At 43.1% G+C, this 128,706-nt stretch overlaps 1 protein-coding gene across 1 annotated transcript; it reads right to left on the minus strand.

Annotated features, from left to right (window-relative positions):
* Positions 1 to 13,306: 13,306 nt before the first annotated feature.
* rpap1 (RNA polymerase II associated protein 1) lies at positions 13,307 to 119,745 on the minus strand. The gene is made up of 25 exons (XM_043698200.2): positions 119,698 to 119,745; positions 114,768 to 114,965; positions 112,020 to 112,162; positions 109,731 to 109,823; positions 95,426 to 95,606; positions 94,788 to 94,928; positions 90,194 to 90,379; positions 69,508 to 69,623; positions 68,336 to 68,434; positions 60,326 to 60,427; positions 53,199 to 53,366; positions 50,318 to 50,509; positions 48,161 to 48,295; positions 47,315 to 47,494; positions 45,413 to 45,570; positions 44,496 to 44,678; positions 39,141 to 39,336; positions 37,283 to 37,392; positions 32,657 to 32,852; positions 29,077 to 29,223; positions 27,835 to 27,977; positions 25,618 to 26,407; positions 24,163 to 24,339; positions 16,488 to 16,544; positions 13,307 to 14,120 (listed from the first exon to the last, which is right to left on the minus strand). The coding sequence occupies exons 2-25, from the start codon at positions 114,943 to 114,945 to the stop codon at positions 13,965 to 13,967; spliced, it is 4,227 nt and encodes a 1,408-aa protein (XP_043554135.2). The 5' UTR covers positions 114,946 to 114,965; positions 119,698 to 119,745; the 3' UTR covers positions 13,307 to 13,964.
* Positions 119,746 to 128,706: the final 8,961 nt, after the last annotated feature.

The raw sequence follows: 128,706 nt of genomic DNA on the forward strand, positions 1-128,706 counted from the left end.
GAAATCCCAGTTAAATTTGGAAATGAGGAAAATGCTTTGACTCATCGTTGACACTTCAAAATGGAGCTCCAGCACATCCAGGACTGTCATTTCCAAGTGTCACTGCTTTGTTTCCTCTAGATTTCCTGACTCCATACTCACTCAAGAATTGCTAAATTTCTACGGGTTGCATTGAAATGTCATTGATAGTTTGCCTGTGAGTGTTTCAAAGCATTTTCAGTTCCAATTTCAAAAAACAGTTCTGAATCTATTATATACACACTAGATATGATGTGGCTGTGCCAGTGTTAGACTGGAATGGACAAAGTTAGAAGTGTGTTGTATGATTTTCAACACTGTTAGATAGGAATTCTCAATGGGGGAAGAGTTTGCTGTTGTGACTAATTGCTCTGTGGGGCTGTGCTGCATTCTGTGTTCAACAGTGACATCTGCAGCTTAATTTGAGGAAAGTTGCTTTAGTAACCACAAAAGCAAAGTTGCAAAAGTTATTTAAAGAAGGAGAATATAGAAGAACCGAACTTACATTCACATGGTCCATGACCTCAGTAACTTCTGTGCCACTCGAGGGCCGTGTAAATGACCATTTTTAACAAGAGAATCTAGCTATCATCTCCTAAACACTCAATGGCATTACCCTCACTGTATTCCCCACAATCTACATCTTGTGGGTTACCATTGACCAGACTGATTATGACATGCTCTTCCTTAGATAAAGAGGAGAGAAAACATTTCAATGAATTACAGCTTTGGTCATAAAGGACCAAACCAGGCCAACCAGGTCTCTGGCACTGAGTCTGGCTCTGTGGCTCAGAAGGGAAATGGGGGGATGGGGGGAGAATAGGAGAGCGATTGTGATAGGAGATCAATGTTTAGAGGAACAGACAGGAGGTTCTGTCGTCGTGAACAAGACTCCCGGATGGTATGTTGCCACCCGGCTGCCAGGGTCAGGGATGCCTCAGATCGAGTCTTCAGGATTCTTAAGGGGAAGGGAGATCAGCCAGAAGTTGAGGTACACACTGGTACCAATGAAATAGTTCAGAAAAGGGATGAAGACCTGAAAAGTGAATATAGGGTGTTAGGTTGGAAGCTAAAAGGCAGCAGAGAGCGGCGGGAGCTGGGTGGAAGTGAAGTTGGAGCGCAAAGCCGGTCGGGAAGGTAAGTGATTGTTATTTGAGTGGGTGTGTTCTAGACCCCAGGTCCTACAAAGTAGGGCCTCCCTCCTTCCCTCCTCCTCTAACCTAAATTAAAAGTCCATTGACTTGCCCCAAAAAGAGGGTCCAAGGAAATTCCTGTGGATTGAAGAGTGAGGCTTTAGCTCAGGAGTCTTTGACAAATAGGTTGAGTGAAGTGATTAGGCCACAGTTGAAGAGGGTGAAGACATGACTGGCAAGCTGGTTCAGCGTGCTATGTGCTTGATGTGGGAGGTCAACGACTCTGGTGTGTCTGGCTCGTATAAGTGTGGCAAGTGTGTGCATGTTCAGCTACTGACAGAGCATATTGCAGCACTGATGAAAGAACTCGAGGGCCTTAGGTTCATCCAAGAGAACGAGATCTTTCTGGACAAGACCTTCAGCGAGGTTATTACACCGACCATACCAGAAAAGAGCAGAAGAGAGCAGATGATGAGGAAGACAGAGAGGAGACCCTGGGGGAAGTATCTGTCAAGAACAAGTTGAATCTTTTGGAAACAGTAGAGACAGATGACACTGCCAGTCCGCGAGGCGGCCAGGTCTGTCAATCAAAAGTTGGCGTGGAGACAGAGCGGAAGAGTCGGACATCGCACAGAGCTGTGGTAAAAGGGGACTCCATAGTGAGAGGAACTGACCAGGGTTTTTGTGGCAGCAGGCGGGACTTAAGGATGGTGTGTTGCCTTCCTGGTGCCAGGGTTAAAGACATCACAGACAGAGTGCAGGAAATCCTCAAGGACGAAGGTGAAGAGCCAGAGGTGGTGGTACATGTCGGCACAAATGATGTCGGGAATAAGAGCAGGAACATACTACAGCGGGACTTCGGAGAACTAGGAAGAAGGCTGAAAAACAGGACGTCCAGGGTGGTTATCTCCGGTTCGCTTCCAGTTCCTCGGGCTGGTGAGGCCAGAAACAGGGAGATAATGGACTTGAACGTGTGGCTGGGGATCTGGTGCAGGAAGCAAGGATTTAAATTCTTGGATCACTGGGATACGTTTTGGGGTAAGCATAAATTATACAAGAGAGACGGTTTGGACCTTAATAAGTTAGGGACCAGCACTCTGGCAGGCAGGTTTGCTACTGCAACACAGCTACGTTTAAACTAAGTAGCGGGGAGGGAGGGGACAAACTGGATGTTTAAGAAGGAAATTGAAGGGAAAGTTAGAACAAGGGAAGTCAAGAAAGACAACTGTATCTATGAGGCAGAAAACCCAAAAAGGGATCATGCTGTAAAGTTGAGTGAAATAGGAGTTGATGGGAAGGGTGAGGGCAGTAACAAATTAAAAATACTATACATGAATGCACGAACATTAGAAATAAGATGGATGAGCTTGAGGCTCTTTTGGAAATTGGCAGATACGATATTTTGGGGATAACTGAGACGTGGCTTCAAGTGGACAGGGCCTGGGAAATGAATATTCAAGGCTACACGTGCTATCGTAAGGACAGACTGACGGGCAGAGGGGGTGGGGTGGCCTTGTTGGTAAGGGATGATATTCAGTCCCTTGCGCAGGGGGACCTAGAATCAGGGGATGTAGAGTCAGTGTGGATAGAGCTGAGAAATTCTAAGGGTAAAAAGACCCTCTTGGGAGTTATCTACAGGCCCCCAAACAGTAGTCTGGATGTCGGATGTAAGTTGAATCAGGAGCTGAAATTGGCCTGTCGCAAAGATGTTACTACAGTTATGGGGGATTTCAATATGCAGGTAGACTGGGAAAATCAGGATGGTATTGGACCTCAAAAAAGAGACTTTGTGGAGTGCCTCCGAGATGGATTCTTAGAGCAGCTGGGGCTGGAGCCTACCAGGGAGAAGGCAATTCTGGATCTGGCATTGTGTAACGAACCAGAATTGATCAGGGACCTCGAAGCGAAGGAGCCATTGGGAAGTAGTGACCATAATACAATAAGCTTCAATCTGCAATTTGCGAGGGAGAGGGCACAAACGGTAGTGACAATATTTCTGTTGAATAAAGGGAACTATGGAGCCATGAGGGAGGAACTGGCCAAAGTTCAATGGTGCAATACCTTAGCAGGGATGACAGTAGAGGAACAATGGCAGATATTCCTGTGTATAATGCACAAGATGCAGGATCAGTTCATTCCAAAAAGGAAGAAAGATCCTAGGAGGAGGCATGGGTGGCCGTGGCTGATGAGGGAAGTTAAGGAACATATAAAGTTAAAAGAGAAAAAGTATAACATAGCAAAGATAAGTGGGAAAACGGAGCACTGGGAAGCTTTTAAAGAACAACAGAGGATTACTAAGAAGGAAATAAGCAGAGAAAAAAATGAGGTACGAAGGTAAACTGGCCAAAAATATAAAGGAAGATAGTAAAAACGTTTTTAGGTATGTGAAAGGCAAAAAAATGGTTAAGACTAAAATTGGGCCCTTGAAGACAGAGACAGGTGAATATATTACAGGGAACAAAGAAATGGCAGAAGCATTGAATTGGTACTTCAGATCTGTGTTCACTGGGGAAGACACAAGCAATCTCCCTGAGGTAACAGTGGCTGAAGGACCTGAACTGAAGGGAATTTATATTTGCCAGGAATTAGTGTTGGAGAGACTGTTAGGTCTGAAGGTTGATAAGTCCCCGGGGCCTGATGGTCTACATCCCAGGGTACTGAAGGAGGTGGCTCGAGAAATCGTGGATGCGTTGGTGATTATTTTCCAGAGTTCGATAGATTCAGGATCAGTTCCTGCAGATTGGAGGGTGGCTAATGTTGCACCACTTTTTAAGAAAGGTGGGAGAGAGAAAGCAGGAAATTATACAGCAGTTAGTCTGACCTCAGTGGTGGGAAAGATGCTGGAATCTATTATAAAGGATGAAATTACGACACACCTGGATAGTAGTAACAGGATAGGTCAGAGTAAGCATGGATTTATGAAGGGGAAATCATGCTTAACTAATCTTCTGGAATTTTTTGAGGATGTAACTCTGAAGATGGACGAGGGAGATCCAGTAGCTGTAGTGTACCTGGACTTTCAGAAAGCTTTTAATAAAGTCCCACATAGGAGGTTAGTGAGCAAAATTAGGGCACATGGTATTGGGGGCAAAGTACTAACTTGGATTGAAAGTTGGTTGGCTGATAGGAAACAAAGAGTAATGATAAACGGCTCCATTTCGGAATGGCAGGCAGTGACCAGTGGGATACCGCAGGGATCAGTGCTGGGACCGCAGCTTTTTACAATATATGTTAATGATATAGAAGATGGTATTAGTAATAACATTAGCAAATTTGCTGATGACACTAAGCTGGGTGGCAGGGTGAAATGTGAGGAGGGTGTTAGGAGATTACAGGGTGACCTGGACAGGTTAGGTGAGTGGTTAGATGCATGGCAGATGCAGTTTAATGTGGATAAATGTATGGTTATCCACTTTGGTGGCAAGAACAGGAAGGCAGATTACTACCTAAATGGAACCAATTTAGGTAAAGGGGCAGTACAACGAGATCTGGGTGTTCTTGTACACCAGTCAATGAAGGTAAGCATGCAGGTACAGCAGGTAGTGAAGAAGGCTAATAGCATGCTGGCCTTCATAACAAGAGGGTTAGGGTTAGGGTTGAGTATGGAAGCAAAGAGGTTCTTCTGCAGCTGTACAGGGCCCCTGGTGAGACCACACCTGGAGTACTGTGTGCAGTTCTGGTCTCCAAATTTGAGGAAAGATATTCTGGCTATTGAGGGAGTGCAGCGTAGGTTCACGAGGTCAATTCCTGGAATGGCGGGACTACCTTATGCTGAAAGACTGGAGCGACTGGGCTTGTATACCATTGAGTTTAGAAGACTGAGAGGGGATCTGATTGAGATGTATAAGATTATTAAAGGATTGGACACTCTGGAGGAAGGAAACATGTTTCCGCTGATGGGTGAGTGCCGAACCAGAGGACACAGCTTAAAAATACGGGGTAGACCATTTAGGACAGAGATAAGGAAAAACTTCTTCACCCAGAGAGTGGTGGCTGTGTGGAATGCTCTGCCCCAGAGGGCAGTAGAGACCCAGTCTCTGGATTCATTTAAGAAAGAGTTGGATAGAGCTCTCAAGGATAGTGGAATCAAGGGTTATGGAGATAAGGCAGGAACAGAATACTGATTAAGGATGATCAGCCATGATCATATTGAATGGTGGTGCAGGCTCGAAGGGCAGAATGGCCTACTCCTGCACCTATTGTCTAGAAATCGCAGGATCGTGAGATTAGGAACAGAGAGTGAGTGCAGCTGAACACATGGTTGCAGAGCTGGTGCAGGAGGGAGGGCTTCAGATACATGGATCATTGGGATATCTTCTGGGGAAAGTGGGACCCGCACAAGGAGGAGTTTGCACCTTACCTGGAGGCACCAATATCCAGGAGGTTTGCTGGAGCTGTTCGGGAGCGTTTAAACTAGATTGGCAAGGGGGGCTGGGAATCAGAGGCACAGATCAGAGAATGGAGTAGCTGGTGAACAGGTAGATACAGAATGCTGAGTCTGTGAGGAAAGATAGATAGTTGATAAGGCAAAGTTGCAATCAGTGTGATGGGTTGAAGTATGTCTCTTTTAATGCAGGAAGTTTCAGGAATAAGGGTGGTGAACTTAGAGCATGGATCTGTACTTGGAGCTATGATGTTGTGGCCATAACTGAGACTTGGATATCACAGAGGCAGGAATGGTTGTTGGATGTTCCAGGGTTTTGATGTTTCAAAAGGAATAGGGATGGAGATAAATGAGGTGGAGGAATGGCATTGCTAATCATAGCTGTAGAAAGGGAGGTCATCAAGGTGGGTTTGTCCACAGAGTCCGTATGGGATGAAGTCAGAAACAGGAAAGGCGTAGTCACTTTATTGGGAGTTTTCTATAGACCCCCCCCCAATAGCAATAGAGACACTGAGGTGCAGATTGGGGGACAGAGTTTGGAAAAGTGCAGGAGTAACAGGGTTATTGTCATGGGTGACTTCAGCTTCCCTAATATTGATTGGAATCTCCTTAGTGCAAATAGTTTGGATGGAGCAGATTTTGTCAGGTGTGTCCAAGAGGGGTTTCTGACTCAATATGTAAATCGGCCAACTAGAGGGGAAGCGTGTCAGATCTCTCGGTGGGAGAGCATTTCGGTGATGATCACAACTCCCTGACCTTTACTGGTAGGGTGAAGGAACCTTGGTTGAGATGTGGAACATGCCGTCAAGGGGAAGAAGGAAGCTTACTTAAGGTTGAGGAAACACGGATCAGACAGGACTCTGGAAGGGTTACAAGTAGCCAGGCAAGAACTAAAGAATGGACTTACGAGAGCTAGAAGGGGGCATGAAAAAGCCTTGTTGGGTAGGATTAAAGAAAACCCCAAGCCTTCTACACAAGGAACAAGAGGATGGCCAGAGTGAGGGTAGGGCCAATCAGGGATAGTGGAGGGAACTTGTGCCTGGAGTTGGAGGAGGTAGGGAAGTTCCTTAAAGAATACTTTGCCACAGTATTCACTAGTGAGGGGGACCTTGTCATTTGCGATGACACTGTGAAACAGGCTGATACGCCCAAACAAGTTGATGTTAAGGAGGAGGATGTGCTGGAAATTTTGAAAAACAAGGATCGATAAGTCCCCTGGGCCAGATGGGATATGCCCAAGGTTACAACAGGAAGCGAGGGAAGATGTTGCTGCACCTTTGGCAATGATCTTTGCGTCCTCACTGTCCACAGTAGTACCAGATGATTGGAAGGTGGCAAATGTTATTCCCTTGTTCAAGAAAAGGAATAGGAATAACCCTGGGAATTACAGACCAGTCAGTCTCATGTCTGCAGTGGGCAAATTATTGGAGAGGATTCTGAGAGACAGGATTTATGATTATTTGGAAAAGCATATTTTGATTATAGATAGTCAGCATGGCTTTGAGAGGGGCAGGTCATGCCTCACAAACCTTATTGAATTATTTGGGGATGTGACAAAACACATTGATGAAGGTAGAGCAGTGAATATGGTGTACATGGATTTTAACAAGACATTTGATAACATTCCCCATGGTAGGACCATTCAGAAAGTGAGGAGGCATGGGATACAGGGAAATTTGGCTGTCTGAATACAGAATTGGCTGGCCCATAGAAGACAGAGGGTGGGAGTAGAGGAAAATATTCAGTCTGGAGCTCAGTGACCAGTGGTGTTCTTCAGGGATCTGTTCTGGGTCACCTGCTCTTTATCATTTTTATAAATGATTTAAATGAGAAAGTGGAAAGATAGATTAGTAAGTTTGCCAATGACACAAAGGTTACTGGAGTGGTAGATAGTGTGGAGGGCATTTGTAGGTTGCAACAGGACATTGACAAGATGCAGAGCTCGGCTGATAAGTGGTAGATGGAGTTCAACCTGGAAAAGTGTGAAGTGATTCATTTTGGAAGGCCAAATTTGAATGCAGAATACAGGGCTAAAGACAGGATTCTTGGCAATGTGGAGGAGGGATCTTGGGGTCCATGTGCATAGATCCCTCAAAGTCGCCACCAAGGTTAATAGGGTTGTGAAGAAGGCGTATGATGTTGGCTTTCATTAGCAGGGGAATTGAGTTTAAGAGCCGCGAGGTTATGCTGCAGCTGTATAAAGCCCTGGTTAGAATACATTTGGAATATTGTGTTCAGTTGTGGTCGCCTCATTATAGGAAGAATGTGGAAGCTTTAGAGAGCGTGCAGAGGAGATTTATCAGGATGTTGCCTGGACTGGAGGGCAAGTCTTATGAAGAAAGGTTGAGGGAGCTAGGGCTTTTCTCATTGGTGCAAAGAAGGATGAGAGGTGACTTGATAGAGGTGTACAAGATGATGAGAGGCATAGAGAGAATGAATAGTCAGAGACTATTTTCCCCAGGATGGAAATGGCTATCATGAAGGTACATAATTTTAAGGTGATTGGAGGAAGGTTTAGGGGAGATGTCAAAGGCAGGTTCTTTACAGAGGGTGGTGGGTTCATGGAATGCACTGCCAGCAGTGGTAGTAGAGTCAGATACATTAGGGACATTTAAGTGACTCTTGGATATGTATATGGATGACAGTACAATGAAGGGGATGTAGGTTAGTTTGATCTTAGAGTAGGATAAAAGGTCAGCACAATTATCGAGAGCCAAAGGGCCTGTACTGTTCTATTTTCTAAACAGTAACTGAAAACCTGAACAATAGCAGTGAGACACCTCATAAGATGCATAAGTACAAGTTGTACTAGCTGTGCTAAGCAACAATCTGCATTTAAATAGTTCCTTTAATTCAGCAAAATATCCCAACACAACTTAGAAGCATTAACGTACAAAGTCACATCCGGAAATGTGAGGTCAAGTAGCCAGAGATTTGGTCTCAGAACTATTTTAAAGGAGAGTTTTGAATGAGGTATGAGGAATAAAAGGTGGTCAGATTTTGTGCAAGTAAATCTGGAGCTAAGGGCCTAGATAGCTACAGTCACCAATAGTGAAACAATAAAAATCCTCTAGAGCCAAAGGAGGCAGTGATGTAGTAGTAATGTCTAGTTATCCAGAACCCCAGGCTAATGTTATGGGATCCCACTACGGCAGATGGTGAAATCTGAATTCAACAAAATTCATTTTAAAATTAGCCTAATGGTGACTGTGATTGTTTTTTTTTAAAGTATCCATCTGGTTCACCAACTGCCATCCTTACCTGATATATTCTGCAGCAATGTTGCTGATTCTTAAATTCCTTCTAGGCAATTAGGAATGGACAATAAAGCAACACCTACATCTCATGGGTGAATAATAAGAAAAGTACAATTGGAAAAGCACCTTTGCACAGTATTTTGTGTCTGAATTAATCTTTCTGCAATTGTTCTATTTGATGACAGACAATTTGATTTGAGAGATGTTATTCTTTCCATTAAATACCAAATGCACATATCACATATTCACACATACGTCATAGGGAAAGAGAGAGCCATATAAACACAGAGACATACACTTTGTAGGTATTCTGATTTGAAACAATGCCAAGTAAAAAAATTGGCTGAGAAATCCTTCTAAGTTCCACCAGAGGTCAGCAAATCCTTGCTATTAAAAGAGCACAATAGTTCCACACCGCACTGGCACAGTCTCCTCCAATGTGTCAGACAACGAGTCTTTACTTCGGACTACAGATATAGAGGTTCAGGGGAAGAGCAGGGGTTTGACATGACAGATGCATTCAGGACACTTATTTAAACAAGACATCAGGACAGTGACACAGTTAGAGAGAATAAAGCCTCCAGCTAATAGGAGACTATATCGAGGGAAACCAACTTTGCTGATTTACTTTGTTAGTCAACGCAGCTAGCTTGAAATCCATTTAATTCAGAGAAGTAAGGTCTGGCAATACATTTTCTTGAAAAATGGTGCCTATTTTTTAATCATGATTTTAATCTGCTACACATTCATATCATTGAATTACATTATGTCCTGGAGACAAGGGCCTATGTTTTAAAGCACTGGCTACATGACACCCTGCCCGACCCAAGATAAACAGTACTGCTCACTGTGGAAATGAGCCATACCACAATAGTGCCCCATTCATGGAGATGGAGGACTACAACCTGGTGTTGTGTCATTTTTTTTAAACTTTGCCCACTATCCAGGATGAAAATGTGTTGCTGGAAAAGCGAAGCAGGTCAGGCAGCATCCAAGGAACAGGAGAATTGACATTTCGGGCATAAGCCCTTCTTCAGGAAAGCTTATGCCCGAAACGTCGATTCTCCTGTTCCTTGGATGCTGCCTGACCTGCTGTGCTTTTCCAGCAACACATTTTCAGCTCTGATCTCCAGCATCTGCAGTCCTCACTTTCTCCACTATCCAGGATAGCAATCAGATAAACTTTGGATTTAAAGAACTAAGTCTTAAGGAACATCTTACAAGACGGTGAAAGAATCAGAGAGGTTTAGTTTGGAAACTTCACAACTTAGAGCCCAGGCAGCTGACGCTACAGTCACCTATGGTGGAGTGATAACAATCGGGAATATACAAAAGGACACAGTCGGAGCAACACTGAGAGCCCAAAGGCTGCAGGAAGCCCAGAAGCCGGGAGAGATGAGGCTACAGAGACACTTGAACATGAGCTAGAGAATGCATAACTGCACCTAAAGAAGGCTCATGGTGAGAGTTTACGTATGGGCAGGTTATGTAGGGTTACGACAGGAGGTCAATTCAGGAGATCACTATAATGGCCAAAGACCTGAAAAAGCCTGGATGCCTCATCATTCTCATTGGTAATGGTATTGGGAGGTTGTGTGGCAAATGAGTCAGAGCTCCCACCTCAATAAATCTTCAGTGCTTGCTGCAGTGAGGTGCAATCATTAGAAATAAAAATCTGTCTTTTTTGCCCCTGGAAACCAAAACCTCTTTTGCCACAGAATCAAAATTTCCGAAATAATAACATACTGTAAACTTTCACCATATAAATACACTACCAATAGAGCAATCATCAGCTATTGGTTCTGCAAATGTCACAGAACCCACACTGAGCAAAGTGATTTGAACAAGAATTGGTGTTGCAGCTGAACCTGATGCCAATCCTGATGATCACAGGAAGTCTGAAAATCTAAGTCATTATTCAGGTCAGGTTCTCAGTGCTCTGTGTATGTGATTTTTCCGAATCGTCATTTTTTGTTTTTCTTTTGTATAATAAACCCATCTGCCTTTACCAAAAGTAAACTGACAGCCTCTTTTGGATATGTTCAGTGGCTGACCACCACACTAACAAATTGTAAAAATAAAACCGATGGGTTCTGAGTTGTCAAGCACAACCATCAGCTGAGATTATAACACTCATCTCAGGTTGTGTTCCAGTCCAATCCCAGAGACGTGAACACAAGATTCAATTCTGAAATGTGAATGCCTTGGTCAGATAGCAATGTACAGTTGGAGGCACTGTCTTTTGACTAAAATATTAATCCAAGGTCCGACCTGCTCTCCAGGGTATATAAAACAGGCAGAAGAGTTCTCCTCAGTGTCCTGGCCAATATCTACCCTCATCAACGACACAACCAACATCAGCAGCACAAATTACCATGTCAATTGTAGACTGCTGTTTGTGGCAATTTGCTGTGTACAAATTAGCTGTCACTCTTCTAGCATGACACAATTATGAAACTTCAGAAGAGTGCTTTGTGACATCCTGAGGTTGTGAAAGGCGCTATATAAATTCCCTTTTTTAAAAAAAGTGTTTGAACAATTGTAATGTAGGACATTGTGTTTTGCTTTTGGAGGTATGTTAATGCTGGTGAATGATAACCAGTCAGTTAGAAACCTGTGTTAGCACAAAGAGGTCAAAGGTCAGATACGTAATTCCTTGAGCATCTCAGCACCAAATTAAGAAGCACAGCCTCATATTTTACGCAAGTAATTTCTTTCCCTTTCTTGTACAAGTCATCTTCTGGGCATCAAGTGCAATTGCAAAATGATGTAGCAATCAAGTTAGCTTTTACACTGAGCAGAGAAGATTCAAACTGATTTCACATTTAAAAATTGAAAAGTTACTCGAAGAGGCAGCTCTTCATTTTAATCTTTGACAAGAAATATTCATCAACTTTAACTCTGATTAGTCAGCAACTGTACACACGTATGGAAAGCACAATAAATCATCCCAGCCAACAAAATAAGGCAGGACAGGCAAAGCAAGTTCAGTCACCTAGAGTATCTATGGCACTGACATGCAATTAAAGGAGCACCACTGGCTCACAGTGTCAGGTCTCAGCCCTCCCGATCCCTGTGTTCTCCTCCTGCTCCCATGGCCCCCAACCAACTTTCCAAGATCTTCCACTTTTTCTTCACTTTCCACTCTCATCACTCTGCCACTGGCATCCCCACACCTTCAATCCTGACTTTTGGATTCCCACTCTAAACCAATTCATTCAAGTTTGATCACCCATCTTTCACTTGGTGTTGATTTTTAATGTAATTATGCTCCTGTGAAGGCATTGCTTAAATGCAAGTTGGCAAGGAGCAAAAGCTGATCGTTACTTAGAAATTCTTTACTAGCCGTGCAAGCTGACCAACTTGGAAATGGTTTAAGAAGCCTGGTTAGGCCATACCATGATAGCCACTCTAATATGGATATTGTAAATCAGCTGAGGGGTCTTAATGAACACCATAAAATTGTACACCTCCATCTCATAAAATTGTACAGCCTAAAAGAGGCCATTCATACCTATGCTGGTATAGGCTGGGGCTGTTTTCCCTGGAGCGTTGGGAGGCTGAAGGGTGACCTTATAGAGGTTTATAAAATTATGAGGGGCATGGATACGATAAATAGACAAAAGTCTTTTCCCTGGGGTGGGGGAATCCAGAACTAGAGGGCATAGGTTTAGGGTGAGAGGGGAAAGATATAAAAGAGACCTACAGAGCAACTTTTTCACACAGAGGGTGGTGCGTGTATGGAATGAGCTACCAGAGGGAGTGGCGGACGCTGGTCCAATTGCAACATTTAAAAGGCATTTGGATGGGTATATGAATAGGAAGGGTTTGGAGGGATATGGGCCGGATGCTGGCAGGTGGGACTAGATTGGGTTGGGATATCTGGTCGGCATGGACGGTTTGGACCGAAGGGTCTGTTTCCATGTTGAACATCTCTATGACTCTATAAGTTATCCAATTAATCCTTTTGCCCTGTTCTTCCCTCGCTAACCAGCCCAGCCAATTTTATTTTATTATTATGTATTGATTCAGTTTTGTTTTGAAGGTTATTAATGATTCTGCTTTTGCCATCTTTTCAAGCAGTGTGTTCCACATCCTAACATTTGCCTCTTCTGCTTTTATTGCCAACTTTCTAAAAGGCAAGTCCTCAACTTATCAAACAACTATCAGGAGAACTAGCTCTTCCCCAGCTTCACTATGGAGACACTGTCTTTAACTCTCCACTTAACCTTCTCTGCTTTAAGGCACAGAATAAGGTTCTCCACTCTCAGCATTTAACTGAATTTACCTCATTTCTCAAGCAACTCCCAAACCAGTAAATCTCATCTGCACCCTCTCTAATACTTTGACATCCAGCTTTAAGCTTGCCGACAAGAATAGAATATAAGTCTCCGGGCCAACATGTAAAGATAGTTTAGTGGAAACCTCCATCCACCCTGTTTTGAACTGATCCAAACCCTTCCCAGGTCATCCTCCATCATATTCCAAACACATACGCACATCAATATGATAGATAAGGTTGTATAATTTATTCAAAAATTAGTACATTGGATCTGTGGCTCACAGTTCAGACACCCGATGTAAAATCTCACCCGTGCAAACTGCTTCAGCAGTAAGCAATAGCAACCCATGGAAGATGGAACAAGAATCTCTCTTTACAATTCATGTCAAGCTAGGCCATTCCAAGATGTCCTAATCTTCCTCTGTGAAGATACAGCCACGATGTTCACCTGGACTCTCCAGAAATTCGCTCTTCAGGTTAACACAGTAACGTGGGCCCAGGCATCCAATCTCATGGTACAGTTAAAATACACCCAGCACTGAGTTGTGAATGAGCTCCTGATCATCAAGGTAAAACCTGCTCTGGTAGAAGGGCGTTTGGGATGGCAGTGGTGTCATCCTGTGTGACCTGCTTTGTCCAGGGCTCCGTCATTGGGGCCTAGGCTGACTGCGAATTAAAACTCGCCTTTATAAACATACAAAAAGTTCGCAGATGATAAAATAACTTTTGTCGATTTGCTGTTTCAGATCTCAGGACATGTGGATTCACCTCAGTTCTTCTGGGGATTCATTTGCCGAATGGAAAGGTACCCTCTGGACTGAAACTCCCCCCCCCACCCCCTCCCTAAGTGGCTACGTCACCCCACTTCCCTGGTGTCAGCTTCTCGCCTGTTACTTTGCCTCCAACCCAACCTCTGGAGGTAGAAGGTCCCCAAGGACTTTTTGCATCCACCTGCGCCTGATCGGAGGCAGCTCCTCGTACAAATCAAAGCCAAAGGGTGACTCCACATTGGGCAACTTAAAGTGAAGCAGATGTCTTCTCAGTGCCTAGATAGAGAAGAGAAAAAAATTTGAGCTTAATTCTTTAATAGCTTCAGTATCTCAAAAGGGTTTTACAGTTAATGTTGAAGTGTTATTGCTGTTTCAATAGGGAAATTTAAGAGCCAAAACAACAAATTATAATGGCTACGTAATTCTGATTTTGTTTTAGAGTCATAGAGATGTACAGCATGGAAACAGACCCTTCGGTCCAACCCGTCCATGCCGACCAGATATCCCAACCCAATCTAGTCCCACCTGCCAGCACCCTGCCCATATCCCTCCAAACCATTCCTATTCATATACCCATCCAAATGCCTCTTAAATGTTGCAATTGTATCAGCCTCCACCACTTCCTCTGGCAGCTCATTCCATACACGTACCACCCTCTGCGTGAAAACGTTGCCCCTTAGGTCTCTTTTATATCTTTCCCCTCTCACCCTAAACCTATGCCCTCTAGTTCTGGACTCCCCGACCCCAGGGAAAAGACTTTGTCTATTTATCGTATCCATGCCCCTCATAATTTTATAAACCTCTATAAGGTCACCTCCAATGCTCCAGGGAAAACAGCCCCAGCCTGTTCAGCCTCTCCCTATAGCTCAGATCCTCCAACCCTGGCAACATCCTTGTAAATCTTTTCTGAATCCTTTCAAGTTTCACAACATCTTTCCGATAGGAAGGAGACCAGAATTGCACGCAATATTCCAACAGTGGCCTAACCAATGTTCTGTACAGCCACAACATGACCTTCTAACTCCTGTACTCAATACTCTGACCAATAAAGGAAAGCATACCAACACCTTCTTCACTATCCTATCTACCTGCAACTCCACTTTCAAAGAGCTATGAACCTGCTCTCCAAGATCTCTTTGTTCAGCAACACTCCCTAGGACCTTACCATTAAGTGTATAAGTCCTGCTAAGATTTGCTTTCACAAAATGCAGCACCTCGCAGCTACCTGAATTAAACTCCATCTGTCACTTCTCAGCCCATTGGCCCATCTGATCCAGATCCTGTTGTAATCTGAGGTAACCCTCTTCGCTGTCCACTACACCTCCAATTTTGGTGTCATCTGCAAACTTACTAACTGTTCCTCTTATGCTCACATCCAAATCATTTATGTAAATGACAAAAAGTAGTGGATCCAGCACTGATCCTTGTGGCACTCCACTGGTCACAGGCCTCCAGTCTGAACAACAACCCTCCACCACCACCCTCTGTCTTCTACCTTTGAGCCAGTTCTGTATCCAAATGGCTAGTTCTCCCTGTTTTCCATGAGATCTAACCTTGCTAATCAGTCTCCCATGGGGAACCTTGTCGAACGCCTTACTGAAGTCCATATAGATCACATCTACTGCTCTGCCCTCATCAATCCTCTTTGTTACTTCTTCAAAAAACTCAATTAAGTTTGTGAGACATGATTTCCCACGCAGAAAGCCATGTTGACTATCCCTAATCAGTCCTTGCCTTTCCAAATACATGTACATCCTCTATTGTGGTTCTGTTCGCCGAGCTGGGAATTTGTGTTGCAGACGTTTCGTCCCCTGTCTGGGTGACATCCTCAGTGCTTGGGAGCCTCCTGTGAAGTGCTTCTGTAATGTTTCCTCCGGCATTTATAGTGATTTGTATCTGCCGCTTCCGGGTGTCAGTTCCAGCTGTCCCTGCAGTGGCCGGTATATTGGGTCCAGGTCAAGGTGCTTGTTGATTGAATCAGTGGATGAATGCCATGCCTCTAGCAAAACCAATGTAGTGTACAAAATCCCATGCAAGGACTGCACAAAACACTACATAGGACAAACAGGGAGACAGCTAACGATCTGCATCCATGAACACCAACTAGCCACGAAATGACATGACCAGCTATCCTTAGTAGCCACACACTCAGATGACAAGCAACATGAGTTCGACTGGGACAACACTACTATTATAGGACAAGCCAAACAGAGACCAACCAGGGAATTCCTAGAGGCATGGCACCCATTTACACATGATCTACTCCCTTTATTGTCTAATAAACCTCAGATAGACCTCCCCTCAGCCTTGTTTCTCTCAAGTGTACAGTCCCAGTTAGCCCTGTCATGATAACTACAATGCTTCATACTGGGAATGGGTCCAGTGGCTTTCACCGGCACCCATTCCAGACCCTCAACATTACCAATCCCAAGAAGAGACTATTACAGGAAACAGCATTCTAAGTGAGACATGACCTAAGTCTTGTACGAGGACAGAAGAGGACGGGCATATGTTTGTATAAGGACAAGGACATGCTTGTTGGGGGTGGGTGGGGAGCATAATCTGCACTTAATAGCCCTCAGAGTGCTACAGCAAAGTAATACAGATTTTGGTAAAATGAAATGAAAACAGAAAAAAACCCACCTCATCTGTTAATAGGTAAGATTTCCGAAGCATGCTCTTCCTGGCAGCATCAAACGCCTGCAAAACAAGAAAATATAGTACAACAAAATGTGGAAAAGGTGATGCTCACTATCAACATTGAAATATTGCTTTGTGCTAACTGCTTTAATTTACTATAACTAAACACTCAAGCACTTCAATGGCATATTACAAATAAATTGCTTGTCTTTTGGACTTTTAACTGCATGATGACCGGACAAACAAACAGATCACTCTAAATCAGCGACTACAATGAAGCTCAAATGATGTGGATAAAGTCCATCAGTTTGCAAATTAGCTATGGTATAAATTATGTTAATTTCAGAGCAAAATCCTTATACTCTCAACACACTTTCTCTATACTTTGCATATGCAACAGAGTACACTTTAGAAAGCTAATCGCTTTTGACCGAGTTAAAACTTCTTTGTCAAGTGTTTCTGTGCCATGCTGATTTAACCCAAAAGATTGACTGATGGGTTGTGACTGGTGTTTCAAATAGATTGCTTTATCTGGAAAATGCAGGAACCCTGACCTAAACATTACATATCTTGCTAAAGCACTGTGCATGTTTCAGTTTCAGCCATATGAGTATCAAATTTAATCTTGCATTAGAGATGATGCAAGACATCTAATCCCTGTGGATTGCTGAATCTCACCCTGATAGTACGCCAGCACTTCTGGTTTGCAAAGATTACATTTCGTTCTCAATCCTTTCAAGGCCAAAGTATTGTTCCATTGAACAGACCAGCAGTTTAACAAAATTTCCCATTAGCTAATAACTTTGAGCTCAATGTGACTGATTACATAAAATGTACAGGACAAAAATAGGCCATCCAACTTGTCTTCTATATTCAATCATGAATGGAGAGCAGAAATCAACAACTAAGTGGAGGAGAAGGCTCCACAAACAACTCCATCCTCAGTCAATATGATGCTCCGCAAATCAGTGTGAAACACATGCCTCAAGCATTCATGACTGTCTTTAGCTGGACATACTGAGTGATCTACCTCAGCCTTCTCCTGCGATCTATAAGAGCATAGGCACCAATCCTCAGCCAGTTTGATTCACCATACATGATATCAAGAAATTAAGGCACCTGAAAGATTATGAGCTCTGACAACATTCTCGTTCCAGTGTGGAGAACGGTGTTCCAAAAGTAACCATGCCCCTCACCCAAGCTGTTCCAAGCTTAGCCAAGATGTACATTTGCATCTGCATGTGTGGAATAAGCTGCCAGAGGAAGTGGAGGCGGCTAGTACAATTACAACATTTAAAAGGCATAGGATGGGTACACGAATAGAGAGGGTCAAATGCTGGCAAATGGGACTAGATTAATTCAGGATATCTGGTTGACAAGTTGGAATGAAGGATCTGTTTCTGTGTTGTACATCTCTACGAATCTATAATCAACAAGGTGAAAAATTGCTCTGTCCATGGAAAGCAAGACAAATCCAATCTAGGCAACTGATACCCCCATACTCTCAATCCTCAGAGTCACAGAAGTCATCAATGCTACAAAACAGCATATACTCAACAATAACCAGCTTTCTGATGCTCAGTTTGTGTTCTGCCAGGATGCTCAGTTGCAGATCTCATTGCAGCCTTACTCCAAGTATGAACAAATCAGCCAAGTTCTAGATGAGGGGAGGGCAACTGCCCCCAACATCAGAACAGCATTTCATTGACTGTGTTGTCAAGGAGCCCTGGCAACGAAGTCAATGGGAATCACGGGGACAATTCTCTGCTTAGAGTCAGACCAGGCACAAACGAGGATGGCTGCGGTTGTTGGACCTCAATCACTTCAGACACAGGACGTCACTACATTTCCTCAGGGTAGTGTTCCAGGCCCAACCATCTTCAACTGCTTCATCAATGGCCTACCTTCAATCATATGGTTTTTGCTGATAATTGCAGTTTGCAACACCGTTTCCATCCACAGATACTGAAGCACAACAGCAACAAGACCTATCACATTGAACTGATAACTGGCAAGTAATATCTGCACCATAGAAATGCCAAGCAATAACCACCTTCTCTCGACATTTAATAGAAGCACAAATTGAATCCCCTAGTATCAACATCCTTAGGGTTAGCATTGACCAGAAACTCAACTGCACTAGTCATTAGATCACAACAGCAGGTCAGAGACTGAGAATCCTTCAGTGAGTATTACCTCCAGTTCCCTCAAAGTCTCTTCATGATCAAAAGGCACAAGTCACGAGTGCGATGGAATACTCTCCACCAATCCAGATGCAACTCCAACAACACTCTACCCCAGTTCTAACCCATCCACCTTGAATGGCACCCTACTCACCACTGTACACATTCATTCTATCTGTCTGTCACTGGCACACAGTGGCAGTAGTGAGTAGCCCATACAAAGTGCAGCAATGTCAACTAAGGCATTTCAATAGCACCTTCCAAACTTGCAGACTCTACCAAGACAGACAAGAGCAGCAGAACATGGGAACACCTCCAAGTGCAAGCACCCCTCCCAACTTGGAACTATATCCCCATTTCTTCAGTGTTTCTGGGTTAAAATCCAGTAACTCCCTCCCTAACAGCACTTTGGGTGTAACTACACCATGGTTCAATATGGGCAATGAACAACGCCTTGCCAACAACATCCCAAGCACAAATTTAAAAGAAATTGGGCCAGTCCAACCAACATTTTCAGCTAATCCTTCCTCTTTCATGTGTTTATCGAGTGTCTCCTTCATGGTATCTATGCAGTAAAACTTGCAATACTGAGTTTCAAATTCCAACGTACTTGTCAGAAGTAAATTTCTCCTGAATTTTGTATTGAATTTATTGGAGACTTTTACAGCTCTTGGCTGTAAACATATTCTCTATGCTGTCCCTACAAAACCCTCTTTAGTCTGAAAGACCTCTATCGGTTATATATTATGACAGTTAGGGCTGGGTAATGGAAAGCTGCCATTTCAGCCATCAAGTCAGCTCCAACGTATGAAATGTGGCACTTTATGCACTTATAACCACAACAACTACGGGATAACATCCTAAAAGTCTATTTCAATTTTTTTAGTTAAGGTACAAGGCCCATTGTAGCTCACATATAGCAGAAAACAAAATCTTGTATTTCAGTTCACACACACACACACCTCTGGTCCACTCTAGAGACTTAAGCACAAATTCTGGACTTCAGTTATGAAGGAGTACTGCACTGTCAGTGATGCCGTCTTGTAAATGAGATGTTATACCAAGATTCTGTTTGTTCTCCCTCTTGGGTGGAACTAGATCTCATGATATTATTTTGAAGACAGGAAGGGATGTTTTCCCTCAGCTCTCAACCAACATTGCTAAAATAGATTAACTGGTCATTATGAGATTGCTGCTGTGTGAACTCTGCGTGGGCAAATTGATGGCTACACTTCCCATTTTACCATAATGGCACCACCTCAGAAATGACTTAAATGGTTGTGAAATGCTGAAAATGCCCTTCGGCAAGGAAAGATACATGGATTAGTGCACGCCTTTGTTTCCCTTCTATGACAGAGTGCTTCTACTTCTGGACAGAGTCAGCTAGTCATTACCACCAGATTGCAACCTCAACAGCATCCTGTGCAAGACACACATCGATTTCTCAGTTTGAAAAAAAAATCAAGTCAGGGTGGTGATCATTGAACTTGGTTCAGAAGGACACAGATAACTTTGTGTGATGTCATGCTAAGTAGATCAAGTTCACTTGATACTTTCCATTATAGTATTGATAATGGTAATAGTATTTTATTTGTGTCATTTATCTATCTACTTACCAATTAACCCTAACAAAGACCATCTGTATACATCTATACTCCCTGTCTAAAAAAGCTTTCTTCTTGTTTAGGCTTTACAATTTGTCACATTTTTGGTCTAGCTATTTCATTTTAGAGTTTCACTTCCCCATTTATAATTGACCAACCTGAGTGGATTTGGCACCACATACAGTAATTGCACAATCTGACCACCAGGTACCACTGTGTTATCATTTCTCCACAAACCATTTATTAAAAATTAATTATCACCATTGAATCAACCCCAGAAGAGGTTGCGGGGGTGAGAGAATGGAAGTGTGAAGGCAAGAGAGTCTATCCCATCTCTTGGGAATCTTTATACTCAAGAGCAACCAACAAGTGCTACTTTGTAGAATTTGCTGCTGTGTGCCTTGGAAATTGACAGCCATAAACACTTCTGACTTTCAGAAGGACACCTTCAAAGATTAATTGCTACCTTATATGCAAATCTAAAGCTAACACTTGAGCAATTGATCTACCACTGAATGAATCACCCTCTACTGTTTTCAATTTTTATGCAATTTTCTTGCCTTATTCCAGGAATATGGTTCCACAGCCAAAAGATATCCCCCCCCCCCCACCCAATGCATCGATAACTTCTCAAGCACCAGACTGAATAGTAAGTGAAGTAACGTTTACCCTCCATTCCTGAGCTTGTTCATCCAGATTGACTCCCAGTCCAGCAAAGGCTTGAACTTAAAATCGAAATTGCTGGAAAAGCTCAGCAAGTCTGGCAACATCTGTGGAGAGGAATCAGACTTAACACTTCATGTCCGGTGACCCTTCCTCAGAACGTTCTCTCCACAGATTTCTCTCCACGGATGCTGGCAGACCTGCTTAGTTTTTGCAGCAACTTCTGCTTTTGTTTCTGATTTACAGCATCCGCAGTTCTTTCAGTTTGAATTCAAAACTCCCCTGCTTACATTGCACCCTTACCCTCTTAGTCTTGTCTCTCCCTTTTGCGGTAGCCTCCTTCCTCTCCTACAAACCCCTTGACAATTTTGTGTTCCTCTAACTCTGAGCTCTAGTCCAATTCTTTCACGTGGCTGGCTTCTCCGCTTCAAAATGCCCTTCATCAATCTCTCCCTTTTCTTTGGTCACAGTCCTCATACCTCACTACGTGGACTCACAGTCAAATAGTTTAAGAACACTTCTGTGAGCACCTCAGGACATCTCACTACATTAAAACTGTTAAATAAATGCAGGTAGCTACTGCAAAACCTATAAATCCTACTGCATCCCCTACCTAACTCAAGCAGACACCATTAGCAGTCAGCTCACGCTGAGTTCATTGCAGTCCCAATTCAGCCCCAGTTTTAATTCCAAATTTTGCATTACTTAGAGTCATAGAGCCATAGAGATGTACAGCATGGAAATAGACCCTTCGGTCCAACCTGTCCGTGCCGACCAGATATCCTAACCCAATCTAGTTCCATCTGCCAGTACCCTGCCCATATCCCTCCAAACCCTTCCTATTCATACACCCATCCAAATGCCTCTTAAATGTTACAATTGTACCAGCCTCCACCACTTCCTCTGGCAGCTCATTCCATACACGTACTACCCTTTGCATGAAAACGTTGCCCCTTAGGTCTCTTTTATATCTTTCCCCTCTCACCCTAAACCTATGCCCTCTAGTTCTGGACTCCCCAACTCCAGGGAAAAGACTTTGTCTATTTATCCTATCCATGTTCCTCATAATTTTGTAAACCTCTATAAGGTCACCCTTCAGCCTCTGACACTCCAGGGAAAACAGCCTCAGCTTGTTCAGCCTCTCCGTATAGCTCAAATCCTCCACAAATTATTCCAGCAGTGCGCTCGGTATGCGATCAAACTGGGTTCGCAGCCAATGACACCAATCATCTCAGATATATTAATGGTGGTAAGTGTGGAAGACGGAGACATTGGAACAGGGAAGTCTAAAATAAATGAGACAGGAGTTATAATTTTTACCTTCTATCCAAGTGCCTGAGGTCCAGGCTAGGTCAATCTGACAGGCACTTAAAGTACAATATCTAGCTGTCAACCATCATCAAGATCAAAACAATCAAGAACATTATCTTCAAAGTGGGTTAATTGCTAAGATGTGAGAATCACAACGGTCAATCTGCGAACATCAAGAATCCTGCCAACAGTTATGCAATAATGATCAACCAATGGGTTTCTGAGGTGATGAATGAGAGTTCAATATTGGCAAGAACACCAGGGGAGAATTTGCCCCACGCTTTATCAAAATTGTGCCAATGGGATCTTCGACACTCACCTGAGGGGACCAACGTATATAATGACCTATCCAAAAGTTCTCTTCTTTACGAAGGATAAAACAATAACCCAGTGAGCTATCATCACTAAGGCTAAAATCAATATACCGTGGGATGTTGCAAATCTGAGACAAAAACAGAAAGCACTGGAGAAACTCAGCAGTTTCTTTGGAGGGAGAGAAATGCAGTTAATATTTCAGGTCGCAAAAGACTTCTTCTGAACTCTAGCCTGAAACTTAAACTCATTTCACTGACTTTAGGTACTGCCAGTCCTGCTGAGGTTTTCCAGCTCCTCTTCATTTTCATATCACTTAGACTGGACTTAAATCAGCTTGCGTTTGTAAGTAAAAGGGAGGGGGTAAGAAAAGTACAAACACTTTGCTGAATAAAATTTAATAGAATTGCCAAATTAAATGTTAAATTTAACTTCCCTGTGGTATCTTAAGCGGAAGTGGGTGACATGGTGGCACAGTGGTTAGCACTGCTGCCTCACAGCCCCAGAGACCTGGGTTCAATTCCCACTTCAGGCAACTGTCTGTGTGGAATTTGCACATTCTCCCAGTGTCTGCGTGGGTTTCCTCCAGGTGCTCCAGTTTCCTCTCAGTCCAAAGATGTGTAGGTTAGGCGAACTGGCTGTGCTGAATTGCCCATAGTGTCAGGTGAAGGGGTAAATGTAGGGGTTGCTCTTCGTCTGTGTGGGTTGCTCTTCGGAGGGTCGGTGTTGACTTGTTGGGCCGAAGGGCCTGTTTCCACACTAAGTAATCTAATCTAAATAAGTTACTAAATGATGTGCCCAGGTGTGAGGAATGAATATAGGTCTTGGGCGCAGGAGGCCATTCAGCTCACAAAGGCCACGCTAGCTCTCCAGAGCAATCCAGTCAGTCCCATTCCCCCCACACCACTGACAAATTCATTTCTCTCAAGTGTCCATCTAATTTCCTTTTGAAATTATCAACCATCTCCATTCCGCCACTCTCACAGGCAGCAAGTTCCATTTATTGTGTCAAAAACATCTTCCTCACATACTGCCTGTATGTGTTGCCCAAACACTTTCAATCTGCTCTCCCTAGCTCTTGTACCCTAAAGGGGAAAAGCTTCCATTGCTCTACCTTTTTTTCCAACATGTCATAATATTCTACACCTCTACCAAATTGCCCTGGTTCAACATGAGCAACCCAACGTCCCCAAACAAACCTTGTAGCTAAAGTACTCCATCGCTGAAATAATAAGTCTCCTCTGCATTGTCTCATGGACTTCCTATCCTTCCTGACCGGAACTAAATGTTACACTCTAATGGGGTCTAATCAGACCGCCATACAGGTTCACCATAACCTCCTTGCTTTTGTACCCAATACCCTTACTATGAAGTCCAAAATGCCATGTGCTTTAACAACTATTCTGAAATGCTCTACCAGTTCCAAAGATCTGCGCACATGAACCCACCCCCTTAACCCCTCCAGGTCTCCCCTATTCCTGCACAATCTTTCAAACTGTGTCATCAATCAAACATGTTCTTCTCTCTATACCTTAACTGTGAAAATGCATCACCTCCCAACATTCCCACTGACCATTGAGAATTTGTAGTCAGACAATGTCTTACCTCATCCACAGCCTCCTGAGAGAAGATGAAGCTGTTGACGTGAGCCACAGCCACTGCGTAGAGCACGGGGCACCAGCTGAGACGGAGAGTCCCTGTCACCAAGGTCTTGAAGTACTGCCGCAACAGGTCCAGGCAAGTCTCAGCAGGATGGATGTAATTTTCCAATGGGATTGGCAGCTATTTTGATACACAAGAGGTTGTGCAGGTTGAAAACTGTCAGTAGAGTGTTTTCTGAGGGAGCAATCTCAGAAGTTTCACAAACGACCCCTTTGCTCAACTTCAGCAGGACCTTACTTTACCTACCCGACCCTAATGTTCAAATCTCATGGTGGCTGGTGCTCCAGGTTTCTGACATTCACCAGCTGCATAACCCTTCCCTGAGAATCCAGATTTCGCTTGCTCCACAACTAAAATCTACCCTTCAGCTCTCTCGGCTCTGAAAATCCCTATTTTAAGCTTTCAGTCTTCAGAGTTCATTGTTCCTTTGAGATGTTTCTTAAAACTTCCCTCTTGGGCCAAGTTTTTGCTCAATTTTTCTAATCTCCCCTAGTGTGGCCCTTTGTCATTTTTTTTGTCTGTTCATGTTCCTGTGGAATTAGCTGGAGCTAATTTATTATTTGTATTCAAGGTGTTCTACAAAGCAAGTTTTTCTTTTGTTTCCTGTAGAATGACGCAGCAAAGGAGACTTGTTTTTAATTAATTCACTATTGCTTATCCCCAGTGGACCAGAATGGGATGGTGAACTACCTCGTTGAACTGTTGCAGTCCATGTGGTGTAGGTACACCCACATTGCCATTATGTAACAAGTTCCAGGATTTCGCGCAAAACAGCATCTGAACTTTCCCTTTGTAAGTTTTGTGGATGGGATGGGGACTATCAAACCAGGTACCCAGTATTGACACCAATCTTCCAGGATAAACTATGTGCGTGTCAGACAATGCACCTCTTGGCTCATTATTACCTTATTTATATATTTTCTGACTCGGGCGATGAAGGTAATGCTTAACATTTCTTAACTTTGTTTCTTTTATGACTTTGTACCTAAGTTTTTTTGTATCTGGTACCTTTGTATTTAAGATGGTGTGCTGTGTGGTGACATTAAACACTCTTCATTGCACTCCTGACCTCCTGTACTTGTGACCATAATATCTAAATCTAAATTATTCCAACTTTAACCCCAATCTTAAAGGAATAATGACAGTTAATTACAGAGGAAGGGTCCAGCACACATCTCTTCCCACCCCACACCGACAGCACCAAGGGCTCCCAGGCCAATCTCTTAGACATAGATAAGCTTTTGCTGGTTAGACGATACAATCATTGGTTTATCAAGCCCATTCTGCCCAGTGGAGGGACCCAGTGCTGGCCGACTTGGCAACCAAATCCCAGTCTACTCGGCAAAAAAATGTTGGGGACAGCCACCTATTCAATATGTTAAAAACAGGTTCACATACCTGCTTCAGCTGCACTCCCAGTGTCCGTAATACGCTAACATGCTCCCCAAAGACAGCCTGGCGAAGTTGGGTACTGAACCTCCTCTGTAAGGGCAGCAGGAGAAAGCAGCCAAAGAGCTGATCGCCAAATGAGACGCTCTCAAACTGCTCGAGGAGTCGAATATACAGATCCTGAAAGGAGGTCAGTCCTGGCAGTGGGGCACTCAGGTCCAGGGAGTCCATTTTCTTGCTCTGACAGTAGATCAGCAGGAGGGCTGTCAGGTTGTCGTGAATGCCCGGTTCCAGAAACAGGTTATTGCCTGTGAGGAACACACATGTGAGTCTTGCCAGTTTGGCAGCCAGCGGGAGACCCTGCAAGAGCTCACTTCGCCAGGTCTCCAGCAAGAGCGCCCACTGGAGGCAGCTGGTCACCATTTCCACTAAGTTGGCAGCAAGCGACTCTACCATCTTGCCCTTCATTTCCTCTCGGTTCACCTGGTCATAAAGGTTGATCAGGGGCAGGAAGGCCCAATCAGCTGGCAGAAGAGAGCCTGTCATGTCGGGGAGCAGGACAGATTGAACCAAGTGATTCTGCCCAGTGTAGAAAGCCATGGACCGCAAGACAGCTGTCTGGACATGAGCAAAGTGAGCCAGGTAATGGGTACGGATGGTGGGAAGCTGTTTGAAGGCTGCTCCCAGCAGAGTTCCACGAGTTGGGTTGGAATGAACTTGTTCCGCAGTGCCCCCATCAGTTTGAAGCTGGAGAATGTAGGAGAGATCTTCTGCTTCAGGGCCACCAGATTTACCTTCTCTGTCAATACATCATTCATACCACACAGTAAGTAATGCTTTCCCAAACCACAATGTTAACACTGCATGTCCCACACTCCAAAACAAGCACATGCACCCCCTCCACACACTATACACACTTCACATATGCCCCAGATCATGAACACTGCATATATGTCCCATACCATACCCAACTACGTGTGGCCCACACCATAAGCATTGCATATTTGCCCCATACTATGCCCACAAACACATGAGGGCCACACCATAAACACTGCGAATGCAGCAAAATATAAAACACAACGACTGATAAAATTTGTGGATAATTGAGACAAGGGATGTTTACATTGGGGAACATCTCTGCCTGGTACTCTGGTCAAATAGCGACAGAGTAAAGCTTCTATCGCCTACCCTTTCCAGCACACTGAAGGTCTGGCATATCTCAGGATAGACTACTAGTCAGTTGCCCTATGCAGGGCCTCATCAAACACTGACAGAATGAGCCAAATGCAAAGCAGAACTTGATGCATTGTGCTTGATCCACCTCTACACAATATGTCTAGTATTTTCCCATCTTACACTAGTTGCTCCTGTGGTTACTCAATGGCATTTCCAATTTAGTGTTAAATTGGGCGTTGCCTGAGGTTCTGGTTTCACGACCTATTCCAAAGGTGAGCACACGAACCTGCAGTGATCCTGCAGAACAGGACTGAGAGGTGAGTCAGAGGTGACACCTTTCAAATCAGCCTTTTAAACGGAGGATGAATCTGATCTTTTTCACTTGGAAATAAAAGATCATATGGCACTATTTAAAAAAAAGTTGCTGAGCTCACCTCAGTATGCCCAACTGACATCAGTACGCCCAACTGACATCAGTACAAGTATATTATCTGGTCATTATCTCATGGATGTTTATAGGAGTTTGCTGTGTACAAATTGACTGCCATATTTTCTAGGAGGAGAAAGTGAGGTCTGCAGACGCTGGAGATTAGAGCTGAAAATGTGTTGCTGGAAAAGCGCAGCAGGTCAGGCAGCATCCAGGGAACAGGAGAATCGACGTTTCAGGGCTTCCTGAAGAAGGGCTTATGCCCGAAACGTCAATTCTCCTGTTCCTGGATGCTGCCTGACCTGCTGCGCTTTTCCAGCAACACATTTTCAGCTGCCATATTTACTACACTGCACACGGCTACGTTTCAAAATATTTGGCTACAAAGTGCTTTGCGATGATTGATAGTTCCAGAACGCCCAACAGAAATTCAACAATTCCTTCCTTTACATTATGGCTAGTTCTGTAGAGTGGACTCAACACCCCTCACTCCTTTCAGCTTGTGACCAGGGAGGGAAAGCCTTCATCAGACAACTCAGACATAAAACCAGTGACACAAGAGAAAAAAGCTTCTATTTGACTTACTAAAAACAATGAGCACATTTTCCCATCAAGATACTTACGGAATCATATCTTGATTAAAGGCCAACCTCGACAGGAGTTCATGGGCCAAATGCTCACTCCCTGGTAGCAGCCGACTTAGCAAAGTGACAGCAACATAGTGATAAAGTGGAGCTTGCCGTGTAACGTGAGGACTGATAGTGATCTGGAAGGTGCAAAAGAGGCTTGAAAAATGTAACATAATAATTGGAAAAGGAGAAGGCTGGAGTTTTGAAATCAGGACATGGACGAGGAGGGTACACAACTGATTTGAGGCTTATAGGCTGGGATCTGGAGTGATGGGGGAGCAAGTCTAGGTGTAAGGAGTTGAGGAGTGACGTTGGCTAGCATTGAGGAGTAAAGGAAGGTTTACCTGACTTGGGAGAACTTACCTGTTGGACCTCATACTTAACACACAATCTTTTGATACTGTTGGAAAGGAGTGTTCACAGGTGACTCCACATGTATTATGATCATTTATGTGAGCGTGACAACTTCACACCACATCCAGTTAAATATGCAAAGCATCTGGCAGTCTAATCACCAAGATTGCTCCTGCAAATGTGGTTGTGGCTGAAGGGAGAATTTTGAGCTATTAAGACCTGATAGTTATAGGTCTGTCACAAGTAATTCAACACAATGGATTGGCCACGGCATTAACATCTATTAACTCTATTCATGATCTCATTGAGTCATACAGCACAGAAACAGACACTTCAGTTCAACTCACTTATGTCAACCAAGTTTCCCAAACTAAACTAGTCCTATTTACCTGCAATTGGCCCATATCTCTCTAAATCTTACCTATTCAGATGAAAAACATTTACTTATATATTACCTCAAAACATGACACAGTTATTGCTGTCATATTGATAAATATGGCCACCAATCTGCACTCAACTGGATGCCAAAACAGCAGATATTAATGACTAGTTTTCTTTGGGAGAATTTGAAGGATAAATATTGGACTGGACTGCATGGGAGCTCCTTATTTTTATTCAAAATAATCCCATGGCATCTTTTACATCTCCTCAAGGGGATGTCTCTTTGGTACAGTATTTTATTCTGTACTGCATTACATTGCCAGCCTGGATAATGGGCTCAGATCTCCAGAGGGAGGGGTGGAGAGTGGGGAGGTGGGCGTGAGGAGGAGTGGGGCATGGGAGAGAGGATTGGGCTTGAATCCACAGCCTCCAGCTGAAGTACATTAATACAAGTGGGTTAAACAAGCCTAAGTGTCTGAAGTGATGAGTGGAGCGACTTACTGCCTTGGAAGCCAGTTGAAGTACAAAGTGCTGAAAATGAAACTCGTGACGCAGCAGCCAGGCAGACCGGTGGTGTATCGGTGGGCTTTCTCTGCAACTGTGGACCAGGTAATCTCGCAGACCTTTGCTGTACAGAACAGACGAGCACTGCAAACAAATCGTGTGAAGAAACAGATTAATAGCAAGGGGTGTGGGGAGTGACCAGCTAATGGGATCAGATGAGGCCACTTGGCTCTTTGAGTCAGTTTGGGTTATGACCTTTTTGAACAAGTTTCCTGGGCAAGAGTCTGAGATCTCCACAAGCCTGTGTGTGAGGAACTGCTTCCTGACCTTCACCCTGAATGACCCAGCTCTGATTCTGACATTGCTCCCATCATTCTGGACTTTCCATCTCTTGTTTCTACCCTAGCAACTCATTTAATTATCTTTAACATCTCAATTAGATTACCCCTTTAGTTTTATATATTCAATGCAATGCAAGCCTGATCTTTTCCATCTGTACATATAACTTACCTCTTTTAGTCCAGGTGAATCTGTGCTGTACACCCTCCCAAAGTCAATATTTTCACCATGAGGTTCAGGGCCCAGAACTGAGAGTATTTGAGATGGGGTCTAATCAGAGAATGTCCTGACCAGATGAGGGCACAGTTTGCAGAGTATGTCCTACTGCATTTATCCAGAATCTGACTGACTATCGAAGATGAGACAAACAATTATAAATATATTCAGGGGAGGGAAAGACAGTCAGAACTGCAAACCAGTACTAATTCACCTATTCATCACGTGATTAGACAAGAGGGAGATCTATTAAGCATTGCCACTCGTGTTAATCTAAGTGCAACCAGTGGCATTCATTAATATTAATGCTTACTGATGAAGCACTGTAAATTTATACATCAAGTGACTCTAAGTCATTCCTGAAAGCTAATCGATTGCACATCACCAAGTTCAACCATATGAAATGTCAGAAAAATGGCTGGCGACCAAAAGTCCATTTGATGTTGTTTCACTTTCAGGGTTAGTTAATGGGGCCTGTATTCTTCCTTAGCATTGCAAGTTTTATCTTAAAGCAATCTGCATCTGATCTGACACAAGGCTGCATAACATGTAGCACCATTTTGTGCAGTCCCTCCTGCCCCACGAGCCTTCCTCTCACTGCAAATTGTCTAACATGCTCCTTACCCATTCCCTAACCCTCTTTGCTGACCCTCTAGCCTCTTCCTCTCCCTGACCCAGCGTCTCACTTATCTAAGCTCTCATCAGGTCTCCCACTTGTCGAAGACCTCGATTGTTTGAGAATTGAGCAGTAAGAGGAAGGAGTATCTTCAACTGTGAGTCAGAAGCAGGGCAGCTAGTGGGTGGGGTAGGGAGCAGGACAGCCTGGTGAACCAGAGGATCAGTGAGAGTCAGGGTCCACATTGACCAGGACAAGTGGTAAGCAGGAAGCTTGAGAGCAGTATTACTGGCAAGAGAGTTTAAAAGGAAAGTTACCATACTGAACTTCTCAGGAAGGTCCTACAGAATCTAACCACAACCTTTATATTAGTTCTATTGGGTAGAATTCGCTTAAAGAGTGATTTACTTGAAGTCATTTCAATTAAAAGTCGCAACTTTAAATGAGGACTTACTGTTATGATGATTTTCTCAGTGACTGACTTCAAAATTACAACATCTCTACAACTGGTGGGTCCAGCTACAGTTGGAGATTGCTCAATGCCGAATGTTCCCTACAAAGTACTCCCACTAAAATCATTCCCTCAAATAGTTTTCATTCACCACCACCAGCCAGGTTGCCTTCAGAACAACAAAACAGTTTCTCCCCCATCCCTCAGACTTGTACTTAACGATGTGGCCACAAGTAGTATAAAGAGAAGTTGCCTGTGGACATACCATTCCACCCTGTCCTTTCACAATGACTCATGAGATACGACCCTTGTACATTATTCACTGTGGCAATGGATGTTAGCGAATTATTCAAAGCTACATGACATCAAAACCTTTTTTTTTATTCATTCATGGGACATGAGCATCACTGGCTGTGCCATAATTTATTGCCCATCCCTAGTTCCCCTTGAGAAGGCCTTCTTGAACCACTGCAGTCCATCTGCTGTCGGTTGACCCACAATGCCCTTAGGGAGGGAATTCCAGAGTTTTGACCCAGCGACAGTGAAGGAATGGCCATATATTTCCAAATCCGGACTGAGTGTGGCTTGGAGGGGAACTTGAAGGTGATGGTGTTCCCGTGTATCTGTTGCCCTTGTCCTTCTACATGGAAGTAGTTGTGGTTTGGAGGGTGCTGTCTGAGATCTTTGGTGAATTTTTATAGTGCATCTTGTAGATAGTACACACTGCTGCTACTGAACACCGGTTATGGAAGGGGTGGATGTTTGTGGATGTAGTGCCAATCAAGGGGTCTTGCTGTAATGTTGTTCTAACCCAGTCTAACAATGGGGCTACATTCTCAAATAAAGCGCTGTGTCCAGACGATCAGAAGGAAGGTTGAAGGCTTTAGAGAGGGCACAGGCAAGACTTCAGAGAACAGTTCCAGGGATGAGAGACTTAGTTTTGTCACTTAATTAGAGAAGCTGGTATTGTTCTCCTTAAAGAAGGAAACGTTGAGAGGAGATTTGATAGGGGTGCTAACGATCTTGAATGGTCTGGACCGAGTAGAAAGAATCAAATCTGTAACCTTGACGACTACATCCTCTGGACAAGGGCTACAGTCAGGCTTGTACAACAACTCAGACTTATTTCACATATTTAACACAGCAAAACCTTCCATCAGAACATTATTTAAAGAAATTAACCAAATGTTTGGAGAAGCGGCTAAATTTTAAGGAGCCTCTTAAGGAGAGAATGGGAAAGACTCAGATTTATGAATTGCAGAGCTTTCGCCTTTGCTAGCTATAGGCATGCAATCCAGGACAGCACAGTGAAAACTGGAGAGGCACCCAGAGATCTCGAAGAGCTGCAAGGCTGGAACATATGAGGGAGATCGAGAAGGTGAGGCTACAGAGAGATTTGAACACAACAAACAAGAGGAGAAATTACAGATTGATAGGAAAGGGCTAAACAGTGAGATCATTGAACTAGCTTATTCAAAGAACTAACATAAGCACACTGGGCCAAAGTGACCTCACGCTGTGCTGTATCACTCTTCAACCCTGACCATGTTAAAATCAAGACATTGTGGAACCAGGAACCAATGTAGGCCAATAAGCACAAGACTAATTATTGACAAAAACTTCCAGTTGATATTCCTGGATAGCATCAGGAGAAGACTCCTATTCCCCTCCTGAGCAAAAGGATGTGAAAATCCTCACCGCTGCCCTGACTGTGATCAGTGAACTAAACAAAACTTGATTTTCCGAGAGGCAAGGACATAGTACCCAACCATGAGGTTGTGGGGGACAAATAGACCAATTTTAAAAATAGGTCAAGGTTAGGTAAAGAAAAGCTGTTTGGCATGTTTTATACATCTAAACTCTCAAAAACTCCAACTTTCATGGTTCTAAGAGGAATGGAAGGGAAACCCATCTCCTAGCTGTTATTTACCCTCAAGAGTATAAAAATGCCTTACCTTTTCCGTCAAGCCCTTGTGCACGCTGCTGATGGTGTTCAACATATAAAGCACTGCAGTCAGGAATGCAAAGGGGGATTTGGACCCCAGGAGGCTAAGGGGAGTCTCTCTCCCAGCGAATCCCAGTGATACCAGACTGTGGATGGTCTCAGGCCCTGGGTTACAGAACCTTGGGTTGCACAGGGCAGAGTGTGACCTGAGGAGAAGCAACAGCAATTAGTCACAAATTGATATTGTGCCAGCTGTAGATTGTGGGCAAAGGGGATACAAGATCCAGTGAGATATCACTCAAATATGTTGCTCCTAACTTTCAATCGTGTCCCGAACACACATTCTGGCTGCACTCACAACATTGAACTGTGAACTACCTGCAGCAAAGAGCATGAGTCCAAGGCTGCACTGACTGTCTGGCTTCAGGACATCTGCCCATGCCTAGAGTGAATATGCAGTGAAAGGGGGAGGATCCACTCATTGTGATCCATGGAGGTACCAATGATATAGCAGGGTAAGGGTAGAGATTCTGCACAGAATCAGTATGGAGAGCTAGGCACCAAATTAAAAAGCAAAATCATTAAAGGCCACAAAATCTGGATTATTACCTTAGCCACGTGCAAATTGACACTGACAGGTAGGACTAGAGAAATAAATGGATGACTGATGTGGGAGAAGTGGGTTCTGAAAGTAGGGGATTGGCACCTGTCCTGTAGGATCTGCAAGATTGGGATAGTCTCCACCTGAACCATACTGGGACCAGTGTTCCAATGAGCATGTATAAAAAGGGACTGGATTTTAAACTAAATAGTAGGGACAAGGGATTAGTTTTGGGAAGATATGGTAACTGAAAGAGTAGAGATAACAAGATAGAAAAAGGAATTAACATGGGAAATGATAAACAGACTGTGACAGGAAAGGATAGAGAGCACAAATCTAAGAGGTTAAATCAATAGATAAAGCTAGAGGTTATAAAGCTAGTAAAAGGACAAAACTAAATCCAAATGCATGCAGCATTCAAAACAAAACAGATGAACTTAGAATGCAAATGGAAATACTAGTAAGTAAGCATGACTTGAAAGCCAAGAAAGGGACATGGCTGCAAGATGACAAAGACTGAGACCTGAATACGGAAAGATACACGATTTTTAGGAATGACAGAAAACCAGGAAAAGGTGGAGGCAGTCTCTGTTAATTCATGATCACGTTGGTCCAATAGATACAGATGACTTATGTTCAGGAAATCAAGTTGTAGAAACAGTTTTGGTAGAGCTGAGAAATTACAGAGGTAAGATGCCACTTGTGGGAGTGTAGAGCCTCCTGTGTAACAGTACAGCAGAGTATAAAAGGAAGAAAAAATGGGAGCTTATCAGAAAACTAAATCATGGAGGAACTTTAACCTTCACACAAGGCTGGAAATATCAGATGGACAAAGGGATCTCAGCTGAGGAGTTCAGAGCTTTTTTTGAGCTAGTTCTGAACAGTATATTCTAGAGCTGATTGGAGAATAGAGCTGGTACTGTGCATTGATAGAAAATAGCAATAATCATAATATCAATTAATTTTACGTACAGTTTGGAAGAGAGAAGAGTGGGTTCAAAACTACTATTTTAAACTTAAAGAAGAGCAATTATGAGGTCATGAAAACAGAGGTAGCTAAAGTGAATTGACAATTTAGGTTAAGGGATGGATCAGAATGGCAGACATTTAAGATGATATTTCAGAACAGAAAAGTCCAGTGAGAAAGAAAAATTCCAAGGAGTGTACCCAGCATCTGTGGTTAAATTGAAAAAGTTAAACATAGTATGAAGCCTTAAAAAAGTATGTAAATTGTGCGGAGACTGGTGGCAGGTAAGAAGATTGGACGGAAGATTTAAAAAAAGCAAAGAAAAACTAAATGGTTAATAAGGGGAGTAAAATTTTTACACGAGACCTAGAAATATAAATAATAGATAACAAGAATACCTATAAATATGTTAAAAAGAACTAGAAAAAAGGAAGTAATAATCCTATAGGAAGTGAGTCAGGGAATTAATAATGGAAAATTAGGAGATGACAGATAAATTGAATAGGTATTTATATCAGCCTTCACTGTAAAGAATACAAGTAATATCCCAGAATTAGCTGGAAATCAGGAAATGGAGGGAGAGAAGGACTCAAGAAAATTACAATCACCAGGGGAATGGTTCTGAGCAAACCAGTGGCACTGCAAGCTAAAATGTCCCCATATCCTGATGGACTTCATTATGTTGGCAAATTAATTAGCATTAGTTTTAATTTTCCAAAATTCCCAAGACTCAGGGAAGGTTACCATTAGATTGGAAGATACTGAATGTGATTACCTTATTCAAAAGGGTGGGGGGCAGACAGCAGGTAACCAGGCTATCTAGCTTAAAATCTGTCAGTGGGAAGATATTGGAAGATTTTGGAAGCCATTATCAAAGAAGTTACAGCAGAGCATTTCGAGAAGTTCAAAATAATCAGGTGGAATCAATATGGTTTTGTGAAACCATATTTAACCAACTGGAGTTCTCTGAGGAAGTAAGCAAGTGCTTGGGTAAAGGATTGGAGACATGTTGTACTTAGATTTCCAGAAGAAAGATCATAAGCTGTCTCATGGAAGGGTACTATTAAAAATAAGAGCTATGGCATGAAGGGTAACATGTTAGCATGGATAGAAGATTGACGAGCTAATAGGAAACAGTGTAAGCATAAATGGGTCTTCTTCTGATTGCCAGAGTTTAACAATACTGGGGCTTCAGCCTTTTTAGTATTTATTTGGATGAAGAGACTGAAAGTATGGGTGACAAATTTGCTGACTAAAGAAGATAGAAAAGTAAGTTGTGAAAAGGACATAAGTAGGTTACAAAGGGAGACAGATAAGTGGGCAAAAATCTGGCAATGGAATATAAGTTGTGAAAAATGAAATTGTCCATTTTGATAGGGAGAACAGAAAGGAAACATATTGTCTACATGGTGAGAGATCGCAGAACTCTGAGATACAGAAAGATATGGACATCCTAGTATATATGAATTACAAACGGCTATTATTCAGCTACAGCAAGTAAATAGCACACGATTGTTTGCTGTGGAGGGAATTAACATAAATGCTTCCCTTTATTAATAAAACCACATCTAGGATACAGTGTATCTTATTAGTCTCTTCATTTAAGGATGGCAAGTTTGTTGTAAAGTCTGAGAGTCAAATGGGCCTGTTTCACTGAAGTTTAAAAGACTCAGAGGAAATCCCATTGAAGTGTATACAATTCTGATAAGTCTTGGCAAAATGGATGCAAGGATGATGTTTCCCCTGGACGGGATGTCCAGATCAAGGGGTCACAGTGTCAGGAAACATGATTGGACATTGTGGATTTATATGAGAAGACTTTCTTCACCCAGAGGTTGGCGAACCTGTGGAATTCTCTACTGCATTAGGCTTTGAAGGCCAAGTCAGTGAATAGGTCTAAGAAAGAAAGATAGATTTCTAGAAGTTAGTAGTGTCAAGGGCTATGGGGAGAGAGTGGGACTGAGATGGAGGATAAGCCATGGACATGTTAAATGGTGAACAGGTTTGATGGGCCAAATGGTCTCCATTTTCTCCTATTTTCTAGGTTCTTCTATTTTGATAAAACCTAAGACTCTGAGAAGTCTTGACAGGATGCAAGGAAAGGAAGTCTCCTCTGAAAAGAATCTAGAAATAAGAGTTAGGTTTAAAAATACATTGTCACTATTTAAAGCAGAAGTGAGGCAGAACATTTTCTATCAGAGTATTCCAAGTCTTTGGACTTACAAGGTGGTGAAATTAGAGTCTTTGAATACTTGTAACACAGGACAGATTGTTGATGACCAAGAAAGTGAAAAGTTATCAGGGTAAAATTTAGGTTACAATTAGATTAGCTGCCATTGTATCGAACAATGGAGGAAGTTCAGGGGCTGAGTGTTCTGCATCTGATTTGCATATTCATGTCTTTGCATGTCTAAAGATCCGTCAGGTCTGGACTTGTTGAGAAATGGCATTTTTGTTGTGGGTGGAAGGAAGCAGGAAGGAAGTCAATAACTGAGGAAGTTTGGTGAAAGTGGCTGCATATGAAGTCAACAACTAGGAATAAAAAAAAGATACCTGCCCCTCACAGATGTACTGCTTTTCAGCAATCGTTCGACTAGGAGCCAGGATCTGGCCTGGAACGAGCATTCTGAAGGTAGAACATACTCTGCTGGGTATCCCAGAACAATACTGCAAGAAAATTACTTCATCCTCCTGCTATAGCTGGCACATAACTGTCCATGAATGTCATTCAAGGCCAGTATGAAAACATGACTGCCCAACTGAGCTAGTGAAACTCGATGATGGATGGGAAAATTTATTGGTTTCAAAATACATGGAGGATGCTACATTCTGAGACACAATGACATGCTAAGTTCAACTTAGATGGTTGCTCCATCGCTGAGTCATGTGTGAATCATGAAATGCTGTCACTCTATCCCCAACATGTATTCAAAACTGATGCTCTCTGAAAACTTCAATTTCTGATCTGTCTTTCACTCTTTAGCTTCAGACAAATTAGACCTTAAACAATGATCATCCAACCGCACAAATGGTAGGGATTCACAGCCCCAAAAGAAACAGGATCTTACCTGAGATCCTCAAACATGCTCTCTAATACTGGCAGGCTAAGGAATGGGAAAAAGGTCCCTGAGCAAAACTGCTCCAGTTCTTCTAAACAGTCAACCGATCTACAGGACGGCTGTGGAAAATTCAAGAGAGAACAGCGTTAGAATATAGTGAGAAGTTATCGATGTGTCCACAACTCAGACAAGGAGAACATTACAGCATCCCACTTGCCTGTGCCTGACCTAGGTAAGGTGTCATTATCATGTGTATAACTCAAATTAAATATAAGTCAGAGCATATCATTCCATGTCAGACCTACGCAAGGAAGTAGCCAGAACATACTACTTAATTTGCATTTAGCTGGGGACAGTATGATCCATGTGTTAAAATGGATTTGTGCTCTTCTGATCACTGTATCTCTGAGAATCATAGGATCCCTACAGTGTGGAAGCAGGCCATTCAGCCTATCGAGCCCACACCAACCCTCTGAAGAGGATCCCACCTAGACACATCCCCTCCCCTATCCCTATAACCCTGCATTTCACATGGCTAACCCATCGTGCCTGCACATCCCTCGAGACCACAGGCAATTGAGCATGGCCAATCCCTTAACCTGTGCATCTTTGGACTGTGGGAGGAAACCAGAGCACCATGACGAAACTCACACAGCCACAGGGAAAATGTGCAAACTGCACAGTCACCAAGGGTGGGTCCCTGGTGCTGTGAGGCAGCAGTGCTAACCACTGAGCCACCATGGTGCCAACATACTTGATCTATAAAAATTACCCACAGAAGTAGTTGGCCAGAGGTTGGGAAGAAGCTGAGGGACAGGGGCAAAAAAGTAGGAGACCATGAAAAACAGCAGTGATAAGACAATGCAGACAATGCTACAAATAACTGATTAAAATGTAGACTTCCAGCAAGTGATCAGGGAGCAGTAGAATCATGATTGCTAATATGATCAATTAGGTTAGAGGGGAAAATCTAGAACCCCAAATAGGCAAGCCAATTATCATGCTTACCAGGTGCAGAGTTTCAATCAGATTAACAGCACTCTCACCTCTGGGTCAGAGCTCAACGCCCATTTCAAAGATACATGATCCAGGATGATTCTCCACAACAGTAATAGGGAGGGATGGACTGTTGAAGATTCCAACTTTCAGCTGTGACCTTAAACCAAGCCTGATTTGTTCTCTCAAGTGGATGTGAAGAAGCCATGGCCGTACTTGTGACAAAACCAGGGCAATTTTCTCCAGTGCCCTGGCCAATATTTATCCCACAACTATTGCCACCAAAGTAAATTGAGCTGTTTGACTGATTGCTGGTAGTTGAAAATTTGTCATGAAAGACTTTACATAAATGTAAGTTCTTTCCAGAGGTAATTTTCAAAAATCGTTCTCAGGATGTGGAAAATAGCGACATATATTGCCCATCTTAGCTGTCCTCAGGAAGGGATGGTGGGTCTGAGCAGTGTGATACAGATGATGGTTGGGTTGGAACAGGAATCACAGACAGGCTAGACCATTTGAGAAAGGCAGATTTCTTTCTCTAAAAGATATTAGTGAACCAGTTGAGTTTTTACAACTGTTCCTCATTTAAATGTGAGAACCTCTTTCAACTTTGTCAAAACCAAATTCCAGCTTTCCAAGTATCGGAATTAAACACTGCAATACTAACCCTGAGAGCAGCACCAGTCCATGATCATAATCACCAACACAACCAGACCCAACAAAACAAAAAAAACTAACAGAAGTCATGAGATGAGTGTGACAGTGACACGGAAAGGAAAGGAAAATGTGACAAGGTGTAGTGTTAAAAGGAGCAAGTATCACGTGACATAAAGCATGGGAACAGATGTGGATAAAGACAATAATTACGTACCTGTTGGATGAGTTTACTGTAGTATGTCGCCAGGTAAATAATATACGTTGCTGTCAGTTGTCTCACTTTATTCCATGTTGCTGGACAGCTGACTTCCTTAAGGCACCTTTTGACACAGGCCTCCAGGAAGGGTTTGATACCTGCCACATGGCTCCAGTCCAGTGGAGGAGGGGGAATATGTTCCACTTGGTCCTTGCTATTGTAGGACATAAATGGAGTAGTTACTAGTAACTTTGTTTCATTTGGGACATAAATGACCAGATATTTTACCTTTTACACAGCAATGTTGGTGGAGTGGGAGAGTAATAACAGCCAGAATGCCAAGAGAGTGCCTCTGCTTTTCTTTGAGACAGCACAAAGAGATTTATTACAGCCACCCAATGTGGCAAACAAGGCTTCAGTTTAATGTCTCATCAGAGAGGCAGCATCTCTGACAATGCAGCAATTCCCCAGTTCTCCACTGGTGTGTCAGCCTAGATTTCGTGCTCAGGTCTGTCAAACCCATGACCTTGTGACTCAAATGGGAAAGAGCTACTGCATCGAACAGGCTGTCTAAATCTTTCAATGGGTTCCGAATTAAAGCAGACAGCATTTCAGAAACATGAGCAGCCGTGGTAACCTTGGAAACAGCCTGATCACAAGCTCTGAGAATACATGAGGGAATTGCTGCAGTGTCAATCACAAAGCCATTGAAATGCGTTTCACTTGGAATCACTGATGACCTAATGTGATTGACAAAGGTGCTCTCCACTATAACCCTTAATCACATTACTGACATTTAATGTGTATCTTTGTGTTTCCTTTAATTCCCCACACTAAAATGCTGTGCACACTAAGGAGGTGTCAATCACTTTAATACTGACTGTGTAATTGCCAGTAAGTACTGACGGGAAGCATTCAAAAATAGGTAGCATTAATTCAAAAAAGTGTCCTGCCATGGAAAACAAAACCGGCCTTTGTTGCTGTATAGAACAGTTGCTTAGCAACAGTCATCGACCCTGACGCAATTGCCCCCTCCCCCCACTCCTCATGCCCACTATCAAGCTCCAGTCATGTTACATCTGTCTGCAAACCTACCACAGCCGCCTTATGTCAGTATAAGACCTGCTTCAATCATGAGCTGTGGCGCCAAGCTGCCCAGCAGGACTGTAGTGTACAGCAGGGTGATAATAATATGAGATTAGGCATGGGACAAATTCTTATGTTGTTATAACACATTCAAATTGTACTGTTAAAGCTCCAGGGTGCTCCACCACAGCAGGGAAACGGTGGCAAAATTAAGGGAGGCAATGTAAAGCAGTGTCGAAGAGATATGCTTTCAATAATTTTTTCAGAATTTGCAGCAACAGAATTGAGCCATTCAATTTAACTTTATCCAATGCAAAAGCCTCCTCCTCCCCTTCTTTAACTAATCCTGTCAACATATCATTCCACTCTCTTCCCCTTGACCTGGAAAGACAGAATAATGCAACAACAGGTCTGCACTGGCTTTTACAGAGAGCAATCGAGTTCATCACACCATCACAGCTCTGGAATGTTTTCTCCTCCAAACACCTGCTCTTTTCAATGGCAATATTCCTTCTGCATCCTCCATCCCATCAAGTTTCAAATTTGAAACCATAACCACGTAATGCAAAAAAGTGTTCATCCCCCATGTTTTCTCTGGATCTTTCACCAATCCGTTTAAAATCTGTGCCCTCTCATTATTCAGCCAATAGAATCAGTTACTCTTTATTAGTTGCGCATCATGAATTTCATTATGTTTAAATCTCCTCTTAGTTTTCTCTGTTAAAAGGAAATCAACCCCAACTCTTATGTCAATATAACTGCAGAATCTCATCCCTGGAACTATTCCATCAAATCTCTTCTGCACCCTCCCTGAAGCTTCATGCCCTTCCTGAAGTGCTGGGCACAAAACCCAGCTGGAGCTAAATCATGTTTAATTATCAAGTTAACATGCAGACCTTTTGCAGTCTAGGCTTCTCCTTACAAAACCCAGGATCCCGTGTTTTACTACCACAGATGTCCACATACAAGTCAGGCTCTGAAGCCTTGAAAACCTCTCCAAAAACAGAGGTGCAATTATACTCTGAATATAAAAGTGAACTACTGGCATAGGTGTGGGTAGTGACCACGTTATTGATGTCCCATACAAAGAATAGGCATGCCTTAAACTCCCTCAGCAAAACAAGCCAATATCACCGGTTTGATCTCCAATTCTAAAGATACCAGTCTGTAAAACATGCATTGAACTAAACTACTAATGCACATACAGCATACTGCAGCTGAAAAGGAGAGTCAATCTAAATGCAGAGCAAATGCAAAAATGAATATCTTAAATACCAGGTTAACTGGCAAGGACTGATTAGGGATAGTCAACATGGCTTTCTGCGTGGGAAACCATGTCTCACAAACTTGACTGAGTTTTTTGAGGAAGTAACAAAGAGGATTGATGAGGGCAGAGCGGTAGATGTGATCTATATGGACTTCAGTAAGGCGTTCAACAAGGTTCCCCATGGGAGACTGGTTAGCAAGGTTAGATCTCATGGAATACAGGGAGAACTAGCCATTTGGATACAGAACTGGCTCAAAGGTAGAAGACAGAGGGTGGTGGTGGAGGGTTGTTTTTCAGACTGGAGGCCTGTGACCAGTGCAGTGCCACAAGGATCAGGGCTTTGTCCTCTACTTTTTGTCATTTACATAAATGATTTGGATGCAAGCATAAGAGGTACAGTTAGTAAGTTTGCAGATGACACCAAAATTGGAGGTGTAGTGGACAGCGAAGAGGGTTACCTCAGATTACAACAGGATCTGGACCAGATGGACCAATGGGCTGAGAAGTGGCAGATAGAGTTTAATTCAGATAAATGCGAGGTGCTGCATTTTGGGAAAGCAAATCTTAGCAGGACTTATACACTTAATGGTAAGGTCCTAGGGAATGTTGCTGAACAAAGAGACCTTGGAGTGCAGGTTCATAGCTCCTTGAAAGTGGAGTTGCAGGTAGATAGGATAGTGAAGAAGGCGTTTGGTATGCTTTCCTTTGTTGGTCAAGAGTATTGAGAACAGGAGTTGGGAGGTCATGTTGCGGCTGTACAGGACATTGGTTAGGCCACTGTTGGAATATTGCGTACAATTCTATCTCCTTCCTATCGGAAAGATGTTGTGAAATTTGAAAGCGTTCAGAAAAGATTTACAAGGATGTTGCCAGGGTTGGAGGATCTGAGCTACAGGGAGAGGCTGAACAGGCTGGGGCTGTTTTCCCTGGAGCATCGGAGGCTGAGAGGTGATCTTATAGAGGCTTACAAAATTATGAGGGGCATGGATAGGGTAAATAGACAAAGTCTTTTTCTTGGGATTGGGGAGTCCAGAACTAGAGGGCATAGGTTTATGGTGAGAGGGGAAGATATAAAAGAGACCTAAGGGCAACCTTTTCACGCAGAGGGTGGTATGTGTATGGAATGAGCTGCCAGAGGAAGTGGTGGAGGCTGGTACAATTGCAACATTTAAGAGGCATTTGGATGGGTATATGAATAGGAAGGGTTTGGAGGGATATGGGCCGGGTACTGGCAGGTGGGACTAGATTGGGTTAGGATATCTGGTCGGCATGGACGGGTTGGACCGAAGGGTCTGTTTCCATGCTGCACATCTCTATGACTCTAACTTATGACATAATTTATTGTAACTGGTTTGTTAACCATTTTCAATGGTAGATCTGACTCTTCCTTCTCTCTTCCTAAAGCCCTTTTAGCAAATTTTCAGTGAGCTTGCAATCTCGCTTATTCTTCCTACAAAATGCATCATGTCATACCTTTTTGCCCTGAATTGCGTCTGCTATATGTCTGTCTGTTCCACCAGCCATGTATTACTCCTCAATAGAAACTACATTTACAGATTTTAATTGATCTACAAATTTCAAAATATTGCCCCGTATCCTCAAAATCAAGTCAGTAAATTACATAGAAACAGCAGTGAACTGAGCAGCAAGCCTTAGGAAGCTCCACTGTATACTTTAAGTTCCCTCCAATCCAAAAAACAGCCATTCACCACAGCTGTTTTCTTGCTCCTCAGTCAACGTCATATTCATGCTTCCACTGCACCTTTTATCTCACTGGCTTCAATCTCCGAAGCAGTCTAATGTGTATTACTTTATCAAACACCTTTTGAAAATCCATAGAGATAACAGCATTAATGCTGCCCTAATCCATCTTCCGTTACATTATCAAAAATCACAATCATTCCATGTTTGTCGAAGTGTCTATTATTTTTCTCACAGAATATAATGCAGACGAACAAGTCTCTTGTCCAACCAATTCACAATATTTCCTCCTAGACTGTTGTTTCAGAAAGTTCTAAATACTTTTAATTGCCAGGTTTAGCCTTCTCTTCTTTTCTGAGTAAGTGTGCTAGCATTTGAAATGATCCAGTCCTTTGGGATTACCCCTTAAGCTAAAGGGGACTGGAACACAGAGGCCAACGTCTCTGTAATATTTACCCTTACTTCCAGCAAAAATTCATAATAGATTACCCGTCTGGATAGGATATATTGGCACTGAGTACAAACACCTATCCTGTCTATTTTCCCTACATCCAGCATATCAACAATCAAATTTACAGTAGTTGTGATACAGTTCTCTTCCCTGATAAAAGTCAACTCAAAGCCCTCATTTGATTGCATGCCTTACCCTCTGTCTCCAAGAGATCCTTCATTTTGGTCACTAATTGGCCTCACCAATCCTCTGTAAATCCTTGACGAAGCTTACAGAAAATGGATATCCCTTTGCAACTTCCTAACTTGGTGCAGTTACCAAATTTGAATTTCAAGGTTCTCTTAACTGACTGAGATGAATTATGGGGTGACAAATAAAACATAGTTTCAGCCACCCTGCGAGTATGTCTCAACAAGGACTGTCAAAGGTTACTTGACTAACATAAGGGGCAATCTTTGCTGACCTGACTCACAACAATACCTGCTCAGCAATAGCTTCAAACTCAGTAGTGTCCCACAATGTATAACGAAGCAGGGTACAAAAGTAGGTTAGTTGCAAAATGAAAAAGCATACCAATGCAGGGAAGGGCCCCAATTTTGAGTTTGTATTAAAGCCTGCACTTCCTGTAGGATTACCCCAAATTCTATGTGGGTTTCTCAGTAAATTGGAGACTAAACATTGCAAAGGGTTTCCACCAGAGTCATCAAAATATAATTGGGTATGAGAGGTCAGTGATGATTGTGCCAGGGTGCACAACTTTCCAGCGCAGACGTGAGAAGATATCTGAGGCCTTGGTACAGATGCACATGCAGAAAAGAAAGGCATTTAATTCAAACTGGTGCTTAAGAGGAGATACTCAAAGAGGTACCTATGGGTGAACTGGGCCTGCAGTTCAGCAGTACAGCCTGCGCTGCTAGTAACGTTGATCAAGAGGCAAACCAACATTTCAGCTCTCTGCATGTAAAAACCATACAACTCGTCGTCCTCCATTGGCTGAGAGGTAAGCTTTGGTAGTGTCTGAAGCATCTTCATCAATGAAGGATATAAGTCTCTGGAACACAAACAGAAATGAGTCACATGAGAAGAGGATAACTGCTCTCTCTTCAAATCGGTGCCAAAACTATTTTGGGGCAACTCGCACAGCCCTCCTCCCATAGGGAGGAGAAACTATATACTCATTTGGTCTGCACTAGCCAGAACTCAGTGGGAAGCAGGCTTGTCTGTAATTCAGAGATTTTAAAACAAAATCAAAGGAAAGAAAGGGAGGCCCCAACACTTATCCCACAAGTAGCAAAACTAAAACAGGTTGCCTGAGCATTGCATTGCCATTTGTTGTGTGAAAACAGAACTTCACAAATATTGCGAATGCCCCTGATTTCACGAAAGCTGCAAATATATGGGAATCGCAGGTCAGGAAAAGAAATCAGTTTGTCCATTTTGCCTTCAGTGTCATCATCAGACCTTTTGCTTCTTCTTACCCTACTTCTTCATCTTCCATTCTGGTAACACAACCCCCAGGACCATGCAGAAATTAAAAATAGCACACCCCCATCCTCCGACACCAGAAATATAAAACAAACCCCAGAATTACCCACACAGCACACCCTATATTGCAAATCCTGTACCATGCATGACTACCAATCTTCCGATTTCATCGTACCCAACCACTCGCTCAGCATATGCAAAACCCTTCCAAACATATTTAGCCCCACCACTTAAACCCACATTCATTCAACACATCTTCAGATCAATGCATCTGTCTGACGTCTATCTCCTCACACTCACTTGTACAGATCACATGCTTGCCCATAGTTCGCTGCAACAGCCCATAAGCGCAAGGCCTCAATGCTCAACGCAAAGGCCTCTTGTCGCTCCAATGGCAGATCACAAGGGTCCTCTGCTACAAACCTCCCAATTCGCTCCTTCATGTTGTGTTTGTTTAACTGTATAAAAGTACACACATAGGTCATTAAGCAGTCTGTTGCTTCATAAATTATCATAACATAATTCATGCATTTGAACAAGTTAGACATGGCAAGGTGTGCAGTCCACAATTATAAACCACTTATTATAGAAACATTAAAAACTAGGAGGAGTAGGCCATTTGATCCTTTGAGGCCTGCTCCACCATTTAATAGAATAATGGCCGACCCTTTATCTCAATGCCATATTCCTACTTTCTCACAATATCCTCAATGCCTTTATTATTTAAAAATGCATCTCTCTCTTTCTTGAATATATTCAGTGACTTGGTTTCAACAGCCTTCCGGAATTGAGAATTCCACAGGCTCACTATCCTCCGAGTGAAGAAGATATTTCTCATCTCAGTCCGAAATGGTCTACCCTTTATCCTGAAATTATGGTCCCTGGTTCTACACTCGCCAACCAGGGTAAAGATCCTCCCTGCATCTCGTCTGATCAGCCCCGTTAGAATTCATATATCTCAATCAAAGGTCTACTCATCCTTCTAAACTCTAGTGAATGGGGACCCAGTCAAAGTAATCTCTCCTCACAGGACAGTCTTGTCATCTCTAGTATCGGCCTTATAAATATCCACTGCACTCTGCATATGACAAGTATATCCTTTCTGAAGGAGACCAAAACTGCACACAATACTCCTATGTGGTCTCACCAAAGCCTTGTATAACTGCCGCAAGACATACCTACTTCTGAACTCAAATCCTTTTGCAATGCAGGCTATTCTGCTTTTCTAATTGCTCCACTTGCCTATCTACTTTCATTGACTAGTGTATCTTGGCTCATCCACACTTCCCAATATATCACCAATTAAATAGTACACTGCCTTTCTGCTTTCCACACTGAAGTGCGTAATTTCACATTGAGCCTCACTGTGCTGCATCTGCCATGTGCTGCCCACTCACTAAACTTGTCTAAAAGACCTTCACATCTCCTTGCATCCTCCTCACAACTCACAATTCTGTCTAGTTTTGCATCATCAGCAAACTTGCAAATGTTGTATTTGGTTCCCTAATGAATTATTTCTCCGAAATGGACTATTTTTTTCCCCCAACAGTTTTTAAATGTTGACTGGGGGAGCAATCTGTGTGAGAGCTGAAGTCAGAAATAACAATGCTTGGAAAAACAGCAATTTTTTGCTGAGGCCCCCAGAGTTGACTCGAACACTCCAAGGGCAAGGACGGTCAGGTGAAATAGATCCTAAAGCTCATTCTACACTGCCCCATTAAGTATTCCCAGACTTGGAAATATACAGATTTGTGTGCAGAATAAATACTACCAAAGACCAGTTGGGCCAAAAGGCCTGTATATTCTTCATAATTCTGGTGATGATAAGTAAAATACTGACAGATTAGAACTGATGTGAGCTGGCCAAGTTAACAACATCACGAGAATTAAAATTAAGGTTAGAACTGTTTTCATGCAGACAGCAGTTATAACATGAAAGTTGCAGCTATTGACCATAACTGAAGCAATGTTCATCGATTCCGCCATTAAACAGTGACAGCATCTCTTGAAAGTGAGACACATTAGAAGGTATGAAGTTAAAAAACACAAGAAAGTAAAATTAGACTTCATGGTGAAAAACACCAGCATCAACAAAGTCAACCCAAACAAAAACAATCTGAAAGGGATTGTCGAAGATAATTCTCTTCAGTTGTTGTTGAAGTGTGGCAAAGAAAGAGTGGGTTAAACTAAGATGGCCCTCACCAAAATAGCTGACATATTCCTTCCAGCAGATGCCAGGACACGGGTAAGTTTCATGGCAGCTGCAACTGGCACACCGTGGGTATTAGTTATCAGCTCGCCTGATCTCGGGGTCTGGATGTTCCAGGTAGATGGCAGAAATTCCGAAACAATAGTCTCCAGCAACCTCGGGCACCCCAGAATCTGGGTGAAGAAGAAAGGCAGATAGCTGGAGATCAAAGAAACAATCTTCTATAAACAACCTTTGAACCCTTTAATAGTTTTTACAGAGACACTTTGAAGACAGTAAAGCGACCCTGATCAATGCAGCCCATCTCATACAATTTGAACACCGTGTGCACGTCACAACATAAATTCTCCTTTCCAATTCAAACCATGAGACTTCCAGAGAGAAATGGGAAACTATATACAAATCCAGGCCAACTTGGTGAGGAGGGGAGAGGTATCAAAGGGAGGGAGGGAGATCTGAGAATCTTCTCTTTGCCTGAGCTTGGGAGCCAGGAGATCATTCTGGCGTTGAATTTTCAACATGTACCTTGACACATGTAACTTCAGAACTTAGTTTCAAAGAACCTCAGGGAAATTCTCCCGATGTCTCAGTCGACATATATCCCTCAATCTGCATCACTAGATTTTAGCGTCATTGATAAACGTGATGATCGTGGGAGTTTGCAAGGGAGAAATTGGCTACTGCAATTGCTACATTACAAAAGCAATTTAGTGGCTTTAAAGTGTTTTGGGATGTTTTGATATTCAACAAGCATTCTAGAAATGCAACCTCGTACTTCAGAATTGTCACTTCCAGAGCTGTTGACTAACGATAGCAATTACTGACAGTAAATTGCTTACCTGATTACAAGCCTCAGAGGAGTGCCTTGCTATACGAGTCAAGATCTCCAATATATCAAGAGTGACCGAGGCGACTGGTCGAACAACCTCGAGGATATAACGTAAACGCTGAAGCACCTTCATCTTCAACAAACCCTGATTCAGGGCAAAGAATAACAGAGAAATATTGGACATCAGACAAGCGAGATTCTACTTTGAGCATAGTTGGCAAACTGGCACAGTTTAAGTGAAATTTAGACCATAAAACTATAAGATAAGGAAGCAGAATTAGGTCATTCAATCATTGCTGACCTATTTCTCAACTCCATTCTCCTGCTTGCTTCACATAACTATTGACCATCTTTCTAATCAATAAACTATCCATCTCTATCTGACCTGGCCTCCACATCTGTCTGCAGCAATGGGTTTCATAGATTCCTCATTGTCTGGCTGAAGAAATTCCTCCTTGTCTCATTTCTAAAGGATTCTCCTTCAATCTGAGGATGAGCCCTCAGGTCCTATTCTCTCTAACAGTGGAAACATCATCCTCTTTATTCTGTAAGTTTCAATGAGACTCCCACCCTTCTACACTCCATCAAGTACAGACCCAGACTCCTCATATTATAAGCCCTTCATCCCCAGGATTATTCCTGCGAACGTCTTCTGAACTTCCTCCAAGGTCAGCACATCCTCCCTCAGATGCAGGGCAAAATATTCCAAATATGGTCTGACCAGAGCCTTATACAGCCTCCATAGTACATCTCTGCTCTTGTATTCTTGAAATGATGGCTACCATTGCATTTGCCTTCCTAACTGCCAAATGAACCTGCATGGTAAGAGGATCCTGGCCTAGAACTCCAAAAGTCCCTTTATGCTTCAGATTTCTGACACTTTTCCTTATTTAGAAAATAGTCTATGTCCCTATTCTTCCTACCATGCATAGCCTCACACTTTCCCACATTATATTCAATCTGCCACTTCTTTGCCCACTTTCCTAGCTATCCAAGTCCTTCTGCAGTCTCCCCACTTCTTTAGCAGTACCAGTCCCTCCACCTGTATTTGTGTCACCTACAAGCTTCCCAATAATGTCCTCAGTGCCTTCATCCAGTTTTGTGTGCTTTTGAGATTATCAGGGAAATTCTATGAACACAAATTTTGAAATAACTTTCACAAGAGGTAAATGCAATGTCTTGCAGCAAATAGTTTTGAGTCTAAAATGCACTGCCTGGCAGTGTGGTGGAGGCAAATTCACTTAGATCATTCAAGATAGCATTGGATGCTTCTCCAAATATAGAAACTACATGCAGAGAGCTATGGGGAAAAAGCAGGAGAACAGCACAAAATTATTGTTTGTTAGTTTGGGTAGCTGTTACAAATACAATGGATCAATTGGCTTCCTTATGTTTTGCATCATAACAATTCTGTTATTCATTGTTCCCAGGTCAATGCACAGATGCTGCCTGACCATGCTGCATAAGATGTTTGTGGGAGCTGGCTTTGTGCAAATTCACTGTTACGCCTCTGACATGACAACAAAGCGACCATACTTGGAAGTGACTGAATTGGCCATAAAGATCTTTTACATGTCCTAAGGGTGTGAAAGACACTATCAAATAACAAATCTCGTGTAAACCACATAATTCAAATTCATAATGCAATTAAGGCTGAGAATTAACCAAAAGGTTGAACCTGTAGCATATGATTAATTGTTAAAAGACCAACTCCTCTCCCTACAATCTACCCCGAAAATCAGCTTGCTCACAGGCATCTCCGCTCCAACAATTTCAAAGGAGTTATTTTTCTGTAAGCTCTGTGATACAACCCTGTTAATTACACACAATCCAACATGATGCAGGTCAAGGATGGTGGAGTGGCAATGGGTAACAAGTTCAAATGGACATAGCTGCCACCTATGAATGGATAAGATTAGATTAGATTAGATTACTTACAGTGTGGAAACAGGCCCTTTGGCCCAACAAGTCCACACCGACCCGCCGAAGCGCAACCCACCCAGACCCTACATTTACCCCTTTAACCTAACACTACGGGCAATTTAGTATGGCCAATTCAACTGACCCGCACATCTTTGGATAAGGGTGCGATAAAAACCCAAGTCAAGACCATATGAAACACTGAAATGTCTCTGTAAAGCAATGCAAGATGTTTAAAGGACATTACTTTCACTGCATCAGCACGAGCAACATCTGGGTCTGCTTTCTTATCCTCCTTGGACTTGGATTTTTCATTTTCTTTCGCCTTCAGCTCCTCCTCCTCCTCATCATCATCATCTTCATCATCCTCCGCTTCATTAGGTCGAAGGGGAAATACTGAAGCTCCTAAGTACCAGCAGAAGGTCCTGTCGAGATATTCCTGCAGGGAAAGGGCTCATGTTTATTCGCAGCAATTGGGTCAGTCTATTTAACTTTTCCACACATACTGCGACTGGCGCAAAAAAAAATGTTTTGCAGACTCTGAGGAGAACAGAATATGTGACGCGTATTGCTTCACAATCTTATTTTAAGGCCAAGCCACCAGCCCAGTCTTGTAGGAGCGTTGCAGAGAGATTGAGTGACTGCCATTTAAAGTGATAGCATGAGGCAAACAATTACCAGTTAAGAAAAACACCAGTGTGGCCCTCTCTCACAAACTAAAACCATGAGGGACATGGATAGGGTAAATAGACAAGGTGTTTTCCCTGAGTTGGGGAAATCTAGAACTAGACAGCATAAATTTAGGGTGAGGGGAAAAGATTTAAAAGAGACCTAAGGGACAACTTTTTCACGCAAAGGGGTGGTACGTGTATGGAAATCAGCCGCCAGATGAAGTGGTGGAGGCTGGTACAATTAAAACATTTAAAAGGCATCTGGATGGGTATATGAATAGGAAGGGTTTAGAGGGATATGGGCCAAATGTTGGCAAATGGGACTAGATTAGTTTATGATATCTGGTTGGCATGGATGAGTTGGACCAAAGGATCTGTTTCCGTGATGTACATCTCTATGACTCTATGAGTATATGATAACTGCACTTCAGGTTCTTTTGAAGGAAACTGAAGCTGCCCCTCACAACTCCTAATTCTGGAACTACCCTCCAAACTGATCTAATTTCTCTGCCTTTGTTACAGATCATTCCTCTTCCACCTCTTTCTTCAACTTCCTCCATCCACTCGGTTTCCTTCCTCAATACTTGTTTCCTCCAGCCTTCCCTTTGCTCTCCTTCCATCCCAACTACTTCCATTCTCCCTTCCATCCCCATCTCTCTCTCAGGTAAACCTCCTTCTGAATTACCCTTTCTTCTCTTTCTGTCTCTGTCTTGCTCCGAACACTCCAGCCTCTTTACTTTGAAGCCTCCCCCACCTCTCCGCCTCCCCCGCCTCCCCCCCACCACCTCACTCAACAGCTGCCTCTCCTCTTCCAACCAGCTACCTTCTTTCAAAGGTCTGGTTATAGCATTGAAGACAAGAAAGCTGACAGGACATTAGCTGACAAAAGGGTCCAGGACAGAGTAGACAGGGAGAAACTGTTCACACTTGTAAAAGGATTGGAAATGAGAGGGCACAGATTCAAAGTGAATTGCAAAAACAAAATTACATATGAGATGAGAAAATATACTTCCACACTTCAAGCAGTTGGATCTTCAATGCACTGCCTGGAGGTGGTGGAGGTAAGTGTGATTGAGGCATTCAAGAAGGCACTGGATGACTATTTAAATAGGTTAAATGTGCATGGATATGTGGAAATGGCACTGGGTCATAATGGCTATTTGGACAGCCAGTGCAGAAACGAATGGCTAAATAGCCTCCTCTGTGGTATTTCTGTGATTTCTCTCCCAGCTCCTGACTGCACATGTTGCTTGATCTGAAACTGCACTTGCTTCCAGTGCCTCAGGGACAGTGCAGAAAGAGACAGAACACATTTGCCTGTCGCCTTTCAAGACGCTAAGTCCACAGATAATCCAGCGCAGTGTAAAGTAAACTTGACAATCCTGGAAGACTGGAGCCCAATTTAAGAGTCATCCAGCTGGTGGGGTGTAAACTCAGGTTAATGGAGGTCAGAAATGGATTAGAAGCCCCTCTCAAGGCAGTTACTGTGCACGGTGAACAGGCAGACCTGGAGATTTGGAGGCCAACGCATCACTCTAAGGTGGCTGATGTTGTGAGAGCCTGGAGCTATGAAGGTGTGAAAGGGATTCAGCAAACTACCAGGGAAAAACTCTAACTGCATAATAGAAGTGCTGCATGCACATCATAAGGGAATGTGATGCAGCAAAGCAAAACATCCAACGGCCTGCGTTTACTCGATGTAAGCAGGAAAGGGGAGTTGCTGGAGCTCCTTTCTGCATTTGAATGCAATGAATGGACGCACCACTTCGACAGAGAGCAGTCCAAAGCAATTAGTAGAAGAAAAGCAAGCATGTACCAGCACAGAAAAGCCAGGTAAGACAACACTGAGGTTTCAGAGGAAGAGCCTCGGCTTTCAACCCCCATGCCAAAGGTCACAGACACACAACTTATGTGGGGGCATTGGTCAGTGAGAGCAATTATCTGAGAGGGTCAGTAACTGTGGGAATAATATGAGAGGGTCATTGATTGTGGGAGTTATATCTGAAAGTGTCGGTGGTCGTGGGAGTGATTTCTGAGAGGGTCATTGACAATGGAACAAATACCTGAGAGGATGACTGACTGTGGATTTAATACACGAGAGGTTCGATGATTTTGGCAGCAATATCCCAGAGGGTCAGTGATTGTGGGAATAATAATAAATAGGTCAGTTCCTGAGGAATTGATTTGAAACGTCAGAGCAGGTTTGTTTGAGTAAACAGAGTGAACTTCAATATGAGAGATGCCAGAAGTCTGAAGAGCACCCTGTAATCATGCAGTCGCACAGGGCAGTTACAGACTGGGCGTGATCTGAATATTAGTTACCCTTCACTCAACTCTACACCCAGTAACTGGTTGAAGCTACACCAAGCCACAGCTGTACAAATACATCCCAGGAGTCAAGATGCACACGATCAAGTTCTCAAACACCAAACATGCTTGAAGGGTCAGGATTCTTACCTCATCGGACAGGGAGACTAGAAGTGCTTTCAGGGTCTGGACACAAGCAGCGATCACATTTTCCACACTGTCGTCCAGTGAGAACCGCAGGAGAAACAGGAGACCAGCATCCAGGAGCATTCGCAAGATACTGTACTTAAGCGAGGAGGAAAAGTCACCAGCTTTTGCCTGGTAAAGTAACAGAACAAAAACTCAATGTAAGGGCACCACACAACTCATAACCACTCATTTGGCTTCCTTTGAAGCCACCCCCTTTCAATTCGCTTGTCTAATCTCCCACAAAACTGCCTATGGTATGGACCCCGTGATACCTTGTCATGTAACCACTTTTTAGGCGTGAACTGTGACTATATGCATCTGTGCACTGCTTGATAATGAGTCACCAAGATTGACCAGAATACAATTCTTGCCTAAAGTCTGCACCACCGCATTCTCCACAAGTTTTTGTCTATGGGATCGTGCCATGTCTAAATTGAGTTTTGCGATGCCTACATAACAGGTTGATGCATTTGAAGGTCAAAATTTGAGACAATCGGTCTGGCTTTGTAGTATTACAGTCACTGAAACACCTCTCAGTCATGGTGACACCCCACAGTATGCAGGATGTAACAAAAAAACTAAGAGGCAGCAACCAAGTGAGAGAATGAGAGAGCGAGAGAAATAGTAACAGGAGTACGTGGAAACAGAAGAAAGCGTATGAGAGAGTTGGAGAAAAAAAGGCAGATATAGAGAGAGAAAGCAGGAAAATTAGGTTATGTCGTTTGTGCGAGAGGTAAGAGCAAGAAAGAAATTGCGAGAAAGAGATGTGTACATGCAGGAGTAAATGACTTTGAGTGAGAAAATGTGAGAGTGCACAACAGTGACTAGTGAGATGGAAAGTGAGAAAGTGGATCGAACGGATGTTAAGCCCCAAGCATCAGAAGAACGGGGTAATCACCAAGTATTTATGGTGTGAAGATCCACACATAAGGAAGTGGAAGAGGAGGCAAAGCAGTGAAGGTCTGAAAATGTGTTGCTGGAAAAGCGCAGCAGGTCAGGCAGCATCCAAGGAACAGGAGAATCGACGTTTCGGGCATGAGCCCTTCTTCAGGAATCCTGAAGAAGGGCTTATGCCCGAAACGTCGATTCTCCTGTTCCTTGGATGCTGCCTGACCTGCTGCGTTTTCCAGCAACACATTTTCAGCTCTGATCTCCAGCATCTGCAGTCCTCACTTTCTCCCCAAAGCAGTGAAGGTGCATGGGATCCCAAACCCTGTGAACAGCCTGTCAATCACTTCAAGGGCACAAACAGTCCTAGTGAAAGAGCAAATTAAAATGCTGCTGCAGGAAACACTTCTATTTTGGTAAATGCCTAAAATCACAAAAAATATCTGTTTGCTTTGACACATTTGATCAAATTAAGCGGCTGCTTTGAAATTTTATTGGCAAATTGCACTGTAACCATGGCAACAATGATATTTTCTATGAATCTCATTAAAATAGTAAGTGGAATAACTGAATAATGGAGTCAGACACGCTCCACAGACTGTCAATTCCACTCCTGAATTCACCACCTTCTGCTGCTTTTGCACAAAGGTGAACATTACCTTGCTGATTCTGTTATATCCCCAAAACTTGTTTCCCTCCTATTGTCCTTTATGTCCTCTCTCAGTTTAGCTGGACCAGCTCCTGCACCTTTGACCTCTACATAAACAGGCGGCTTGGTGGTTTAGTGGTTAGCACTGCTGCCTCACAGCGCCAGGGATTCCACCTTCAGCCGACTGTGTGTGTGGAGTTTGCACATTCTCCCTGTGTCTGCATGGGTTTTTCCAGGTGCTCTAATTTCCTCCCATAGTCCAAAGATGTGCAGGCTAAGTGGGTTAGCCATGGGAAATACAGGGTTGATTAGATTAGATTAGATTACTTACAGTGTGGAAACAGGCCCTTCGGCCCAACAAGTCCACACCAACCCACCGAAGCGCAACCCACCCATACCCCTACATTTACCCCTTCACCTAACACTATGGGCAATTTAGCATGGCCAATTCACCTGACCTGCTCATCCTTGAACTGTGGGAGGAAACCGGAGCACCCGGAGGAAACCCACGCAGACACAGGGAGAATGTGCAACTCCACACAGTCAGTAGCCTGAGGCGGGAATTGAACCCGGGTCTCTGGCGCTGTGATGCAGCAGTGCTAACCACTGTGCCACCGTGCCACCCACCAACAGGGATAGGGTGGGGGGTAGGTCTGGGTGGGACATTTTTTTGGAGGGTTAGCGTAAATCCACTGGGTCAAATAACCTTCTTCTGCACTGTAGGATTTCTATGACTCTACACGTTGCCATGGTCAACAAAAAGGTCCTCCCCCAATGCTTTTCTGAGTTTGAGTTGTCAGGGCATTGGATAGGATGGGACGTTTTTCCCTGCAGCGTGGAAGGCTGAGGGGTAACCTTATACAAGTTTATAAAATCATGAGAGGCAAGGATATGGTGAATAGCCAAGGTCTTTTCCCCAGGATAGGAGAATCCAAAACCAGATGGCATAGGTTTAAGGTGACAGGGGACAGATTTAAAAGCGACCTGAGGGGTAACGTTTTCACACAGGTGGTGGTGTGTGTATGGTACGAGCTGCCAGAGGAAGTGGTAGAAGTGGGAACAATTACAACATTTAAAATACATTTGGGAGAGGAGGAAAAGCAGTGAAGGTGCATGGGATCCCAAACGCTGTGAGCAGTCTGTCTATCACCTCAACAACACAAACAATCCTAGTTGTGCCTTGTGAAAGATTGGAATTAAAATTCTGTTGCAGCAAACACTTCTTTTTTGGTACATGCCTAAAAATCACAAAAAAATCTTTGTTTGCCACATTTGATCAAATTTGATCAAAATTGCAGTGTAATGTATCAATAAAATTGGAAACCTACATGGATAGGAAAGATTTATAGGGAAACGGACCAAACGCAGGCAAATGGGGCTCGTTCAGTTTTGGAAACCTGGTTGGCATGGACGAGTTGGGCCAAAAAGCCTGTTTCCATGTTGTATGACTCTGTTGTCCGGCTGAGTGGAATCGCTAGTCTTTGGCTCCATTCTTTCCCCTCTGACTGCAAGTGAGGATTTCCAGCAATGCTTCTCTTCCTAGCCTTTACAAAATCAGATCTGGATCTCTCAAGCATTGACCTTTTTTGCCCGATTTGCACAGAGCCTGCATCATAAGGCACAGCCAACTTTCACAAAGGCTGACAGACAGCTGCCTCTAGCTTTCCCCTGCTAAACTGATGATTATGACACTTCCTAGCTGTTAGATTTCTCCAAACTAACATATAGTTTCTTTTTATTTGCTCACAACATATGGATATCACTGACAAGCAGTGTTTACTGTAGCACTCTGGTTATGGTATTGTTTTGCTTTGTCTATTGCACACAGCTTTTTCAGTTCAGCATATTGCTTCACCAGAGGTTGATGAGCATCGATTTCCTCCTGTCAAATACTGGGAAGAACAAAGCTTCCTCCCAAAAATGTTGTTTCTCACCAGCAACTCCATTTCCCTCCCCGTCTGTTCTGAGAGGTTGAACCATTTACAATCTGCGTCATTGTTCGCTACCTTGTCATCCTATTCAACCCCAAACATTTTTTCCCTGGAGCGTAGGAGTCTGTAGGGTCCATTCTCAGAGAACCCTTAAACATGTCCACCTCATTATTACGTTCACCAACCTTCACCTCTGTAACCTCAGCTCTCTCCACATGAATCGGCTCATCTGCCACTGAAACCTTCATTCATTCATTCATTTTGCCAATTTTCACTTGGACTACTCCAACACACCTACTCCTAGGTGGCCTCATTTCAGTTCACCTCAGCTCATTCAAAATCTTGTTGGTATTCTAAACCAGACTAAGTCTCACTCACCTCTGTACTTACGGATCTAAATAGTCCCCAATTCCACATCAAATCCATTGTGCCCTTGTGAGTAGGACATGATCTGTCGTCCCCCACCTACACACCCTTCCTCTCCCTCTAACGCACATGTGTACACTGTCCTGTGCTTTCCCTTTCATTTGCAAACATGCCCTCTCTCTTGCCCCCACACTAACACACATCCTTACTCTTCCTACACCATGCACCCTGCCCCCCCCCCCTCCTGCACACATGCTCTTTTGCACTCTCCCATCAATGCATCTCTCCCTTCATGCACACCATCCCATTCCCTACCAATTCACACACTCTCTAAGCCACCTCCCAGCCTCTCCTCTGTGGTGCATGCCATACATGGCACACCCCATGTGGCTCCACAGACCGTCCCTCTCATTCCTGTTTCACCACCCTCCATCTCCCATCTCATTGGCAACAAACTCTCCTTTGACAGAGCAAATGCTTTCACTCCCTCTGCATTCTCCTTCCTTCCCATCTTATCTCTCTCCCACACATGCATGGCACCATCCATTGCCCCTCACACTCAACACATCTCCCCATGTCCCCTATTTCCTCTCTCTAATGCACATAACACTGCCCACACAAGCACTTGATGCTACTCTCTCTCACACAGGGAAATTCACTCACTATCACGCACTGTGCAAAACTATCTTACACATTCAATTGCTCATCATTCACCCTCCCCCAACACCCATAAATGCTTGTGCAAATGCCCTTTCTTACGTACTTTCTCTCTTCTTTGAAATACCCTCCCATTCCAATCCCATAACCATGCATGCCCTCCCACTCCATCCCCTACCCTCCTCACCAGCCACACAGACTTCTATCCCATCCCTAATCCACACAGACCCTCTCATGCTCCCATATGTACACATGCCCTCCTCTTTCCTTTCCCAAGCACAGGCATACCTTACCTCACCCATGCCTTTTCTACCTCTCCCTCTCATGCACAGTGCCCCACCTCACCCCCACACATACTCACACGCCCTAACTTACTCTCCTTCTCTAATCCATGTGGTGCACACACTCCTGCTCCCACACCTGAACCCCTCTCTCACGGGTGTGCGTACACAACTCTCCACACACACTGCACCTTCTTTGACTCATACAACCACCTCTCTCTCACTCTCATACACAGGCCCTCTTACTCTCTCTCCCTGCCATGTGTGTGTACATCCTCTCTCTCCCACACACATGAAAAAACACATTCTCTCTCTCAAACACAGCACATGCACTTCCCTCTCAGACGCAAAACCATCCCTTTACTGCCACATACTTGCTTCACCCCCAGTAATCAACACCATTTTTACCGCCCAATCTTGTGTATCGAGTAATATATTAAAATGCATTGAGAACTGGTTACCAAACAGAAAACAGATTAGAAATTCAAATGTAATTTTTGTAATAACAGGGCATAACAGTGGAAAAGATCAATGTTTGGGCGCAGCTATCTACAGTCTATATCAATGACTTAGAAAACAAAACTGTGGAATAAGGCAAGTCTACTGACAGTACAAAATTGGTTGGGAAATTAAATTGCGAAGAGGAAGAAAAGTCTCTCCAAAGATACATATTTTGTTTAAACCATTGCGCTAGAAGGTAGAAGCTGGAATATAAAGTTAGGCAGTCTGAAATTATCCATTTCAGTAAATAAAAAGTAAAACAGCAATTGCTGGAAAAACTCAGATCTGGCAGCATCGGCAGCATCTATGGAGAGAAATCAAAGTTAACATTTTGGGTCCAGTGTTCTGAAGAAGGGTCACTGCACCCAAAACGTTCATTCGGATTTCAGATGCAGCTAGGCCTGAGCCTTTCCAGCAAAATCTGTTTTTGTTTCTGATTTCCAGCATCCAAAGGTTTTTAGATTAGATTAGATTGCCAACAATATGGAAACAGGCCCTTCGGCCCAACAAGTCCACACCGACCCTCCAAAGAGTAACCCACCCAGACCCATTTCCCTAACCTATATTCACCCCTGATTAATGCACCTCACACTATTTAGTATGGCCAATTCACATGACTGCACATCTTTGGATTGTGGGAGGAAACTGGAACACCGGGAGGAAACCCATGCAGAGATGGGAAGAATGTGCATACTCCACACAGATAGTCGCCTGAGGTGGGAATCAAACCCAGGCACTGTGAGGCAGCAGTGCTAATCACTGAGCCACCGCGCCACCCAACCTGATTCGCAGTCAGGCAACTTATCCAGTTCTTTCATCTTTTCTTTAATAAAATAAAAAGGAAAACATTGATGTTCAAAGAGGAGAGACGATTACATGTTGAGAATTTAATATACAAGGGAGTTGGAGTTCTAGAGTGAAGGAAGTCATGTTGCAACTGTACAGGGTGTGAATAAGACCATACCTGGAACACTGCGCACAGTTCTGCTCTTCATACCCAAGAAAGAATGTACTTGCCTCAGACTGATTTCAGACAGTTGTCCTACAGGAGATTAGGCTTATACACTCTAGAAGTTTGAAAACTGCAAGGAAATTGCTTTGAATTAAGTAAGCTTTAGAAAGAGCTTAAAAGAATACTTTAGAACTAAAGGTCATAGTCTCAAAAATAAAAAGTAAGCCATTTAGAACGGAGACAAGGACAAATATCTGCACTTTAAAGGTTGAGAATCTTTTAAATTCTCAACCCCGGGAGATGTGCACGTTAGTCCATGTTTAACACAGAGGTAGAGTAACTTTGGGAACCAAGTGAATCAAGGAATATGGGGTTAAGCGGATATGTGGAGTCAAAGCAGATTTTATTTGTTATTCAGCATTTATTGCCCATCCCTAATTACGCAGAGGGCAGTTAAGAGTCAACCACATTGCTGTGGGTCTGGAGTCACATGTAGACATTAGTGAACTGGATATGGTTTTTTTCCCTGACAAGCGACAGCGACATGGTCGTCATTAGACTCTTAACTCCAGATTTCTTTTTAATAACTGAATTCAAATTCCACTACCTGCCATGGCTGGACACAAACCCGGGTCCCTAGAACAGTAAGGTCCCTGGGTCTCTGGATTAACAATCCAGTGATAAAACCATTAGGCCTCTCCCAATGATAATTATCTTACTGAATGGAGAGACAGTCCCAAGGTGCTGTAATGCCATTTCTGATGTTCTTAACACTGTGGGAGCTACAGAAAAGTTCAATTCGTCACGTACTCCAGATGGCCAAAGTGTTTGCAGTACGCAATTCTGAGCTGTGCCAAGCTCACCTTTTGAATAATACGTGCCAGGGTCTGGAGTGCCAGGGCTCGTTGCTGAATGACTTGACTGCGAACTAAGTGGAAGAGTTCTTGCAGTGAATATCCGGCTTGCTGAAAAAGACAAGGCAATAGTACAAGGTAATTCAAGTAAACAGTTCAAAACATTGGGCAGTTTTGCAATGACCAACACAGAAAGGAGGCACAATAGAATAAAGTACTATGGACACTGGAGATCTGAAATGAAAACAGGAAGTGCTGGATAAACTCATCTTGCCTAGCAGCATCTGTGGAGGAAGAAACAGAGTTAACGTATCGAGTCCCTTCATCAGAACTGGTTTAAAACCTTTTACAGACAGCAAAGTGCTTCTGAAGTGCGACCACTGTTGAGAAATTGGGAAATGTGGCAGTCAATTTACACTCAGCAAGCTCCCGCAAGCTGCAATCTAATAATGACCAAACAACCTGCTTTAGTCACGCTGGCTGAGGGATAAGTATCAACCTGAACATAGAAAAGAACTTGCTTGCTCTTCATCACACACCGTATTAACATGGAATTTCAGGCCAAGCCACACTAGGAATGATGTCATATGAGGTATGAAATTAACAGTGCAACCCCCCAATTCCCTCCTGGCTGCAGACAAAGAATTGGGGCTATCTGCTACCTGCAAATGTGCAGACTAAGCCATATCTTGACCACTAGGACTTTGAATCTGGCAAAGCCGATACTTCTTATTGCAAAGGATAAGCCAGTGTAAATTTATCATTGGAAACTTACTAGCCATTTTCTGCAGCTCCCGAAAATAAATCAATGAGCCTGCAATATTTCCAGTTACCATCTTAAAAGACCGTGCAATAGTATCTGTTTGGATTTCTTAAAACCTTAAGTGCATGCTATCTCTTTTGTCTTATGTGTGTCTTAGGTGAGAGCAGGAGTGAGAATGAATTTATCTTTTAGATTGTTAACTTTAAAAGAAAAACTGTCTTGTGTCTGTGCTCCAGAGCAACAACATTCAGAGGTTTAAAACGTCATTTTAAAGCTTTGTACAGTGAGTCGAGGATTAGGGAAGGTAAAGGGGGAGTCATTACACCATCTCACCCCTGCCCTTAACATTAGTCTTTATCCAGCCTGGTTTGTACATGACTCCAGTCGTGCAGAAAAGTGGTTGATAGAAGTAGTTATGATTTGGCACGTGGTGCTTGAACTAATTATCCCAAGGAAATTGGATGAATACTTGAACAGGAGAAACTTTCAAGGCTGCGGAGATACCAGCAGGGTAGTGGGGCTAATCGGATAGCTGGGGCAGACATGATGGGCTGTGTATATATTCAAAGATCGGAGACTGCCCATTCAGTTTGAGGCCAAATTTAGAATTCAACTAACCAGAGGCTCCACAGCAGTGTTAAAGTGAGCACCCGGGGGGATCCAAGATGGCGGCAACCCAGTAAGACTGAGTCTATAGTGCTCCTCCCAAGACTTGGGCACAGTGGGTCACCTACCCCCTACCAAGCTCACCAAATCATTTATAAATCATTTATAATAGTTTAGTAACTCAATTAGTTGTGTAATATTACATTTAAGCAACTTTATCCTAAGTTAAAATGACTAAAGGGAAGGGAGCCCGCAGCTCTCAGCAAGCAGGAACCCCTCCCCCACACTCTCCAGCTGCAGCAGAGGCGTCCACAGCCGCCCCGGGGGACTTACCAACAGTAGCAAGTCTTGCAGAAATGCTTTCCAAGCTTGACTCGAAGATCGATGCCTTTATCGTCGAATCCAGAAATCGTTGGGAGTCGCTCTCGGCCGTGCTGCAGAAGCACGACCGTGAAATTGAAGAAATTCAACGCCGAGTCGGAGGGGCGGAGCTAAAGGCCGCGACCTCGGAGACAACCGCTCAATCGGCCGTGGATCAGGTCCGGACTCTCGAGCAGCGAGTCCGGACCTTGGAAAATCATATTGACGACCTCGATAATCGAGGTCGCCGAAAAAATATTCGTTTGCTGGGCCTTCCCGAACGGGAAGAGGAAGGCCAGCTTACAGCATTCCTGGAGCAGTGGCTGCCACAGCTTTTAAATCTGCAAGCTGGATCAGGCCAGGTAAGGGTGGAATGGGCCTACCGGGTAGCAATACGCGGGCCTGGCTCGAACCAGCGCCCACGCCCGGTCCTGTTCGGCTGCAGAGCTACAAGGAGAGGCAGATACTCCTAGAAGCCTCTAGAAATCTCGGAAAAGACCCCCAAGCTATGATCTACAAAGGATCCAAGATCATGCTATTTCAGGACTTTTCCCCGGCTCTGGTTCGAAAGAGGAAGGCATTCAACGAGGCGAAGAAGCGTTTAAGGGACTTAAATGTTCAGTACTCCTTACGCTACCCAGCGATGTTACGTTTTAACCATGAAGGATCCGTATATAACTTTGGATCACCAGAAAAGGCTAAGGAATTCTTGGACTCTCTTAGATAAACTATAGGACATAATGGATGTTGGTCTGCCTTTCCCCCCCCCCCGCTTTGGTTTATATCCCCTCCCTTTTTTTTTTCTTACCTTACTGCTTAATATTATCATGGGGGGTGGGGAGAAGGATTTGATTTTCTCCCCCCCCCCCCTTGGAGTTGTTTTCTGTTATTATTTTATGTATATATGAGGGATGTATGTATATGTGTGTGTGTGTGTGTATGTATGTGTATATATATATATATATGTGTGTATGTGTATGTATATATATGTATATATATATATAAGCTGGGGGATTTGGTTAATGTTGGTGGGGGGAGGTGGTTACCTTATTCGATTTTACCTCTGTCTTTAGGAGCGGGGTTGTTTTTCCCTTCGTTATTTTGTATTATCATATTTAATTATTATTTGTTGAACTGGTAATTTTATAGTTATATGTTTATATATGGTATTAACATTACCAAATACACCCAGGTGTTGGTAGGGGTGGGGGTGGGGTGCTCACTGTTAACTCTAGCTTTGTATTATATTTGAATTTTCCTCATTTTATTGAGGAGTGCCTGGGTCAAGGGTGGGGCATTGGTTGGGAAAGGATATGAGGGATTTTTGGAGAGGAAGTGACGCCCCCTGGGAACAAGGGGGAAAGTCTCCACTTAGATACATTTTATATTTTTTTTATTTAGAAATAGTTTTTTACTGTATTGTTGTGGGTGTATTAAAGAGGCTTTATTTTTGTAAATTTTACATGTTCCATGCTCGGGATGTTCTGGATAGGGTTCCCCCTCCCGAGGGGTCTCGGATTGGCCCAGAGGATTATGGTTGATCAGTCGGTTAAGTGGTGCACCTGGAATGTCAAGGGGAGTAATTCGCCACTTAAAAGGAAGAAAATATTATCAAATCTTAAAAAGGAAAGAGTTGATATAGCTCTCCTACAGGAGACACACCTGTCAGATAAAGAACACTTGAAATTACGACAGGGCAGATTTGATCAGGCCTTTTTTTCTTCTTTTAGCTCAAAAAGCAGGGGAGTAGTTATTCTTGTTCGGAAGAATTTCCCTTTCAAAATCCTAAAGCAGATAAAAGACGAATCTGGACGATATATCTTGATTAAAGCCCTCATAAATGGAGAGGAATATGGGATTTTAAATTTGTACTGCCCCCCGGCACACCCCTTTAAATTTATAACGGAAGCCTTTTCAAAATTGATGGCTTTTGATGCCCGTCATATAATTATAGGGGGAGACTTTAATTGTATTATGGATCCGGAAATAGACAGGATTCCTAAGAGTACTGCAGGAGTATCTCCCAGATCTAGACAATTGATGGATCTGAACAAAGAATTAGGATTAGTAGATGTATGGAGATGTCTTCATCCACAGGGTAGAGATTTTTCTTTCTACTCTAATCCACATAAATGTCATACCAGAATTGATATGTTTTTTGCCCCCTCGATTTTTTTAAATTCCATATCATCCTGTAAAATAGGTAATATAGCAATTTCTGACCACGCTGCTGTATATATGGAAACTAAGGCGAGGAACAGTGGGACATCCCCTCGGCATTGGCGTATGGACCCCTTCTTAATGAAAGATAGTAAATTTGTAAAGTACTTCTCTCAAGAATTTAAAACTTTTTTAGAAATTAATTCAGGTACAGCTAGCAACCGTCAATGATGTGGGAGACCATCAAAGCTTACACGCGAGGCTTGATCATCTCCTACTCAGCGACCCAGAAGAAATTAAAGGGAGAACAACAGCGTCTGCTTGAAGCCCGCTTAAAAGCGGCTGAAACAGCATACACTGATAGACCTTCTATTATTAAATTGCAAAGGATTACAGCTCTTAGGACAGCTCTAAATACTACACTTACTCAAACGGCTAAGAGGGAAATATTATTTGCAAAGCAAAGGTTATATGAATATGGCGACAAACCGGGTAGATACTTAGCATTTCTTGCAAAGAAAAAAAAGGCCCCTCAGACTATTATGTCTATCAAGGAAAGTACGGGTATTTTGACTCATGACCATAAAAAGATTAATGCGACCTTTAGAGAATTCTATTCTGAGTTATATAAATCACAGGATTGTGAAGATAGGACGAAGAGGATGCAGTCATTTTTTAAAAATTTGACTTTTCCAGACCTAACTCCGGAACAAGTATCGGTCCTAAATGCTCCTCTTACACCCCAAGAAATAGTTGATGCAATTAGGCACCTTCAAAATGGTAAGGCGCCAGGCCCAGATGGCTTTCAAGCTGAATTCTATAAAGAATTTACAGAAATACTGGTTGGTCCACTTATGGATATGTATAACTATGCATATAGTCAGGGCTGTCTCCCGCCTTCGCTGAAAGAGGCAAATATCTCTCTTATCCTTAAAAAAGGAAAGGACCCAGAAGATTGTACATCATACAGACCAATATCCTTGCTAAATGTAGATTTTAAAATCCTCTCTAAAACGTTAGCACTGAGATTAGAAAGGATACTGCCACATATTATAAAGGAGGATCAGACGGGGTTTATTAAGGGCCGTAGATCATCCAATAATGTTAGAAGGGCTCTGAATATGATTCAAGCTTGTCATCAGGGAAAGATACCAGGAGTAGTGGTTTCATTAGACGCGGAAAAGGCATTTGATAGGGTCGAATGGTCATATTTGTTTTACACATTGGAGAGGTTTGGTGTTGGACAGGTGTTTACCAAATGGATCTCAACATTGTATAGTGATCCCAAAGCAGTTGTGGTTACCAATGGATTAGGCTCGGATAGCTTCAGTGTGGGTAGGGGCTGCCGTCAGGGATGTCCCCTCTCGCCATTGTTATTCACGCTAATAATTGAACCACTAGCAGAAGCTATACGAGCTGATCCTAATATAGTGGCCCAAAGGATTGGTACAGGTAAACATAAAATTACCCTTTATGCAGATGATGTTCTTCTATTCCTCAGTAACCCTTTGATGTCCATACCTCGCTTAATCCAAGTTATTAATACATTTAGTGCATTCTCAGGCTATAAAATTAATTTTTCAAAATCGGAGGCTATGCCAATGGGTGGCCTTGCTGTGATACCCCGCTTAGCGGGCGGATCCCTTTTTCCCTTTCGCTGGTCCCTGGAGGGTTTCTTATATTTAGGCATTTTTATTACTCCAGTATTTGGGCAGTTGTATAAGGCTAATTTTGTGTATTTATTGGAAAGGATAAGGCAGGACCTCCAGCGATGGGGAGACCTGCCAATTTCCTGGTTGGGTAGAATAGCATTAATCAAAATGAATATCCTGCCCCGTCTCCTATATCCTATGAGAATGCTTCCGGTGATGCTGCCGAGGATGGCTTTATGTAAATTATACGGCTGGCTGAGTTCCTTTATCTGGAATCATAGGCGGCCCCTCATTAAGCTGAAGAAGCTACAGCTTCCACAGGCAAGGGGTGGATTGGACTTCCCAGATTTTAGGAAATATCAATTAAGTTCCCTATTAAGTTACATAGCTGATTGGGTCTTGTCTGATCCACAATCAATCTGGTTGGACATCGAGGCTTCTCAAGTAAAATACCCACTTATTAACCTTTTATTCTCAGACAAGAGGAAAATCATTACAGATCACTGTAAAAACCCTATAATACTGAATACAATCAAGGCTTGGAATATAATGCGGCAAAATGAGGGTAATTCACATAAAACATCCCCCTATGCACCGATAGTGGGAGCATGGGGATTCCAACCGGGGTTAACAGATGCCACTTTTAAACTCTGGAGATCCAGGGGTATCTCATGTTTCGGGGATTTATTTAAAGATGGGGTCCTGATGTCTTTCGGACAGCTGCGTCAGAAATTCGGATTACCCAATGGAGACCTCTTTCGATACTTCCAAATTCGAGATTATATACAGAAGAAGACTACGTTATTAGATAGTTTTTATAAATCCGATAGAGAATGTAGTGTCCTACGACCAGTGGGGGTATCTTCCGTCAGTAATATTTATCATTTACTACATGATGAAGTATCGGGAGATATGGATAATCTGCTTAAAACATGGGATCAGGATCTGGGACTAGAAATCTCCACAGAAACGTGGAATGATATCTGGGAAAATGCTAGAAGAATTACTATTTGTAACAGAACCCAGGCTATCCAGCTGAAGATACTTCATAGGGCCCATATAGCACCGGTTCGATTGGCAAAATTTAAGGCAGGAGCATCTCCAATGTGTCCTAAATGCAAAATAGAGGTGGGCACTCTTGTACATTGCTTATGGACCTGTCATAAGATCCGTAGATATTGGACTAAAGTAGCAAGTCCCCTGACAGAAATTTTAGGAACGGAAATAAAAGTGGACCCCGTATCTCTCCTCTTGGACTTTTCGAACTTTCCCTCCCTGGACACGTACGGGAAGAGACTATTTTCTATTCTTTCTTTCTGTGCAAGGAAAAATATTTTGATGAACTGGGTGGCGGAGGGCCCCCCTGGACTTTCAAATTGGCACAGACTAATTATGGAATGTATTCCCCTTGACTTCCTTACAAATATGGTGCACCGAAAGACCGAATTATTTTATAAAATATGGCAGCCCTTTTTGAATTACATAAATACAGATATTTCGGCTATCCTAACAAGGGCTTTTATTTAATTGAGATTACAAACTTGGCTGGTCCGCGGCCCCTCGGGGGAGGAATCCCGCACGAATACGGGTTTTATCATATCTGATGCTAACACATCCCGAGCATGTAAGAGACTTAAATATACACCCTGGTTAGTTGTAGGTTAGATTAGTAGATAGTTGAGTTTTGTTTGTTTGTTTTTTTTTCTTTTCGGTTTTTTTTTGTTGTTTTGTTTTTTTTTGTCAAATTTTGGCTATTGTATATTTGAGCTAATTGTATATCAATGTTTATATCTGAGAGTTTTGTTTATTTTTGTAAACTTGTAAAAATGTTAAATTTCTAATAAAAATAGCTATAAAAAAAAAGCGAGCACCCACATTTCAACTTCACACATATTACTTGTGTTGCTCTGACATTTCAGGAAAAATACTCAAACTTGTGAAGACCATAAAAGATTGAGCTATATCAACCTCATCCCTTAAAACGCCTAAAGACTCTATTGATTGCAGCTTTGAAATTACTAATTGAACCCCCCCCACCAACCGCAGCAGACTTTTTGAGGGGGAGGCATGCGCTGCCAATTTCTGCCACCTTTTGTGTGAAAAACTGTTTCCTAGCATCAGCCTAATTTTAAGGCTGAGCTCATTTGCTTCCAGATTCCCACATTCAGAGGGAATCACTTCTCTCAATCCATCCTAACAAATCCTTTAACCATCTTACCCACCTCAGTTAGATCACCCTTTCATCCTCTTCACTCAGCGGAGTACAGGCCTAGTCCACGCCATGTTCTCATTATTTAACTCTTTTAATATACCCCCTCAAGGGCTAATATATTTTTCCCAAAATGCAGATACCATAACAACAAATTGCACATTAGGGTGCTGCAGAGGTGCAAGATAACTTACAACAATTTATACTTCAGTCCTCACTTCAGCAGGAGCTCCAACACATTAGATTGTAATACACAATAATAATCTTACCTCTGGCTGCTCTCCATGGTGGTGCAGTCCTAGGTGAGTTGGAAGATCGACATCTGGAGGTATTAAGTCACCATGAAAACTGAACCTTGCTTGCATCTCCTGAATATGAAAAGATAGATACAGTATTAAATAGCATTTCCAGAGAAAGGCAGAAGCGTTTTCTGTCCATTTGTGCAGATTAGACTGCTGTGTATTCATAACTATTGGGGTCGCAGCTTCTAATGTTTGAAAATGGAAGCTTTTAAAACAACATTGACATTTCAGCCTCTACACAACTCAAACCCAGAGTAATCCTAAACAAGCCCACTTCATCCAACTGCTTCCAACTTCGCTACTGGACTCAAAGCACTCAGTCTCACTATCCATTATGATTCTGTGACTTGGCCACACAATCCCACATTATCTCTCCGCTCCATCACAGAGCCACTCGGTCTCTCCCCACTTAATCACACAGCCACTCGGTCACACCCCGGCTCCGTCACAGAGTCACTTGGTCACACTCTGGCTCAGTCACTGAGCCACTCTGTCTCTTCCCAGCTCCATTACAGAACCACTCACTCAGTCACACACTTCTCTGTCCCAGAACCACTCGGTCACACCCCTCTCCGTCAGAGAGCCACTCTGTCTCTCCCAGCTCCGTCACAGAGCCACTCGGTCTCTCCCAGCTCCGTCACAGAGCCACTCGGTCTCTCCCAGCTCCGTCACAGAGCCACTCGGTCTCTCCCAGCGCCGTCACAGAGCCACTCGGTCACACTCAGGCTCCATCAGAGCCATTCTGTCTCTTCCTAGCTCCATTACAGAGCCACTTGTTCTCTCCCCACTGCATCACAGAGCCACTCAGTCACTCCCTCCTCCATTACAGAGCCACTCGGTGTCTCCCTGATCAGTCACAGAGCCACTCGGTCACACCCTTCTCTGTCAGAGCCACTCAGTCTCTCCCAGCTCCGTCACAGTCACTCGGTCACACTCTTCTCTGTTACAGAGCCACTCGGTCTCTCCCTAGTCCATCACAGAGCCACTCGATCACACCCTGCTCCATCACAGAGCCACTCAGTTTCTGTTGCTCTGTCAACAGCCAGTTTCATGGTTTGGTGACAGGGTCACTTCATCCCACAATCTCCAACTTAGCTACAATTAGTTATACAGAATGTTCACAAATTGCCACTGCTCACCTCCTTAGTTTTCTGTCGCCTGGGTTTGGGCAGGTCTTTCATCCACTCCAGCTTCTCATATTCTGGGACATCCATATGGACCCATCCTTTCTCAGGCTTCAGTGGAATATCAGCCTCTGTAGAGATTCAGCAATAATCTCATAAGAGTGTACAGTCCAGCAGCCATCAGCATACGCATGTACCCCTCATCCACATGATCTTACACACACTCTGCTCATCACTGCAGCATAATCTTGCCCCTCTCCTCCCTCGTACTGTGTCAGCTGTTGTGCAGGCACTCCCCACTTTAGGTTCTCTGGTCTACATATAAATCTGCGTTTACCATTACCAGATTGAATCTACTATTCCACACACATGGAGTACAAGTACTTGATGATATCGAAGCTCAGACTTTTGGGTGGACATTCTACCCAGACTAATAAGATGAACATTCAGTCCAATGGAATTGCATCTTGGCAATCTCAAATCTCATCCTGGTAGTCTTGGGACTACAAAACTGTCTGAAATCCAATCGTGATTAAGAACCCAACCACCACACAAGTCATTAACTCACTCTTATTCAGTATGGCATATACTGATGTAAGAAAATAAACGGAATACTTCATACAGTGCCATACCTTGTGTTAGGGATGTCAGGATTGCAGCTAATGAAGTGGACACTAAGGGGGCAAAATCAGTCACATACAAAATCAGGAAAGGCTAAAAGCAGGAAGAGTAAAATATAGTTTATTAAGAGATCAGCCCAATATGGCCTTGGATTACAAATGCTCAAATTGACTAAGCATGGTACATAAGGTTGGTGAGTTGCAGCCAAATGGGACAATAATTTAGGGTCAATATCAGATGCCTGGCTCAAAGCAGGGCATGATTTGGAATACCATGGACTGCAAACAACTCAGAAAAGATAAAGGGAAAAAAAAAGATGGTGGATTGGCAGTACTGATAAAAAAAATTATTATAGAATGGGAAAATAATGAATCAAAAAATCTTTCAAATAAATTTTGTTATTGTATTTATATTATTTGTCAATTTAAATATCAATAGAAGAGCTACTACAGTACTGGCTACATACTTCCAGCCACCAAACAGTGGGAAGAACAACAGAGAAGCAAATTCACAGGCAAATTACAGAAAGGTGCAAGAACTAACTATTGACTGCAGAAAACTTTAATTATGCTACCAGACACTGGGATAGAGTGCTAAAATCAAAGACGGAGGGAATGTCTGATAACGTTCATGATCAGCATGTTTCAGCGCTGCTGAGGAAGACTGCAGTGCACAATCTAGCCTGTCGCCCAGTCCTCTGCCACGAAGTTACTTAGCTCTTTAAAAAATCCATGGGAAGAAATACATAGATATTGTTCTTAGGAATAAAAGTGTCAAAGGGGAGGGGAAGAAAATGGGAGCAGGGTAGTGAGTTGAATGGCACAGTGGACTTGAAGACCTGAATGGCCTACTTCTGCTGCTACATTCTATGTTTCTAGAATCTGGAATTGAACCAGCAGCTTGGTTCCTGAGTCATAATTGAAATTCCCACCCTACATCCCTGTAACGGCCACTAGAACTAATCCATTGATTTCTACACATGCTGTTATTAATTCAGCTATATGTATCTGTTCAATTCTGGATACCACACTTAAGGAAGGATGTCAAGGGTATAGAGAGAGAGTACAAGCAAGGTTTACTGGAACAGTACCAGGGTTCAGTAACAGTGAGGCTGGAGGTGTTTCTCCTTAGAGAAAAGAAGGTGAAGTGAAAATTTGATTGAAGTTTATAAAATCATGAACTGTTTTGGTAAGGAAGGAGGTACTACCCCACCGTTGCAGAAGAGTAAGTAACCAGAAGGAACAGATTAAAAGGTGATCAGCCAAAGAACCGGAGCAACACCAGGAAACAACTTTTCCACAAAGCAAGTAATCATTTTCTGGAATACAGTGTCTGAAAGGGCTTGGCGGGCTGGGGGTAGATTCAGAAATAACTTCGAAATGAAAATTAGATAAATGCCTTATGGGAAAATATTGCCAAAGTAATGAGGATAAAGTGACCAATTAGGTAGCCGTACCAAGAGTTGACACAAGAACCATGGGTCAAACAAGCTTCTGTGCTGTACAATTCTATGAGGTATTTCCACTTACTGAATATACTGCAAACACTGTGTCCTTTATTTATGCTCCTTAATTATGACTGATATGAGAAAAGACCTCTTTTAAAAGCCAATGATTTGAGTGCAAGTAATTTGATACTCATTATGCACAATGTTTGTACAGCTGTAGGTTGGAGCTGTGTTAGTCAATGGCTCTGGAGGTTGGAGCTTTGATTGGCAAATACAAGCTAACTGGTTTGTGGTCTGGTGACCAGTTATCAATGACATAGGCCTTTTCTGCCTGCCAACAACCATGTGGTTGATTCTTATGTAAGTGAATAGCTTGAAGTAAGGAACAAGATGCAAAGAAACTATCAGGTCTTTACCAGCCAGGAGCTCTCTTGCTATTCTCTACAGTAAGCAACTTCAAACCTGAAGTTTATTGTTCCTTCAACACTTTCTGTAAGCTGAGAATTTTAACTGATAAGATAGAGAGCTTTGTAATAAGTGAACCAGTTACCTTGTGCCTCCTGCAAACCAGTGGAAGCATCTGGAGAAGAACAACTAAAGTAGTACTTTGACCAGCACAAGAATCATCTCAGCAACCCTCGTGAATAGGAACCTTTGAATTGTTTTCCAGTGTTTTTCCCTCTGACCATAATCCATGTTTTTTTTCCGGTGTCTGTCTTTGCATGTGTAAGGGAGAGTCTATAAGGGGATTCATGTTTTAATTTGCAATGTTAATATGCTGGCAGTTTGTAACTGTTAGCTGTAGCTAGGGTCTACTTACTTGTAATAAATAATCATTCTAGTTAAGTACAGAAACCTGGTTTGTGCTTTCTGTCAGCCTGAGACTGAAAATCAGGTAAACAGAATTATTACATACAGTAGACCACTCGTACCCGCGTGGATACATTCCAAGACCTACCACAGAAACCCCAAAACAGCGGATAGGTACGAATGTTCATTTAAATGGGAACCGTACCTTACCAGCAGCCTCCTGGTCCCTGGTTCTGGAACATTCCCTATAATATGCACAAACTTTGGTAAACGGGTAACTGAAACTGCAGTAACCAGACCCACAGATATGGGGTCACCTTGCTTTTACAAAAAAACTTTAACTTCTGTGATGACTCCAGGAATATTGAGGCTTCATTTCCAGTGCACTACCCCAGTGAATAGCAGCATGAATTAGGATCACAATTAGGCCATTTGGCCCCTCTAGCCTGTTCAACCATTCAATTAGATTATCTGATTGTGGCTTCATTCCATATTCCTGCCGAGATGTAACCATCGACCCTCTTGTTAGTCTAGAAAATACCTCTCTCAAAGATATTCAGTGATCTGATCTCAACCACTCCCTGAGGAATCTTAATATTATGGGAGATCTCTTATTTTTAAACTCTGTCCCCCAATTGTAGTTCCATAGCCTAGCTAATGTTGAAGTGTTGGAAATTCAATAGCAATGTCCCAGAAACCAATGAGACAAGAACTATCTAATCTATTAGATTAGGTAATTGACCTAGCCACACTTTTCTTGACTGAGAGACAAATATTGGGCAGGATACTAGGGAGCACTCACTTGCTGTTCTTTGAGTAGCTCCATTGTTTTGGTTTAGATGGAAAGGATTTTGGTTAAATATTACATCCAGAATGGTGGTACCCTCAGATGCTTCCCCAGTACCATATAGTCAGCATTCGCACAGAATATGCATGGAAAGCTCGAGAGCAAGACTTGAACCCAAGAACTTTGTTTTGTTCTCAGAGGTGAAGTTGTTACTCACTAAATTACTGCTGAGTTAAGTGGAATTCTCTGTGGCTAAGAACCTGCAATGTTGTCGGAGCCAAATAGAGGGAGCTTCACTGTGCATTTAATCTGCAAGATATCTTGATGCTGACACAAGATGACTGTAAGGTAAGATGTACACTTTTTCAGTGGTAACATCCTCTCCAGCAAAGTACATTATAAAAGACTAGTAAGGATTAAAGATGCACATTTTAGTGATACAAGTACTATTCATACATTATTATGATTGCGTGATTCTTGATGGAGAAGTTGCTTCTACTCAGACAGCAGAGTTGCAGATCTATGGCACAGCAATATTATCCTAAACCCGTGGAGAACGTCTCTACAGTTAATGGCAGGGTGCCACCTCTGTATGGCTTTGAATCAATGCATGCCATCAGCACGATATACTCCTATCTGGCATTGGCTTGGAACACTTAATTCACTTTTCAATTATAAAAGTGGTTTTTGTGGTCCAGCTTTTCTTCCAAATTGGAACAATGTCTTTGTCCCTGCAATTTTGAGGTCTGTGCTCAGTCCAACACATCACAACTGTTGTGTGAAGGTCAATGTTGGGATAAATGCAAAACATAGCAGCATGTTCCTGACCCATCATGTTTTGTTCTCTCCATTAAACAGTTAGGCTAACCCAAAAAAAAATACCTTTCACTCCAGTGGGTCGTGGAGCAATTTCAAGGCTATCAATCTACCCCTGCTTTGTTGCAGGAGTTCCTCAGGGTAGTGTTTCAAGATCAACCATTTCCAGCTACTGCAACAATATCTTTCCCTCAATCAGTAAATGCAGATGTTTACTGATGACTGCATAGTTTTAATTTGCAACTCCTCAAACACTGAGGTCACCTATGTCCATATGAAGCAAGGCCCAGATAATACTCAGACATGGGCTAAGTGGCAAGTAACATTTGTGCCACAGAAAGTGCTTGGAAATGACCATTTCCACGAAAGGGAACCATCGTCTCCTTGACATTCGATGTGTTACTTGGAATTCTCCACTATCTACATTCTGGGGAGTCAATTATTACCAGAATTTTGCTAGACCAGCTATTAAAATATTTTGCTGCCTGGGAAATCTGTGATAAACAACTAACCTCCTGAATCCCCAAACCCTGTGCACTGCCTATAAGGATTGGATGAAACATTCCCCACTTGCTTGAATGAGTGCAACTACAAGAACACTCAAGCACTTAACGCCAACACAAAACTCCATTTATTGGCACCGCATCCAACATGTTAAACAATCATTCCTCTACTATTGACACACAGTAGTAGCAGTGTGCACCACTTTCAAGATGCACTCCAGCACCTCACCAAGGCTCCATCCACACCCCAATATCTACAGCTTAGAAGAATGACATCAGCAGTGCATGGTGGCTCAACATTACCTTCTTGGGCACAGGTGTATATCCGGAACAAATAAAAATAACCTGCCGTATTTGGTCTCCTGTTTAGCTAGCCTAATTTAGCAGTCATTTCTTACCCTGATGTCATTAAGTTAAACTCAGGCTGGGTTGACTAGAATCTCATGAACCATTACATCATTGGTCTTAGTGTTAACTGATGTTTCAGTAACCCCAAAGACTGTAATTCTTTATACACAGTGGAGAAAGTGAGGTCTGCAGATGCTGGAGATCAAAGTTGAAACTTTATTGCTGGAACAGCACAGCAGGTCAGGCAGCATCCAGGGAACAGGAGATTCGACGTTTCGGGCACAGGCCCTTCTTCAGGAATGAAGGGCCTTCATTCCTGAAGAAAGGCCTGTGCCCGAAACGTCGAATCTCCTGTTCCCTGGATGCTGCCTGACCTGCTGTGCTGTTCCAGCAATAAAGTTTCAACTTTATACACAGTGCATCGTTCAATGGGCCTTAGAAGCTTAAATTATAAGATAAATATATTTAATTTGGTTCATATTCACTTTAGCATAAAAGATTGAGGGGTGATTTGATCAAGATGTTTAAATGGGTTTGAATCCAGCACAATCACAACTACTAGCTTTTGGACAAACCCTTGGCACTCACTTGCAAAATACCGCAAGTTACTATTCGAAAACTGCTCCATAGTATCCTGGTCAACATTCATTCCTCAACAAATACAACAAAAAAGTAGACTAATTGGATGCTTACCTTACCTCTACTCATGACAGTAAGTTGACAGAGTATAATGTGGGAAAATGTCAAGTTATTCATTTTGGAAGGGAAATCAAAACCCATTGAGAAAAACTGCAACTCATGGGGAAGGAGGTAGTTGTGCATAAAACATAGAAAGATAGCACACAGGTACAGCATGAAGGCTAATGGAAAGCTGGCCCTTATTTCAAGGGCGTTGGAGTATAAGAGTAGGGAAGTCTTAATGCAACTGTATAAGCTGCAGGTGAGACCACATCTGGAGTACGGAGAGTAGATTTGGTCCCATTATTGAAAGAAAGATATCATTTCATTGGAGGCAGTTCAGAAATGGTTCATTAGGATGATCCGCGGTAGGCAGGGATTGTCCTGTGATCAAAGGTTAAACAGGGTGGGACCCTACTTGAAATTTAGAACAATGAGAGGTGAGCTCATTGAAACATACAGGATTCTTAAGGAGCTTGAGAGGGTAATACTATGAGGATGTTTCCTCTCATGGGAGAGTCTAGGATGAGGGGGCATAGTCTCAGAATTAAGTGGTGCCAATTTAAGACTGAGATGAGGAGAAATTTACAAGGCTGTCTATAAGGCACAAGTCAGGCGTGTGATAGAATACTCCCCACTTGCCTGGATGAGTGCAGCCTCAACAATACTCAAGAAGCTTGACACCATCTAGGACAAAGCAGCATGCTTGATTAACACCACATCCACAAGCATTCACTCCCTCCTCTACCAATGTTCAGTAGCATTAGTATATACTTTTTACAAGATGAACTCAGAAATTCACCAAAGATCCCGAGACAGTACCTTCCAAACCCACTTCCACCTAGAAGGACAAGGGCAGCAGATACGTGGGAACACCATCACCTTCAAGTTCCCCTCCAAGCCACTCATCATCCTGACTTGGAAAGATATTGATTTGGACTAGTGTGGACAAAGTTAAAAATCACACAACACAAGGTTATAGTCCAATAGGTTTATTTGGAAGCACTAACTTTCGAAGCACTGCTGCTTCATCAGGTGGGTGTGAAGCAAGACCACAAGACACAGAATATATTGCAAAAGATTACAGTGATACAATGATACATTGAACAGACCTAGATTGTTAAGTCTTCCTTCTTTTAGAATGGATTTGCTGGTTTCAGTTCTTTAATATGTAAAACCCAGTCACATTCAAGATAATTTAAGGTTTTATCACAAAAGGTGACATCTCAGCTCAGACAATGTATTAAAGGTGTGAGGTTAGAGTCTGTCTGTATCTCAATCTTGAGTCAGACTGGTTCAATTTCAAAAGTGGAATTTACAAATATTACATGGATTGACTGCCTGCTTACAGATTCTGCATTTTTTAAGCAAAATAGAATGTATCTGCATATACAAATTCACCCTATAAACTTATATGTGTGCACATGTGCAGGGGAGAAAAACTGAGAGTGAGTGAGCGAGCGTGTGATGGGGCATAAGCCTGAGAGAGGGTGTGTGCGTGGGTGAGAGCGTGGGAGGTCTCTGTGTGTACATATGAGAGAGGGTCTGTGTGAGTGAGACAGTATGTAAGAGAGTGTGTGTGTGCTTGTGTGTGAGAGAGAGTGTATACTGCAGTGGGGTCAATGTAGTGTGATATGATGCAAAGGTCCAGGTTGAGGCCATGCGCATGGGTACTGAACTTGACTATCGGCCTCTGCTCGGCCACTTTGCCTGTCCTGAAGTCCACCTTGGCGGATGGTCACCCAAAGGTCCAAGGCCGAATGTCCCTGGAAATATATTGCCATTCCTTCACTTCGCTGGGTCAAGATCCTGGAATTCCCTCCCTAATAGCATCATAGGTCTACCCACAGCAGGTGGACTGCAGCGGCTCAAGAAGGCAGCTCACCAGCAGGGCAGCACGGTGGCTCAGTGGTTAGCACTGCTGCCTCAGTGCCAAGGACCTGGGTTCAATTCCAGCCTTGGGCGACTGTCTGTGTGGAGTTTGCACATTCTCCCCGTGTCTGCCCGGGTTTCTTCTGGGTGCTCCGGTTTCCTCCCACAGTCCAAAGATACGCAAATTAGATGAATTGGTCACAGTTGCCCAATTGCCTAAATTGCCCATAGTTCAGGGATGTATAGGCTAGATGCATTAGTTAGGGGAAATGTAGAATAATAGGGCGGGGGAGTGGGTCTGGATGGGTTACTCTTCAGAGGATCAGTTGTGGACTTGTTTCCACTATGATAATTACCACCTTCACAAGATCAATAAATGCGGGCCAGTGATGCCCTGATCCCACAAAATGAATAAATAAAAAATTTCTTCTCTCAGAGTCTTTGGCACTCCTTGCCACAGAGACCTTGCATAAATTTAAGGCTGAGGTAGATAGATTCTTGATAAATGGGGGATCAAGGGTTATGGGAAAAAGGCAAGAAAGTGGATGTAAGGAGTGTTGGATTAGTCATTAATTTGTTGCAGTTGTACATACTAACGAAGCAATCTTAAGGGGCCAAACAGCCTACTCCTGTTCCTGTTACTGATGGGAAGTTGCTATTTACAAATTGGCTGCTGCAATTCCTATATTACAACTGTAACTAGAATCCTTTAGGACTTAACTGGCTATAGTGTGCTTTAAGCCATCCAGAGATCTTGAAAGACACTACATAAATGTAAACATTTGCTTAGAACCTAATATACTTTAAAAAAAACCTCAGATTGAGAATTGATGGATTATTGCAGAATACAATTACTACAAATTTACAAATTGACTGAAACAGGCCATTTGAGCCTGCTCCACAATTATTGATCTGTTTGTTTCAATTCCACATGCCCATCTACTTCTTTGAGTCCTTTGTCCAACTAAAAGTCTATCTATCTCCATCTTAAAAATATTCAAAGAACCCACCTTCTGACATAGACCTCCAAAAATCATGTCTATTCTTAAGGGCAACCTCTTACTGTAAAACAGTGTCCCTGGTTTTGGACACACCCATAAGAGGAAAGCTTCCATATCCATTTTGTCAAGACCATTTAGGATCTAATATGCTACAATCAAGTCACCCTTCCCCCTTCTAAACTCCAGTGAAAGCAAGCCCAACCTGTCCAACCAATCCTCATTAAACAACTCCCTCATTCCAGATATTAATCTAGTAAGCCTCCCCTGAACCACCTCCAATGCATTTATATCATTCCTTAAATAAGAAGGGCAAAACTGCACTCAAAAGGCAGTCTGGAAAACTGAAGCATAATTTGCTTAATTTTCTATTCAATTCTTCTCGTAATGGAGGATAACATTGGATTAGCCTTCTCAAATACTTGCTATATGTTCATACCACCATTTTGTGACTCATACAGTAGAGCACCTTGATCCCTCTGCTTCTTGGAAATCTGCAGTGAGTCTCAGTCTAGGCCAAGCAATGTGCTGAACCTGCACGATATAGGAGCTGGTGGATCCCACTGTAGTTCACAGTGACCACATCTGCTGCAAGAGTTGGTTGTTTGAGGAACTCCAGCTCAGATTTGATGAGCTGGAGTCTGAACTTCAAACATCATGGAGAGGGAGTTATCTGGACACTGTGTTTCAAGCGGCAATCACAGCCTTAATTATCTCGAATTCGGTCAGTGGTCAGGTATAGGAGTTTGTGACTACCAATAAGGCAATAGAGAGATCCAGGAGGTAGTGCTGAAGGAGACTCAGCTCTTGAGGTTGCAAAGCAGATTTGACATTCTTGTTTCCTGTGTGGACGAGTGTGGGGCTGTATGGAGATGTATTGATGGGCAAAATGTTAGCAAATTGAGTATAATGTGGGAAAATGCAAAGTTGTTCATTTTAGAAGGGAGAACAAAAGAACACTATTATTTAAACAAAGAAAAGCTGCAGTAAACTGCAACACAAAGGGACTTGGAGATACTTATGCACAAAACACAGAAAGCTAGCACACAGATACAGCAGGTAACCAGGAAGGCTAATGGAACGTTGGCCCTTACTTCAAGAGGACTGGAGTATTAGAGTAGGGAAGTCTTAATGCAACAGTGCAAGGTACTGGTGAGACCACATCTTCAGTACTGTGAGCAATTTTGGACCCCCTATTTAAAGAAAGATATCATTTCATTGGAGACAGTTCAGAGAAGATTCACTTAGACGATCCCCAGTATGGAGACATATGAGCAGAGATTAAACAGGTTGGACCCTCCTCACTGGAGTTTAGAATGTGAGGTGATCTCACTGAAACATACAGAATTCTTATGGGACTTGAAGAGTAAATGCGGAGAGAATGTTTCCCTCCACCGGAGAATCTAGGACTAGAGAGCACAGTCTCAGAATATAGGGATGCCAATTTCAGACCAAAATGAGAAGGAATTTCTTCTCTCAAGGGTTGAGTTTCTTTGGAACTCTTTGGCACAGAGCGTTATGCAGGCAGGGTCCTTATGTATATTTCAGGTTGAGATAGATTCTTGATCAGCAGGGGAATCGAGGATTATGGGAAAAGGTAGGTATGTGAGCATGAGGAGTGTCAGATCAGCCAGGATCCTATTGAATGGCGGAGTTGGCCTCTTATGGTTAAGTATTAATCTGTTTTTTGATCATTTGTACCAAAATGCAAAACTGAATAATATGACGTGTGTAATATACACAGTAAGTCTAACAAGTTGGGTAACAAATGTTTCAACGTGGTTATCTCAAACTGAGATAGCCACACAAAATAAAGAAAAACTTAATACTCCAGCTGAACCAAAGATGACACCTGTTTTGGAACATTGAGGTTGACATAATCTCACAATTACATATTCTACCCAAAACAGGCCAATTGCACCCCCAATAGATCATGGACATCAATGGCTGTGGTGCTGCATATTAATCTCGGACCCTCAAGAATGGAAACATTTACTGCATTTATAGTCCTAGTTGATATCCAAGGTCCCAAGGAAAGGATTGCAATGAACTCTGATGTTCTGCACCATCAAATGGGCTGCTTGCACTGACTAAACTCTCATCAGATTAACTATCAGTTGGGTATGGTGCAGAAGGAGAGGGTGAAGGGTAACTGCAGGGAGACCAATTAAAGATTAACATCTGGACATGAACTGCCCCTATGCAGAGGACCAAGAAAAAGACTAACTGGGATGCTGGAAACCTAAAACAAAATGAGAAATCCTGCAGAAGCTCAGCAGTCTGGCAGCATCTCACAAACAGAGTCAGAGATGTACAACATGGAAACAGACCCTTCAGTCTAACCCGTCCATGCCGACCAGATATCCCAATCCAATCTCGTCCCACCTGCCAGCACCCTGCCCATATCCCTCCAAATCCTTCCTATTCATATTCCCATCCAAATGCCTCTTAAATGTTGCAATTGTACCAGCCTCCACCACATCCTCTGGCAGCTCATTCCATACACGTACCACCCTCTGCATGAAACAATTGCCCCTTAGGTCTCTTTTATATCTTTCCCCTCTCACCCTAAACCTATGCCCTCTCGTTCTGAACTCCCCGACTCCAGGGAAAAGACTTTGTCTATTTATCCTATCCATGCCCCTCATAATTTTATAAACCTCTATAAGGTCACCCCTCAACCTCCGAATCTCCAGGGAAAACTGCCCCAGCCTGTTCAGCCTCTCCCTGTAGCACAAATCCTCCAACCTTGGCAACATTCTTGTAAATATTTTCTGAACCCTTTTCAGGTTTCACAACATCTTTCCGATAGGAAGGAGACCAGAATTGGACATAATTGGTCGAACCAATGTCCTGTACAGCCGCAACATGACCTCCCAACTCCTGTACTCAATGCTCTCACCAATAAAGGAAAGCATACCAAAAGCCTTCCTCACTATCCTATCTACCTGCGACTCCACTTTCAGGGAGATATGAACCTGTACTCCAAGGTCTCTTTGTTCAACAACACTCCCTAAGACCTTACCATTAAGTGTATAAGTCCTGCTAAGATTTGCTTTCCCAAAATGCAACACCTCGCATTTATCCAAATTAAACTCCATCTGCCACTTCTCAGCCCATTGGCCCATCTGATCAAGATCCCGTTGTAATGTGAGGTAACCTTCTTCGTTGTTCACTACACCTCCAATTTTGGTCTCATCTGCAAACTTACTAACTATACCTCTTATGCTCACATCCAAGTCATTTATATAAACGATGAAAAGCAGAGGACCCAGCACTGATCCTTGTGGCACTCCCCTGGTCACAGGCCTCCAGACTGAAAAACAACCCTCCACCACCACCCTCTGTCTTCCACCTTTGAGCCAGTTCTGTATCCAAATGGCTAGTTCTCCCTGTATTCCATGAGGTATAACCTTGCTAATCAGTCTCCCACGGGAAACCTTGTCGAAAGCCTTACTGAAGTCCATATAGATCACATCTGCCGCTTTGCCCTCATCATTCCTCTTTGTTACTACTCCAAAAGCCTCAATCAAGTTTGTGAGACATGATTTCCCTCGCTCAAAACCATGTTGACTATCATCTGTGGAAAGAAAGCAGAGTTAACGTTTCAGGTCCAGAACTGAAAGAGGGTTACTGGACTCAAAGCATTAACCCTGCTTTCTCTTCACAGATTCTGCCAGACCTGAGCTTCTCCAGTAATTTCTGCTTTTCTGTCTGAGAATTTACTGCACATGTCAATATTAGCCTTCTGCCTGTGTTAGTTTTTATTCATTGTAGATCAGGGAAAGCCCTGGTTCCTGTTTACCATGGTTTCTACATGAGGTCATTTTTTTGTAAACCCGAGACTAATAGCTTGCAGCTTTATTCTTCAAGATTTCAGCTATGTATTCATGCCGTAGGTTGGCAGTTCTTTATTACCTGGTAATATGGATTGGAATCTTTCCAATCTTTTTTTTCATTCCGGAGAAGATTCTCTCTAAATAATTACTGACCATGCTTAATGCTTTAAATGAGCTGTAATGATCTCAGCACAGCAATGAATGCAGATGAGGCAGCCAGAATTTTAAGAACAAGGCATGAATTAGTGAGGACTGCAGATACTAGAAGCCAGTGTCAATAGATGTCAAGCTGGTAAAGCATAGCAGGTCAGACAGCATCTGAGGACCAGGAAAGTCAACATTTCAGGCCAAACCCTTTGTCAGGACTGAAACGTCTGCTCTTTAGCCCTCATGTAACACTTGAGGTCCAATTGAAATGGAACGGGGATGGGGTGGGGCGGGGGGTAAATGTTTTCTGTAAAATTTTAGTTACGACGTGCAACTCACCATTTCAATATGCAGCACCTTTACATTATTTATACAGCAATGCAAGGTAAAGTCACCATAGTCTAGAAGACCACAGGACTGGTCTCTCTCATCTAATGATGAGTTTTAACCTGAGGATCACCACGTCTTGGGCGAGGGACAGCCATCTTGGTAACCTCAGCTGATGTGGAATCAAACCCACTCTGTTGGTGTCACTCTGCATCACTATGAAGCCAACTGAATCCAGGCTTATATGACAGTGCAATAATGAGGGAAAGCTGAACATTTAAAGGTACCAGTCTCCACTTGAAACCTTACACTCTGCCAGTCTGCCCAGGTGAACATAAATTACTTTGTGGCATTAATCCTTCCTAATATTTTGGACAATGTTTATACACCAATCAAGATCACTGAATCAGATTATCAGGTCATTACCACTGTCTGTGGAAGCTTGCTATACCAGAATTGGCTGTCAAGTTTATCATGTTACATCAGTAACTGACTAGAAGAAATCACATCAAAATCAAAGCTTCAAATGATTTTCATCAGCTGTTGAAATGATCTGAAGTTGTAAATGTGCTGCATAAATGAAAGGTTTGTTTTGGTTTTTCCTTTGTATAAACACACTATGTGACTGAACACATTGAGTCATACATTCGAGTTAGGATGGAATATTCAACAAATCTCCTGTAATTTTGAGAAAGAGGAACAACCTGCAATCCAAGTAGCCTCATCTCAACAACACTTGGCCATCATCACATTTCAACTTCCATCACACCTTACAGCAGCGTGCATCAGTCAAATGTACTGCAATCCAGTGCAGACCACAGCTATTTCCACACTGTTCGTTACTGACATCTCATCATCAGCAATAAATAGGAAATATTCCATTTACAGAACTTCAGGAGGTTCAAAGATTCAATGCCTTGACTACATTCTAATGCAGCAAGGGATTTATCCATGGCATCAATTCCTGCACTGATTGCTAGCAGAAAAATGGTGACTATTGTGGTTTTCACCAAATCCAGTGCTTAAATTTTGAAAAGAGCACATAATGAGTGGTCAGATGCAGGAGGGAACCAAAGTCAATGAAAGGAGTTGGTGCTTTATACGCTCAAAATATAAAAAGATGGAACTGCCTAACAGGACAATAAGCCAGGCAATTTCTCATATATTATGGTCAAGGAGCTAAGGTGCTGACAAAAAGTTTGACAGGATTTCAATTGGGAACTATTCACTTAGTGATCGGAGCAATGTTTGCCAGGTGGATCTCACAGAATATGAGGGGCTGTTAACCTGGTGCAATAGGGGAGTCCTAGCTGACAGGTATAAACAGGAGATTAACGTGTCGGGCAGGCCTCCGTGCTTACACAGAGCCGTAGGGCAGGCTGGGTGCTGGCTTGTCCTTGTCGAATTGCGGTTTGGTTATTGAGGGAGTCGTCAATTTGCACCAAGTTCACCACAGCTATCCGTTCCATTGTCTGCCCTGACAGGCTGCACCTGTTCCAGCAGGGCTTACTCGTCAGGCGCTATGCAATAGCAGTGCAGCCGCAGCCACCAAGATGTCTTTTACACTCACAAATCCCACTGAGGTGTTTTATAATGAAGCTAACGTGAAACAAGTTGACTGGAAGCTTTGGTATTCTCCTTGCCCACGTACTCACATTGCAAGTACTAAAACCTGTGGTCCTAACAGTGTGTGATAAAGAAGGTGCACAAACAAAATATTGTGTGTGCCATAATTCTGTCACAGTGAATGCTCCTGGCTGACAAAGCAATGGCTCTGGATGAATTAGACTTAACAGCTGCATAGGCTAATCTGGACAAAGCCAATGCTGAACGGTGAGATAGAACGGGCAGATAGAAACTAAAGAAGCAATCATAAACGTGCTGGAGTAACTTGACTATTGGGATAATCTGTTTCATGAAGCTAACTGTTTGATCTTCATTTTAGAAGGAACTACACTCTGTACAGTTAAATTGCCTGAAATACATAACAACCAAAAGAAAATATATAAACAGGAGTGTCAGGGATTCTGCTCACTCTAGGAACCAGCTCTGTGTTAACTGGGTCAGTGTCTTGTAGTATATACATGTAAATAAAAGGCAACTCAGCGATGGGATACCAGCCTTCGTGGAGTTATTTCAGTGATGGTTAGGCAGTGGTATATTATAATCATACACGCATAAATGTTGAAATTATCTCATAGATTCAGCAATTAGCGAGACCAGAATAATGCTCAGCTGTAGAGCTCACTAACCACAAATCCCCACACAGTGGTCTGCCAAATCATTTATCAGGTGAAACTCAGTTAAGTTCTCATTAATACTAAGCTAAGCAGAGGGGTGGCTCTTTGTAGCTTCCTTAGCCAGGATGTGATGAGTGAATGAAGCAAGAATGTTCAAGATTAACTGTTAGTCAACCTCCTTCCCTTCATGATTCACAATGGCATACTTTGAGAAAGCATAAGACATTTGATAGAGAAGTATATAGAACAGACTTCATTCAGGTACAACACACGATCAACCTAACTATACACTGAGAGTGGCTTTCGGTTTCTGATTTTATCCTTCAAACCTTCAAGATAACTGTTAAAAACTAGGCCCCATCATGTTCCTTATTTTTTTCCAAATCTAAGACATGCTTTCAGACATACCTGTTCCTGAATCCTTTAAAATCCGTCTGTGAACAGACATAACTGTTTACTTCAAACATACATTTCTCAAATAAAAGTCTTCCAAACTTAATTGCTCAAGTCCAATGTAGTGTAGATGTATTAACCATTAGTCGTCCGTGCAGTATTAATGGAACCCACCACCCACGTTCATTACTAATGTTATGCCTTAATCACTCAGTCATTACTATCACTTATGCACAACTACTTTTCATATATAATGTTCAAACACTAAAAGCCTTAGACAAGCCATGATTTTTCTCAAGGTCATCTATCTTGGAAAGCTCAGAACTCCAAAGTACAAAGAAGTTTGATTATTAACCCTCAATTATCCAAGGATGTACAACATACAACTCTCCTGTCTATCCAGTACAGAGGTGGATGGGAACTGGACAGGACCTTAGCCAAAGGTTTCAAGTCAAGATTGATTTCTGTACACCTCCAAAATAGTGCAATCTCTTTTCTCTTCTCTGTCCCGTACCCTATGGATTTTTTTTTTCAGAAGCCTCAATCTTCTCCTCACACAATGCCCAAAGGCAAAGGGAGGTGCTGTCATCCATCAAAGGTTCACGCATTAAAGCAGCACTATCCACTATTGGTTCTTCATGCATTCTGGTACCAGGAGCCTGCAGACACTGGCCACTGGCCACATCATCTACACAAATTAGAGAGACCCCAATTCAGCCTCTTCTGATTACAGGGATTCATTCATACTGGAATGTTCAACTGTGAAATTTCTCACCTCACAACTGCTCACAAGTTGTGACTGCTGCTCTCCCATTTGAGTTTGTCCAAATTTAAGCCACATTTACCTATAACCCCTGTGTTCATTGTCCTGCATTGGCTGCTGGATAACGCCATAAATTCTATCCTGTATCTGATGGCGTGAAATGTCCTTCATCATCTTCTCAATCATCCTTCTCGCAGTCTTTGACACAGTGGATGACATCAGTCAATTCAAATTCCAATTCCTCCCTCCACCCTGACCCTGGTAGGTGGGACTGCACTCGGCTGGCTCCATTCTTATGTCATTGCAGTCAAAGAACCATTTGTAATGACTTCTCTTCCTGTTCCTGCTCAGCACCGACATTCTCCCCAACTGAAAATACAGCATCATTTTCCACATGAATGCTGGTGACACCAAAATCCATTTCATCACCATCTTCCTTCATTCATTCTGTCTGACTGAGCACACTACTTCTGACTTCTTCTAGTAGGATAAGCAGCAACTGCCTCTGGTTAAATGGGGAAGACCAAAGCCTCTGTCTTTAGTCCCTCGTACAAACTAAATTCCTGAGCTAGCAATCCTATAATTCTTCCTAGCAATTAGGGCGAACAGACTGATCTTGATCTTGGTGTCATTTTTGATTCCAAGGAAAACTCCTGACCACACTCCCATGCTAAGATCATCTACTTCCACTTCTATAATATTGTCCTGTCTCAGCTCAGTGGTGAAACCCTCATCCCTGGTTTTGTTACCTCTAGATTTAATTAATCCAAAAGATTCATGATCACCATCTTCCACTCTCCATAAACCCACAACCATCCGAAGCTCTGCTGCCTGTTCACTGCCTGAATGCTAACTCCCACTCTGTGCTTTAGTGTCCTGCACAGACTCCTTCCCTGACAACACTTCCTGAACATTAACATTTCGACCATTGTATACAAATGCCTCCACGGCTTTGCCCCTCCCAATCTCTGTAACCTCCTCCAGCCCAACAAACATCTGAGATATCCACACTCCTCCCAATTTTAGCATTAATAAATGTTACTATTTTAAATAAATGTGCCCTTTGTTGCCGAGCCCCCAATTTCGGAAACTTCCTTTTGAAACTCAGAAATGTTACATGCCAGAAAGGTCTTTGTTTATTTTGTGGCTGAATAACCCAGCTACCCATCCTAATCTCATTTCCCAGCATCTGGTCCGTGGTCTTCTCAGTTAAAGTGCTTCACACGCAGAGCCAGGATCCTTATAAATGAGTTGAAGGTTCCCACCAACTAAACCCCTCTGCCTCTCCCTTTTAAGGTGCCCTGTGGAATCTAGTTCTTTGACAAAAATTCAGTCACCTGCCCCAACTGTATCATAATGTGGTTCATTATCAAATTTTTTCTGATGATACATGTGTTATGCAGCTAGGGATATTTACTATAATAAGGTTGCTGCTGGCATTGCCCTTTTCCACTCATGTGGGCATTGGAACCTATTATAGCAATCTACCCTGAGAAAGACCAGCACAGGTCAATTTGGAATCTTGCTGGGTGTTCTGGGTCAGTCCCACTCTGGGAAGTACAGATATTCGCTGAAACTTCAAGAACCATAGAATTATAATGTAGAATTCAAGAACCCTATAGCTGAGCTCACTGCTAAGTAAAGTCTACATACAAGAAAAGCCTCCAAAAACAAAAAGTAATTTGAGCACAGGTTACATTACAAAATCAGGAACAGGACTGCAGGCTTGCTGGCTGGACACCCAAGTGTCAGGATCTTCTGTAGCGTTATTATTAACTACTTGATACCCTCAGCAATATCGTTCATTCTAATTGATTTTAGCAAGACTGGCCCGATCAATACCCATCAGTGTCTCAACCTCACAGTTCCAACTCTGGGGACAAACTAGCTTGACATGGTTATAACACTATAGCTAATGTTTAAAATATTGGTCTGAGCCCCAAAACACTGGCAGGTGATGAGCAAACACTGACATAGAGAAACCTGAAACTACAGCAACCCTACTGCTTGAATCAGACACTGCTGGGAATGGAAACTCTGCTATGTCTTAACCAAACATTAGTGGCAGAATTTTAACAGGAATTACCAACACTCATGGCAAAATCTTGCCTTTACAGAACATCTTTAACATGATAAAAATGTCTCTAGACATTGTGCAGAAGCAACATCAGACAAAATATGGCACAGAGTCACACAAGGAAATATTAGAAGTGAACGAATCCTTGTTCATAGGTGGAACAGCTTGAAGGAGAAAAGAGGTGTTTACATGAAGAAAGCTTTAAGGAGGAAATTCCAGACATTATGTCCAAGGCAGCAGAATCATAATGAAAGAGCAAAACAAAAGGGAATGCATTCGAGCCCAGATGGATGCAGGGATGCAGAGGGCTGTAAGACTCAGAGATTACAGAGCAAAATGAAAAACTGTGAATGAGGAGCAGAGTTTTAAAAACAAGACAATGCTTGAGTGGAAGTATATCTAAAGGCTCAGTATGATGGGCAAACATGACTCCATGCAACCTCAGACAGAGTTTTCAATGGGGAGGAAAATGAGTAATGATGGATTAAATTTGAGGCCTGGACCATTTCATGGCTATCAGTTTCTATAAGTAGTGAAAATACTCTTTACAGCTATTTCTGGGCACACTGCATTTTGTCAGAATTTTGAGCGCACTCCAGACATGTACTTTCCTTTTTTATGAGCTGAAAGCTCCCACAATTACTTGTACCAATTGCAGGTCATTCGAGTTGGGATATTAGCTGTGAGGCATCTCAGAAGTTAAGAGGTTTCATCTGTGCTTCCTTCTACATGTAAAACACATATCTTTTATAGTCTTGCTTATCAATACAACAGTAGCACTGGTGCCCTAGGTTGTGTTCAAACCTGAGCCATCACATTTCTCTTAGTAGCATGAGTTAAACATACACAGAGATATCAAGTTGAGTTTATGCACTTGGCTGCAACTTTGACATAAATGAAATAAAACTTTCAAGATTATGAAGGGCATTTTAGAGAGCTGGCTCAAGTGAAAGAAACAAGTTGAAAATTAGGAATACAGCATGTTGTCAAAAGGAACTATTTTAAAATACATATAAAGGGTAAAAGCTATCAGGTAAAGTCACTGGAACTCATGGAGAAGGACCATTAGCCACCCTGCCTAAATGAATGCAGCTCCAAAAGCATCCAGGAAAAAATAGTCCATTTATCCATATCAATTACCACCTTCAGTATTCATTCCCTTCCCACAAGCACAAAGGAGTGTCTATGTGTATCACTGACAAACTGCACTGCAGTAACTCATCAAGGCTCCTTCAACTGCACCTCCTAAATCAGTGACTGCTAACATCTAGAAGAACACGGGCAGCAGATACATAGGAACGTCACCAACTGCAAGCTCCGCTCCAAGCCACTCACCCTCCTGAATTGGAATTGTATCAACTTGTCTTTGTTTATCGCAATGTCAAAACCCTCAAACTCACTCCTAGACAGCATTGTGTGCATTGTTGCCCAACAGAATGCAGCAATTCAATGCTGCAGGTCACCCCCATCCTCCCAAAGGCAATTAGCAATGGGCGTCAATGCTAGACCAGCCAATGCTGCTCAGAATGTGTGAATGTATAAACTGGCAAAAAAATAATTTAACTGAAGACAAATAGTCAAATGTGAAAACTGGGACATGGCCATTTCAGAAGAGATGTAATTGAGCAGCAGGTTGCAAAATCCTACTGCATTGTTTCTTATTCTTCATATTATTTTACACGGAGCTGGTTCCTGACTGTACAGTTGGAAGGGCGTTTCCAACTATCCTAAGACTGTGATTTGACCACCGGGGTGTCTGTTGATATAATGCTATCAGCTGAATTCATTTTCTGTGGCACATATGTTGTGTCTAATTTTAACTCTGTGTAAGTGAATGAGTTTCAAGCGAGTTCAGATTTTGTCCTGGAATTGAGTAACATTACAGTACCTTTCCATCCAATTGCATTACTCATAAATCACTCCAACTCTCAGATACTTGATGTATCATCCCAAACTCCCCATCATCTAAAACATCCACCTTTAGATGCTGCATTCTGAGGGACAATGTCAAGCTCAGGGTTAGGTGGGTTTTTACCTGTAGGCTTCTGATCCATTGGTTCTTCCTTGGCTGGGTTGGTCTTAGATTCTCTAGCTAAACGAGAATGTATCTGATCCTCTTCGTGGGTCTTCTCTGTTTCACATGATTCCATTTTATCTTTGGTGTCTTCACTGCAACTCACTCCAGATTTCCTTGATTTTAGAAAAGCAACCAAACTTGGATCTAGTTAAACAGGAAGTGGAGGGACAAAATGAAGTTAATCACATGCCTGCAGGAGGAAGGACAAGTCACTTGTTTGCTTTTGTAATGAAACAAATGATGGTGTTTTCTGGTGTTTTTACTCTTAACATAATGTCAGTAAGTGGGAGCTGTAGCAGTCACAGTGAGAAACTGCCAAGCATCTTCACGAATGAACTGTGTCAAGATTTAAAACTGAAATAGCACAGTGCACAGCCCAATGAACTAACTACAAATGGCCATGTCCAATACACAATAAACAAAAATCAGTACCCAAACATCAACGAGCAATGCTGCAATGAGCAAATAGCATCACGTAATGTCCAATGAATAAATAGTGTTCAAACACAATTCCCACTAATAAACTGCATCAAAATGTAATAGAGCCATAGAGATGTACAACATGGAAACAGACCCTTCGGTCCAACCCGTCCATGCCGACCAGATATCCCAACCCAATCTAGTCCCACCTGCCAGCACCAAGCCCATATCCCTCCAAACCCTTCCTATTCATATACCCATCCAAATGCCTCTTAAATGTTACAATTGTCCCAGCCTTCACCACATCCTCTGGCAGCTCATTCCATACACGTACCACCCTCTGCGTGAAAAAGTTGCCCCTTAGGTCTCTTTTATATCTTTCCCCTCTTACCCTAAACCTATGCCCTCTAGTTCTGCACTCCCCAACCCCAGGGAAAAGACTTTGTCTATTTATCCTATCCATGCCCCTCATCATTTTGTAAACCTCTATAAGGTCACCCCTCAGCCTCCGATGCTCCAGGGAAAACAGCCCCAGCCTGTTCAGCCTCTCCCTGTAACTCAGATCCTCCAACCCTGGCAACATTCTTGTAAATCTTTTCTGAACACTTTCAAGTTTCACAACATCTTTCCGATAGGAAGGCGACCAGAATTGCATGCAATATTCCAACAGCGACCTAACCAATGTCCTGTACAGTCGCAACATGACCTCCCAACTCCTGTACTCAATAGTCTGACCAATAAAGGAAAGCATACCAAACACCTTCTTCACTATCCTATCTACCTGCGACTCTACTTTCAAGGAGCTATGAACCTGCACTCCAAGGTCTCTTTGTTCAGCAACACTCCCTAGGACCTTACCATTAAGTGCGTAGGTCCTGCTAAGATTTGCTTTCCCAAAATGCAGCACCTCGCATTTATCGGAATTAAACTCCATCTGCCACTTCTCAGCCCATTGGCCCATCTGGTCCAGATCATGTTGTAATCTGAGGTAACCCTCTTCGCTGTCCACTACACCTCCAATTTTGGTGTCACCTGCAAACTTATTAACTGTACCTCTTATGCTCGCATCCAAATCATTTATGTAATACTCAATGACTAACAACATACATTGGCCATCAGTGAACAAATCGCACCAATGTGATATGCCTAGTGAATAAATAATCTCATCACAAAATCTAATGTCCAATGAAGCTGAAACATATGATAATCAATTAATAAATCTCAACAAGTTATAAACTAATGAAAAATTGTTCTTCTGTCATTATGTATTAAAAACTATCACTGCCACATGTAATTCCAGTCCAATAAACAAGTAACAACATCAGTGTCGCCAGTATTATACATATAGCTCTCTGAAAGAATTAACCAGCAATAAAGGAACACTGCAGCCTTCTGAACCCAATAGTGAGTTCAACAGTTTCACAGCTCGAGCATCTTCTCCCATTTTCCTACCCAATACAATAGTTACCAACCCATAATAGAGTCATAGAGCTGTACAGCACAGAAACAGATCCTTCAGTCCAACCCGTCCATGCCGACCAGATATGCTAACCTAACCTACTCCCATTGGCCAGCACTTGGCCCATATCCCTCTAAATCCTTCCTCTTCATATACCCATCCAGATGCCTTTTAAATGCTGTCTTTGAAACAGCCTCTACCACTTCCTCTGGCAGCTCATTCCATACACGTACCATACTCTGTGTGAAAAAGTTGCCCTTTAGGACCCTTTTAAATCTTTCCCATCTCACACTAAACCTATGCCCTCTAGTTCTGCACTCCCATACCCCAGGGAAAAGACTTTGTCTATTTATCCTATTCATGCCCCTCATAATTTTGTAAACCTCTATAAAGGTCACCCCTCAGCCTCCGACACTCCAGGGAAAACAGCCTCAGCCTATTCAACCTCTTCCTACAGGTCAAACTCTCCAACCCCGGCAACATTCTTGCCAATCTTTTCTGAACTCTTTCAAGTTTCACAACATCCTTCCAATACGAAGACGATCAGAATTGCACACAATATTCCAGAAGTCCTAACCAATGTCCTGTACAGCTGCAACTGACCTCCCAACTCCTGTACTCGATGCCCTAACCAATAAAGGAGAGCATACTAAAAGTCTTCTTCACTATCCTACCTACCTGCAACTCTACTTTCAAGGAACTATGAACCTGCACTCCAAGCTCTCTTTGCTCAGCAACACTCCCCAGGACTTATACACTTAAAAGTAAGTCCTGCTTTGATTTGTTTTGCGAAAATGCAGCACCTCGCATTTATCTAAAATAAACTCCATCTGCCACTCCTCAGCCATTGGCCCATCTGATCAAGACACCTTGTACTCTGAGGTAGCCTTTTTCGCTGTCCACGACACCTCCAATTTTGGTGTCATCTGCAAACTTACTAATTACACCTCTTATGTTCACATCCAAATCATTTATATAGATGATGAAAAACAATAGCAGCTATTCATTCCTCTGTCTGCACAATTCTCTCTCTCTCTCTCTCTCTCTCTCTCTGGCGTCCATCTCACCCCTACTACCCCCAACCCCATCTTCAGGAATATATAGCAATGTTTTTCTAGCCAGAGAAAGGTCACTGGATCAAAACTAACTCTGCTTTCTCTCCACAGATGCTACCATACCTGCCAACTTTCTCCAGCAATTTATGTTTTCGTTTATTTTGAAGTGACCTGTTCAGAGATGTTATTATACACCTCTAAAGCAGTGGGACTATGTGTGCCCTTCTTTATTTTGTACATCTCAATCACATCCCTCTCAATCTCCTCTGCACCAAGGAAAACAACCCCAGTCTCTCCAATCTCTCTTCACAAGTGAAACTCTCCAGTCCAGGCAACATCCTGGTGAATCTCATTTGAACCCTCTCTAGCACTATCACATCCTTCCTGTAATGTGGATTGCCCTTGCAATGGTGGTGACAGGCTACCTTGTTGAACCACAGCAGTCCTCAGTAAAGACATACACATTGCTGCTGCAGAAAGAGTTCCAGGATTTTAATCCAACAACAGCAAGGGAACAACAACATAGTTCCAAGTCAGGAAAGTGAATGGCTTGGAGAGGATGCAGTGGATGTCCCCATATATCTGCTGTCTTTGTCCTTCTTGATCGTAAAGGTCTCTAATTTAGAAGGAGTCAAAGGAGTCTTGGTGAATTATTACAGAGCATCTTGCAGATGGTACACACTGCTGCCCCTGTATGCCAGTGGTGAAGGGAGCAACTGTTCAAGCTAGTGGATGAGGTAATGATCTAGTGGGTTGTTTGTCCAGGATGGTGGCAAGCTTTTCAGGTGCTTTTGAAGCTGCACTCATCCAGGCAAGTAGGAAGTATCCATCACACTCCTGACTTTAGCCTTGTAGATGGGGAACAGGGTTTAGGGAGTCAGGAGGGGAGGTCCACATCACTAAATCCCACCCTCTGACCTGCTTTGACCTGGCCATTGTATTCATTCAGTAACTTTGCGAGCACATAGGATTACATATATCATTGTTCAGTGCCTTTCATACATGACAAGGTATCACCATCAAAAAGCCCCACGTTTGACTCCTTTCGTGCTTAGTTAGTTGGTTAATATCAGACAAGGTAGTAGTAGTAGAACAAAACAGAACTTAGGGCAACAGAGGGAAAGATTGACTTACATTAATATAATGATTTTCATTACCTCAGGATACCTCAAAGTATTTTATAGCCAATTAAGTGCATTTTACATAAAATCACTGTTGTAATTTAGGAAACACAACAGACAGTGCATGCAAAGCAAGCTCTTAAACAACAATGAGATAATGACTGGACAATTGGTTCAGGCATAAATATGGGCCAGAATTCACTAAACTTAGTTTGTGAGTTGCAGCAGCAGGCAGTTTGGCCTTTGCATTTGGCCAAAGGAGGTATGAGATAAAGGCAGGTGCAGAAGACGTCTGTTTTTGACTGTCATTCGATGATCCATACCAGATAGTAGGGAAAATGATACCCTTCACAGGGGAATACTAAGACAGTGACATTGTTAGACACTCAGCACTTATCAATTTCATGCCTTGAGGAGGAGAGGAGAAAGCTGGAGAAAGAAACTGGAATGAAGAAAGCCAAGTTTTAGCTGTTTAATGTAGTGATACAATTACTCACCTAAGCGAGCCAGCAAATTATTGCGTTCCTCCTCAATCTCCTCTTTAGACATGGCCCGCAGTCTAGCGACATTCTCCTCATGAATCCTTTGTAATTCTTGAGGGCTTAATTCCCCACCTAGTCTCTCTCCAGATCCACTATCTGCAACCAGTTAAAGATGAAATATCATAATCCATACAAAAACAAACTCTCTCAATTAGGCTCTAACAAACTTCACAATCAGTTTCAGAAGTACTCCATTCAGCCCCACGTGTCTGTTCTGTCATTCCATGAGATCATGACCAAACTGTACCTTGACTTAACGGAAATTTTCAGCAGGTGTACCTGCACACTTCCAATTTAAACTGGGCCCACAATGATCAACCAGGGGCATAGCTCTCTCACTCTGTCTCTGTTAATTCTGTTCATCGTATTGCTGAAGCAGTCATATTGGTGAGTTGCCCAGTCTAAGATATAGGGCTTTCACAGAACAGACTGTCCCTGCTGTTGCTGTCAGAGGATTCAATCTCAGGAGCAGTCTAAGCACTCCTGCCATCCCATGAGAGGATTCAGAGCTGAGAATGGCCCAGACTCACTTGCTATTCCTACTTAATTCCTCAACATGTCTACAATAATAAAGGCTTTTCCCACAAATTCACCTGATGATTGCTCCTTTTCCGATATCTCTATAACTCGAGTTGGAGCTGATCTTTGCTCCTGTGGGATCCCAGTTGGGGGAGTGACCCCACTCAAAGAAGGCATTGCCCGAGTCGCTTCGGATGCCTTCTTTGCAGCAAGCTTCTGGGCAAAGATACTTTTCTTTCCTGAAATCAGCTTCACCTGTTACAAAATAAAAAGACAAACACACAACAAGCATGTTAGGTACTTGTGCAATACAGACAATTAATCAAGGTTCCTCATGGGAGACTGATTAGCAAGGTTAGATCTCATGGAATACAGGGAGAACTAGCCATTTGGATACAGAACTGGCTCAAAGGTAGAAGACCGAGGGTGGTGGTGGTGGAGGGTTGTTTTTCAGACTGGAGGCCTGTGACCAGTGCAGTGCCACAAGGATCGCTGCTGGGCCCTCTACTTTTTGTCATTTTTATAAATGATTTGGATGCAAGCATAAGAGGTACAGTTAGTAAGTTTGCAGATGACACCAAAATTGGAGGTGTAGTGAACAGCGAAGAAGGTTACCTCAGATTGGAACAGGATCTGGACCAGATGGGCCAATGGGCTGAGAAGTGGCAGATGGAGTTTAATCCAGATAAATGCGAGGTGCTGCATTTTGGGAAAGCAAATCTTAGCAGGACTTATACACTTAATGGTAAGATCCTAGGGAGTGTTGTTGAACAAAGAGACCTTGGAGTGCAGGTTCATAGCTCCTTGAAAGTGGAGTCGCAGGTAGATAGGATAGTGAAGGCAGCATTGGATATGCTTTCCTTCATTGGTCAGAGTATTGAGTACAGGAGTTGGGAGGTCATGTTGTGACTGTACAGGACATCGGTTAGGCCAATTTTTGGAATATTGCGTGCAATTCTGGTCGCCTTCCTATCGGAAAGATATTGTGAAACTTGAAAGGGTTCAGAAAAGATTTACAAGGATGCTGCCAGGGTTGGAGGATCTGCGCTACAGGGAGAGGCTGAACAGGCTGGGGCTGTTTTCCCTGGAGCGTCAGAGGCTGAGGGGTGACCTTATAGAGGTTTACAAAATGATGAGGGGCATGGATAGGATAAATAGACAAAGTCTTTTCCCTGGGGTCAGGGAGTCCAGAACTAGAGGGCATAGGTTAGGGGTGAGAGGGGAAAGATATAAAAGAGACCTAAGGGGCAACTTTTTCACAGAGAGGGTGGTACATGTATGGAATGAGCTGCCAGAGGATGTGGTGGAGGCTGGTACAATTGTAACATTTAAGAAGCATTTGGATGGGTATATGAATAGGAAGGGTTTGGGGGGATATGGGCTGGATGCTGGCAGGTGGGACTAGATTGGGTTGGGATATCTGGTCGGCATGGACGAGTTGGACCGAAGGGTCCGTTTCCATGCTGTGCATCTCTATGACTGCAGAATGTTCGCAGTGAGAAGGGCCGTTGGATTCATCTGATTCATTCATCTAGGTTGGCCTTAAATTCTAATTAGCTTTTAAATAATTCTAGGGTGCCACATCCACCTGGGATCCCATTCCTGTTCAACTGTGAACCTGAGCAAGAACTTTGATATACCAGTCCTGTTACAACCCACATCCAACCAGGGACACCAGCAGTCACAATCTCAAGTCGTGTTGATTTTCCCCTACCTAACCAACAGATTCCAAATATTGACATAAGATGTATCGAGCAAGAGATGCCAGCACCGTATCTATTGATCCTCCACTAGATGTTGCAAAAGTAGAATGAGCTTCTAAAAAGCTACACAAATTGTTTTCCAGTTGCATGTCCAGACAGGAAGATTCAGATGTCCCAAAGCAGCTGAGTCTTTTTATTAAAGTGTGGTCACTGTTGTGAGAAATACAGCCAATAATCAGTACACAGCAAGATCCCACAAACAATATTGTAATAATCTGCCTTTTTTTTGACTAAGATTTTGGTTGAGGGATAGACATTGGTCAGGACACTGTGAGGACTTGCATGTTGCCTGCAATATAATACAATTGGATTTTTAACCATTTGGGAGGGTAGAAGGGAGTTTTAGTTTAATTCCTCATCAAAACACAGCATTTATACAGTCATACAGCACAGCATTTATACAGTCATACAGCACAGCATTAATACAGTCATACAGCACAGAAGCAGACCCTTCAGGACAACAAGTCCATGGCAAACATAATTCCAAACTAAACTAGTCTCATCTGCCTGTGCTGGCCCATATCCCGCATAATTTAAAAAAAAACTCTCTAAGATCACCCCTCAACCTCCGGTGAAAAGGTTCCAGCCTATCCAGCCTCTCCTTATAACTCAAACCTTCCATTCTGTCAAAATCCTGGTAAATCTTTTCTGAACCCTGTCCAGCTTGATAATATCCTTTCTAGAACAGGGTGATCAGAACTGGACACGGTACTCCGGAAGAAACCTCAATGTCTTGTACAACCTCAACATGACTTCCCAACTACTATACTCAATTCTGACAATGCAGCACTGAGATGCGGTTCTTTAAGTTGAGAGCGTGTTGCTGGAAAAGCACAGCAGGTCAGGCCACAATCCTAAAGAAGGGCTCCAGCCCGAAACGCCGATTTTCCAGCTCCTCGGATGCTGCCTGACCTGCTGTGCTTTTCCAGCAACACAGTCTCAACTCTGATCTCCAGCATCTGCAGACCTCACTGTCTCCCTGCGGTTATTAAGTTGCCAGCAGTTAAACTGAAACTAGTTGGCCACTTGTTTTAAAAAATTCTCAAGGTCAAGGACCAGGCTCGCAGGAAAGTAGTCTGACACAGAACCAACAGCCAAGAGGCGAGTCTGCTAGAATATAAGTGTTTTATTCCCCGCAGCGTCGCCACAACCAGGTCTCGTACTTACAACGGGTCTGGTTTATACTCACTCTACGTGTTACCGGAACTGGGAGCCGTCAGTTCTCGTAGAGCGGTTGCCAACAACCCACGCTCGGCGGTTAAACGCAACCCCGGAGCAGACTCTACCGAACTGGAGACTTTTCCAGCTGATATACTCTTTTCGAGATCTAAACATTCATGTGAACAGCAGAGCAAGGCTGAAAAACACATTCCATTCTGGTCACATACAGATAAGAAGATTCACACGGGAAGGTGTGTAATAAGATTCACACGGGACTAAGCGACACCTTCCATTTTCGGTTAGATTCACACATGTATTGGGACACAATTTTAACCCTTTCACCACATTCCACTGCTTGGCCCAATACATGTGTTACATTATGATTCACACATGTATTGGGACATAATTTTACTTGGCCCAATACATGTGTTACATTATGCCCATATGTATTCTTTCTAACAAGCGCCTACGTACACGCCAAATATACAAGCAAGTCAGGACATTACAGCATGTTAAAATCACCAGGACCGCTACCAGGATCGACAAGGGTGGGAACAGGAATGTCCCCGCAGTGGAGGACATACCACTCAATATGTCCCACCAATGATGAGCTGACTCCACGTCCACTACACGGGCAGCATGTACTACCTCCTGTCCATGTATAAAGGTAGACACCGTAACCTTGGTGACATTGGTTTGATGCTTTCGTAATATCTGCTTAAGCTCCTCGGATCGGTCCAATGCTCGCTTAAACCGATCCAGGGAAATGTTCCAAGGATTCATCAGCACTTTCCACTGCACCTTGGTAAAGTGGCGAGCACTGCTATAAGTGGTCAACAGATAGGTCTGATTCTGCCAGTGCCACTGATAGACATTTGAGAGGCATCCCGAGAACGGTGCTGAGGGAAGCATAGGATGTGGATTATTGGTAGCCACACAGAGCGTGTGTGGCCCAATCTGCCACATCATGTCCCTTGGAGTTTCAACAGTCCATTCGCACAGGGCCGTTCCCTTGGTCAAGCAAGGGTCCCGATACCTGTCCATCAGTAGGCAAGTTTTCCCCTGATCAGTCTGTTCACAAGCGGACAGATCATAGGTAATATTGGTATCTGGGCTAAACCACTGTCCCCTTGTCTTCAGAAAATAATATCCAGAAGATGTAATCACTGGTAATACATAATATCGACAGACCGTAACAGTGTGGGTTACATTCATGGTAACAAAGTATCCGTTACACATAGTTGCGTTACACCATGTTCGTTCTGGATGGGTTATCATCCACAATTTCTCAGATACATTCCATATTCCCCTCCACTCTTGTACATTGGGGAATGTTACCACACGTAAAAAGCGTTCTTTCTGTATTTGAGCATGCAACATTTGAATATGACAGGCAGTCCAATTTAACTGAGCCGTAATGTTCTCAAACAGTTCCTGAGTGGCACCCCAGACATCCAGTTCCCATTGCAGAGATCGTATCATTATTTCAGCTGTCTCTCCTTGAGTCATCATTACGGATGGCATCCACCTTCCAATAGTATGTAGTCCTTGTGAGGTGGCCTGTCCCGTGTTAGATAATTTAGTACGGGTTACCTCAGAGTCAATGGCATTCGAGATACCCATAACAGTTCCTGCGCCTCCCAGCAGGGTGTCGTACCACGCTCGTCGCCGCCTCTTGGTATGACACTCGGGTATGAGGGGCAACTGTACCCGCCAATGAACATCAGTGTGCAGTACTGCCCGGGCCATCTGTTGACAAGTTGACATAATAGGGGCCAACTGTGTTCGATGCGACCGCACGCCCCCCGTGGCACCCCTCTTCGGTGCTGGCCCGCCCCGCGTGGGGTTTAATAACGCCTCAGACGGGGCGTTCGTCGAGGGCAGTACCATTATTAACCACATGAATCGATGACGATTCCGAATATCGGTGGCATTGCGCAGCCACAGATCTTCCCCCCGAGCTGTGACGCTCCAATGAGTCCCCGTTGTCCCGCATGTCTGGGTGCGTCGGTCCCACAAACACGTCTTGACTTGGGCATTCACCACCAGGGTGCAATTAGGCGGTATGAACGATATGTCATATTTTTCCCCATCCCGGCGCATGTAGCACTGTGCACACGTGTACAATTGACAGTCGCTGGTGAGAGTCAGAACAACGCACTGCTGACCGGGTTCACATGTAAAATTGTCCTGCGTCCGTCGCTGGCTACTGGCCTCCCACCGCACCTCATGGCGGGCGACCGGTACCAGCGTCCAGGCCGTGATACCGATGCCCTGGAGTGGCCATCCGATCGCGAACATCGCCAATAGGAGTCGCAATCCCCATGACCACCCCATGTTCAAGGCGGAGGGCCAGCCTGCGGGTGCATAGCAATTACAACATTATTTAGGTCTCACGTAAGTAGCACTGGTTCGCCGGGACGTTTGCCCAGGTCGGGTCCCCGGGGTACATAATGGTGACCAGACTGTCCTTCCCCTGTGCTATGATTTCGGCCGGCCTGGGGGGGCCGGTCGTCTGGCGCACCCATACCTTGGCCCCTTCGTGTCAGTAGACCCAAATCCCCCCGTCCCACGCTCAGTAACCGTAACGGGAGCTCCCGTCTCTTCCACCGTTGTAAGGTTACATGGCTTAATGACCAATTGCGCTATTCTGTCCCCCTTCTGTATCACGTAAGGTTCAGCAGTGATGTTGACCAGGACCACCCCCAACTCCCCTTGGTAGTCCGCATCAATTACGCCTGCCATCACATCAATCCCCTTTAGTGACAGTCCCGACCGCGGGAGGATATGCCCATAGGTTCCAGGGGGACAAATCAATCCTAATCCGGTCTTAATCACCGTAGGTTTCTGTTGGATCAAAGTCTGGGCAGTTAGTGCTCGTAGGTCCAGTCCAGCCGAAGCCGGCGTGGCCCTTACGGGAATATCAGCTTCCTCAGCGAATTTCCACATTTTAATAGGCTGAGTCTTTGGGGTATCACATACTCGTATCATCCTATTCAAGGGTGTTACCCCATTTCCTAATGGGCGGTTATTAATTTGTTTCACCACCCGAATTAGTTGCTTCTTCCAACCTGTTAAGTCATTGCAACCTCCTGCTTTTCGTAGTGAGGACTTCAGAAGCCCATTCATTCGTTCTATAAGTCCCGCAGCTTGTGGGTGATAGGGTACATGATAAACCCATTCCACGTGGTTATCGTGACACCACTGCTTTACCACCCTTCCTGTGAAATGGGAGCCATTGTCACTCTGGACCTGTATGGGCAATCCATAAAATTGTTCAATCAAATCTAAACATCGCAAGGTAGCCTGTTGATTGTTGTGACGACAGGGATGGGCTACCAAAACCCCAGACATAGTGTCCACAGCTGTACATATGTGGTTACATCCTTGTGAGGAGGGTAAGGGACCCACAAAGTCCATTTGCCAGCTCTGTCCCGGACCATCCCCCCGATGGATATGTCCCATCATGTGTTGGGGCACTCCCTGCCGCTGATGTTGACACTGCTCACACTGGTTTACTGCAGTCTTAACATCATCTACCATAAGATCTATTCCTCGGTCTCGAGCCCATTGCAAGGTTCCTTGCACTCCCCAGTGCCCAGCCTTAAGGTGTGCCCATCTAGCTAGGTCCACTGAGGTGCCCCTTTGCACAATCATGGTTCGGACGATACCATCCACATATCGGTTATGTAGAGCTTCCACATCATTTCGAGATGTATGGGCATCTACGTGGGTGATGTATATGACCAGGTATTGAGCTTTCTCCCATATATCTTCCCATAACTGTTTGCCCCATACTTCCCTATTCTGGATCATCCACTGATTGGCCTGCCAAGTTGGCATCCATTGTGTCATGCCGTTAACCACTGACCACGAGTCAGAGAACAAACAAACTCCCATGACCCCTGCTTGCATGACTACCATATGCACTGCTTTTAATTCTGCCCACTGACTACTTTTTCCCTCCCCTAATTCTTCTAGGGTAGTGCCTTGTTTTGGGTTAAAGGCGGCAGCTTTCCATCTACGCTGTCCCGCTTTCCATTGGGCTGACCCATCTACGAACCAAGCCGTGGCTTGTTCATCCGGGGTCAGTTCATCATACCGTTTTCCCATCTTAACGGGTGATTCCTTGTATTCAATCACCTCAAACCGTTTTTCCCCTTCCTCAGGGGCCTCCGCCACTTGCTCATGTAGGACTGACACTCCTTTCTGTCCAGTCCGCACTCTCTCCGACACATACCATTTCCATTTAATGATGCTGCTCTCTTGGGCAGTTCCTATTCGGTGGGTAGTGGGGTCACTAAGTACCCACGGAAGAATAGGGATAGCTGTTCTCATGATCACTTCATGTCCAATGGTCAGGGCTTCGGTTTCCACCAAGCCCCAGTAGCATGCTAATAACTGTTTCTCAAAGGGGGTATACCGTTCCCCTGCCGGGGGTAATTTTCGGGACCAAAATCCCAATGGCTTACGGGTTCTTCCCTGTTTTTGCCATAAGCTCCAATTGGCATAATCCCCCTGTGCTGAGACTTGCAGTTCTACAGGTCCTGACTGTATCTTTCCCAAGGATACAGCTTGCTGTATCGTTTGCTTGGCCATTTCAAATGCAGTTTGATGGACCTCCGTCCATTCGAACGCTGCCTTTTTCCTCGTAACTCGATACAAAGGTTTTAAAATTTGTCCTAAATGGGGAATATGCTGTCTCCAGAATCCGAATAACCCAATAAATTGCTGCACGTCCTTCTGGGTGTGAGGGACGGCAAAGACCTGAATCTTATTTTTAGCTTTCGCAGTGATTTCCCTTTCCCCCTTGTTCCACACGATTCCTAAGAATTTTACCGTTTGTGAGGGACCCTGGATTTTGGCTGGGTTGATCTCCCACCCATATCCTCGCATATGTTGAACCAGTTGGTCCAGCAATTCCTGAACCTGCTTCTGACTTGTCCCCTGTATCATCATATCGTCAATATAGTGCGAGATCATCACTTCGTCAGGCACTTTAAAGGCAGCCAAGTGTTCTGCAGCTATCCGGTGGCAGATAGTAGGGCTATGCAGATATCCTTGGGGCAATCGCGTGAACATGAATTGTCTACCCTCCCAAGTGAATGCGAACTGTTCCTGCCTATCTTCGGGAATAGGAATTGTGAAGAAGGCATTAGCCAAATCAATTACTCCGTACCACACCCCTGGATGATGTTGGATTCGTCCTATAATAGTGACGGCATCCGGGACCGCTGCCGTCAAGGCCGGAGTGTGACGGTTTAGTTGCCGATAATCTACCGTCATCCGCCATGACCCATCGGCTTTATGTACGGGCCATAAGGGGTTATTCCACGCCGTGGTGCATGTCCTAAGCACTCCCCCTTCCAAATAATCCTTAATTGTGGCGGATATTTCTTTATGTCCGCCGGGAATCCTATACTGTCTAAGACTTATTACGCGATCGGCGATCGGGATGGGGAAGGGGTCCATTTTAACCTTTCCCACTAACACCGTCCTACAGCGCAAAGCCATTTTCGTGATTCCAAATTCAAACTTCCCTTGTTGGAGGTGAAGTGTTAAACCGGCCAGAATGTCCATTCCCAGGATCCATTCTCTAACTGGTGTAATGATAATTGAATAAGTTTTAATGGGCATTGTACCTATCTTTAGGGGCAATTGTACTGTTTTTCCTTCAATCAGATTACCTCCCAGCCCAACCAGCGTGACTGGGGTTCCTTTAAACTTATGGGGCGTCCCATAGATTAAGGTGGCCTCCGCCCCTGTGTCCACTAGAGCCATAACGGTTTGGACGGATTTGCGCCAATAGATAGTCAATGATACATGAGGTCGAATGCTGTCTGCTGACCATTGGCTCGTTCGTGGGCAAACCCTTGGGGCTTGGCCCGATTCCTATTGTTCCTCCCATTCATCTTCCCCAGACAGCACTGGGTAAAGACGTTTGCCTCGCCCTTCTTTGTTCTTGCCTTTCTTACTAGGTTTCCGGCCACGCCTATCCACTTTATGACACTCTCGGAGGGGAGGCCGTACCTCCTCCTCCTCCTCGTCCTCCGAGGATTCCCACCGCTGGGAAGTGGAAGTTCTACCCCTTCGAGGCTCATTAACAACCGGATCCCGTGTCTGACATTTTTGTGTTAGTAATTCCACTAGGTCTTCCATAGTGGGTCGGGACTCCGTCTCTACCCGGGACACCTTCAGTCCCTTTTGTCTGCATAAGTCTTTTAATTCCGGTGTAGGTAGGCCATCAATCTCCGACGCTGGGACCTGCGCCCGTATCAAAGCTTGCCACAAAGCACGCCGTGAGGGGCCTTGGTTACTTCCTTGATTAGGGTTTACTTTTCCCCCTGCCCGAGCCTCAGGGCGACGCCCCTCCGTGCCCCCCTGAGAAGCACGGGTTGTGGGTCCCCAATCCCCCAAACCACCCATCTCCCTCATCATACTACGGGCATCTCCTAGGGTTTCTCCCCGTCCACTCAACATTATGGTTAATAACAGTGGTTTATAATGGGGGGGGGCAGTCTTCACTAGGTGGTCTCTAGTCTGTCTACTAACATTTGTGTTATCTACCTCGTCCAGCACTCCCAGCAACAGGGCATCCCGCACACACAAACGGGTTAGCCTCTGAACCCCTTCCTTAATTGTTGTCCAAGTTCCTTCCAAGGGGGGCCAATCGGACGGGAAGGGATACTGTTCGGCCACTGCCCTGGCATACATCCCAAATAAGGTCCCCATACTGCGATCTATTACCATATCCTTGGCTTGTCTGCGGTACCCCAGGTCTATGGCAGCATCCTTTGCTAATCCACCAAACTTGGGAGCATCCTGATAGTCTACCTGCACTTGTTGCCCCCCCTTCCTCGAGGAGCCGAATTAGCCATAGCTCTAACGGCTCCCCAGGATTACGTCGGGTTTTCTGGGTGATAAACAGCACCTCATCGGTAGTGAAATCTTCCGTTAATTCAGAGAATTCTGCAGGAGGCTGAGCCCGCGGTAATTCATGCATAATTGCCTCCCCTTGTTCATTCCGTATAGGGTTTCCTTCCTCATCTAACATTACCTCCCGTTGCACCGGGAGACGTCTCTGAACCTGCTTTCTCCTAACCACTGGTTTAGCTTGGAGTACGGGTAGGTCCTCTTCGTACTGATCATCTGAATCTCCCCAAATGTTCCCATCCCAATGATCGATATCCCACCGATCCCCGTTATTTAACTGGGCTACAAACGCCCGTACTTGTACTGGGTCCGGGGTTCGAGGGACCTTCCTTTTCTCTTTCCGTTTCTTAGCAGACAGATACATAATAGTTCGTCCTGCTAGTTCAGTTAATGCTGTCAATTCAGCTTTTAACTTCATAATTTCCTGCCTCAACATAGAGGCATCTCCCGAACTGAGTCCCTGCTCATGTTTCAGGAGGGCTAATTCTGCTTCAGCTTTTTGGCGCTTGTCTGACTGTTGTCTACAAGCCGCCGCACAGGCCCACATCCTCCGCTGTACCCCAGGCAAGGGGTTCTTCGGCAGGACTGGGATCCTCTCAAGGGTGGACAGCAGCGACCCTGGGGTTCCTACGCCCTCGGCCTCCCAGTTCTCCGGTCGCCCCCCACCATTTCTCAAACAAACTGCCACGCCATGCCACGGTCCATGCCATCCCGGGACGGTCGGGACCTCCACAGTTTGTTCCTCTGGTTTCTTAGCCTTTTTCCAAAACATTGTTCTGTATCAAAATCTTTCCTCAATTGCGATTAATCCTGCCGACTACGCCAAAATGTTTTAAAAAATTCTCAAGGTCAAGGACCAGGCTCGCAGGAAAGTAGTCTGACACAGAACAAACAGCCAAGAGGCGAGTCTGCTAGAATATAAGTGTTTTATTCCCCGCAGCGTCGCCACAACCAGGTCTCGTACTTACAACGGGTCTGGTTTATACTCACTCTACGTGTTACCGGAACTGGGAGCCGTCAGTTCTCGTAGAGCGGTTGCCAACAACCCACGCTCGGCGGTTAAACGCAACCCCGGAGCAGACTCTACCGAACTGGAGACTTTTCCAGCTGATATACTCTTTTTGAGATCTAAACATTCATGTGAACAGCAGAGCAAGGCTGAAAAACACATTCCATTCTGGTCACATACAGATAAGAAGATTCACACGGGAAGGTGTGTAATAAGATTCACACGGGACTAAGCGACACCTTCCATTTTCGGTTAGATTCACACATGTATTGGGACACAATTTTAACCCTTTCACCACACCACTGAACGTCCATATAGCTTTGTTAATCATGTTGACCACCAGTGAGACTGACTGTTCGGTGTCCTTCTTAGGAATCTCAGATAGAATGACAGTTAAACACAGATGTTGCTCATCTCAGTTGAACATGCTGAAATTTTGGAGCCTCAGGATTTCAGAGTTTCATATTATCTGCAAATTTTGAAATAGTGCCCTGTATACCAAGGTCTAGGTCATTAATACATATCAAGAAGAGAAGGAATCATAACATCAATCTCTGGAGAGCTCCAGTATAATGGTCCATAAAACAACTGCTCACCATTGCTCTATCCCCTGTTACTCAGGCAATTTGGTATCCATGATGTTACTGTCCTTTTAAACTGAATTTTACTCACAGATCTCTTGTGTGGCACTTCATCAAATCTCTTGTGGAAGCCCATCTCCACCAAATCAACCCCATTACCTTCAACCTTCTGTTAGCTCATCAGAAATCTCAGCCAAGTTAGTTAAACTTCATTTGCTCTGAACAAAGCTGTGCCCTATTTCCTTAATTAACACCCATTTCCTCAAATGATTTGTTAAGTTTGTCCCAAATTATTGTTTCAAAACAACACTGCTGAAACCGGTCATTCAATGCAAATGGCGAATGCCAGTGTACATTCACCAAACCCCATCAGCAAAACCTTGTGTTTTTTTTCTGTGCACTTATCAAGCTGAGATGCTAGCCACTCCGATGCAACTCAATTCAAACGCTCTGTGGAGTCGAAAATTCCACATTCTAACTACAATTAACTTAATTTCTCCCTGTTTAAAAGAGCACTTCGTTTTCACGTGTGAAGTTAATAGGGTCTGTAATCTCAATGAACATTGCAAAATTCATTTTGATGCCATTTTCTGTAGCCCCCCCCCCCCCCACCCTGTGACTGTCCCTATCTCCTGACTTGCAGCCTCTACCAGTGCCTGACTCCAGTGACTTGCGGCCTCTCCCTGATCTGGTGCAATGCTGGAGGTCTAATTGTGATCAAGGACTCTGGAAATAAGCGGTGCCAGTGATGGATAGCAGCAGCAGCTGTATCAATGTGTTTCCATATTGTGCCAGGTGGCACGGTGGTTAGCACTGCTGCCTCACAGCGCCAGAGACCCGGGTTCAATTCCCGCCTCAGGCAACTGTCTGTGTGGAGTTTGCACATTCTCCCTGTGTCTGTGTGGGATTCCACCGGGTGCTCCGGTTTCCTCCCACAGTCCAAAAATGTGCAGGTTAGGTGAATTGGCCATGCTAAATTGCCCATAGTGTTAGGTGAAGGGGTAAATGTAGAGGAATGGGTCTGGGTGGGTTGCTCTTCGGAGGGTCGGTGTGGACTTGTTGGGCCGAAGGGCCTGTTTCCACATTAAGTAATCTAAAAAGATACACATGAACAATTCACAAATGCAATTTTCTGAACTGGTGTGTGATGTAATAGTTGTCGCATAGTAAACGTAGAGATGGACAATACAAACAAAGCCAAAGAAGCAGGGTTCTGACCACATCTAGTGATCACTGCTGGAAACAGTGTGTGGGGATCAGGATCAGTCAAACCCAGTTACTCGCAGGGTGACAGGAGAACTTGGGGCTGGGACCAATGGATTCAGTAGTGGGAAGTGCCTATTTGGGGTGCAATCGACAAACGCAAACCTAGCCCTGATGTCTACCTCCAGGGAGAGGTATTAGAATGTAATTTTCTTAACATGGAAGGCAATTCCCATGATTAATTCTTAATATTAGACATCCTAGCCTAACAAAAATCACCAGAACCAAATGAAAATGTTTTCTGCTTCAATTTGGTTACGATCATCTCTTGGAGCTCAGGTGTGTGAAAGATCAGAACTTTAAGTAGAACACTACATTTTTGTTTTACATTTTAAAATTTATTTTATTTTCATTGCTATTTAATTTAGAAATGTAAGAATTTAGCAATGTTAAGTATTTCAATTTAAAAGAGATAATGTTTTAATTTTGTTTTGGAAAGGTCCTGCAGAATCTGGTTTAACATTGATTCCAATAGAAACTCATGACCCACTTTAAGTCCTTTCACTTATAAGTGGCAATTCTCAGAAACAAAACCATAACTTTGACAGAGGAGTACTTATAGACCCCAAACAAAGGAGCTCTTTTTATTTTGCCTTCATTCTGTCTTGCAATATGGATGTCACTGGCAAAGCCAATATGTGATAATCAATGACATTGTAGGGGCTCAGAGGTTAGCACTGCTGCCTCACAGCACCAGGGACCCGGGTTCAATTCCAGCTTCAGGCAACTATCTGTGTGGAGTTTGCACATTCTCCCCATGTGGATGGGTTTCCTCTGTGTGTTCCAATTTCCTTCCACAGTCCAAAAATGTGCAGGTTCGGGTGACTTGGCCATGGGAAATTGTCCTGTAGTGTTCAGGGATGTGTAGGTTAGAGGCATTAGTCAGGGTAAATGTCGAGTAATAGGGGAATAGATCTGGGTGGGTTACTCTTCAGACGGTCGGTGTGGACCTTTTCGGCCGAAGAGCCTGTTTCCACACTGTAGGGATTCTATGATTGTATCCCTAAATGTCTTGAACGGAGTGACTTGCTAGGACATTTCAAAGGGAGTTTAGAATCAAACACATTACAGTGGTTCTGGAGTCACATCAAGGCCAGTTCAGGTAGGAATGGCAGAATTGCCTAAAGGACATCCATGAACCAGATGGGGTTTTAACAACAATCGATTATATTTTCATGATTACGTTTTCAATTCCAGATTTACTAATTGAATTTAAGTTTCACCAGCTGCTACGGTGGTATTTATACCTGTGTTCCACAATACAGCCTACACCTCTGGGTTACTAGTCCATCACATTATGGCACTGTCTCCTCAGTCTTATAAATCTGGTCCCCTATGTCTGGGCCCACCCCACACGTGGAAACAGTTTATCCATGACTAATTTACGCTTTTATAACCTTAAACCTATCCATCAAAATTCCTGGATTATTTTCTGATCTACACATGCTGTTTAATTTGTCCTGGTGGGGACAATCTCTCAGTTCGGACATCATTCCACTAAATCTTTATGGCACTTTCTCCATGCTTCCATTGCCTTTTTCGCAACACAAAAATCCAAAATGCATCTTAAATCCTTTTAGCATCTGCTACAGATAAAGAAAAATGAGTTATTGAGTCCCTACTTTCACACAATTGAGAAAAACCAATATATGTAAAAACAAAACACTACCTCACTCTGTACTTCTGACCTATGAAAGACCTTTGGGAAGGCTAGACCTGTCGATACAGGGAGGGATACTGGAGATGCCCTTGTGTCTCTCTCCTGCAAGAAAAATACACAACAAAGAAATTAGTAAAGTGACAAACTTCACAATCTGTTAAAATCTTCTAAAATGGACTTTCCCGTGTGTGAAGAATCTAGAAGCAGTGAGATTGTTCTTACAACAGAGAAGGTGATCACGAGATTGAACAGAACTGCTGAAAATGAAGAAGGATTTTGGTAAAAAATGGAAATTGCTATCAACAGAAGGTTTTGTAATCAGATATCAGCTGATTCAATTTATAGAAATTGTAGAGGTTACAGCACCAAAACATTCTTATCTACTTTTCAAGTGGCTGAATATATTTCCTCTTCTGGTCTTACAAAATAACTTGCTTGTGAATCTTATGAAAATACAGTGAAGAAAACCCTGAAATTTGGAGGTGATGACTGGGAGGTCAAGATCATGTGGGACCAAGCTCCATCAGGAGAAAGGAGAAAGGAGAAAGGAGAAAAATTAAGGAAATCAAAAGGACAAGCAGCATCTGGAGTGTAGTGGAACAGAGGGATTGGAGTTCAGGTGCAAGGTTCTCTGAAAATGGAGTCACAGATAGAAAGGGCAGTGAAGAAGGGTTTCGGCACACTGGCCTTCATCAGTCAGGGCACTGAGTATAGAAGTTGGGAAGTTATGTTACAGTTGTACAGAATGTTGGTGAGGCCACATACCTTGCTATCGGAAGGATATTATTAAACTAGAAAGAGTGCAAAAGAAATTTGCAAGCATGTTGCCAGAACTCAACAGTCTCATTTATAAGGAGTGGTCAGACAAGCTAGGATTTCTTTCTTTATAGCATAGGAGACTGAGGGGGGACCTTTATCGAAATGTATAAGATCATGAGAGAGATGGATAGGGTGAATACACTGTCTTTTTCCCAGGGAAATGGGATTAGCGTAGATGGACAATTTCGTTGGCATGGACCAGTTTGTGCTGAAGAGCCTGCATCCGTTCTGTAGGACTCTATGACAAAGTCTTGCTTTTGATGGTTTTCAGGACTTCCCTCAGCACTTTGTTAAATATTTTTCTAGTATTGTTTCTAGTCTAATGTAAAAACCACAGCAGTCAAATTTGGACACAAATTCCCCCAAGTTAGCTCGATAATAACAATCCGATCATCTGTACTGTCGCCATGAGATACTTCACAGAAACAGAAATTACCATAATCTGAACAATCCAAACAAATACAGAAGTTCCTTCAGCCATTCAGTTTGAATACTCAAAATCTTATAATTGTCCTGTTCCATGCAATACAGATCGACCGAATGAACCGATTCTATAGGTAAGGTGTGGGAGAGTGAAGAGCTTCGAAGTGCTCTAAGGTGCTGATCCAAAAATTAAAACTTTGTTTAGCATAACAATGACAAAAATAAAGAAATTGCATTTAAATCACACACTTCACAACCCCAGAATTGCCCAAAATGTATTACAGCCAAAGAATTCTTCTTGAATTACAATCCGTTTTAAGATAGAAAATACAGCAACCATGAGCACACACTGCAAGATCCAAAAAACATCAATGTGATAATGACCAGACAATTTGTTTAATAACAATTTGAGTGAGAAATAGTGGCCACTTGACTTGATTCGTAGAACAGAATCATAGAATCTCTACAGTGTGGAAGCAGGCCATTCACTCCATCGAGTCCACATCTACCCTCTAAAGAACTGACCCAGACTCCTTCCTCACCCCCCAACCTATCAATGTTACCCTGCATTTCCCATGGCTAATGTCCGCACATCGCTGGACACTACGGGTAATTTAGCATGGCCAATCCATCTAACCTGCACAGCCTTGGAATTACTGTTCTTTAAAATCAGGGCCATGCAATCTTAAAAGTTGGATGGACAGCATTTTAGTTTAACAGCTCAAAATGCTAAAAAAAAAAAAAACCTCCTTTGGTGCTACACTGGAGAGCATGCCTAGTTTTTGTATTCAAGACTCTGAATTGGGACTGAACACAAAACCTTCTGTCTCAAGAGGTGACAGTACTAGCAACTAAGCCAAAAGGAACTTGGCCATGCAAAGCCCAATGACAGTGGAGGGATCACCAACCTATTGAGTGGTGTCAAATGTTTATTAACATACTGTGACTGTGTATCTGATGCAGCAACAGAACAACACAGAGAATAAGACATCCAGGCTGTCTGCAACCTTTTCACAAATAAGCACAGGAGCATCAAGATGTGAGCATAAAACTTACAATGATCTTTGACAGGACGGCAGTGATATGTCGATCCTGTAGATTCATCTGTTCCTCGCTATCATCTCCTTGGAATTTAACATGGCCTGCTTTGGACTTTTTTGGCGGAGCTGGCATTAATGATGGAGGAAGGTCAGGAAGAGCTAAAACAAAATAGAGAGGCTGTTGGTTTCTGGTCTGTAACTGCAAGGTCCCACAATCAGCAATGAAGGTCATATTCAGGTCATTATCTTTAGTGAGTATTTGAGTATTGGCTGGAAGGTCAAGGAGAACACCCAACCCCTTCTTCTAACAGCGTTTAATCAATATGAGAGGTGAGACATAATTTAAAATTCGAAAAATTACACATCCAACAGTGCAGCACTCCCTCAGTACTGCACTCAAATGTGTGCTGAGATTCCATATTGGTGTTGTCAGAGTACCATACCTTTTGAAATGTGGTCATCTTAACACAATACAAAATTCATCCATTTTTGATTTTAAAAAGGCATGAAGTAGTTTTAGAGACAAAAACAGAAATTGCTGGAAAACCTCAGCAGGTCCAGCAGCATCTGTGGAGAGAAATCAGAGTTAACGTTTCGGGTCGAGTGACCCTTCAGTCACCAAAACTACTAAGTAGTTTTAATTGGTAGCAAGCTAGGAACAGTGGAGGAAGGTCAAAGAGATGGAGCGATTCATACACAAGAATAGTAAAGTATACTAGGCAGATCCAAAAACTAATCAAAACTGCGAATGCAATGCTAACCTTTATAACAAGTGGTTAAGAATACAGAGGTGAACAAGCTCCGCCACAGTCACACCATGTTCCAGTTAGACCACACCTGTAATACTAACATTTGACCATCTCAACAAACAGTTAGAAAAGGAGTCAGTAAATTGCTTCCCAAGAATTTTATCCTTCCACCCATAACACTAATATTTTTGTGTGCACCTGTAAAGTGCAATTAGCTGGGGCAGTTAGCCTGGGGGTTAGAGTTTAACGAGTAAAGTGATATGTTTACCAGTTTATAGCTGTTTACCTGTCATTATAATTGATTTATTTGTAACGAATAGTAATTTGTGTTAAGTATAGAAAACTGAGCCGTGTTTACTAGTTCTCCTTTATCTATCCTACTAGATAAAATCTTGCTATTATGTTTCAAACTGACGTCTCAAAGGTGCCCCGTCAGAAATAGAAAAAATGTCAATATGGAGTATGCCGTAAAGGTAAAGTTGCCATGGCCCCAGAAGACCATAAGGCTGCTCTCTCATTCGGGATGGACAACTGGAGACGAGTTTAACCTGAGGTCACCATGTCTCAGGTAAGGGATGAGGTTGAGAAGGCAGGACATTCATGGTAACCTCAGATGGTGCGGAAATTGAACCCACAGTGTTGGTGTCACCGTAAACAGTACAAAGCATGTAAACAGTGAGGAGAGGTTACTGAATTACTGAAATCACTTCTAATGTACATATTCCTAAAAATGTAAAGGAGAAATCTGGGAGAAGGGAATAAGCAATGTAGAATTACATGGGATAAACTGTACGGGAATAGACTGCTCAGTTCAACATATCCATGCTGATGTTTAGGGGCCAATCTGCCTTACTTCCATCTTCTAAACTTATCATTGTAACTCAATAGTCCCATCTCTTTCATAAGTTTGTCTCATCATAAATGCCTCAATGCCATTTATTTCAACCACCCCCTGTATTAGCAAGTTCCACATTCCCATCACGCTGAGGTGAAAGAATTCCCTAAAGGATTTCTAGGTAATTATCTCATATTGATAGTGTCTAGTTATGTTCTTGCCTACAAGTGAGACACTCCCTTTAAACCTTCTTTTAAAACTCTTCATAATAGTCACGATATCTATAACATAATGCATTGTTTAAATCTTCTCTACACCTTCCCCAATGCCTCTACGTCCTTATAATAATGTCAAAAGGGACATAAGCTGAAGAGACTGATGCTTGTTTTGACTCCTGGGCAGGCATGGGATTCCCAATATTCAGAGATAAGGCTCAGGTCCATTATTAAGACTAACAATATTGCAGCAACAGGAAATGCACAGAAATCCCAGAGTGGTTTGCTTTGAACAGCAGGTTAAGAAAAAACAAGACAGAGTGTATCTCTTAAGTCAAAACCAGATCATAATGTTCCAACACAGCATTCTGCTTTAGACAAACTCAATAACAGTTTGACAACCTAGGTCCTCAATTTGTTCAATCTCATCTGATTAGCCTTTAGGTTTTGAAGATTGAGAGGCAATCTGATCAAGGTACTTCAACTGTTAGAAGCAATTTAATAGAGAGAAACCATTTCCTCTGGTCGGAGAACCAAGAACAAGGAAAGGTAACCTTATGAGTTTATGTCATTCAGGGGAAACACACAAAGGGTAGTGGAAATCTGGAATTCTCAACCCTCCACCTGAAGGCTATGCATCAACTGGAGCTGTCAAAGCTGAGATAGATTGTTAGTTGTTAGGCAACAAAATCACAGCATGTGGAGCTGTAACAGGGCAATGAGTTTGATTTGCTAATAGGCTATGTTTTGATTGAGTGGTGCGACAGCTGCAAGGGCTGATTCACCTACCCAATTTGTATTTATTGCTCTTATTATTTCAATTAATAAACAAGTGTCCCAATACTCTAGGTTCCTACAGAAGGGGAGAAGAAAATGGTTTACTTCTTTACATTTCCCACATCACTATATTAGATCCAAGCATCTGATTCCCACAGTAAGGTTAAATTACGAATTCCAATTCAAACCTTCCAATGTGACCGTGTCCCGTGGGCCTGCATTGACTGGAACTCCATCAGCATTCTGTGATTGCACCTTCCTCTTGTTTACAATCTTGGCAGCTGGAGATGTTCCCGCTGCGAGGAACTGCTGCTGGAACCGAAGAAGATCATCCTCCGATTCTCCAGGCTTCGGCCTACCCAGCATCCTTCTCGGTTTGGGTTGTCCTGTAAATGGGACAGTGGTCCAGTCAGCCTCACTGCATTTGAAGGTACATGTCAGAGATAAGTCATTTCCAACAACACATTTCTAAGCTGCGATTTCACTGAGTAGCAAGTGTCCAACATGGGAAGCCATTAGGCCAACGAGAGTTATTTGAAAGAGCTCTCAATTCATCCCATGCGCTGCCTTTTTCTCCACAGTACTGCAAACATTTCCTTTTTGAGGACTGATCCAATTCCTTTTTGACAGTTACCATTGAACTTATTTCGTCAACCTTTTGAACCCTTGCAGATCAAAACAAGTCACTGTCTAAAGTAAAATTATCATTCCCCTCCTCTGGTTCTTTCAATAACTACCTCTGATTACCAACACTGCCACCACACAAAACGGTTTCACCCTGTCTACTCTATCAAACCACTCAATTCCGAATCCCTTCACTAAATCCCTTCTCTGTGGCAAACAACCCTAGATTCTCAAATCTCTCCACAAAATTGCAGTCACTCAGGCCAATGAATCTACTTTCCACTCTCTCCAAAGCCTAAAATGGACTGCTTAGAATTGGACATACAACACAACAGTTGGGGCCTAACCAGTTATCCAATATCCCATTCTTCCGACCCTTATCACAGAGAACAGCGATCAAGCACTTACTGATTTCCAGCTGCTGACTAGGGTGCCATCCATCGGCAAGTGCAGACCCAGGGTCACTGGCCATTATTTACCCATTAATCCAAGCTGCGAGTAGCAACAGATCTTTCACTGCGTGAATTTCCATTGCCTAACCTTCTCTCGACTCAATCTGCTGTCCACCCAAACCATCAGGGAATGTGGCTTTGACTGCAATCAGGTGAGTGGGAGCAAAATAAACACTGGTTCATTTACCATCTCACCATTCATCACCTTGGATGCAAAAACGTCAAAAAAAACAAAAAAAAAACCATAAATAACTAGCTCAGCAGAGACCTGAGATCAGAACCAACACCCTCTAAATCTGTGTGGCACAGTAATATTTACCACAAAGCCAGGTATTCCCCTGCTTTTCTTTGAAATAGGATGATGTGAGGGGCCAGGCAGAACCATGGGTTAACATCTGATCTGAGAAATGGTATCTCCAACAGTGTAGCACTGTATCAGTTCCACATTGCAATGTCAGTCTGGGGTCAAACCTCTGCATTGTGACCTTCTTGATTTTGAGGTGAGACCTAATGATAAGGCACGACTAATACCTTCTTAACTGTTATAAACTGTTGAATAAAAGACTGGAAGCTGTTCTTTGTTACCATCACCCTGCAATCTTTAAACATAAAATAAGGTCACCTGGAACTTTGTTTAGAAATCCCTGCACTCTGGAACCAATGGTCCATTCCATTGACTTTGCAACTGCTCAAAACCCACAACTGAAATCAACATCTGATAAAGAGAGTGGTTGCTCACTGACACACTCACACACACTCCAGAGTCCAGTATTCAGCCCTGATCCATGTCAGGTCTTCCAGCCTACGCTGAGCCCTGAACTGGACAGGAGTCAATCTTTCAGCATGAAAATCAAAAACCCACCTGAAAGGGAGGGATGAGTAGTTACCTGGCCAGTGGGATCGATTTAAAGATACAACATGACTAATCTGTACCAAGAGCAAATGTATATGTTCAATTAAGGATAGAGAGAGAAGCATCAGCACATTTCAGAGAGAAAACACTTGCTTTGGTCTGACCCATCCCAGACCACTCATTCTGCTATCTTCATGTTAGGTAAACTCATTTTGGCAGGAAAAAAAATTATAAGTATGAATAAAAGTGGAGCAAGAAATGTCAAGGAGGGAAAAGGCACAACTAGAGGCAGCAGCACACATCAGTGCCTCTCTCTCTCTGTCTCTCCTGTTTCAGCTCTCTGTACTGCTCCTGGCCCATGTATTGCTTGTTTCCATTGTGCTTTGCTCCAGTCTCCAAATGCCTTCCTCTCCTACAGTTGTGTCCAATGCATGCACGTGACGTCTTGTATGTGGATGAAGAAACTTAACATTCTTTCAGCTTGTGCATACTAGTTTGTTTCCCATTTTCAGCCTACACTGCTGCCTAGTTGTAATGTGAAAGGTCAGCCAAATGTGTTTGTCATTTCCTATGAATAACACAGCCTCTCCCATTAATTAGTGCCTCCTTCTGGCAACACATGGGAACTGAGTCCCTCACAACTCCAGGCTGAAATCTTCAGAGAAACTCGACAGAGGTCTGATTCCTAGATGTAGTTTGTCGGTCTGCACGTGGATAGGCCCAGAAATTCATGACTCAAACCCCAAACTACAGGGAAGTAACTCCGCCGGATGCGGATACCTTGGGAGAGTTGATGCTGAGCTCACAAACGTGGAAAAAACCCATATTAACATCTAGATATGCTACCTTCTGGCAACTCCTGCAATTAGCTGATGCCAGGCATTAATTCTGAATAAACTAGGGAGATCATGAAGTGTACCCTGGCATTTTGGGCAGCCTAGGGCCTACATAGATTTTGCTCTGGATGGTGTCCCAGAAAGGACACTCCAGTTTCACTGCACAGCATTAACATGACGCAGCAGTTACAAGAGATAAGCCCAGACTGACATTTTAAAAAAAAGGGTGCTTTGGACACTGAAGCTGGATATTGAACCCACAATTGAGGAAATTAGCAAAATTATTGACTCACTTACCACTGGCATAGCTCAAGGTACTGATACCATACCATCCAAACTCATCTAGCAGGAGAAACCAGCACTCCTGCAGCATCTGCACAAACTCCTTTGTCTCTTCTGGGGAGAGAGGGCAATACCACAAGAATTTGCATGCTTCAACAATTGTGACTCTGTAAAAGGACAACCACTGTGATTCCAACAACGATCGAGGTGTCCCCTTTGCTGTGCATCACGGCGAAGTATTTGTTTATGTTGCCGTTGTCAGAGGGCAGAAGACGTCCAACCCGAATCCCAGTGTTGTATCAGAACTAGAAAATATAGAATTGGCATGTCCTCTCCAGTTCAGAGTTGCAAGATGAAACATCAAGGACAGAGGAGACCAGTGTGCATTTCCACAGTAAGCTCACAAAGGCAATTAACTACATGAGTTAAGGTGGTCGACGTAAGCTACTGCTGAACACTGGGTACCCATCAATGTGATCTTCTGTGTGCATGACAACATGATAGAAAATGTCATCAAGAAAAGAAATTTTAAAGATTCCCAGTGGATTCAAACAGGATTGTGTTCTGGCACTCACACTTCTGGCATAGCCTCTTCTTTGCTGCTGTCATATGTCGCCAGGTAACTTACAGAGGGTGTATGTATTCCAGAGCTGACAGAGATTTGTTCAATCTGCCTCACCCAAGATCCAAGACTAAAGTACACCAAGTCTTCAGCAGGGAGTTGCCCCACACTGACTATGCTGCATAAGCATTTCATATTGAGAAACATCCTCAGCAGCAAATACAGGCATCCCTCGCTTTTCAAACTTTCGCTTTACACAATTTCACTTTTACGAAAGAGCTATATTAGTACCTGTTTTCATAAATCCAAAGAGGATTTTCGCTTTTACGAAAAACAGCAATACTTTTTCCCATATAAATCATGCACCTTAGCTTTACACCATTTTCGGTTGGTGAAAGGTTTCCTGGGAACATTCTACTTTCGAATAGTGGTGACTACCTGTAAGCAGATACTGTTACACCTATGAAGGGTTTGGTTAGACCATCAGCATCAGGAAGGCTACTACCACTGTCCAAGACGTTGGACAGTGCAACACTAAAGCTTTAGTATCAAGATTCCACTATCACCAGCAATCTGTCACCTAATGCTGAAATCAACACACATCACAAAAGCTGCAACTATTCTGTATGATCTGAATGAGAGTGTGGTATAGCATCGTGAGAACATGAAACTTCAAATCTACTAAACCTATATCCTTAGTACATTCCTCTATATTTATCAAACCTAGACAACACATACTTGGCAGAGCAAAGGCGGAATAGTTTCCACTTCTGCTGTGTCCGATGTATATGCTGGATCTTTTGGCAGAACAGAGGTTTGGAGTATCCTAATTCCTCAAGCATACACTCAGTGGTAAGGCAACAAAGTCAGTGCTGATTTAACCATGCTGGGTCACAACTTCCTGAGTGTCCATACTTCTGCAATAAGGATACCTTGCAAGTGAGATGGCAGATACTGTCAATTGGAGACAATCATTCGCAGCCGTGCCCCCTGGTGGGGGTGACTGTTGAAAGGGCAAAAAACACAAAGCTCAGCCGGCCATGAGAAAACAGAGGCCAGCAAATCATGCACTTTCTCAGCACACACTCTGTTCCTCTACAAAGAACGTGGCGGGAATGCCAAAGCCAGAGCGAAGCTCCAGAGAAACACCAGGTAGTGTTGAATTTCCAGCACCACTCTAATCCAGAGTAAGTATGGCCCAATCCATCATCCTCCCAGATTTAAAGCTGTCACTTGTGCCCTTGCATTGTTATCAAATGAGTTAAGATTTACCCTGCAACCTTCTACAATCAGTACACACTGTTGTAATTCCACATCTCTGCTTCCCACTCCCCTCACCTTGTACCTCTACACTCCTTACCGTATCTCCATTCCCTCATTTCTCTCTCCATCCCTTCTTTCCTTCCTCCTCTGCTCTGCTTTTCTTTCCCACCTCTCCACTCCACTTCTCTCTTTCAACCTTTCTTTCTGTCTGTCTCTCTCGCGCTCTCCCTCCTCCAAAACTCTTACAGTTTCGCTCCAAACCTCCACCTGGAACCCACGCCAAGAGCCACTTCCGCCCCGCTTGGCGTCGCACGCATACAGTCCCCCGCCCGGTTTCCGCTCCACACCGCGGATAGAGCCTATTCGCAACTGTGCAACGGCAAATCTGTCCCCGCGACTTCCGTCCACCGCGATGCAGACAAATGGGACATCTCTGATCCGCCAAATTGAACACAGGGAATAGATGTGGGAGGGGATTCCCTTCAATTCTAATGACGCAAGATAGGGAAACCCTCCCAAAAACAGAAATAACCTCAACAGCAAGAGGCTATTTATGGAGACAAAAAGAAAGTGGAGGGTTTGAAGGGCTAATTCTCAATTCCTGCATTAGGCTGTGAACAGTACACCCCGGAATTTTGAGGATATGTTCCCAGTTCTGGCTTCCTTGGCAAGCCCTCCTCGATTACTGTACTTCAAAAGTACATCTGTGGCAATCAGGCAGCTTTGAGACGTCGCGGTAAAGAGCGACATTATTTCGCTTTGGAAGTCTCAGGAAGGTTTGTCCCACGGGAGCCCCCTCGGACCTCCCATCTGCAGCGAGAAGGAGCTCAGCTCAGTCACTTCTTTCCATCACAATGACATCATTCGCGGGCAACGTTTTCCAGAGCAACTCCTGTTTATTGCAAAGTGTATATGATATTATTGCCTGTCAGGAAATTGTACAGACGAGGAGTTTTCCTCGGTTTTCTGCCCAGTATTTATCCCCAAACCAAGTTCACCACTAACAATTTTACTGACTATTTTAATGCTTCTTCGTGCCTCCATGGGTTGTGGGCATCACTAGCATTTGTTGCCCATCCCTTAAACTGACTGCTGGCAAAGACATTTCAGAAAGCAGTTAAGAGCAGTTCAGAAAGAGACAACCTTATTGTCGTGGGTCTGGAGTCCCAGAATGGGACAGGACAGCAAATTTCCTTTCCTAGAGGACATTAGTGAACTATATAGGCTTTTACAACATAATTGTCTCACTGTGATCAGAACGAAGACTAGTTTTCAATTATTAATTACATTTAAGATGCACAAACTGCACTTAAATCATTCACAGGATGAGGGCATCTCTGGTTAAGCCAGCATTAAGAGTCAACTACATTGCTGTGGGACCACAGTCATATGTAGACCAGACCATTTTCCTTGCCGAAAGGACAAGAGGGAATCAGATGGGTTTTTCTGACAATTGGCAGTGGACACCATTAGACTCTTAACTCTAGATTTTTATTGAATTTAAATTCCACCATTTGCCATGGCAGAATTTGAACCTAGGTCTCAAGAACATTACTGGGTTAACAGTCCAGCAATACTACTACCAGGCTGTCACTTCCCCTTACTGGTGGGATTTCAACTCATGTCGCAGAGCAATAATCTGGATCTGACATCCTACTCTACTAACACAACACCATAAAATCCCTTAATTCTGTTTCAATGTTTTTAAGTCTTAGAATACACAATTATACCATAACATTTATCATTTCCATGTAGTGATTGCACTCCAAAACAATTCATCGGCTGCCAACTCCTTTGGGCAATGTGAAAAAGACAATACAATAGAAATGTTTTTTTTCCTCATGCTTCCTTAACCAGGAAGGAATAACAGAATCACAGAACTGTTATGATTCAGAAGGAGGCCATTCAGCCCATCATATCTGCAATGGCTAACTAATGATCTAACAATCATAATAGTCGAAAGATTTTCCAATTTAAAACACAATCGTTTTCTGCAAGTGGTGGTGCAGCAGTTCCCTATGGCCATACTTTTGTAGCTGGCTAAAAAAATGCCTGTAAACTTCCTCTCTTGTCTTGAAAAACAATTTTAAAGTTCTAGGCATTCACAATGGCTGGAAGACACATCACTCAACATTCAACCTCAGTTCTATCTTGTACTTGGTTATATTGGAAACACTTGGGAATGTATTAAGCTCTCTTCTGCATGTTTGCAACCAGTCCACATTCACTGCACGAGGCACCATCTTGTTCCATAGATCAGTGAATCCGCATAAAAATAAATCAACCCTGACATTTAAACTGGCTCTATGCTGATATAACGAAAGAACTGGAATGTATCCAGCATCTTTGTTGACCTGACAATATGCCAAAGCACTTTAAATCCAATAAAGTATTTTTGTAGTATAATCACTGATGTAATGTTGGAAACACAGCAAACCATTTGTACGCAGCAAACTCCCACAAGGAGCAATAAGGTAATGGACAGTACACCTCTCTGTGTGATCAGGGTTGAGGTTTAAATATTGGTTAGGAACATTTGATGAATTGTTCTCCTGTTCTTCCTTTGGAAGATCATTTGTAATCAGCTGAATTGGTACATCTGGTCTCAATTTAATATTTTAACCACTATACAGCAGCTCCAACAATGCAGCACATCTTTGTTACAGTTCCAGAGGGTCAGTCTAGATTTTCAAACAGAAACAGAAATAACTGAAAAGGCCCAGCAAGTCTAGTACCATCTGTGGAGAGAAATAAGAGTTAACATCCTGGGTCTAGTGACCTTCCTCAGAACCTTAAACACGAACACAAACTTAACTGAACAGAGTTCTGATGAAGGGTCAAAAAGTGTGGCACTGGTAAAACACAGCTGGTCAGGCAGCAACCGAGGAGCAGGAGAGTCTATGTTTCAAGCCTGATTTCTTCATCTCCCAGGGTTCTGATGAAGGGTCACTGGACCCGAAACTTAATTCTGATTTCTCTCCACAGATGCTGCCAGCCTTGCTGAGCTTTTCCAGCAATTTCTGGTTTTGGTTCTGATTTCCAACATCTGCAGTTCTTTCGCATTTTATTTGGGATAGATTTTGAGTTCAAATCACTTAAGTGGGACTTGAACCCCTAAACTAGTTGACTCAGAAGTGAAAATGCTGCCCAAATGAGCCACCAATCATCAATCACTGCAGGACTCCTTTGATAACATATACTGTATATCAAAGTTGACAACAAAGTTGAAAAAAAAGGAAAGTGGCAACATAGATACAAATTTGGCTGAGTGACAGAAAGCTGAGAGTAGGAGTGAAGGATGCTTGGGTCCCTTGTCCTTTGATCCTTCTTAACCATCAAACTCAATAATTTATGATGAATGAGCAAAATCTAATTCCTTAAATCATATCCTTAGAAACATAAATCAAACTGCCTTAAATTCTATGAAAGCAAAAGACTGCAATGCTAAAAATCTGAAATAAAAACAGAAAATTCTAGAACTACTCAGCAGCTCAGGCTGTGGACAGCTAACCATAATTAACATCCCAGGTCAGTTACCTCTCATCTGTTCCTTCCAATCAGCATATTTCATTTAACTCCTCAATCTTCACATTTTCCAGAGTAGAAGTCCACAGTCCTTGAAGCTTATTGTAATAATAGGTTGTGAGCCGATTAAATATTGCTTCCTCAAAGTCTTTTCTAAGATATCTTTATCACACACCAACTGAGGAGTTTTAAATAGTTCACATTGCTTTAGATGTGATGTAACGAAGACCTTTTGGATAGATAGATTGAAACTTCACTTTTGTATTTAATCATGAATACATCCTAACACTCTATTAATTTTTCAAAAGCCTTCAAGCACTGTCTTGAGCTTACAGAGATTACAGGATCCTATTCAGCAAACTGGAGCCCAAAACAGCAGGCATTTGACCAGTTCTCCCAATAGTTATATCAATATGATCAAAAATTACTTCTTGACATCCAATAACGTTACCATTGGTGAATTTCAGTTGTGTTAACAACCTGGGGGCTCACCATAGACCATAAATTTAACTTAACAGATATCTAAATATAGTGGCTTCAGAACCAGGTCAGAGACTGAGAATTCTGTAGTGGATAACGTATCTCCTTATTCCCCAAAGCCTGTCCACCATCTCTAAGTTACAAGTCAGGAGTGTGATGGAAAGCTCATCATGCAGCTGGTGGGTGCAGCTCCAATGATACTCAAGAAATTTGACTTCATCTCGGACAAAGTAGTGGCTTGATTGATACCTCATTTACCACCTTAAACATTGACTCCTTCCACCTTTGTCAGCTGTGTGTACTGTCCACAAGATGGACTGCAGCGACTCCGCAAGACTCCTCTGACAGCACATTCCAAACGTTTGCTGACACAGAGGTCAAGGTTGGCATACGCATGAAAACATCACCAACTTCATGTCTGCTCCAAATCACAGAACATCCCATTTAAGGGAAAGTGGTAGGATCGTGTTATTGTCAGTTGTTTAGTAATCAAAAGACTGCAGTTAATGCTCAGAGACATGGGTTTAAATGGCACCTGGTAAAATTTAAACTCTGTTTAAGAATAATCTGGATATAAAGCTGGTTGCAGTGATAATGATCATGGACAGAATCTTCCAGAACTCCTTGGAGCTTTTAGAAGGGCAGGTGGGGGAACCTAATTGGACAGGAGGCAATAATTCAGTTCCCGATGGTGGATTAAAATTTTGATATTAAATTCTCAGCTTTTTACTTTTCATTAGCATTCCATGACTACACTTTAGCACCCCAGCCCATGGGAATTTGTTCACAGGCAATCTTGTTTGGTTATGAACAGTAAACATGTGTGTTCACAAACCAGCTGTATACATGTATGTGGCAGGCTAGAGTTCTTCCTCCAAGCTGTAGTGGGTACAGACTTCTTCATAAACCTGGCTCCTTCCATAACCTACAGAATCCCTACAGTGTGGAAACAGGCTCTTCGGCCCAACAAGTGCACACTGACTCTCCAAAGAGTATCCCATCAAACCTATTACTCTATGTTTACCCCTGACTAATGCACCTAACCAACACATCCCTGAACACAATGGACAATTTAGCATGGCAAATTCACCAAACCTGCACATTTTTGCATTGTGGGAGGAAACTGGAGCACCCAGAGTAAACCCACACAGACATGGGGAGAACGTACAAACTCCACACAGACAGTCCCCCGAGGCTGGAATCGAACCCGGGTCCCTGGCACTGTGAGGCAGCAGTGCTAACCTCTGAGCCACCGTGCCACCCCAATAAACCCAGATTCCCTGACCGGGAATCAAAAGCCAGTCACGGCGGTGAAAGCGCTGAATCCTAACCACTAAACCACCAGGGATAACCATATAATTTCTTTGCGCAAACACTGTGCAATGGCTCACTGAGTTAAACAGTTAATGTGAACTCTTGGTCATATGCCATGTTGCGCATCGTAGTTAAGTGTTTAAAGCCTGACCAAGTCAACAAACCTGCCAAAGAAACACTGGCTGCTGCCAACAAACCTGACCAGAGCAAGTAAGTGGGGATTAATTCAGAAAGGATTTTACTCAAAAGGGAGGTTAACTCAAGAAGTTTAGCTAAAGGAATGGTGGGGAATGGAATTTATTAAAGGGCACAATTGTCTGGAGGAATCCTAGGGAAAGGGGAGAAGAAACTGGGATCCAGAGAGTCTTGGTGATAGGGATCAGAAGGAAGCATTGGAGCTGCATTTTTAGAGTGAGGGCAATAATGGGGCAATTAGATGTACTAGGAAAGGAATAAGAGCCCCAAGACCTCACATGGAAAACACCAATGCATTCCAGATATTTCTTCATATATTGGTACTTCCATACCAATGTTTGAACAACTTAAATGAGCAGCTGTACTTACATTGCTGAGGTTAAAGAGGAGGAGGAGGAGAAGAAGAATAGTCAGTGCCAACAGAACAAGAGCCATAGTCATACAGTCATAGAGATGTACAACATGGAAACAGACCCTTCAGTCCAACTCATCCATGCCAATCAATATCCAAAATTAATCTAGTCCCATTTGTCAGCATTTGGCCCATAGCCCTCTTATCCCTTCTTTCTCATGTACCCATCCAGATGCCTTTAAATGTTGAAATTGTGCTAGCCTCCGTCACTTCCTTAGGCATCTCATTCCATACATGCATCACCCACTGCAATTAAAAAAAATTGCCTCTCAGGATTTTTGATATTTCTTTAAATGCATGCGGCTGGAATTAGTGCGAGTGTGGTCAACTGCAGTGGAATAGAAGGCTCCAATAATGTTGCAGTTAATTTGAGTGTACTAATGCTGTGCTGCTACTAACATTGTGAATGCAGGTTACTGCATTGTTGCTGAGTTTAATGTGAATACAATCTATTGCAGTGCTGTTGGTATCAGGATGAGTGCAAGTTACTGCATTGCTGCTGAGTTCTATATGCAGATTGCTATAGTGCTGCTGAGATAAGGACTTATTGCATTTTAGTAGGATCAGAATGTTTGCTGAATATGGTAATGCTGCTGGGGTCAACGTGAATGAAGATAATTCAGTGTAAATTCAGATTAGTTCTAAACTGCAGGGATCAGTGTGAATGTAATTAATTACAGCACTGCTGGCATCAAACTGCAGTGCTCCTACGTTCTGTGACTGCAGACAATGGCCTGTATTAAACTGAATCTGGATGATTGCAATGCTGCTAGATCAGTGTGGGTATGGTAATCTGCAGTGCTCCAATATTCACTGTGATTATTGCAGTACTGTTGGGATTAGATTAAATCCAGATGACTGCAGTGCTGCTGAGATTGGTGACCGAGCAGATTACGGCAAAATTGCTGGCAACTGTGCAGTTGGAAATTACAGCATTATTGTGGGGATCACATTGAATACAGAATACTGCAACTTTGCAGGGATCATTAGCATGAGCGCAGATTACTCCAGTGTAGTGGATTTCTACAGTAAGGGGACACAATTTCACAATCATGGGAAAATTATTTAGGACTAAGATGAGGAAAATATTTTTACTCAGAAGGTGGTAAACATTTGGAATTCTCTACCCTGAGGGTTATGGGAGCTCAGTCATTGAGGATGTTTTCAATCAAGACTGGCAGATTTCTAAATTCAAATGACATCCTGGGATGTGGGATAGTGTGGGAATATGATATGGAACTGGATGATTAGCCATGATCACATTGAATAACAGCTGTCGTGATGGGCTGAATGGCTTACTCCTATTCCTATGATCCCTGTTGTAATTAATTTTTACACTGATCCCAGCTAAACTACAGGAATTTGCATTAACAGTAATCCCAGCAAAATGAAATAATCTGCCCTCAAGCTAATCCCAGCATCAATGTATTAATCTGCATTTATTCAGAGTCCATCAGCAATGCAATAATCTGCAAACACTCTGATCCTAGCAGCAATGCAGTAATCTGCACCCAATCTGAGAATAGGAGTAATGGGCCTTTCTTGCATTGTCCAACTGTTACTAGTGGGATACTGTGAGGATCAGTACTTGCACCTCACTTTTCAGAATATATCAATGTTTTGGATTTGGGGTACAAATAAAGATTTTTCAAGTTTGCAGAGGACATAAAATTAGATGGATACGTGTACTATGAAGAAGGTGGAAAGCAGCTTTAAGAAGGCTTAGGCAAACTTAGTAATTGTGCAAAAACCTGGTGGATGATATATGATGTGGAAAAAAGAGGTCATTCTCTTCATTAGGAAGAACAAATGTACAGAGTATTTTTGAAATGGCAACAGTTTAGAAAGTGCAAATGTGCTAAAGGACCTAAGTGTCCTTAATGACAGATTACTGAAGGCTAACACGCAAGTCCAGCAGGCAATTAGGATGGTTAATGCTATATTGGCTTTATCACAAGAGAATTTGATTACAGGAGAAGTGAAGCCTTCCACAACTGTATAGAAGCTTGGTTATACTGCACCCAGAGGGATGTGTGCAGTTTTGTTTCTGTGATCTGAAGAAGAATATTCTTGTTCTTGAAGGAGTACAAATGTTCACCAGATTGGTTCCTGGGATAGCAGATCTGACCTTTGAAGAGAGATTGGACAAAAATGGGCTGATATTCTCAAGAATTACAAATAATGAAAAGTGATCTCATTGAAACAAACAAAATAATTAACAGATGGGGTAGATGCAAATTACTGCAGTGTTCCAGTGTTTGGTATGAGAGCAGATTTTGGTGCTGCTTGGATTAGTGTGAGTGTAGATTATTAGATTACTGCTGGAATCAGTAAAACGTTATTCTTGTTGCTGAGATCAGACTGAGTGCAGGTTCCTACGGTGCAAAATCAGATTGAGTGCAGGTTAGTACAAGAGTTGCTGCTATCATTGTTAGTCCAAATTTCTGCAGTGCTGCTGAGATCGGAATTAATGCAAATTACTGCAGAATGGTTGATGTCAGTGTGAGTGTGGACTATTGCATTTTTGCTGGGATCAGAATGAGGTAGACAAGCAGGAGGCTGGAATAACACAGCAAGCCAGGCAGCATCAGGAGGTGGAGAAGTTGATGTTTTGGGTGAAACCCTTCTTCAGGACTGGGGGTGGATGTAAGGGGAGTGCAGATAAAGTGGAGGGTGAGGGAAGGGTTTGGGTGAGGAGGTAGGGATAGATGAACACAGGTAGAGGGTATGATGGGAGGAATGAACCCAGTTGGTAGCTGGAAGGAAGGATCAATCAGAAGAATGGAAGGGGCTGGAAAGGGAGTCGGGTGATGGGAGGGGAGGTTATTTGAAATTGGAGAACTCAGTGTTGATTCCTCCAGGCTGTAGGCTGCCCAGACCGAAGATGAAATGTTGTTCCTCCAATTTGTGTTCTGATTTGCCGTGGCAATGGATGAGCCAAGGATGGTCATGTCGGAAAGGGAGTGGGAAGTGGAATTGAAATGGGTGGTGACTGGCAGTTCAGATCGTTCCTCTGCAGGCCCGGCCGGGCAGGCTATTGCACTACTCCAGGGATTAGTGTGAATTCAGTTTACTGAGGTACTTCCAGGAACATTGTAATACTCCTTGCTCCTCAGCTGTTTTTCTTCATTAATGGTATCAAAACATTTCATTCTGACAACCTTACTCAATTTTCTTTTACTCTTTCTTCGTTATGGTACACATACTTTTCTCTTGCCGATCTTCTTTGGGTCACCTTCACTCTTCTTTCTCCATTTTCATTTCTTCCACATTCTTATTTCTGATCTCCATCCTCCTCATCTTTAATTGCCCTTTTCATTTCCCATGCT

The sequence above is a fragment of the Chiloscyllium plagiosum genome, unplaced genomic scaffold (genome assembly GCF_037043375.1).
Source record: "Chiloscyllium plagiosum isolate Xiang-an unplaced genomic scaffold, Cpla_swu_hap1 HiC_scaffold_8, whole genome shotgun sequence".
NCBI lineage: Eukaryota > Metazoa > Chordata > Chondrichthyes > Orectolobiformes > Hemiscylliidae > Chiloscyllium > Chiloscyllium plagiosum.

Coding starts and splice junctions, on each gene's coding strand:
- rpap1 (XM_043698200.2), bottom strand. CDS start 114,945: ATGCTGGGTAGGCCGAAGCCTGGAGAATCGGAGGATGATCTTCTTCGG. Junction 95,607..109,730: donor GGTCAGAAGTACAGAGTGAG/GTAGTGTTTTGT, acceptor ATTTTGTAACAG/GTGAAGCTGATTTCAGGAAA. Junction 16,545..24,162: donor CTCAGGAGGCTGTGGATGAG/GTAAGACATTGT, acceptor CTTGTTTTGCAG/GCGTTTGATGCTGCCAGGAA.